The sequence below is a fragment of the Haliotis cracherodii genome, unplaced genomic scaffold (genome assembly GCF_022045235.1).
Source record: "Haliotis cracherodii isolate W230 unplaced genomic scaffold, xgHalCrac1.p SCAF_6, whole genome shotgun sequence".
Classification (NCBI taxonomy): Eukaryota; Metazoa; Mollusca; class Gastropoda; order Lepetellida; family Haliotidae; genus Haliotis; species Haliotis cracherodii.
The window spans coordinates 41,354,372-41,494,782 of NW_027266319.1; the positions used below are offsets into that span (position 1 = coordinate 41,354,372).

Below are 140,411 nucleotides of genomic sequence, written 5' to 3' on the forward strand. Positions count from 1 at the left end.
CCGTAGAATTTACAAATTTAAATTTTAAATGATGACAAGTGGCAGGCTACACAGATAAACGCATGATCGTGCTATGTATGATCGATACCCCGTCACTACAGCACACGAGACAGACATTCATGTACATTCATTGCGGATAGGTAAAATTTGTCCCTGGTTCCCAATTCTTGTTTCCCATTCGTGATTCAGAGGCAGAATAAGAGCCATGTTGGCATGTTGATGTACTTCTATACACCGTTCATCCCTGGAGTCTGTGTGTGCCTCGTGTTTGCCCTGATAAACATTGAGCCATCCGTCAACCATTAAGATTAAAGCAGCCAAGGAACGTTCTTATCAAGAAATTAAAGTCATGTGTCGAAATTAATTCGGGTCTACAACTTACGTCACTGTACGTCCGACCTTCCTGGTGAGAGATATTCTGTATTTGGCCAGTTTAAGACACATATTATCTTCAAAAAGGCTAACGTGTATATATAATAGTGCTTTGCATTGCTTAGGTTTTTTTAATTTAAAAAGGCCAAAGACCAATATAAATAGTTTGCATGTAGATTCCTATCTGGTTCTGCCTACACAGAGTACATCTGTATAACGCTGAACCGCAATGTGTATGCCCCAGTTAATGCATCTTGATATGAACACAAGTTATCACTCACATCTTCTTTACATTAAGTTGCCAGGGTATAGTCAATGTTTTATCGTGTCTCTGAGTTAGAGTTACTGGCTGCCATTCCAGTCTGTGGTTGTGGTTGAGACGGCGATGTGAAGGTGAATTGCCCCAGCTCTGTAGCTCTGTCAACGCCATCCCCAACAACCCCCTTTCCTCCCATCCCCAGACACACCCTCACCTCACCGTATGAAGGATGAACAACCCTACCGCACTGCTGAAAGCTTTTATGGAGGTCCTTTTGGCTGCCATGGTGACTGGTCGATATTATCTGTCACTGTGACACACGTTATTTTACCAAACTTAGACTCACCGTTAATCACAGGGTCTTTTTGTTACCGACATATACATTGGATCATATGGACAATATTTTACCAACATTCGATTGACCAACCTTTGAGCATATGGACACTATACTATGCATACTATTAACGCTCCTGGAAGAACACGAACGTTATTTTACCAACATAATACTAACTCACATTGAAGAATATTGAGTACATTTTACCAACATAGTATACTGACTCAATTTGAACCCTAAGGAGTGACATGCCTTGGAGCACAAGGACAATACTTTACCAACATACAACTGAACCGCCTTGAAACATATATGGAGGTTATTTTACCAATATATTACTGACACACCTTAAAACATATGGAGGTTATTTTACCAACATATTACTGACTCACCTTAAACATATGGAGGTTATTTTACCAACATATTACTGACCCACCTTGGTTGGAGCACATGAACTCTTGAAGATGTCCGGTATGACAAGGTCAGGAAGACGAGGTGCCCGCTTTAACAAAGTCAGGATTGTTAGGTGTCCGGTGTAACAGGGTCAGTACTATGAAGTGTCCGATGTGACAAGGTAAAGACTATGAGGTGACCGGTGTAGGAAGGTCAGGACTATGAGGTGTCCAGTGTAACAAGGTCAGGACTATGAGGTGTCCGGTGTAGCAATGTCAGGATTATGCGGTGTCCGGTGTAGCAAGGTCAGGAAGATGAGTGTCCTGTTTGACAAGGTTTGAGAGATCATATCTAGGGAGATTAATTAGGCCGCGTAGAGAAATTTACCTGCCTATGTGTTGTCAATTATTGATTATGCATTATTGTCCTCAGAAACATATTTTATATTTTCGGCGTTAATCGACATGTACTCGATGGGCTTGACGCTGATCTGTCATAGCCATGTTTGCATGAGGATCATAACATCTGTAGAAGTAACTAACAAACATCAAGCATAATGTTTTCGCTTCAGAGGTACTTTGATGTAGGTATAACGATATGTACAACATTACGCTTGTCGGTGGCATTTTGCGAAACTCAGGAGCTCGGGTGTGAGGAGAAAGCCATAATCAGGTCGAATCTGGGGTTCGAACCAACAACCATATGATCCTAGCATGGGAAAGGGGCATAACTCTTTTAAGTTTCACGAGTTGACGCGATATCAATTCATGTCAGTACTCGGGATGCATGGACGTGTTGTTAGAATACAGAGACACAGATATTAATCACCTGCTTTTGAGAAGTTAATTATTGTAAAAGTGTAAACGTAGAAAATCGCCACCCAAATTACGCATGTACAGAAATTTAAGCTCGTTATAACCGTAGTTCGTTATAACCGTAGTTTACTGTATACGTCTTTTTTAAATAAACGCCGGGAATGATCGAACTGTGACAATAGCTTACGTTCTGTTTAGACTCCCTTTAATTCACAGTGGCCCAATCCAGGTATACTACTGATGTGAAATAAAAAGACGGATCGACACTTTAAAAGCGTGTGTGTCTTTTGCTGCCCACAACTTTGAGTAAGAAGTATTGTATAATGCCGATGTTTAAGCCACAAGTGTACCTCTCTGTCTCTGTCTCTGTCTGTCTGTCTGTCTGTCTGTCTGTCTGTCTGTCTCTCTCTCTCTCTCTCTCTCACACACACACACGCAGTGAGTGATTCTTCACACATTCGGGATGATACGGTATAAAACCGTCAGTTGCAAGCATGTCACACTAAACTGCCAGCACACGCAGCAGTGAGGATCGTGTTGCCGAAACTTCGGAAGCGCGGAGAGTTACAAAACAAAAAGGTCTCCTGTTTCTTATGAACCGCCAGCTGCGATATACGAATATACCGCATCTGCTTACACTGCCTATTCATAACCTGCTCTGTCCGCTTGACAGCATCACATGTCGACCCACACCACTGCCATCCATCATATTCAGGGCGCCACACACGCACACATTCACAGCCAACAAATAAAAACAAAGCGTGGATTTATGCTCGTGGCGAGCTTCTGATTTTTTTTAGTTCAACAACGAAGTAATTGGTTACAAATAAACAGATGAGCCCGCTTCTTACTGCCTGACAGGATGCATTTTTAAAAAAACTCTTTCGAACCGGTTTAGAAAATTACCCCCAACGGAAATCTAGACATGAGGGTTATACATATGACTTGCTTTGAAGTTATCAACAGTTATGACGCCCTATTTTAATGTTTATTTGTAATCAGTATTGTATCAACTTTGTTGGTTAGAATGACGTTTGAATGGTTAGATAGTTTCTCTTTTATGAATGTGAAACATAATTGTTTCCACTTTGTATTAGTTTTGAGCGAAAGAGTTAAAAGGTCCTCTAGAAGACAGTACATGAATAATAATGGATGAACCAGTGTAAACACTGGATATTAAACGAGAAGCAACAATAAGCATGGTAACTATATTAAGCAAGAGTGAGTGAGTAAATATGTTTTACGCCGCTTTTAGCAATATTCCAGCAATATCACGGCGGGGACACCAGAAATGGGCTTCACACATTGTACCCATGTCGGGAATCACACCCGGGTCTTCGGCGTGACGAGCGAACGCCTTAACCACTAGGCTACCCGACTGCCCCTATTAAGCAAGACAATGTGGCTTTATGGGAAAAGGACGGATGTGTGCGTGCGTGCGTGCGTGTGACTGTGTGTGTGTCCGTGTTTCAGTGTGTCTGTGTATGTGTCTCTGTGTTCTGAGGATGTATCTCTGTGTGTGTGATTGTGTCTCGAGCTGTGTGTGTGATTGTGTCTGTGTGTGTCGATGTGTGTGAATGGTGTGAGTGTCTGTGTGTGTGTGTGTGTCTCTCTCTCTCTCTGTGAATGTGTGTCTCTCTGTATGTGAATGTGTGTATGTGAATGCGTGCGTGTGTGTATGCGTTGCGTGTGTGTGTGTGATGCCCCATCCCTACCACTCCCCCTAATTCTCCTCCCCCGAAAAGATTAATCCGACGTAGAGTGTTATGCGCGGGGAATGGCATGCCTATCTTGTGTTGTCACTACACTCTAGATGTGCACAAGCCGGGGACTGTAGCGGTAATACTGTGGGGAAGGTGGGGAAGAGGAAGTGATATCGTTCAGGGCGAGTAAGTGGAACAACTCGGCCGTCATTAACAAGAAAAAATACTTCAACAGCTACTTCCCATTTGCCCTGGCAGTACCACACTTACACAACTGGATCGCACACTTCAGCTGGTAACTCAACTCGCATTCAAAGGTAAGTCACCACTCTCGGGGTATTTGACTCGCGGTCCCTGTGTGAAAGTCATGGTGATTAGAGTGGTGTTTGGGAGACATCACAATAGCACTCCGTCGGCACCTCGTCCCCTCGTGGCTCGCCGAGGCAGCCAGATAATTACCACCCCTGTTTTAGCGTGGGAACGTCGGCTCAATAGTCACACATTCCTCTGGGAAATAGCTTCTCCCTGTTGTATTGCCACCATTAGTGTTATTATCACTAGAAGTAGCGGTATTGATAATAGAATCCTTAAAGTTATCATTCTTCTCATCATCAACATTTTTAGAATAATTACTATCATCATTATCGTTATTATTATGTGCAGTATTGAAAGTGTTTGTCACATTTATAATTTAGTATTGATATTAGTAGAAATGGTGGTAGTAGTGGTAGTAGTAGTAGCTGTAGTAGTAGTAGTAGTAGTAGTAGTAGTAGTAGTAGTAGTAGTAGTAGTAGTGGTTGTTATTGTACCAGTAGTTGTAGTAATTCTATTTTTTCGACCATTCGTGGAAATAGCCTGCAACAATTAATGTCATTATCAGTATTATTATTGACATAATCATAATCCATATAAGTTAAGTGAGTGTGTTAAAACATGTGGTCATGTCGGCAGTATATCATCCATGTTGCGAACAGACCATTTTATATTCTTATTATACCCATATGCTCCATTATAACCACGTTTCATTCCCAAATTATTTCTTCGTTGTGAATACCAGTGCACCATTTCCCATGGTCTCAAATGTACGTATCTTAACACATGTAACCGGCGACTTAACACTTAGTCTATGCAAATATTGTAAGTTTTTGTTAAAAGAACCTGCCCTCCTCTGCTGTTTTTATAGACCGTGGAAACAATGAAACTAGACTTAGTTTATATATATAGGCACATGTCAAAGCGCAGGACTTGAAATCAGGCGTGACGGCTGTGATGTCCTTCCCTTCTTACATAGACGCACTTCGTATCAGAAGGAACATATCTGCGCTGTTTCCTTCGTGACGAACCTACGTGATAACTTTAGATCCTGATTGGAAATGTCACAGCTATATTTCAATCTGAACAAGTAGGGGGTACTTGAAAGGCGATACGTTCTGTTTACGTTGACTGATGCGTGGGAGGAAATAGTAAGAGCAAGGAATGCCACAAATAGAGCCCGATCATACTACATCACAATGTTTGGGCGAAGAGACACTATACACTGTGGGTGTTGTATATCATCTACCTAGTGACACTATACAATGTGGGTGTTGTATATCATCAACTCAGTGACAATGTACACTGTGGGTGTTGTATATCATCTACTCAGTGACAATGCACACTGTGTGTGTTGTATATCATCTACCTAGTGACACTATACACTGTGGGTGTTGTATATCATCTACCCAGTGACACAATAACCTGTGGGTGTTGTATATCATCTACTCAGTGACACTATACACTGTGGGTGTTGTATATCATCTACCCAGTGACACAATAACCTGTGGGTGTTGTATATCATCTACTCAGTGACACTATACACTGTGGGTGTTGTATATCATCTACCCAGTGACACAATAACCTAAGGGTGTTGTATATCATCTACTCAGTGACACTATACACTGTGGGTGTTGTTTATCATCTACTCAGTGACAATGCACGCTTTGGGTGTTGTATATCATCTACCCCGTGACACAATACCCTGTGGGTGTTGTATATCATCTACTCATTGACACTATACACTGTGGGTGTTGTATATCATCTACTCAGTGACAGTGTACACTGTGGGTGTTGTATATCATCTACTCAGTGACAGTGTACACTGTGGGTGTTGTATATCATCTACCCAGTGACACAATACCGTGTGGGTGTTGTATCTCATCTACTCAGGGACACTTTACACTGTTGGTGTTGTATATCATCTACCCAGTGATACTATACACTGTGGGTGTTTTATATCATCTACTCAGTGACAATGTACACTGTGGGTGTTGTATATCATCTACACAGAGACACAATACCCTGTGGGTGTTGTATATCATCTACTCAGTGACACTATACACTGTGGGTGTTGTATATCATCTACCCAGTGACAATTCCCACTGTGTGTGTTGTATATCATCTACCCAGTGACACTATGCACTGTGGGTGTTGTATATCATCTACCCAGTGACACTTTACACTGTGTGTGTTGTATATCTTCTACCCAGTGACAGTGTACATTGTACTGTGTGTGTTGTATATCATCTACCCCGTGACACAAAAAACTGTGTGTATTGTATATCATCTACCTAGTGACACTATACACTGTGGGTGTTGTATATCATCTACCCATTGACACTATACACTGTGGGTGTTGTATATCATCTACCTAGTGACACTATACACTGTGGGTGTTGTATATCATCTACCCATTGACACTATACACTGTAGGTGTTGTATATTATCTACCAAGTGATAATGCACAATGTGGGTGTTGTATATCATCTACCCGGTGACACTAAACACTGTGGGTCTTGTATATCACCTACCCAGTGACAAAATACACTGTGTGTGTTGTATATCACATACCCGGTGACAATTCACACTGTGTGTCTTGTATATCATCTACCCAGTGACAAAATACACTGTGTGTGTTGTATATCACATACCCGGTGACAATTCACACTGTGTGTCTTGTATATCATCTACCCAGTGACAATTTGCACCGTGTGTTGTATATCTTCCACCCAGTGACACTGTACACTGTACTGTGTGTGTTGTATATCATCTACCGAGTGACACAATACACTGTTTGTGTTGTATATCACCTACCCAGTGACACTAAACACTGTGGGTTTTGTATATCATCTACCCAGTGAAACTATACACTGTGTGTGTTGTATATCATCTACCCAGTGGCACAATACACCCTGTGTGTGTTGTATATCATCTACCCAGTGACACTTTACACTGTTTGTGTTGTATATCATCTACTCAACGACAATGCACACTGTTTGTGTTGCATATTATCTACCCAGTGACACTGTACACTGTATGTGTTGTATATCATCTACTCAGCGACAATGCACACTGTGTATGTTGTATATCGTCTACCCAGTGACGTTGTATGTTGTATATCTTCTACTAAGTGACACTGTGTGTTGTATATCTTCTACTCAGTGATACTGTATGTTGTATATCGTCTACTCAGTGGCACTGTGTGTTGTATATCTTCTACTTAGTGACACTGTATGTTGCATATCGTCTACTCAGTGACACTGTGTGTTGTATATCTTCCACTCAGTGACACTGTATGTTGTATATCCTCTACTCGATGACACTGTGTGTTGTATATCTTCCACTCAATGATACTGTATGTTGTATATCTTCTACTCAGTGGCCCTGTGTGTTGTACATCTTCTACTCAGTGATACTGTATGTTGTATATCTTCTACTCAGTGACACTGTACACTGTATGTTGTAAATCTTCTACTCGGTGACACTGTGTGTTGTATATCTTCTACTCAGTGATACTGTATGTTGTATATCTTCCACTCTGTGACACTGTGTGTTGTATATCTTGTACTCTGTGTTGTATATCTTGTACTCAGTGACACTTTGTGTTGTATATCTTCTACTCAGTGACACGGTGTGTTGTATATCTTCCACTCAGTGACACTGTATGTTGTATATCTTCTACTCAGTGACACTGTACTCTGTATGTTGTATATCTTCTACTCAGTGATACTGTATGTTGTATATCTTCCACTCCGTGACACTGTGTGTTGTATATCTTATACTCAGTGACACTTTGTGTTGTATATCTTCCACGCCGTGACACTGTGTGTTGTATATATTGTACTCAGTGACACTGTGTGTTGTATATCTTCTACTCGGTGACACTTTGTGTTGTATATCTTCTACTCAGTGACACTTACCATCCATATGTTGTATACCATCTAGCCAGTGACAATATGCAGAGTGTTTTATACCATGCACTGAGTCAAACAATCCGGGGTATTTATTATTTCCTGACATGTTCTTCACGTGTGGTTGCAGATTACAGCGATGTGAATGACGACAGTAAAAGTAATTATTCACAACACAATATCTCTATTATCTGTTTTCGTCACGCTTTAGGACATCGAAAAACTTGACCCGGTCTAAAAGAATATGTCCCCGTAAGTGACGAATGTTGTTTCGGCAGTGTAACCAATGTATTATCAACCAGCATGCTGAGGGCCAATTTAGGTCTGCATCCTTCTACAACGATCCCGTGTGTCAGGGGGTAGATAAGGCTGTTGCAGACTGCCGGCCAATTACGTGTGCCGTCATGGTGCAACTATTTCACTTCGCGGGATCTCAGATCATCTGAATCTGACAAGCTTCCCAGCGGAGACACACGCTTCATATCGGAAATGTATGAAAACAAAGTTGGTAAGATTAAGATTTGTGTAAATTCTGTAGAGGTTTTTAAAGGGATAGGCATATGAGGTATGTATTGTTGGATATAAAAGCTGATTAGGCATCTGGTTTGTGAATATTGTGATGAATCAAGAATATTATGTACGAGCTATAAATGATCGAAACTGGATCACACAAACCATAAGTAACAAACTTCGCCGTTGACCCTCCTAAACTATTACGAGCAATGACTTTTGGAGTACAACCTGATCATGAGGCAAAATGATGTATTTTCAGTATTATCTGGAACACGTTTAAACACATTTAGACTCTGGCCAATATTGACTCATCTTCCCGAGGCAAGGGAGTTAACAGACTGCAAAAGTCCTTGCAGAACTAAGCTGGAATTTCTGGGCTCGATCGCAGTGCCACCAATGGCTATTACAAGTTATGTCCCTTCAATGTTCCTCCTTTTGACAAATCAGATTCCACCTCTAATATCAATTGCATTTGCTTCAAACAAGATGGCGGCGCCAAAGTGAAGACGATCTGATCGATAGTCAAGATCTATATTGTAATTAAAATCTGTCCTATCTCGTGAAGTGCATCAAATCGTTTGAGCACCTTGACGAAAAACATGAAAAGATTTGGTAAGTATCTGTTGATGCCAAGTACACATGCTTTACAAATCATGCAGTCGATCGAAATCTGCACGTTGAATTCCATCTTATTTACAAACCGGATGTCTAGTTCGTTGCGTGATTTGGATAAGACTATGCACAGACTCGTTAGTCCAGCCAAGAATTCCAGCCTAGTCCGACACAGGGAATAAACTGGACTTGTACACTTAGTTGACTCCCTTGCCTCCAGAAGATGATATTGACTGTCAAAAATCGGCATTTATTACCCACGTGGTGAAGATACAGGTGGTAAGATACTAAATCCGTACGTCACACGTGTGTCGTACAAGGTTGACCTTGTTTTATTCGTTTTGATTGGATAACCGTGACCTCTGTCACACCGGGACTACTTTTTTCATTCATAAAAAATCGCGAGACGTCATTCATTTTGCGATTACAAGGCAGAACTGAAGAAATTCATGAGAACGAGAGATATTTACAAACACTTTATTAAACCAAACAAGATAGTCACACGCATCAAATTTGGTTTGCATTCTATATAAGTTATGCATAGAGCTCCTACAGACATATAATCGAGCTAGATCTATAAATCGATTTACAATGTACGACTGCCGATCGAGCGCGTCCCTTGAGCGTGACGCACCCGACCATTTTCGGAACTTTCAATTTGATTTAACGTAAAAGGATAAGCGTGGTGAAATGAAGTCTGTTTAAACTATCTGGACAGATATCTAGACTTACTTGGGATGAGCCGGTTGTGCCATCGGTGTCCCCTTTGAAGCGTATTTTATGGCGCTGTTTCGGGAGGTGTTGTTCATGAATGAACGAACACGGCAGCACGACCAGATCACTTACAGTTCACAGTTCCGATACAAATCACTGGAAAACTCCGTGGAAGTGTGCTTGACTTCAAATTTTGTGGCCCCAAACATCCCAAATGTGAACAGTAACATTCCCTATCTCTAGCGTAAAACGCTGTGAGTGGATCGCGGTTGTCTTTTCTTATTCCGCTGGCGACCTTGCCCTTCGATCGTTCGAAGCTGTCACTGACATGCAAGCAGATTTGAGTTTGTTGATTTTCACGTCTTCAGTATATAGGGTGGTACAGTTAACATGAATGTCTTTGGCGAACAGTCTGATTTCCCTCTTCCAAAATGGTACGGATATGAGATAAATTCAGCTGATAGATCAAGGAAACCGAACCATTTTGAATGCACAGACGGGACCCAGGCAGTGTGATGCGTGTGACTGTTGATCCGATATTCAAAGCGCGGCGCTAATGTTACATTTCAAATTTTCTTTTCGGTGTCCTGCGTTCTAACAACATGGCGCTTGAATTACCATAAGTTGAAGACTTTCTTCGAAAAGGATCTTGAGCGTCGGTGCTGGTTTGTTTGCAAACAGAACAGCAGGCGCATGTTGTTAATGCGTATGCATAAACATGTCAACAATGCCCATATTTGGTCATATATCAATATTCATGCGCAACCAGATTTTGCAACCGGTTTCAGTTTGGTCTGTCAATGAACGAAAGTTGTTATGTATTTACACTTAAATATATATTTAACGTGGGTAATAAATAAAATACCACACTTATTCTCGTTAGATACCATTTTTACGAAACTCGTGAACTTTCTATGGTATCTGACCTCGCTTTCGCTCGGTCAGATACCATAGAAAGTCCACTCGTTTCGTAAAAATGGTATCTAACGAGAATGAGTGTAGTATTCTCTATATAGAACACAAGGTATATGCAATCTATAATGCATATGGGGCCGATGACACCTGAGATAACTAGGAGTATATATGCTATGGTTAATTGTATCGTTGACATTTGAACCAGTTGTGTTTTGACCGGAGTGAGTGAGTGGCTTGGATTTAACGCCGCTTTGAACAGTATTCCAGTTATTTCACGTGTCAGCTTAACGTTGGGAGAAAGACCTAACCGATGCAGGTATCAGACGTTAACACGTTGGCGAAGCCAAGAACCCACGTATGGTGCTGACAAACATAATCGGGATGAACCGGGTTCGAACCCACGATCATAGGTTTCTGGCGTGCACAAGGGACGCAACTCTGCACAGCAGATCGCGGCGCCTTAGACGACCGGGCCACCCGTGCCTCGCTTGACCGCAGGAGGGTTTCTAGCGTGTATTTACTCCAATAACTCTCGGCGGTACGTAACTACAAATAGAACATTTCAGAATATGGTATGAACGGCAAGATGACAATGTATTATTTTAATTTCATATTAATGTGTTTTAAGAACTTAGATAAATTCCTAAAGGTTGAGATATTGAGAACAGTTGACGGTATTTTGAAAGGTATGGCCATGTGCAGTAGCATTTTTAAGGAATGATTTACGTTCATTTATAAAGTTTGGGCGTTTAATAAATAATGAGAATTAATTTTGAATCACAAAAAGTACACAGTCTGTTCACGTGGGAGGTTTAGCCATCCAGTTTCTATGGGGAGTCCATGACTTAAAATAAAGGATAGGTTTAGAGATATAGCGAAGAATATATAGATTCAGAGATATCTGGAAGAAGTAAGTAATTTTCGAAAGAGGAAGATTCCTTTATGACCTTATAATATAATACCTTTAGATTACCTTTAATACCTTTATATTACCTTTACATCACTAGTTCATGATTGCAGAAACTAACGTTAATTCAACTTTTGCGATGATCCAAGCTTCGTTATGTACATGAGGGTTTTCAAATACATCAGGTAAACCCCATTTACAAAGAATATGTTTTACATGATTCAACCAAGGGAAGTTAATACTTATTTTACTGCATTGAGTTATATAATTAAGCATAGAATATATAATTTTCTTATTTGGATGAAAAAACATTAATTTACACCAATAGGTTACTAAACGTTTGGATATTTTAAGCTGAATAGCTTCTCTACCGAGTTCACCGTAAATCATAACAATCAAAGTGTTGTTTCTTCTATCACGTCACACTATTGGTAGAGCTGGTCTGTCAATGCTGAGAGCAGAAGATCTACCAGTAGTTGTACGTTCGAAGCACGTTTTAGTTGTGAAATTGAACCTTTCATATCAAGCCCAGGAATATGCTTTACAGCAAACTTTAGACGTCCATTTCTATGGTATGTGGTTCCTATGGTTTATGTGTATCGACGACAACTATTTTCTGATAAATGAAACAAAACGTTTTCTTATAACTTGTTGCAGGCCCAGTTCCAAAAACAATAACTTTAGTTTTATCAATGTTTACATTCAATTTCTATGTTTCGCAATAATTGGTAAAATGATCAATTGTTCGTTGTAAATCTCCTTGGGTTTCAGCTGGGAGAACGGCATTGTCCGCATACAAGAGAACTGGAAGATTTAGATGCAATGTTAGGTTATCAGAGTCATGTTGTATTCCACCGTAGAGATTTTGTCTCAGAAGAATTCCAAGTCATTAAGAAAAATTGAAAACAGAAGATGTGACGAATTTTATATTTTAATACATATTTTGTATCAAAGTGAATATTTTTCTTTTCACACCAGTATTTCTCAATTTCATCCAAAGACCATTAGACCTTGTCAAATGCTTTCGAGAATCTATAAAAACACAAAGATTATTTTTACTTTGCTTCATTTGATTGATAAGATTTTGAAGAATGAAAACAGTATGTACCGTGGTAAAGTGCTTTCTGAAACCAGACTAAACATGTGAAATTAATTCATAATAGTCGTAAAACTGAGTTCATCTGTCGTTTAGTATACTAGTAAACAATAAACCAAAACAGATCAATTTAGTAATTGGTCGAAATGGTATCAATGTTGACGACGAATCGAATAAATGTTCACTCAGTATGAGGTCTAGTCCTGACGATTTATTTCGTTTTAGTTTGAGTAACGCTGCAATGACTGTCTGATGTGATTATCAGCATATCAAGATCCGGGGTATCAAGATCCGGGGTAGAATAGGTCTTCAGGAACCATTGCTTGTCGTAAGAGGCGACTAAAGGGATCGGGTGGTCAGGCTGGTTGATGCATGTCATCGTATCCTAATTGCGTACATCGATGCTCACGATGTCAATCAATGGATTGTCATTGAGTTCGGCGCTAAACAACAAACAAACATCAGCATTTAGTATAGTGATGTCTTATTCTAAAACATCTAGGCTCTCTTTTATCTTGATTACTATTTTCGTTTGTATGTTTAAATAATCACGTCATGCTTCGTGTGATACGGGGTTGTTATTGTCGAATTGTTGATTTTGTTAAGCAATTTCCAATATTGCTCTGATGATACATCATGTGATTCTCGTAGTTGATGCCCAATGTGCCCAGTGTCTCGCCTGATGTATTTATTCATTGTCTTCTTATAATGTTTGCTCGCTTTACGTAAAAGATATTTGTTGGATTCTGACTTGTTGTTTTGGTAAATGTATTTTGTTTTAAAAAAGAGTTTACGTTTAACTGATTCAGGGCCAAACCAAGGTTCACGACAACGGCTTCTGTTGTAGGTTTAAGGGCACAACACCCGTGAAGATCCGGGGTAGAATAGGTGTTCAGCAACCCATGCTTGTCGTAAAAGGCGACTATGCTCGTCGTAAGAGGCGACTAACGGGACTTGGTGGTCAGAGCCGCTGACTTGGTTGATGCATGTCATCGTATCCCAATTGCGTAGATCGATGCTCATGATATCAATCACTGGATTGTCTGCTCCAGACTCGATTATTTCCAGACCGCTGTCATATAGCCGGAATGTTGCTGAGTGCTGCAAACAACCAAACAAAACATTGACCTTCCCGCAGTGACCTAGCGTTAAGACTGCAAGTGTTTACATCATAATCTGCAATGTTTGTAATGAATTTATCGGCCTTACATTTGCCTGGTTTACATTCGCTAAAGACTGTAATGTTGTTGGTAAGTTTATTATCTGGCTCTACACTTTGAAACTTGTTAAATAAATTCAGGTTAAAGTGGTCAGTGTTCATCTGACAACAAAGGGCAAAGTTCACCTATTTCATAATAGGAGATCAAAGTGAGGCCCATTGCTGAAGAAATTACAAAATATATTGTGTTTTCTTCTTTGCAAGTACGTTTACCATGAAATCTATCTGGATCAAGTCTGCCATTAGAATGAATAAATTGTGAGTTTGGCATCATTCAATCAATGAACATCCATTATGATTAGGTTTGCCAGTAGCTTGAGGGAGTTTGGGGAGTCCAACATCTTTCAGGATAGCGTCAAAGTGTCCACATATACCCAAATAGCTACAATGAAGAATGTTGGGTATTTTACATTAGCCCTGCTCCATGGCAGTGGAATGTGTTTATACTATAAAAACCAAGGCAAGTCTAGATCAAACAAAACCAAGTCTAGTTGTCTTGATTCAACGTGAAAACAGCAGAGGGAAAAAAATTACAATTTATTAAAAGAATGCTTTCATAGACTAAGTGTTAGTCTAACCTTATATCTGTTTCCCCTGAGAAATTGTCGCTGTGAACAATTCCCAGGAATAACAACAGTCGCTGGTACACCTCAACGGACGTGCACCAGCTGAAGTAACGTGAACCTCTCCGTTAGAAACAGCGAACAGATAGGAAGATTAAGGGACATTGTTTCTAGGTCTATCAGGCATAAACCTTCAGTGAGCTGAAGGCTAGGCGATAAAACTGTTTTCAGAGGGTGGGAGTGGTTGCTTCAGAGGGCTGGAAAACAGACGACGTGTATCAATCACATCCAACAGGTAGACTTCTTTTCGCTCTCTGTTCTTGCAGTGTTAAGAGCAAATGTTATCTCGTCTTGCAGCGAGAGGTGCGATGGACACAACACATCCGAGGGTTTAAAATCTTATAAATATCCGAGGTATAGTGTTTTTATCTAAATTCAGAATGTTGTATTTTAAAACAGGTAATACTTGTTAATATCCGTGAACACGTTATAAAGTGTCAATCCGATTGTTCGGGAGAAACACGACCATATTTTTCTTCACTTCATCAATATGTCATCTTCTCTTCTCAGAGATTAACAGTCACACTGACGACACCTGCATAACCAAGCAGGGGTGTTTATCCAGCTTAGAAACAACACATTGCGATCGAAATAAGTTGTGAAAACATATCGAAAATAACCACTTGAGTTTTTTGTCTCCGATGTTGAAGTGAACTCGATCGGCGGCTTCTCAATTTTGCACGTGCAGCACGCGTTTTGTATGTAAAAACCCCCAGCTCGTTTCTATTTCAAGACCATGGCGTGAAAGCGAGTTGAGAATGATCATCGAATTGTTATGTTTGTTTGTTTGTTGTTTAACGCCGCACTCAGCAATATTCCAGCTACAGGACGGCGGTCTGTAAAAAATCTGGATCAGACAATCCAGTGATTGATATCATGAGCATCGATCCACCCAATTGGGATACAATAACATTCATCAACCAAGTCAGCGAGCCTGACCACCCGACCCCGTTAGTCGTCCCCAAAGATAAGCACAGTCACCTTTTACAGCACAAGCATGGGTTGCTGAAGACCTTTTCTTCCCCGGATGTTCACGGGTTGAATTGTCATGTATATAGTTTGGTCGGGTTCAAATAACAATATGTTCAGAAATTATAAAGATAGCTTTAATGAAATGATATAAAATGGCCCTGGGATAGATATGTAATACTTATGGTTACAACAACAACAACTTTGTACTGCAAAATCTTATTTCTGTTCGTTATTGTTATCCGACAGTTTAGATGTCGTAGTCCGATATTGTATGGTTATAAACGTCATATCATCCTCATCCTCATCATCCTCATCCTCATCATCATCATCGGGGTCAGTATACTGTGAGTGCGGTATTCATGTTAAACTACGGTATGGTATCTCAGTGTGCAAGCATTATAAATCGTCAATATTACACACACACACACACACACACACACACACACACACACACACACACACACACACACACACACACACACACACACACACGTGTGCATGCACGTCGCTACATATATGCACTAAGTGCACTAATCTTGGACGCGACGTTTCACCCCATTTCAGCTCACCTAACCCTTTTCAGGACCAACGGGTTAGAAGTGGTTGCTGTTACGATATTTTCCAAAATAATATGCATTTAAAGGTTCGCAGAAATATTTTTCCAACCTGAGTTGAACTTTAATCCAAGTATGTACTCTATCCTCATATCAAAAAGAGACGAGTTAAACTTGAACGACACGGAAAATAACTAATCTAATCCGCATGCTATGGTGCGGCAGAATTCTGCGTGGATTAATCTATTACCCTGTGGGAGAACTACACCCTCTCAACGGTATGTTGTAGAACGGGCGCAGAGAGTGGACTCCCGTGGCTGTGTAAGTGGGAAATGTTGCATCTTCAGTGGACTGTGTGACAAGGAGACACTTTCAATATTCCTGTTTTTTTTCACCAAAAAGTGAACTTTATTGGTTTGTTTTCCAGACTCTAGAGAATAAGTTTAAAAAAGTCCATTTCAAGTCTTGAATGATTGAGGATTGGTCTGGGCTCCATTTGGTTATAAATTAATTCATTTTATGTTGTAGATTATTCTATATTTGTAAATGAGATCACTTATTTCTGGGACTAAATGTCGCTGTCATACCTCCATGTCAGAATGATGAGATCTGATTGGTCCACGTGATCTTGATAAAATACTGTGTAGCCCGCCTCGGAGGTAAATAAATTTCCCTGGGGGAATAAATCTTTTAAACACATGCTTATGAAATGGACTTCTCTTTTAGTAGGTTATGGAAATGTTTTTTTGTCGATTTTATTCTTTGCAATACAAAATTGTCCTTTATTAGGCTTTCGTTTAATTAATGGCTTGCCATTTAATTAGATTTGCATATGAACTTAGCCGAAATCCTAAACTTTGAAATTGCTATAAATGTACTCAGTATTGTAAAATTGTTATTTTCTTCTAAACAGGAATTATGATCAGTGACAGTGCTCGTATCTGTGGAGACTGGTGACTGACAAGATGGATCCTGACGCTACCGTCAAGAAGAAAGGAATGTATATTTTCGCGACTTTGGTAGCAGTAGCACAGGTTGTAGTGACGGAGGTCCCAGGAGAGACATGCCCGGGTATAGAAGACAACTTTACACACATGATACTTCACAAGGACACTGTGTACATAGCCGGGTCTGAATGTGTCTGTCGGGAAAAGGCAGGGAAGCTGGAACAATGTGCGGAGACAGTCTCTCGCACCACTGTGTTGGTATTAGTAGCAGAAACACAGCTGTTGATGTGTTATGCATCAGGGAAATGTGAAACACGTATGCTGAATGAACTTTATTCAAAAACACCTTTAGATTCTAGCCCATCAATAGTTGGAGGTGAAAATGAAACCATTGTGTTTCCGTCTTCTCTCTCTGGAAACAGTACTGTTTTGTACACGTCTACAAAAGTGTCTCTAAGGAACAATGACACTTCCACCCTGGGTGTTTGGAAACTGGAGTATCAACCGAACAAAGCGACAAGCACGTACACTATTGATCTTGTAGAAAGCGTCAGACAGAGGTACCGGACAACCTATAACCCTGTGGGCGGGTTCAGTTTCAATGGGGCTGGACACTTCTTTGCAAACCAGATCGCAAATGCAAAGAATACGTCGACTGTTTCAAAACTCATAGTTGTTTGCAATAACACATACACGGATGTAATTATTGAAACGAATTATTTGGAACCTATATCAGATGTTGTTTTACTCTCTGCAGGTCAAAACCATGAAAAGTTCAAATCTGCTCACAACACGATGTACGACGCTCTTGTTCTTGCCGTCTTTGAGAACAGGGAGAACAATACATCGCGGTTGACCTATTATACTTTTGAAGATCTTTACAAATCTTTCTCAAACCCCGAAGCGTTCATGCAAGTAGACAGATATCTGACGCCACTTGCACCTCAAGACACATGTAACGTATGTTTAATATGAAAAATATCGCGCGTGTGTGTGTGTGCGCGTGCGTGCGTGTGTGCGTGCTTGCGTGCGTGCGTGCGTGCGCGCGTCTGTGCCTGTGCCGCCGATATGTCAGTGAATGTGGCTGGGTACACGTGTGTAGGAGGGATGTGGGGCGTGAGGGAGGAGTGTGGGTGAAGGGCGTGAGGGAGGGGTGTGTGTGCCGCCGATATGTCAGTGCATGTGGCTGGGTACACGTGTGTAGGAGGGGTGTGGGGCACGAGGGAGGGTATGTGTGCCGCCGATATGTCAGTGCATGTGGCTGGGTATACGTGTGTAGGAGGGGTGTGGGGCGTGAGGGAGGGGTGTGTGTGCCGCCGATATGTCTGTGCATGTGGCTGGGTACACGTGTGTAAGAGGGGTGTGGGGTGTGAGGGAGGGTGTGTGTGCCGCCGATATGTCAGTGCATGTGGCTGGGTACACGTGTGTAGGAGGGGTTAGGGTGAAGGGCGTGAGGGAGGGGTGTGTGTGCCGCCGATATGTCAGTGCATGTGGCTGGGTACACGTGTGTAGGAGGGGTGTGGGGCACGAGGGAGGGTATGTGTGCCGCCGATATGTCAGTGCATGTGGCTGGGTACACGTGTGTAAGAGGGATGTGGGGCGTGAGGGAGGGGTGTGTGTGCCGCCGATATGTCTGTGCATGTGGCTGAGTACACGTGTGTAGGAGGGGTGTGGGGTGAAGGGTGTGAGGGAGGGTGTGTGTGCCGCCGATATGTCAGTGCATGTGGCTGGGTACACGTGTGTAGGAGGGGTGAAGGGTGTGAGGGAGGGTGTGTGTGCCGCCGATATGTCTGTGCATGTGGCTGAGTACACGTGTGTAGGAGGGGTGTGGGGTGAAGGGTGTGAGGGAGGGTGTGTGTGCCGCCGATATGTCAGTGCATGTGGCTGAGTACACGTGTGTAGGAGGGGTGTGGGGCGTGAGGGAGGGTGTGTGTGCCGCCGATATGTCTGTGCATGTGGCTGAGTACACGTGTGTAGGAGGGGTGTGGGGTGAAGGGTGTGAGGGAGGGGTGTGTGTGCCGCCGATATGTCAGTGCATGTGGCTGAGTACACGTGTGTAGGAGGGGTGTGGGGCACGAGGGAGGGTATGTGTGCCGCCGATATGTCAGTGCATGTGGCTGGGTACACGTGTGTAGGAGGGGTGTGGGGTGTAACGAAGGAATGTGTGTACCGCCGATATGTCAATGCATGTGGCTGGGTACTCGTGTGTTGGAGGGGTTAGGGTCTGGGTCTTGAGGGAGGGGGGTGTGTGCCTCCGATATGTCAATGCATGTGGCTGGGTATACGTGTGTCAGAAGATGTGGGGGTTGGGTGTGAGGGAGGGGGGTGTGTGCCTCCGATATGTCAATGCATGTGGCTGGGTATACGTGTGTCGGGAGATGTGGGGGTTGGGTGTGAGGGAGGGGTGTGTGTGCCGCCGATATGTCAGTGCATGTGGTGGGTGCATGTGTGTAGGAGGGATGTGGGGGTGGGGCGTGAGGCAGGGGTGTGTGTGCCGCCGATATGTCAGTGCATGTGGCTGGGTACACGTGTGTAGGAGGGGTGTGGGGTGTAACGAAGGAATGTGTGTACCGCCGATATGTCAATGCATGTGGCTGGGTACTCGTGTGTTGGAGGGGTTAGGGTCTGGGTCGGGAGGGAGGGGTGTGTATGCCTCCGATATGTCAATGCATGTGGCTGGGTATACGTGTGTCGGGAGATGTGGGGGTTGGGTGTGAGGGAGGGGTGTGTGTGCCGCCGATATGTCAGTGCATGTGGTGGGTGCATGTGTGTAGGAGGGGTGTGGGGCACGAGGGAGGGTATGTGTGCCGCCGATATGTCAGTGCATGTGGCTGGGTACACGTGTGTAGGAGGGGTGTGGGGTGTAACGAAGGAATGTGTGTACCGCCGATATGTCAATGCATGTGGCTGGGTACTCGTGTGTTGGAGGGGTTAGGGTCTGGGTCGGGAGGGAGGGGTGTGTGTGCCTCCGATATGTCAATGCATGTGGCTGGGTATACGTGTGTCGGGAGATGTGGGGGTTGGGTGTGAGGGAGGGGTGTGTGTGCCGCCGATATGTCAGTGCATGTGGCTTAGTACATGTGTGGTGCATGTATGTAGAGGCATGTTGAACAACTCTGTGTGTGCGCGTGCGTGTGCGTGTGCGTGTGCGTGTACGTGTATTCGTGTGTGTATGCGTGTGTGCGCGCCTGTGCTTGCGCCTGTGCGTGTGTGTGTGTGTTCCGTCTGTATGTCAAAGCATGTCGATGAGTTCGAGTCAGTATAATTGGGCGTTCTATTAAGGAAGATTTTTTTGTTATACTTTATATATTTATTACTTGTAGGAAATTATCCTATGTTTGAACATACTCTGTTTCAAGAGGACAAAAGAAACCCTATGCCAAAGTGAGAAGCCGTGTAAAAACTTCATAGCAAATCTTTCCTACCAAATTGGGATTCTTGGAAATTTAAAGAACCTACTATCCGGACTTCGAGAAGCGATCGGCAGGATTCACAAGGTTACAGGAGCATCAATTAACGGCGGTCTTCACAGTTTGATATTAGTGGCTCCGACGAATGGGTCAGTTCGAATGGTGAGGTCATAAAGTGTTAGGCCACTTAAAAAGAATACTTGAGGCTCAGAATTTTTATAAATTTGTTATATAGGTCGAATTTTACTTTGATTTAATTTCGGGATGGAAAAGAACTCAAATATGATGAACCGGAACCGAATTTCGCCTGGTAAAATATAAAAAATAAACTGGGAGGGGCAAAGAAAGTATACCGAGTTTGTTTTTTATGTAACTGAAAAATGAAAGAAATGTTGTTAGATATGATTATGCATATACCACTCATCCCAGCAACAGTTGTAAAAAGTAATCTCTGGCTGGGTAAGTTTGTGTAAAAACATAATAGATTGGTTCAGTGAAGACTGGGGCAAGAAATGAATTTGCAACCGCATACCCCTCACCATGTTTGAAATGTCGCACATTTGTGCCGAAGAAGCAAATTTAATGATTTTCAATGATAAGACCGTCCTCCCCCCCCCCCCCCCCCCCCCCCTGCGTAATCCCATTAATTCTTTAATCCAGTATATTATTTCAGTTATACATCACACGAAAGAAAAACCTGCTGAAAGGTGTCTACATCGGCAATCTGTCAATCGAGGGGACAGCAGTCAGACAGATGAAGATCGTTGAAAATGATGTGATCGTTCTCTACGAAAACAGAGTAAGACGTTAATTTGTATTTTCCTTGTTGCATATGTATGAACGTGTATATGGACTTCGGAACAATACTGTGCAGTGATCACCCCGAGTAGCCAGTATAATGGCATTATGCTACTAAAGAAAGTACGAAATGTTTTTTATATGTAAATTAGATATTAAACTGACAAGGTAAACCATTTCGCTTCTTTGGCGACTTAAATCTACCCTGCACGCCTTCATAGATTCTACCCTGCACTACCCTGCTTTAGGGTAGCCTAGTGGTTAAAGCATGAGCCGGGGCTGACCCACCACCCACCCCATCCCATCCCAACCCCACCCCGTCCCACCCCACCCCACATGTATACAAATGAGTGAAACCAATTCTATTGTCCACCGCAGTGATCATATTGCTGGAATATTGCTGAAAGACACGTTGAATCCAACTCACTTATTTACTCATATGAAGACACAACTGGGTCGTTTAAAGGGGAAGTGTACACGCAAAAATCACTTTCTTTCTTTTTCTAAACAAAACGCAATTTTAGAATTAGTTAGTATCTGTGTTTGAAAATATACACTCATTTTTTTTCACAGTGAAAGTAGGAAGCTCACAATAGTGTGAAAGTGATATGCCGTTATGAGGCCTTCGTTTTACGAGCGAAATAGGCCTGAGTTATCCCCCTTAGATTATGACGTAATTGGTGCCAATTCAACTGGGTCCCTGTCTATTCTCAACGCAAAAGATATCAAGGACCAGTTTGCGGTAAAACAACATGGTCTACGACACACTCCGGTGCAGTGGTGACTCAGCATAACACAATTCTGGCTGGCATCTGAGATGCTAGAATCACAAAACTGTACCTACACCACGTGAAGCGGCTCTAACAAAGCATGATGACGTCATAATGTTTATCAATTGGCACCAATGACGTCATATTGCAAGGGGCATAAGCCATGGTGTTTTTGTTATGGAAATAGAACACTTGGTAAATGTGAAAAATATAAATCGTTTTAGTGCAATAAATATGTTAATTAAATATGATGTTTTTATATTTTTGTCTATGACACTATGTTAACACTTTTAATGTGGAAAAAGTACAAGAAAAAATGGTTCATTTCCGTGTGAACTTGCCCTTTAAAGGCTTTTTCACATACTTCCTTTTGCGTTTGATTACCTAACAGTAACTGGCTACATCACAACACAATGTTGGTATGGGATGCAGCACGAGGATCCGGTCTCGCATACATCAGTACCACTACGTATCTTAATCAAACGGAAACGTAGCAAAAAATCACAGACTTATTTGTTTTAATGTTTTAATGACCATGACTTACATTGCAGACTGAGACAGTGCCCCTGCACAAAGGTCCGTGCAGTGGTAAAATTTCATCATGTCGGCCTGATCCGTTCTGTGGATGGTGTCAAAAAACAAGAAAGTATGTTGTAAGCGATTTTGTAAGCATCAGTGTGTTAAAATATGCATAGTCAGTATTTGCAGGCATATTGTGTGTAGCTTCGTACTATGGTTTGGCTTTAAGTTCCGAGAACCAGTTATCAGAATCGATTGGTCAACGACTTGCTGTGTAGCATGTTTTAAACTCTCAAGAATGTGTTCTTGTCCATTCAACAGCTAGTTCATGTGGTCTTAGTTGGTATTCTGCTTAATATGGACAAACGCAACTGTAGAAACATTGATTGTATTAGATATTAAGATTTAATGGAATGACTATGACGTGTACACAAACACCACACCACGACACACCATGCCACACCACGCCACGCCACGCCACGCCACACAGACAATACGCTTCAGTTAACAGGTTTTATTGATGGGTTTTGTACTGGTGATTGAGTACATTGTGCTTTGAGTGATTTTAACATTTTACAGAATAGTGCATGGCACTGACTGATGGGAGTCGTACATTGCATTGAAAGGTTGTTGTGCATTTCATGGAGTGGTGTTGTCCATTTCAGCTGTACGACATTCAAGGACTGTGGTCACCCACATTGGATACCAAATAACGCAGATGATGTACGTATGGGAATCATGTTCACTCTGGTTTGAAGTGATTTTCAAACACAAAGTAGGCATGTCAAACCCTAAAACTTAGTGTTTGTATTGAAAGAGTAAAAGTTTTGATATATTCTTTACACACACACACACACACACACACACACACACATATATATATATATATATATATATATATATATATATATTCTCGTTTTCACTAATTATGATAGATTTAAGATGCGGACCGTGTTATTCATTAGTCTTTTCAGACGTTTTATCCTCAAGTAATTAGGTATCTAATTTGTTCTGAGTAAGCCAGACGTAGAGGAAACACATAATTACCTAAATCCAGCCAAGCATTGTAAATCCATATCACCTACTTACTTTTCCCCGTCTTTCACCAAAACATCAGGCGAAGTGGGTGGACACCAACACAACGCGTCAGCTTCAGAACATCCAGGTTTCCAGTGAACTATTTTTTATTTAATAAAACCCGAGGACGTTTTATTCATTTAGTAAAACCTGGGGACATTTTATTGATTTAATAAAACCTCGGGATGTTTTATTGATTTAGCAAAACCTGGGGACGTTTCATTGATTTAGTAAAACCTGGGGAAGTTTTTTTGATTAAGTAAAACCTGAGGACGTTTTGATTTAGTAAAACCTGGAAACGTTTTATTTTATTTTGTAAAACCTTAGAACGTTTTATTGATAAGTAAAACCTAAAGTTGTTTTATTTATTTAGTAAAACCTGGGACGTTTCATTGATTTAGTAAAACCTGAGGACGTATTTTATTTTTGTTTCAGGGAACAATTTTGTGTACATCCCCCTCCCCTTCCCATCCCGGAATATCAAGGGCCCTTTACTGTATCTCATCGAGTGCTGTATTGCTGTTCCAGGGCAATGCTTCTATTGACACACCGAGTCCAGATAAGGGCCCGATGGCAGGGGGCACACGTCTCACGCTGAATGGGAGTAGCCTTCACCTCCTCAGTATCAGCGCACTCAACATCACAATAGGGGAGAAGAAGTGCACGGGCATCAACATTACGTACGGACGTTGAAACAAGTCATCTTTCCATGAGTATTGGCATCACTGACACTACGTGCATGGTATCGCAGTCCCGAGGCCGAGCGACCATTTTATTTTGTGCGTGCGTGCGTGCGTGCGTGCGTGCGTGAGCATTTTCTTCGTGATTACGATTTATCAAACAGTACGTTTCTTCCCTGTAGAGTGCTGTATAAACTCTGTGCGTTCAAAGCCATGTCAGCTATTTTCGGGCTACTTGGCCGCGGATTGTACATAGCCGAGTGACGAGTAACACTGTGATTATCAACGTCCTATGGATGCTGTGGGTACTATGACACTCAGTCGGCCAAGCCACCGAGGCTGACAACCCTGGTGCATTTAGTCGCCTCTTACGTGCATAATTAGCTGGGGACTTTTTTTTGTTATTTAACACCGTACTCAGCAATATTCCAGCTATATGACGGCGACTTGTAAATAATCGAGTGTGGACCAGACACACAAGTGATTGGTATTGCGAGCAACGATCCACACCACCCGGGTACGAGCCCGACACCATGTCATTTGGTCGCCTCTTATGACCAGTATAGGTTCTGGGATCCTCTTCTAACCCCCAAGAATCAGTGTGAGTGAGTGAGTTTGGTTTAACGCCGCCTTGAACAGTATTCCAGTTACATCACGGCGTGTCAGCTTCATGTGGGAGGAAAGCCCGAGGATATGCAGGAATTAGATGTTTAGCAAGTTGTTAAAACCCACGAGCACGGGCATGATGCTGACAATATAGAAACATAATCGGGCCGAAACGGAATTCGAACCCATAATCCTAGGTTTTTTGGCGTGTGAAAGGGACGCAATGCTGAACAGCGAAATACGGTGCCATAGACGATTGGCCACTAGAAATTAAACCTGTTCAACGCGCATGACTCTGTTAAAGTTGAATGAGTGCGAGTGGTTTTGAATTTACCTACTGATTGTGGATCGAATGCAAATATATGTGTGCATGCAGTGACAGTATTAACTTCCACGACGCCCCCTATACCTGGTGTCCGACGGTTCTGTTTCCATCCACAGTAGCCATGATGTCATGACGTGTCTCACACCCCCCAGTGAGTCGCCAGGACAACAAAACGTGACTTGGACGAACGGTCAAAATGACATCAACCCAATCGGCACATTCCGTTACGTTGAAGACCCCACTATAGCAGGGATATTCCCAAACAGATCCTTTGACAGGTATTGGTGTACTTTATTATGCAATGTACATGTTAGTGTGCCATATCATATATGTATACACAAAACATAAAGTAGTTGTGATCTTGTTTATCATATTGCGATTGTTTAGAAGCAGAAAATTAATTAAAAAAATAATGTGCCTTGGTGTTTAATTTAGCCATTGTCATGTCTAAAATTAAATTTAAACAAATTCGAAATGTGTTTAAAGCAATATATAGTCCATATTAATGTATATGATCATATGGTTGTTGCAAATGGAAACAGAGTTACCGGTGTTCAGATTGCTGCAGATGTAAATGGTGAGGTGGGTGAAATGGGGTTTAACGTCGCGTTCAAGATAATTGCACTTACAGAGCGACGTGCATGCATGTGTGTGTGGCTGCTTGTACTTGTCCGGACATAAGCCGAGTCAATAGCGGTAGCCTGTTGAGACCATGCCGCAGTTTAACATAAATACCCCACCAGACAGTTTACTGACTCCGAGCCAACCAGTCCTTGTTTTAGCCCCTTAATACCGAGCGCCAGACAGGGTAACAACAAGTAGATCTTTTAACGTCTTTGGTATGACACGTGAGGCGATCGAACCCCGGACCTTCCGCTCTCCGGGCGGATGCTCTACGACAAGACCACGGATGCAAATGGATGCGTATGGTTAGGTAATTGTACAAACATGGGAGCGAGTTGACTTTGAAAAATAATTACAGCAAAACGTGTCAAAATTAAGTCTAAAGTGGACTTTTGCTATCTTGGTGAAATGCACCAGCCCAAGAAGGGAGGATTCGAACCCACGCTCAGCGGATCCTTGCACAGCTCAGCCAGTGATCCACATGTGCCTATTTATTTGACGGTCGAGTAAACCTGTGATATTGATGACTGCAGAGTAAAACCAAATTCACTCAAACCTCACAACTAAATATGACAGGATTTATTTGATACACATGAGCATTTACAATAATGTTTCTAAAAACTTGATAATTGTGTTGAAGTGGCGGGAGAAACTTGGTAATATCAGGGACCAACTTCGACGCCATCCAGAATCCCAGAATGCAGATCGTGGGCGCGAGCGTGTCGGAGGTACATATTTCATTTTGTCTGCCGCAATTTGTTTGTTTGTTTGTTGCTTACCACCGCACTCAGCAATATTCCAGCTATATGACGGCGGTCTGTAAATAATCGAGGCTGAACCAGACTTTCCAGTGATTGAGATCATAATCATACGATGACATGCATCAACCAAGAGCCTGACCACCCGATCACGTCAGTCGCCTCTTACGACATCGTTGCATGGTCTGCAGCAGTAATGACGTAGTTGTAGTTATAACATCTTACACTGGAAGAATGTATATCTTTACTTCGTAAATATTTACGCCTTTCCAAAGCAAAAAACGTTTATATGTTGTAAATTTGACTTTTACAAGTCTAACCATTTGTTGAAATTATTAATTGTACATACAATTTGATCAATTTGAATTTAAAAGTTTTATAAAGATTCGGGTCTAAAAATTTCATACAGTTAGATACATTTATGTTACTGTTACAACCTTAATAGTTCTATAGTATGTTCTTCCAATGTTACAAGCATGTACGTGTTAATGTTCAGGATATCACTCGGACATGTTAATTCGAATGTTCCAAAATTGCTTCAAAGGTCTTCAAAATAACAGGATTTCCAACACACATTATGACGTCTTGAATATGTTTATTTCTCTATTGCATGTATCTCCGTTCCGGAAAAAATAATAAGTGTTTGGGTTTACCTTTATTTTGGCAAATAGTAGTGGACGGATATATTGTGTCCGGTTGAATTTAAATGCACAGTTAATAATAATAGTCAATTTGTTCCTATGCTGAATCTTATGCCCAAAGCGCATTATTAACCCCGGTCAATGGATCAATGTGCTGCCTGTGAGGCACTAGAAGGTAACAAACGACTCATCCTACCGGGTACCCATTCACTGCTGGGTGTATAGAGGCACATTTCGAACAAAGGAGACACCACATGTGTAACAGCGTGTAACTGTTTTCACCGAAGAGCATAGCCAAGAAATATGTGTCTTATTATGTATGTTCCTTGGTGTGACGAATGTGTCAGTCGCCGCAATTTATTGACAGGTTTCACGACCACAGTGCGCAGCGACAGCTTTAAGACACGGAGAGGAATATAATTCTAGTCGATACCTGTGGCGGGGATATATTTATATGTCAGCCATAAATTTACAGACAGGAATAGGAGCGTTGTTGGTTAGCCTAATCAGAACAGTTTATTCTTTTTAAACCACCAATGGCTGTACTAGACCCGTGAAGATCCGGACAGAGAATAGGCCTTCTGGCGACTAACGAGATCGGGTGGTCAGACTCGCTGACTTGGTTGATGAATGTCATCGTATCCCAATTGCGTAGATCGATGCTCATAATGTCAATCACTGGATTGTCTGGTCCAGACTCGATTATTTACTAACCGCCGTCATATAGCTGGAATATTGCTGAGTGCGGCAACAAACAAACAAAAACAATGTACTAGGGAGGAATGTATCATTGCAAGTATTGTTTCAATGTTTAGGGTTGCCGCCACAAAAATGACAGTTTGATAGAGTGTAGTGCTCCAACAGTCACGAAGGAGCTCAGACACAAGCTTGAGATAGACAACAACCCCGACAACGCTGATCTAATACAAGTGGAGGTGGAATTCCAAATGGATGGCGTCAATTCCAGTTTACTTCGCCAGACCTTGGAGATAGTGAGCGATCCCGTATTCTATAACTTCACTGAGGAGGGCATGACCAAAGACCTCGTGGAGGGGATACGCACTGTCATCATCATCAGGGTGAGGCCCTTTTCCCATCACTTTTGTTTTCAAAACATACAGGGTAGGGAGGGAGTGGGGGGGACTTTCTATCGTAGGTTATATATCTATAAAAGTACAGTAAAATTTAATGTACAACGTGATCGCCTTGTTGATCGAAATGTGAACAGACGGGTCAGAGGTCATGGAGACAATCCTTAAATTCTTCTACGACCCAAAAGTCGAAATCCGGTGTCAAAATGCAATTGGAGTTTAAAAAGACGTTTCTAAAGAGTTTTTTAAATCTAGAATATGTTAGGGCAGGGGCAACTGAATGGGTGGTGTGTCTTGAGGAAGAAGAAACATATTTTTACAAGGAAAATGGGTTAATGAGTGAGTAAATGAATATTGTATAACACTGATGTCGCATGGGTTGCGGAATTTTCACAACTTCACAAATATATCATTATTATTTTTTATATCTCCAAGAATCGTATTTAACAAACAAAGCCGAAAATCGTTTTTCTAGCATTTCCGACAGTACTTCACGGGTATATTCTGACCCCGGAATCCCAACATCTGACATAAGGATGAGGTGGTATGTAAATGTAGTTTACTGGTACCCAAACTTTCACAAGCATCACTATCCTGAATGACATTAAACTACACTGAAAGGACAGGCCACGCTCTTCAATTCTTGCAAGTGTATGTTATGTTTTATTAAAGTTCCATGATACAAATTCCATGATAATTCCACGAAGTAAAGATTGTAATCCTGCACCGTCTAAAACATGGAATTGCTAGAGTACCCGGGGTGGTGTTTATGATCCGGCTCGTGCCGTTGTAGAACACAGACACAGGCAGATGATGATTATGCGTTTATTAGACTGGGGGTGGCTGCTGCTGTTACGTCACGTAACTATATGTTACTACTTCATGTCCGTTATTCAGTTATGGCCTGATGAGACTCGTAAATGGAATGAGTTGAAAGAGCTAGCCTATTAAAACTGTGTTCAATCTTACTCCACTTATTTCATTATTACTATATATATAATAATTTAATTCAACACCCTAATATAGATATCAATTTCTGACAGAGGCAGATGAATACAGATTGAAATGTGGCCATTCCATACCTGAAGAAAAGAAAATGTCCTTCCTCCTCAACAGCAGCACATGAAGTGAGGAGGAAGTCAGGTATGGAAGGAAGCTACCTGTAGAGGACCAGGGTGGCCAATTAAAAGATAAATTGCCTAAAGTATCAAAGGAAGTGCTTAATGCAAGATATAAATAGACTGAGGGAAACCCTACACGTGTGAAAAAGTGTCTAAAGACAGACAGAAGGTTGAAGATCTGGTGAGAGGTTCCCAGAGACTGAAAATAAGGGTTTCATGATCAAGTACTTTAAAGAGTTATTTACTGACATGCAACTAGACAAGACAAACAATGAACATTTAGATATATAAACAAGACAATGAAGGTTTCCGTCAGTTATTATGAAACATGCATTAATGACAGATTGGCACATGGGAAATGATCACGCACGTGGCAAATGTGAATCTCTTTATTATTAAGGCGTTTCTAATTTGAACATCTGCCCAAAGGCAAGTCTTACGTGGTGTTAGAGCATGTGTCACACATGCACAGGTGTGCAGGAATCAGAGCACGTGGACGTGTCAGGAGTATCCCCGAACTAAGTAATTTCCGCGAGGAGAGCACGTTACAGCACGAGCTTTACGAGTTTCCCAGCTGCACGTGCTCGTTTTGCCAACAACTTAATTGCAATGCGCTTCAAAGGTTTAATGTTATCACAAGGACACACATGCTTTAGAGGATACATATACTTTATTTATTGTCATAGCTGTTAAAATATAAATAAGCTGGATGAGCGGGTTTAATGTACTTTTTAAAAATTTGAATAAGCACAATGTGACGAGTGTTTGTTTCATTAGCCCCTTCTAACTCACAACCTTTCGCAAACTAACGGACAATGCTGATATAATTCGCTCTATTTGAATGTTGCGACCCTTCGCGGAAGTCAGTGCAGGTAGACTTACGATCAGCACAAATATTATTTGGTTTGATATATAGTTTTAATGAGTTTCAGTCAATTCCGGCAGTGATTGCGATTGACTGTAGGAACGCCTAATTCGTATCCTTCCCAACCAGGATGAAATACGATCGTTACGAAGTCACAGAAGGAAAACTTAATGTTTGTTTGTTGTTAAACGCCGGACTCAGAAATATTCCAGTTATATGACGACGGTTAGTAAATAATCGAGTCTGGACCAGACAATCCAGTGATCAACCAAGTCAGCGAGCCTGACCACCCGATCCCGTTAGTCGCCTTTTACAAGCATGGTCGCCTCTTACTGCAAGTTCCTGAAGGCCTTATTTCTTCCCGGATCTTCACGGGTCTAGTACAGACATTGGTGGTTTAAAAAGAATAAACTGTTCTCATTAGGCCAACCAACAACGCTGCTATTCCTGTCTGTAAATTTATGGCTGACATATAAATATATCCCCGCCACAGGTATCGACTAAAATTATATTCCTCTCCGTGTCTTAAAGCTGTCGCTGCGCACTGTAGTCGTGAAACCTGTCAATAAACACAAAGGAACACACATAATAAGACACATGTTTCTTGGCTATGCTCTTCGGTGAAAACGTGTGGTGTCTCCTTGGACAAGTGACTTTGTTCGAAATGTGCATCTATACACCCATCAGTGAATGGGTACCCGGTAGGATGAGTCGGCTTTTAACATTCTAGCGCCTCAAAGGCAGCTTGTGTTGTGACCTCCCCAGTGAGTTGAAAATGAAATTCAAGTGCACATTGATCCATTGACCGTGGATATTAATGCGCTTTAAGCCTGAGATTCAGCATAGGAAATAGTCTGTCTTACAGACCCTGATACATTTATATCAACTACAGCCCATGCAAGTCTATAATGTTTGGCAAGTCTGAAAATGAAGAGAATCACTGGGCTCCCTTTTTATTAGATTTTTATTAAGATAACTGAACAACTGTTTTTTTCTGTACGATATGTTCATTTCAGAGACTATATGTTAGTCTACATAGGAAAAGCGCCATACAAATGGACTATTATTATTAACTGTGCATTTATAATCAACTGGACACAATATATCTGTCCATCAAACCAAGTCAGCGAACCTGACCACCCGATCCCGTTTGCCGACTTATACGACAAGCATAGTCACCTCTTTCGACAAAACATGGGTTGCTGAAGAACTATTCTAACCCGGATCTTCACAACGTTATAAAATACATGAACACTTCACTGATAGATCCGCCTGGCTTGCCTGCCTGATTTCTGTGCTGCTGAGAAACTGTTGACTGTTGTCAACACCCGGAAAAGTCACAACGACCTGGCCACTTCATGCACCTGTGCATGTGTTTTGAGTGCGAGGGCGATACCATTCTGATAATTAAGGGGTGCCCGTCATAGGCTGATACAACTTCCATTCGCCCACATTTTCGTGATATTTGGCATCTGAAAACTTCAAACACCGTAAATAAACAACACACACACGCATGCACCTCTTTATCCACGTCCTTTATACCTGTGTATATCTACTTGCAGGGGGAACGAATCAATCTATCTGCAACAGCAGCTGACTTCCACGTGACTGTTGGTAGGAATAGCTGTGACGTACTCTCCAGGAAGGTGTACAGAACTGAGATCCACTGCCTGGCCCCGGAAAGTCGCCCACTCACAATATCTGACGATTCCCCGGAGCCTGAAGTTCAGGTTTGTGAGGGGCTGCACTTATAACATTGTGGAAAGAGTGAGTTGAACTTAACGCCGCGTAGAACAGTATTCCAGTTATAGTCCGGCTTCTTCACGGGCGCAGTGACGGTGAGAGTAAATGGCTGGTGAAATAGTGATGAAACCCACCGATAATTGACGCCAGTTTAAAAGTAAAATATGGTTTACTGTTCTAAAAATAATATGTATTGGATCCCCCCCCCCCCCCCCCCACACACACACAGGGGCGGTCGGGTAGCCTAGTGGTTAAAGCGTTAACTCGTTTCAACGAAATCCCAGGTTCGATTCCCGACATGGATACAATGTGTGAAGACCATTTCTGGTGTCCCCCGCCGTGATATTGCTGGAATATTGCCAAAAGCGGCGTAAAAATACTCACTCACACAGTCGCACGCACACACACACACACACACACACACACACACACACACACCCTACCTCTCCCCCGCCTCTCTCTCACACACATACACACACACACATACACAAACACACACACATCAAATTTTTGTATGTTGAATCTTGATCGCCTGCATATGGCGGCATTGTTGTGCAGATACGCCTGGGTTATATACAACGTCGTGTCGGCTACCTGCGTTATATCCAATCCTCCAAAGTACACTTGTACTTGTATATAACCGTTGGCTTCCTGGCACTCGGCGTCCTGGCCCTCGTTATCATCGGCGTCCTTCTACGACGTCGGAGCCGACTGGCGGTAGAGAAATTGCAGGACGACATGGAGCAGATGGAGCTCCGGATACAAACCGAATTCCGGCAAGGCGAGTATGATCGAGAGTACTGACGGGTCGGCACAGTGAGTAAGATCGAGAGTACTGACGGATCGGCACAGTGAGTATGATCGACAGTACTGACGGGTCGGCACAGTGAGTATGATCGACAGTACTGACGGGTCGGCACAGTGAGTTGGATCGACAGTACTGACGGGTCGGCACAGTGAGTGGGATCGACAGTACTGACGGGTCGGCACAGTGAGTATGATCGACAGTACTGACGGGTGGGCACAGTGAGTGGGATCGACAGTACTGACTGGTGGGCACAGTGAGTGGGATCGACAGTACTGACGGGTCGGCACAGTGGGTAGGGTCGACAGTACTGACGGGTCGGCACCGTGAGTATGATCGACAGTACTGACGGGTCGGCACAGTGAGTGGGATCGACAGTACTGACTGGTCGGCACAGTGAGTGGGATCGACAGTACTGACTGGTCGGCACAGTGGGTAGGATCGACAGTACTGACGGGTCGGCACAGTGGGTAGGGTCGACAGTACTGACTGGTCGGCACAGTGGGTAGGGTCGACAGTACTGATGTTTCGGCACGCTGGGTGTGATCGACACTACTGACTGGTCGACACATTGGGTAGGATCGACAGTACTGACTGGTCGGCACCTTGGGCAGGATCGACAGTACTGACGGGTCTTCACAGTTCGTATGATCGTGTTTGGCACCCCAACCTTGGAAAGTTGTGCACTCCCACCCCTTTCCAAAAAAACTATCTGTGCATGCGAGGTTTGAGTTGAAGCAAAGCTGACATGATTTTCTTTTATATCAGCCTTCGCTGAGCTTCAGACAGACATGACCGACATTACAGGCGAGCTGGTGGAGACAGGCCTACCTTACAACAAGTTCAATGTCTACGCTTTCCAAATACTCTTCCCAACCGATGACGTCACAGAGATGACGTCACACAAACTGGCTAGATATCCTGAAATTGTAAGTAGGATATCGATAAAACTTGTGTCTCCTTGTTCTTATAAACACCCAGCTCATCCAGTTACAAACGCGTTATATTTTGTTTCGTCTTGCGTGACTTGCTGTTCTGAGTACCTGCAGTCTGATCCATCGGGGCGGGCAAGATGTCTCCATATACTTGAATAAATTAATTTGTCAAGAATGTTCACATCATTAAGTCCCCCTGCTGTTGTCATACCCCCTAGACCGCAGCCTTTACACCAGAGGTATGTTTATTAGGTAAGGTGTCAGATTCGGCGGAATGACTGCACGATGCATTTTGACGGTCATTCTCTTTACAATTATTATAAATAATGGAGTGGCAGTTAAATCAATCCAGGGCTTTGAGACTGCTAAGTGAAGTTTACTAACTATTCTGTTTTCCTGGTCATTGAGACGGTGTCGACTGTAGGAGTTATTCTGTTACAATGGTGTTTTAGGCAGTGCTGACTGTACTAGTTATTCTGTTACAATGGTGTTTTAGGCAGTGCTGACTGTTTTTAGACAGTGCTGACTGTACTAGTTATTCTGTTACAATGGTGTTGTAGACAGTGCTGACTGTACTAGTTATTCTGTTACAATGGTGTTTTAGACAGTGCTGACTGTACTAGTTATTCTGTTACACTGATGTTTTAGACAGTGCTGACTGTACTAGTTATTCTGTTACAATGGTGTTTTAGACAGTGCTGACTGTACTAGTTATTCTGTTACAATGGTGTTTTAGACAGTGCTGACTGTACTAGTTATTCTGTTACAATGGTGTTTTAGACAGTGCTGACTGTACTAGTTATTCTGTTACAATGATGTTTTAGACAGTGCTGACTGTACTAGTTATTCTGTTACAATGGTGTTTTAGACAGTGCTGACTGTACTAGTTATTCTGTTACAATGATGTTTTAGACAGTGCTGACTGTACTAGTTATTCTGTTACAATGGTGTTTTAGACAGTGCTGACTGTACTAGTTATTCTGTTACAATGGTGTTTTAGACAGTGCTGACTGTACTAGTTATTCTGTTACAATGGTGTTTTAGACAGTGCTGACTGTACTAGTTATTCTGTTACAATGATGTTTTAGACAGTGCTGACTGTACTAGTTATTCTGTTACAATGATGTTTTAGACAGTGCTGACTGTACTAGTTATTCTGTTACAATGATGTTTTAGACAGTGCTGACTGTACTAGTTATTCTGTTACAATGATGTTTTAGACAGTGCTGACTGTACTAGTTATTCTGTTACACTGATGTTTTAGACAGTGCTGACTGTACTAGTTATTCTGTTACAATGATGTTTTAGACAGTGCTGACTGTACTAGTTATTCTGTTACAATGATGTTTTAGACAGTGCTGACTGTACTAGTTATTCTGTTACAATGGTGTTTTAGACAGTGCTGACTGTACTAGTTATTCTGTTACAATGATGTTTTAGACAGTGCTGACTGTACTAGTTATTCTGTTACAATGATGTTTTAGACAGTGCTGACTGTACTAGTTATTCTGTTACAATGATGTTTTAGACAGTGCTGACTGTACTAGTTATTCTGTTACAATGGTGTTTTAGACAGTGCTGACTGTACTAGTTATTCTGTTACAATGATGTTTTAGACAGTGCTGACTGTACTAGTTATTCTGTTACAATGATGTTTTAGACAGTTCTGACTGTACTAGTTATTCTGTTACAATGATGTTTTAGACAGTGCTGACTGTACTAGTTATTCTGTTACAATGATGTTTTAGACAGTGCTGACTGTACTAGTTATTCTGTTACAATGGTGTTTTAGACAGTGCTGACTGTACTAGTTATTCTGTTACAATGATGTTTTAGACAGTGCTGACTGTACTAGTTATTCTGTTACAATGGTGTTTTAGACAGTGCTGACTGTACTGGTTATTCTGTTACAATGGTGTTTTAGACAGTGCTGACTGTACTAGTTATTCTGTTACAATGGTGTTTTAGACAGTGCTGACTGTACTGGTTATTCTGTTACAATGATGTTTTAGACAGTGCTGACTGTACTGGTTATTCTGTTACAATGATGTTTTAGACAGTGCTGACTGTACTGGTTATTCTGTTACAATGATGTTTTAGACAGTGCTGACTGTACTAGTTATTCTGTTACAATGATGTTTTAGACAGTGCTGACTGTACTAGTTATTCTGTTACAATGATGTTTTAGACAGTGCTGACTGTACTGGTTATTCTGTTACAATGGTGTTTTAGACAGTGCTGACTGTACTAGTTATTCTGTTACAATGATGTTTTAGACAGTGCTGACTGTACTAGTTATTCTGTTACAATGATGTTTTAGACAGTGCTGACTGTACTAGTTATTCTGTTACAATGATGTTTTAGACAGTGCTGACTGTACTAGTTATTCTGTTACAATGATGTTTTAGACAGTGCTGACTGTACTAGTTATTCTGTTACAATGATGTTTTAGACAGTGCTGACTGTACTAGTTATTCTGTTACAATGATGTTTTAGACAGTGCTGACTGTACTAGTTATTCTGTTACAATGATGTTTTAGACAGTGCTGACTGTACTGGTTATTCTGTTACAATGATGTTTTAGACAGTGCTGACTGTACTGGTTATTCTGTTACAATGATGTTTTAGACAGTGCTGACTGTACTAGTTATTCTGTTACAATGATGTTTTAGACAGTGCTGACTGTACTGGTTATTCTGTTACAATGGTGTTTTAGACAGTGCTGACTGTACTGGTTATTCTGTTACAATGATGTTTTAGACAGTGCTGACTGTACTAGTTATTCTGTTACAATGATGTTTTAGACAGTGCTGACTGTACTAGTTATTCTGTTACAATGATGTTTTAGACAGTGCTGACTGTACTAGTTATTCTGTTACAATGATGTTTTAGACAGTGCTGACTGTACTAGTTATTCTGTTACAATGGTGTTTTAGACAGTGCTGACTGTACTAGTTATTCTGTTACAATGATGTTTTAGACAGTGCTGACTGTACTAGTTATTCTGTTACAATGATGTTTTAGACAGTGCTGACTGTACTAGTTATTCTGTTACAATGATGTTTTAGACAGTGCTGACTGTACTAGTTATTCTGTTACAATGATGTTTTAGACAGTGCTGACTGTACTAGTTATTCTGTTACAATGATGTTTTAGACAGTGCTGACTGTACTAGTTATTCTGTTACAATGATGTTTTAGACAGTGCTGACTGTACTAGTTATTCTGTTACAATGATGTTTTAGACAGTGCTGACTGTACTAGTTATTCTGTTACAATGGTGTTTTAGACAGTGCTGACTGTACTAGTTATTCTGTTACAATGATGTTTTAGACAGTGCTGACTGTACTAGTTATTCTGTTACAATGATGTTTTAGACAGTGCTGACTGTACTAGTTATTCTGTTACAATGGTGTTTTAGACAGTGCTGACTGTACTAGTTATTCTGTTACAATGATGTTTTAGACAGTGCTGACTGTACTAGTTATTCTGTTACAATGATGTTTTAGACAGTGCTGACTGTACTAGTTATTCTGTTACAATGATGTTTTAGACAGTGCTGACTGTACTAGTTATTCTGTTACAATGATGTTTTAGACAGTGCTGACTGTACTAGTTATTCTGTTACAATGATGTTTTAGACAGTGCTGACTGTACTAGTTATTCTGTTACAATGATGTTTTAGACAGTGCTGACTGTACTAGTTATTCTGTTACAATGATGTTTTAGACAGTGCTGACTGTACTAGTTATTCTGTTACAATGATGTTTTAGACAGTGCTGACTGTACTAGTTATTCTGTTACAATGATGTTTTAGACAGTGCTGACTGTACTAGTTATTCTGTTACAATGATGTTTTAGACAGTGCTGACTGTACTAGTTATTCTGTTACAATGATGTTTTAGACAGTGCTGACTGTACTAGTTATTCTGTTACAATGATGTTTTAGACAGTGCTGACTGTACTAGTTATTCTGTTACAATGATGTTTTAGACAGTGCTGACTGTACTAGTTATTCTGTTACAATGGTGTTTTAGACAGTGCTGACTGTACTAGTTATTCTGTTACAATGGTGTTTTAGACAGTGCTGACTGTACTAGTTATTCTGTTACAATGGTGTTTTAGACAGTGCTGACTGTACTAGTTATTCTGTTACAATGGTGTTTTAGACAGTGCTGACTGTACTAGTTATTCTGTTACAATGGTGTTTTAGACAGTGCTGACTGTACTAGTTATTCTGTTACAATGGTGTTTTAGACAGTGCTGACTGTACTAGTTATTCTGTTACAATGGTGTTTTAGACAGTGCTGACTGTACTAGTTATTCTGTTACAATGATGTTTTAGACAGTGCTGACTGTACTAGTTATTCTGTTACAATGATGTTTTAGACAGTGCTGACTGTACTAGTTATTCTGTTACAATGATGTTTTAGACAGTGCTGACTGTACTAGTTATTCTGTTACAATGATGTTTTAGACAGTGCTGACTGTACTAGTTATTCTGTTACAATGATGTTTTAGACAGTGCTGACTGTACTAGTTATTCTGTTACAATGATGTTTTAGACAGTGCTGACTGTACTAGTTATTCTGTTACAATGATGTTTTAGACAGTGCTGACTGTACTAGTTATTCTGTTACAATGATGTTTTAGACAGTGCTGACTGTACTAGTTATTCTGTTACAATGATGTTTTAGACAGTGCTGACTGTACTAGTTATTCTGTTACAATGATGTTTTAGACAGTGCTGACTGTACTAGTTATTCTGTTACAATGATGTTTTAGACAGTGCTGACTGTACTAGTTATTCTGTTACAATGATGTTTTAGACAGTGCTGACTGTACTAGTTATTCTGTTACAATGATGTTTTAGACAGTGCTGACTGTACTAGTTATTCTGTTACAATGATGTTTTAGACAGTGCTGACTGTACTAGTTATTCTGTTACAATGATGTTTTAGACAGTGCTGACTGTACTAGTTATTCTGTTACAATGATGTTTTAGACAGTGCTGACTGTACTAGTTATTCTGTTACAATGATGTTTTAGACAGTGCTGACTGTACTAGTTATTCTGTTACAATGATGTTTTAGACAGTGCTGACTGTACTAGTTATTCTGTTACAATGATGTTTTAGACAGTGCTGACTGTACTAGTTATTCTGTTACAATGATGTTTTAGACAGTGCTGACTGTACTAGTTATTCTGTTACAATGATGTTTTAGACAGTGCTGACTGTACTAGTTATTCTGTTACAATGATGTTTTAGACAGTGCTGACTGTACTAGTTATTCTGTTACAATGATGTTTTAGACAGTGCTGACTGTACTAGTTATTCTGTTACAATGATGTTTTAGACAGTGCTGACTGTACTAGTTATTCTGTTACAATGATGTTTTAGACAGTGCTGACTGTACTAGTTATTCTGTTACAATGATGTTTTAGACAGTGCTGACTGTACTAGTTATTCTGTTACAATGATGTTTTAGACAGTGCTGACTGTACTAGTTATTCTGTTACAATGATGTTTTAGACAGTGCTGACTGTACTAGTTATTCTGTTACAATGATGTTTTAGACAGTGCTGACTGTACTAGTTATTCTGTTACAATGATGTTTTAGACAGTGCTGACTGTACTAGTTATTCTGTTACAATGATGTTTTAGACAGTGCTGACTGTACTAGTTATTCTGTTACAATGATGTTTTAGACAGTGCTGACTGTACTAGTTATTCTGTTACAATGATGTTTTAGACAGTGCTGACTGTACTAGTTATTCTGTTACAATGATGTTTTAGACAGTGCTGACTGTACTAGTTATTCTGTTACAATGATGTTTTAGACAGTGCTGACTGTACTAGTTATTCTGTTACAATGATGTTTTAGACAGTGCTGACTGTACTAGTTATTCTGTTACAATGATGTTTTAGACAGTGCTGACTGTACTAGTTATTCTGTTACAATGATGTTTTAGACAGTGCTGACTGTACTAGTTATTCTGTTACAATGATGTTTTAGACAGTGCTGACTGTACTAGTTATTCTGTTACAATGATGTTTTAGACAGTGCTGACTGTACTAGTTATTCTGTTACAATGATGTTTTAGACAGTGCTGACTGTACTAGTTATTCTGTTACAATGATGTTTTAGACAGTGCTGACTGTACTAGTTATTCTGTTACAATGATGTTTTAGACAGTGCTGACTGTACTAGTTATTCTGTTACAATGATGTTTTAGACAGTGCTGACTGTACTAGTTATTCTGTTACAATGATGTTTTAGACAGTGCTGACTGTACTAGTTATTCTGTTACAATGATGTTTTAGACAGTGCTGACTGTACTAGTTATTCTGTTACAATGATGTTTTAGACAGTGCTGACTGTACTAGTTATTCTGTTACAATGATGTTTTAGACAGTGCTGACTGTACTAGTTATTCTGTTACAATGATGTTTTAGACAGTGCTGACTGTACTAGTTATTCTGTTACAATGATGTTTTAGACAGTGCTGACTGTACTAGTTATTCTGTTACAATGATGTTTTAGACAGTGCTGACTGTACTAGTTATTCTGTTACAATGATGTTTTAGACAGTGCTGACTGTACTAGTTATTCTGTTACAATGGTGTTTTAGACAGTGCTGACTGTACTAGTTATTCTGTTACAATGGTGTTTTAGACAGTGCTGACTGTACTAGTTATTCTGTTACAATGATGTTTTAGACAGTGCTGACTGTACTAGTTATTCTGTTACAATGGTGTTTTAGACAGTGCTGACTGTACTAGTTATTCTGTTACAATGGTGTTTTAGACAGTGCTGACTGTACTAGTTATTCTGTTACAATGATGTTTTAGACAGTGCTGACTGTACTAGTTATTCTGTTACAATGGTGTTTTAGACAGTGCTGACTGTACTAGTTATTCTGTTACAATGGTGTTTTAGACAGTGCTGACTGTACTAGTTATTCTGTTACAATGATGTTTTAGACAGTGCTGACTGTACTAGTTATTCTGTTACAATGGTGTTTTAGACAGTGCTGACTGTACTAGTTATTCTGTTACACTGATGTTTTAGACAGTGCTGACTGTACTAGTTATTCTGTTACAATGGTGTTTTAGACAGTGCTGACTGTACTAGTTATTCTGTTACAATGATGTTTTAGACAGTGCTGACTGTACTAGTTATTCTGTTACAATGGTGTTTTAGACAGTGCTGACTGTACTAGTTATTCTGTTACAATGGTGTTTTAGACAGTGCTGACTGTACTAGTTATTCTGTTACAATGGTGTTTTAGACAGTGCTGACTGTACTAGTTATTCTGTTACAATGGTGTTTTAGACAGTGCTGACTGTACTAGTTATTCTGTTACAATGGTGTTTTAGACAGTGCTGACTGTACTAGTTATTCTGTTACAATGATGTTTTAGACAGTGCTGACTGTACTAGTTATTCTGTTACAATGGTGTTTTAGACAGTGCTGACTGTACTAGTTATTCTGTTACAATGATGTTTTAGACAGTGCTGACTGTACTAGTTATTCTGTTACAATGATGTTTTAGACAGTGCTGACTGTACTAGTTATTCTGTTACAATGGTGTTTTAGACAGTGCTGACTGTACTAGTTATTCTGTTACAATGATGTTTTAGACAGTGCTGACTGTACTAGTTATTCTGTTACAATGATGTTTTAGACAGTTCTGACTGTACTAGTTATTCTGTTACAATGGTGTTTTAGACAGTGCTGACTGTACTAGTTATTCTGTTACAATGATGTTTTAGACAGTGCTGACTGTACTAGTTATTCTGTTACAATGATGTTTTAGACAGTTCTGACTGTACTAGTTATTCTGTTACAATGATGTTTTAGACAGTGCTGACTGTACTAGTTATTCTGTTACAATGGTGTTTTAGACAGTGCTGACTGTACTAGTTATTCTGTTACAATGGTGTTTTAGACAGTGCTGACTGTACTAGTTATTCTGTTACAATGGTGTTTTAGACAGTTCTGACTGTACTAGTTATTCTGTTACAATGGTGTTTTAGACAGTGCTGACTGTACTAGTTATTCTGTTACAATGGTGTTTTAGACAGTTCTGACTGTACTAGTTATTCTGTTACAATGATGTTTTAGACAGTGCTGACTGTACTAGTTATTCTGTTACAATGATGTTTTAGACAGTGCTGACTGTACTAGTTATTCTGTTACAATGATGTTTTAGACAGTGCTGACTGTACTAGTTATTCTGTTACAATGGTGTTTTAGACAGTGCTGACTGTACTAGTTATTCTGTTACAATGATGTTTTAGACAGTGCTGACTGTACTAGTTATTCTGTTACAATGATGTTTTAGACAGTTCTGACTGTACTAGTTATTCTGTTACAATGGTGTTTTAGACAGTGCTGACTGTACTAGTTATTCTGTTACAATGGTGTTTTAGACAGTGCTGACTGTACTAGTTATTCTGTTACAATGGTGTTTTAGACAGTGCTGACTGTACTAGTTATTCTGTTACAATGATGTTTTAGACAGTGCTGACTGTACTAGTTATTCTGTTACAATGGTGTTTTAGACAGTGCTGACTGTACTAGTTATTCTGTTACAATGGTGTTTTAGACAGTGCTGACTGTACTAGTTATTCTGTTACAATGGTGTTTTAGACAGTGCTGACTGTACTAGTTATTCTGTTACAATGGTGTTTTAGACAGTGCTGACTGTACTAGTTATTCTGTTACAATGGTGTTTTAGACAGTGCTGACTGTACTAGTTATTCTGTTACAATGGTGTTTTAGACAGTGCTGACTGTACTAGTTATTCTGTTACAATGGTGTTTTAGACAGTGCTGACTGTACTAGTTATTCTGTTACAATGGTGTTTTAGACAGTGCTGACTGTACTAGTTATTCTGTTACAATGGTGTTTTAGACAGTGCTGACTGTACTAGTTATTCTGTTACAATGATGTTTTAGACAGTGCTGACTGTACTAGTTATTCTGTTACAATGGTGTTTTAGACAGTGCTGACTGTACTAGTTATTCTGTTACAATGGTGTTTTAGACAGTGCTGACTGTACTAGTTATTCTGTTACAATGATGTTTTAGACAGTGCTGACTGTACTAGTTATTCTGTTACAATGATGTTTTAGACAGTGCTGACTGTACTAGTTATTCTGTTACAATGGTGTTTTAGACAGTGCTGACTGTACTTATTTGTTTGTTTCTCTTGTGTTCAGTTCAGTGTTTACTGTACTAATTATTCTGTTTCTGTGGAATTCAGAATTGTGTTGACGTGACATCCCTAGACACTGCCATGCTGGAACTGGAAAGTCTCTTCTTGAACAAGTTCTTCGTCATCACCGTCATTAACTCCCTGGAGAATCAGAGGACGTTATCTCTGTCCGACAAGTAAGCACGTTAACCAGCACTGACAAAACTAGCATATCACTCAGTTCGGGAGTGATATTCATGAGCTGTACTTCACAGCACTAAGATTGAGCAACTCAAACTCACAGTCTGAAAACGTGCAAACAACTCAAAGTCTCCTTGTCTTGTCTCGATGATCATAGAAACAGTGTTCTCGTTTTACATAAGGGCATTCGCGTGAAGATCCGGATTAGAATAGGTCTTCAGCAACCCATGCTTGCCGTAAGAGGCGATTAACGGGATCGGGTGATCACGGCTTGTTCACTCCAAATTCATCCGCATCCAACTTTCAGAAAAAAATATCAGTTCTAAAATATGTACTGACACATGGCGTAACATAAAATAGGGAAATACGTTTTATACTTACTTGAATCATACTTGAATCATACTTGAATCATACTTAAATCATACTTGAAAATGAAGGGCACTGAAGTCGTAGTTTATCCACACAGTCTTACCATCAGAATGTTGTCGTATGTGTATTGATAGAAGGGAGAAATACCGATGGGCAAAGCAGAAGGGGTCGTCACGATAAAGACCAGTGTGAAGCACCTCACTATGATGTGGCTTGCTATGTTGCTAAAATTACAACTATTTCAGATCAACATTCGCCGGGTGTCTCGCGGCATGTCTGTTACAGAATATGGACTTTTTCTCGCAGTAAGTTTTTTTTATTTTTAATATTTTTTGTTTAATTTGTAGATTGAGAAATATAATATTCCAGATATTTACCAAAATGAAATAACAATGCCATGAACATGTATTTGTTGTTCTTGTCTGACTTATGAAACTAGCTAACTATGTAAGGGCATTCGCTGTGAAAGGTTTCTGTTATCCAATGTTATGACTTGTCTTAAGTGAAAACAAAAGAAAATAAGTTATGTATACACCACCTGTACCTTGATGCGGTGTACATTTCTTTGTATTTAGCTGTACTCATAAATCATTACAGCCATCAACAGAATACTATTTTTTCAGACTGACCAAATTACTGCTGGAGCAGTATGTACCTGATGCTATTGCAAGAAAGAAACACAAAAGTCTCTTTCGAAGGTAACGATTAGATAACTTCGCCGTACACGTAACCATAGTGACCACATACGGGCACTCTATGAAACACTCACCTAGAAAAGTCATTAGAAGGAAAATGTTTTTGGATATATTTCATCAAAATAAACAAACTACTACTATTTGAACTACGTGCCTAACATCATTCGACACAAAATTGGCATTTAAAGCAGAATGTTTTGGCTAATTCGAAACAGATTAATTCTAAATAGTCAGTTTGATGGAGGAAAGACAAAGTGATACAGGTATTGCACGTTTACAGCTTTGGTGAAAATCACGAGCACTGGTATTGTGCTGACAAACCTAGAAACATAATCGGGGCGAACCTGGATTCGAACTCTCAATCATAGGTTTCTGGTGTGCCTAAGGGACGCAACTCTACACAGCGAAATGGATCATGAGGTCAGACTCAGTGACTGTCATCGTATCTTCCTCATGACATCAACAATGGTCTGTCTGGACCAGACTTGACTATTTCATAGGTCGCCGTGATTTCACTGGAACATTTGCTTAGCGCGACGTTAAACAACCTTCACTCACTCACATACTTATCACATTATAGGTGCGAGTCTATCACGGAGACTGTCACGTCTACGTGGCTGGGGATGTGTCTGCACCAGCATCTCTTGAAAGTAAGTTGTCAGTGTAGAAGATGAGGGCTTCGTAAATGACTCAGTATAGAGGTTGTTTTCTTCGGAAGCCCGTGTGGCGCCTCTTTTGTGTGTCAGTTCCGTGTGACTGAGAAACGAGTGTGAATATCCTTATGTCTTGAAGTTTGTATTAGAATGAATGAGTATGATTTTACGCCGTTATTAGCACCATGCCCGGAATAAACCGCGTGTGGGCTACCCGCATTGTGCCGGGGAATGGAACACCATCCCCAGAGCAGATACTGGGACTCCCTGCCGATGGTGCCGAGGGTTAGGTTACCAAGTGTTATACATTATGTTATGCTATATTATACACTGTTGCAAATGTAATAAAAATTCGGAACACTTAGCCTGGTTAAGGTTGCGATGGACCAGCGTGGTATTCACAGAGAGCCAACTTGACCATTACGGTAGCGGCTTGCATCATTACGTCAGAAGCTATAAATAAATTTCTTTGCGTCTGTGGTGTGTTGCACGTGTTTGTTTCAGAGTCGCGGCGGTTCAGCTTTGATCATGTTGGTGAAGGCGATGCAGACGGTGATGGAGAAGGCCCCGATAGACGCCGTCACTGGAGCAGCTAGGGCCACACTGGCCTATGACCAACTGCTGCTGACCCAAACTGACAATGATCAATCGATAGTGAGGCCTTTACGTTATGACGCACAAGTAGTTCACTCATTTCTATCAGGAATCATAGATACCCGTGACTACGGTGTGACTTTTCCGGGCGTAGACCACATCAGCACAGCAAGTAGGCTGGCCAGCCAGGCGGATCCATCAGTGTAGTGTTCATGTATTTTATTACGTTGTGAAGATCCGGGTTAGAATAATATTCAGTGCAAACCGAATATTGCTTGTAATGTATTTTGTTTATCGAATCTTGAGTGTAATATATTTGGTTGATAAAACCTTGCTCAAATATGTTGACAAAATATTGTTTTTGTTTACAGAATCTTTGTTGTATTTTGTTCACAGACTCTTAAAGTGCAAATCAATGGAGGGGAGTTTGCGACGACCTGCGCCGTTCTGCAGTGTGACACAATAACACAGGTCAAGGCCAAATGTCTCGGGGTCATCTATAAGAAGGACCCAGCATCCGTTCGGCCCCGTTCGGCGGATATAGATTTGCGTGAGTGTATTGCAAGTTGAAGTGAAAAACTTTTGTATTCCTACTGTGTCCACCTAAGCATGTTCCACAAATAACCCGAGCACCGGCCATAGTAACTCATACCCGCACATAGACTGACCCTGCGCCAAGGTAGCTCTCTGGAACCACACGCTAGTCCAGAAAACCTGAGAAGTGTGCCTTCGCCAGGCATAGGACGGACCACGAGGCACAGCACAGGCGTTCGTAGCATCAAATTTAAAAAGGAACTTAAGTCAAAATTAACCACGAATAAACACTAATGTAAGGACAAACCACGAATAAACACTAATGTAAGGACAAAATGTACTTAATGTGTAACTCTTTCCATTTCTCATATACAAAACAAGAGATACTTATGTCAAGTTGAATCTAAACATTTTAATGTTTGGCGGAACAAGCTACTTGAGTCGAGTGCATTCCGGAATAGACAACTCTTACCTCTTGTATTAGTCGCCACACCCACAACAGACAATCCCCACACCTTATTGTCTGTTGCCAGCTGATGCGCCATTGTGGCAACACATGAACGGAAGGAAGTTAGAAGTTGCCTGAAACATAATTTTAATGAAATATATTTTTAAAAATTAACCACTTGGTTTAAAAACACTTATATGGAGAAATGTTTGACTACCAAAAGAACACGTTCAAATGCGGAATTTGAATAACGAAAGGAAATGATCAATGGCTTAAAATGAATCTGGAGATCTGCCCTTTCTTAGTACGAGGAAGACTAGATCATCTGGTGCCCCCTTTGGTATTCCGTAGTACTCCATGTTTACCCCTCGGATGTCTACATGTTTAATTACCCATACTATCAACCACTGGTGTGACGAACCGAACACAGGACCGCACAGACAACTGAAATACCTTGTCACAATGATGACGTGTGTCTAAAACTCACCCAAAGTATGAATTGCGGTTTATGTGTTTGTTTATATTATCTGTGTCGCCAGTTTTATTGAAATGTATTGCAGCTGATAAGTACTGACATGTTAACAATAAGTCCGATATGAATCATCATCCCTCTCCAACAGATGTGATGTTAAGGTCGACTAGGTCCGTGTTAGATTATCCGGAGGAAACTCATGCCAGTTGCGTCTTAGTTCGCAGCTCATGTGTTTCCTGTTGGTGGTTTCAAGTGGGATAGTGTAATAGGATATGTTGTTTACGCATTATTACAACAAGGAACAGAACTTGATATGACATTGATGATGATATGTGTGGAATATCTCAAAGCCAGATCCATATCATGCCGTACACGCCATTCAGTCATATAACGTTAATATACGTGATTGATTCATGAGTATATTGTACAGATGACAATACACATGGTTGATTCCTGGGCATATTGTACAGATAACAATATACATGGTTGATTCGTGGGTATATTGTACAGATAACAATACACATGGTTGATTCATAAGTATATTGTACAGATAACAATACACATGATTGATTCATGAGTATATTGTACAGATAACAATACACATGATTGATTCCTGGGCATATTGTACAGATAACAATACACATGGTTGATTCGTGGGTATATTGTACAGATGACAATACACATGGTTGATTCGTGGGTATAGTGTAAGATAACAATACACATGGTTAATTCGTGGGTATAGTGTAAGATAACAATACACATGGTTGATTCGTGGGTATAGTGTAAGATAACAATACACATGGTTGATTCGTGGGTATATTGTAAGATAACAATACACATGGTTGATTCGTGGGTATAGTGTAAGATAACAATACACATGGTTGATTCGTGGGTATAGTGTAAGATAACAATACAAATGATTGATTCCTGGGTATATTGTACAGATAACAATACACATGGTTAATTCGTGGGTATAGTGTAAGATAACAATACACATGGTTGATTCGTGGGTATAGTGTAAGATAACAATACACATGGTTGATTCGTGGGTATAGTGTAAGATAACAATACAAATGATTGATTCCTGGGTATATTGTACAGATAACAATACACATGGTTGATTCAACTGATTCTGCTTCGGCGTGACTCAACATCAACTCATTCAGCATGATTCAATAATGCTTGTTATTTCATACTCACTCTTGGTAAAGAAAAAACCCATCGGTTTACCTATTGTACTTATCAAAGCCTCCACTCCAAAACATCATTCTGCTGAGAATTACTCGAATTGTTTTGTTTCTCAATGACACATTCCTTGAACTGACATTATTGTTAAAGTTGGGGGAACTTCTTTAAAGTTAGGCGTTTCTAGCTGGATAACGTGAGCCTTAATACGATTGACTAATGAATAATTAGTCCTGCAATATATAGTCCCGTACATTTCTATGTAGGAAGGATTATCACATTGTAAACCTTACGTAAACTTACACCAAATTCATTTTAGTCACAAGATGTGACAACGGGCTTATAGCGGACATTACTTGATAGTTATCTGAATTTTAATAATCGAACGCAATTTGATGCAAAAAGTACATAACATTTCTGGGTCGAGGGGGCTTTGAGAAAGATGTTCATTTGCTCTGATTGTGTTGACTAGAATGGCTATCTGGCAACCAGGGGAAGTTGATACTCAAAGAGGAAGACACGTGCCCTGCCGCCGACGAGGATCACGTCAAGCTTATGACGTTGTCAGACTATCACGTCACTGACGGTTCGCTCGTCGAGCTCCTGAATAAACACACGACAGAAGAGGAGGAAGACCGATACGGTATACAATATTGCTCCACTGTCTGTCTACTCGGTACCAGTTCCGCACCCATGCATGTGAAGCCGTGATAACATCATAGGGCAACATTCCCAAATATATAATATGTATAAGGTGCTGACTTGTTTCTTAAAAGCGTGTGTATTTGCTACAGTGACGTTTTATCCGAGCTTCTATATGAGGCAGTTTCTGTAAGGCTTGTTGATTTGTTGTTTTACGCCGCACTCAGCAATATTAAATAATCGAATCCAGTTGGGATACGATGACATTCATCAACCAAATCAGCGAGCCAGACCACTCGATCCTGTTAATTGCCACTTTAGTAATACGGTCAGGTGAAGGTGATATGAAATGGGGTTTAACGTTGCGTTCAAGATTATTGCATTTACATAGCGACGTGCAATAACGTGTGCGTGCTTGCTTGCGTGCGTAGAGGTATCATGCCGCAGTTTAACAGGAATGCCCGACTCAGACACAGTATACTGACACCGAGCCGACCTGTACTTGTTTTATCAGCTTAATGCCGAGCGCCAGGCAGGGTAACAACAACTACTTTTAGCGTCTTTTGTAATTTCGCGCCCCGCCTCTTACGCGAGGCATGGGTTGCTGAAGACCCGGATCTTCACGGGTTTCAACATGGTCTGCCTTCATGTGTTGTATCCTTTTTCGCAACTATTCAACAGGCGCTAGTATTCATGATGTCGTTCAGGCCACTTGGCAGATAATGATTGGTGTCAGCAGTTAGTAAACAGCGTTCCTCTTGATATATTAACTGTTTTGATAATGGAAGACACCTCGACCCAAATGTACCAAAGGGCTACGTGAAAAACTCTGTATAACAACTCTTGGCCAAATCGTTCAGTTGCACCAAAAGACAGTAGGCATGTGGCACTGATTAGAGAAAAATATACTACTAAATATAAGTTAGGGACCACCCAATTCTTTCATAATACTATAGCTAATATTTTATGCTTAAGTTAAGAAGCACCCGTTTCTTTTATTTTACTGCAGTTATCTGTCATGTCATGTCAATACAGATGAACTATAGTAATAGGAAAGAATCGGGTGGCCCTCAACTTTTATTAGCTGTATATGCCAAAGCCAAACACAAAGAGAGTGTAGTGTCGGGGTGATTGAATACAACCGTCCGTATCTGTTGATGAAATACAAAGGGTTTCGAGTTAGAGGGGCAGTAGTTTATTTTCAGGCCAATGATATTCGACAGACCACCTCCTTTGCAGTTACTTGAAACCTCGTTCCCCGCCCTGTTTCAGTGAACTACAAGAATATTCAGCAACAACAGCTAACTCATAGCGAGGTACAACTTCTCGTGGAAGACGAGGAAGAGGAAGAGGAGAAGGGAGGAAGTAGTAGAGTAGACGCCATCAGATACCACTTGGTAAGTTCCGGGTGGTGAAGTTGTGCATAGTCCCCTACGATTACCAATGCGGCTCGAATCAAATAGAAGTTTAGAAATTTAAAAATGTATTTTGCATTTGAACACAATGTTATGAACAGTAAAGTCAAATGACAAATGTTTACTTTATACTCCCGAAGATCAAACACGCAACCTTCGTATCTGCAGCCCGGTTAGTGTAGCACTAGGCTACAGAGGCGCTGATAAATCACAAGGCTTTTATTTTAAGAATGTCTTTTTCATGTACCGTACGCCATCAACAGATATTTTACGCCCGTTTCCTAAGGTTCATGGAAAGTATGTTGAAAACGTAAAAGTGTTGATAAATGTTTCGTATTTTGCTTTATAAGTTAGATGAAACACTTGGGTTTTTATGATATTTAAAACCCGCATTTAAATTTGTGAGAACCCTACCCGTGCTCGTGAGTTTCACAAACTTGGTAAACGGCTAGGGTTTTGCTCCTACATTAGGCTGATGTAACTGCAATACTGTTCACAGCGGCCATTAAACCATCTCACCCATTGGCCTCCATATAGTACCTGAGAAGATCCGGGGTAGATTTGGTCTTCAGCTAATCATGCTTGTTGTAAGAGGCGACTAACGGGATCGGAAGGTCAGACTCGCTGACTTGGTTTATGCGTGTCATCGTATCCCGCTTACGTTGATCGATGCTCATGATTTTAATCTCTGAATTGTCTGGTCCACACTCGATTATTTACAGACCGCCGTCATACAGCTAGAATATTGCTGAGTGCAGCGTTAAACAACAAACAAACAAACTACCATATACTTTTGGATTTTTATTTTGTTGATGATATTTGAAACTCGACAACAACATTTTTTGTCTGTAAAACAAATAATACAAACATTGCCCTCACACACATGTGTTCCTTTAATCCCATCTATTAAACCTCATTTGTCTGTGGCAACGCGCAAACCACACAGGAATACAAATGGGTTAGGGATGATCAAATGTTTTTTGAGGCTTAACTGTTAATGATCTATGAATCGGGTAAATGAATATACCCAATAACATGAAGCTGGTTTTCAAATTCGTACGTTGTTCTCATTTCAGTGCTTAGTCAAGGCTTAAACTAGTATTATACAGCACTATCTTATACCATTATATTTTGGACCGTCTTTGTCAAGCGTCCGCGAGTCAGTGTTTGAAGCGCACGTATAATGTTGTCTCCGGAACCTCTAAGAAATAATGACGTGGTTGTTTTCATCCCCCAGGTGAAGCCGGATGAGGAGGACCAGGGGAAGACCCGGATACTGCCGGAGGCCCACCTACACAAGCTGCTACAGGCCAAGGTAGCATGTGGTTATTATATATCATCAGATCACATACACTGTGTCATCAACTGTAATTAAACTTACAAGAGTTACTGTTCTTGATTCACACTTGTTTTTTGGAACCTATTTGAGACAATGACTTTGCAGCTAAACTGCAGAACTGGGACTGAAAATTATGGACTTTTTTGGTGAAAAGTATAGCATGCTCGTTTTCGACTCCATCGTGAGTACAATTTACAGTTTAATCTGCAAATTCGCTATCGTGTCACTGGATATTGTTTCTGGTCCATCGATCGCTTGATTGTCTGGTTTGTTGACAGGTCGCCGATGCACGGCAGGTGTACTGCTGTGCGGCGTAAGACAACAAACACTTACTTTATATACAAAATGTGTGGCGGGTGCTACCGGTAGGGCAGGACATGCTTACCCTTTTCGTGAAAACTTGGTGTGATCAATGATTTTCAGTCATCCATTCATATAAATGTCTCTGCTAGTTTGCCTTTTTGCCCGATGGAATCTATTTCGGCAGAAAATCGAATCTGGATATTCTCTGGCGTTGACGCTTTATATATCACTAGTGTTATCAATACTTTGTGGGATAGTAGCCCGTCCATGAGTCAGAAAAGTCCAGTTGCTTGTTTCGTTATGTATTGGTTTGACACCCCTGCACATGCAGTCACTCACTACACGGCACATGGTATAAAATTCAAGCATATTTAGATTTACGCTCATTACCTAAAGCATTGAGCTACTAACCGCAGAATAGATTTCGATTCCTTCGAGAGGCTAATATTATATACAACTCAAACGAATTCGAGAGTCAAAACACAGTTTTGTCATTGAACCGCCTGGTGGGTGCCCGATCAGAAAGTCCATCAGTGTCTCAATCTTGCCCTTAGAACTGACAAATGCGGATCGGGTGGTCACAATGTAGGACATGGCTGCCTGCATGTCATTGTATCGGGCGGTGTGGTTTATAGCAGTCAACCGCTGGTGTGTCTGGTCCAGACTCGGAAATTCCAGTCGTGATAAAGCTGGTATATAGCTTGCTGACGTAAAACAACACTCAGTCATTCCAACGAAGGATTGAGTTGTGTTTTACTCCACTTTTAATGTCGATCGACGGCAGGCGTGGGTGTGGGGAGGGGGGTGGCGGGGATGCACGAATGGGCTTGACACGTGACGAGCCAACACATTGACCACTAGTTTACCCACCTCCATATAGCCAGAAACAGGCGAATTATAATCTGTTCATGTCTCTCTATCCAAGATAAATGTCAAGAAGTTTGTGGATGACGTCATCGACTCCACGCTGGACAAGAAGGACGTCCCACTCTGTGTGAAGTACCTGTTCTGTGTACTCGAGGGACTGGCCCTGCGGCATGACGTGGACCAGGACACTCTCCTGTCTTGGAAGAACAACAGGTAGCGCAGTGTACCCTTTGAGAACTTACACATCTACATGCAGATGACCCCTGAAGATCCGGGTTAGAATAGGTCTTCCGCGACCCATGCCTGTCGTAAGAGGCGACTAACGAGATACATGTCACCGCATCCCAATTGCATGGATGGATTCTCATGATATCAATCACTGGATTGTCTGGTCCAGACTCGATTATTTACAGACCGCCGTCATATTGCTGGAATATTTCTGAGTGAGGCGTTAAACAACAAATAAACAAACAAAACTAACAAACATGTGGATATTTTAACAGTTTGGGGATGTGTAGAGAGGATATTCCAATGCAGATACCAGCTGAAAATCTTTTATTCATCTACGCTTTCGTCATGTACGTGCTTAGCTCGGCCTGGAACCCGCGGCTACCAATTTGTCTCTAACTGGTTCAGGTCTGAAGATAGGGACATAGGAGAAACTGGACAATAACCACACTATTTCTGTGTCTGTTATTTGGCTGCTAAAACATCAATGTATTCGTTTTGCTTGTTTACTGTTTTAAGATCTACATATGTTTAAGTTGTGCTTAGTTTACACTATGGCTATAAGGCGTTCAACTCAAAGCATGTTTTCAATAGTGAAACAAATAATGAATGTCAGTACATGTTCAAATAATAACACTCGTTTGAGTTTTATTATTGATATAAACAATGCAGTAGTAGTAGTAGTAGCAGTACTAGTAGTTGTAGTAGTAGTAGTAGCAGTAGTAGTAGTAGTAGTAGTAGTAGTAGTAGTGGTACCAGAGCCAGAACCAGAATCAGAATCACGGAACAGTAGAACACTAACACAGCATTAACTAGTTGTTTTACCGTGAACAGTAGAACACTAACACAGCATTAACTAGTTGTTTTACCGTGAACAGTAGAACACTAACACAGCATTAAGTAGTTGTTTTACCGTGAACAGTAGAACACTAACACAGCATTAAGTAGTTGTTTTACCGTGAACAGTAGAACACTTACACAGCATTAAGTAGTTGTTTTACCGTGAACAGTAGAACACTAACACAGCATTAACTAGTTGTTTTACCGTGAACAGTAGAACACTTACACAGCATTAACTAGTTGTTTTACCGTGAACAGTAGAACACTAACACAGCATTAACTAGTTGTTTTACCGTGAACAGTAGAACACTAACACAGCATTAAGTAGTTGTTTTACCGTGAACAGTAGAACACTAACACAGCATTAAGTAGTTGTTTTACCGTGAACAGTAGAACACTAACACAGCATTAAGTAGTTGTTTTACCGTGAACAGTAGAACACTTACACAGCATTAACTAGTTGTTTTACCGTGAACAGTAGAACACTTACACAGCATTAACTAGTTGTTTTACCGTGAACAGTAGAACACTAACACAGCATTAACTAGTTGTTTTACCGTGAACAGTAGAACACTAACACAGCATTAACTAGTTGTTTTACCGTGAACAGTAGAACACTTACACAGCATTAAGTAGTTGTTTTACCGTGAACAGTAGAACACTAACACAGCATTAAGTAGTTGTTTTACCGTGAACAGTAGAACACTAACACAGCATTAAGTAGTTGTTTTACCGTGAACAGTAGAACACTAACACAGCATTAACTAGTTGTTTTACCGTGAACAGTAGAACACTAACACAGCATTAACTAGTTGTTTTACCGTGCAATCTTTTATTTAACATTAACTGAAACAATTATTATTATCATTGTTGTTGTTGTTGTTGTTGTTTACATGCATTTGACAATATTCCATAAACATATCACGCACATGTTTCTAAAACCATCAGCCGGCCACTATCCCCATCAAACCACACTTACCATACTATAAGATTAAAGTGGGGATCTGGTGGACAGACTGGCCAACCAGACAGATAATGTGGACTGTGTGGATTTGACTGGGTCAGACTCGATCATGTACAGGTCCCCGTGACATAACTGGCTTATTGTTGCAGTTGCTACAACTAAACTGAAACCATATGTCTTTCGTTATCTAACCCTATTAAGAATCTTGCAATTCCATAGGTTAATCCGTACCACATGGCGAAACAGTACTCGTCTGCTAGAAAACAAGATGGCGTCTGGTATATAAACATTTTACAGTTCGCAGCTTAGTGAATGTAATGGGGGTCACTTTAAATGCTTCATAAACTTTACTGTCAATTTCGGTATAACGAAACGAATAATTACTCTTGATGAGGTCAATATGCGAAAAGAAGAACTCGTTGACCCGACCCCTTCGGCGTCGTGACCGGACCGGACCGGACCGGACCGGACCCGACCCCTGAGGTATCCTGACCGGACCAAGAGTAATTATTTGTATACTAATAACCAGATTGATGTGTCTTTAATATGCGTCAGGACAAGGCTTCTCAACTATTTAAAATAGTCAGTAATGTATGAATGGAACACAGGTTGACTGTCTTTCATACAACCAGGGCATATATGCGAGGCTCGGGTGTATTGATCCGGTTGACTGTGATCAGACCACTCGGTATTGATTCAGTCATTTAATGGGAGGCAACTCTTGCACGAATGATGCACGTTTTACCGTCTATGAAAATGCATTCTCTCCCATTGTTTGCCCCCGAACATCCCGTGTGAAATTTATCTAAACACATCGAAAAGTTAAAATAATATTAGAATCATTTTTATTGTGTTTTGTGGGAAATGTGAGTTGTTATTGGACGTTAATCATGTTTGAGAATTGTCTGTGGCTACTTTTTTTTTAAAGGCAGATAATTTCAGTACATATTTGGCAAGATACGTGTTGTTCGTTTAACATCGTGTTTGAACCAAATTGAGAAGATATTGAGATGATATCTCTACTTCAACGTAAGAAATAATAGTTCTTCTCATTATGCGATAAGAAGGACAAAAACAGATCTTTTTTTTTTTAAATATCTGGCAACGTACACGACATCTGCGGTTATGCACAGCTCCATGCATGATTCTCCCGTCTCGGCAGTGAGGGCACGCCCATTCCCATCCGCCTGTCCAGACACCAAGCTTGCAGTGTGAGACCGTGTGTAGGGATTCAAAGACCTTTGAAATATTTCGTTAAATTGTTAAAAAAAATCGTAAAGCGACAATTTCGAGAACAAATATTTAATTATTTTGTTTTCTTGACCGTAAGAATCCGTGAGTTGAAACTCTATGATGAGGGTAGCGCCATCTTTGTTCCGCTTGTCTAGTGAACTGTCTAAAGCTATCATGGGTCATATTTGATCTGGAACATTTGCTCTCTGATACAGCTGAGCCTGTGTGTTGAATTATTGTATGGGTGTTTCCCCTCAACTGTGTAGAATCACGAAGCTTTCAAATGAGACAATTAGTCTGTTCTTGTTCCTTCTAAATTTCAAATTCATTTTGTTAAATTATTTAGAATAGCGGAAATTCAATATAATAGGTGACTTTGTATACATACAACCCCCCTGAAGACACGACTTACACACAAACAGAATTATTTGTTTTCTATATGCCGCTCTGCCTTACACACTGTAAATATATGACAATTCTGTTCCAGCTACCCCGTCCGCTTCTGGGGCCGGCTGCTGTCTCGTCCAAACATAGTATTTGACATCGACACCCCGGAGTATTTGCAACCCTCGCTGGACATCGTGGCCAGCACCTTCATTGATAGCTTCACACCCCCTCAAATGCTCTCGAAGGTGAAGAACTCAACACCCTCAATATAACACTGACGTTTCTGAATAAAATGTAAAACCGCTAAAAACAATAATCTCTCATCACCGTCCCTAAAAACTTCTTATATATTATTACATGATAAATAAGGGTACGGTTCCGCATTTTTACAATAATTTGCCGAAGTTGCTCTTATTTATGCCTGACGGCTAGGACCGCCATTCGTAACATTCAAAATACGAAAGGTTTTGTGGGGTTTTGAATACGGCGTGGTTAAGAAGTGGAAACAGAAACTGAAAATAAAATTACGCCCAATCCAGCCCTATGTTTAAAATGACGAGAAACATTGTCGTGGGCTAGCTGTACAAGTGATGCGCCAGCGTGGGGCCTGGGATCAGTTACGTCCACTGTGTTTTAGTGACAGAGACGCAGATATAGCTCATCATGTAGATGAGAATAGACTGCATTTAGGTGTAGATATATTTAACTTTGAAGTCATACATTGTGATGAATTACTTGTAAAATCGTTAAAAGGTTCGATATTTCACATATGATATATAGCAGTGGTGAATCTAGTCGTGCACCTTGACTTCGGAATATTTTCATTTTATCAAAACCAACAAGCATTGGAAAATAAATTAGAAGACGGAAATGTGTTGTGTAACAAAACAAATTCATGGACTTCAGAATGAAAAAAATATCAGAATGGAGAATGATATTGCTGAATAAAAGATTCCATTGACTGCCCATGGTGAATCATCCTGCCCCGATCTGCATGTGTGATACTGTATTTCCCGATTATTATGGTTATAACACTACCAGTTTGGGTTTCCATCGAGACCTATTATAATAATAATAATAATAATAATAATAATAATATGCACAGTAACATTAATACATTTTTGTATAATCCGTTTGTTTATTACTTGCAGAATTCATCCCCTCACAAACTGCTGTTCTTCAAAGACCTTGAGGACTACCGGGCGGTGGTCAAATCCTTCCACCGTGGGGTCAGCTCGGCCCCCGCTGTGGACGAAAGGGACATGGCTAAAGAGATGCACAAACTCACCTATGTAAGACACATGAGACACGAGTCGGTTCTGGGAAGCCATGGCCCAATGGTTCACCAGGCATAATGTTCATTGCTCAGCTTTGTGGGAAGAACATTAGTATATCGGACTAAATTCCAACAATTTCCAACGAAAGCAATTTCAAAATATACAAAACCCCAATATTGTAAAGATTTTTATGGATATTTTGGACACAACTGATATGCGCATCTCTACACCCTTATGTACCACATAACATTTCATACTAACCACCATTAGAGGCTGATATGACGCGGTTAGCTTGATGTCGGTGTCTCAGTCAAAATACAACGAAAATGAACTCCTACTAAAACATATAATACGAAAAATACCATGTCGATAACTCATGTTATGAAGTAAAGAAGAGTTTTCTTGTGATTATGCATAACAATAATTATAATAGTATTAGTGTACATGATACAGGTTTTAAATATATATCACTGTAATCATTTTTTTCTTGATATGAATATACCTTATATTTTGGCGCTAAGGTACATGACAATAATATTGCTCCGTAAACATGATGCCGCGGTAGAATTCCAACAATTGCCTCGAACAACACATTGAAGAACGCGTTCCGGGATATAATTCTATCAAAGCTATCGCCGTTTCAGTTATGTTTCTGAACGAGCCAAGCTGATATATACATTTTATTTACCTTGTACACGTCAGATAGTGTTGGGCATTTAAGCTGTATTATCATTATTTATAATTAACCCTTGCTCGCATATATTCAGAAACTGATACCAGTATTCACAACTAATGATATTTTACTCTTTCAATCTAAGGTGACTCCCATATGCTATAATACAATGATTTGTTGTCAACAAATTAGATTGGATCTGTCGAAATAAAAGTAAACGTAACTTAATGTATTTTAATATCATTATATTTCAACTGGCATAACAACATGTGGGTGCGTCTCTCGAGCGGGAGGGTTGTGGGTGTGTGAGGTTAATGCTACATTAGATTAATAATGATGTACAATATAAAAAAAGAAGATTTACAGCGACTTTACTATCGTCTTCATCAGAGAATAGTTGTAAGTGGTTGCTGTGGTCTAGGCTGTACTAAATATTTACACAAAAATGATGCCTTTGTAGCTGTGTTTATTTTTAAAATCTATTGAACAATCGTAGACAGGTAACTGAAAATAAACGTATATTAGTTTGAGTATATATTTATCTATGGCTTTGAGGCCTTTGGAACGACCGGGTTCTACACAGTCTCCCTTTCAGAGTCACAATGTAAAGAGCTTCACTATCTGGTGTTGTTTGGTGCCCAGCTCCATGTCGCTTCTCTGAATATTTCATAAGCACATCTGAAACGTTACCACAGGCGTTGATATGGTCATGCAAAGAGTTACTTGATCAGCCCCGTGTGACGCACCATTTAATTTATGTTGTCTGATGATTTCTACCAGTCATATTATAAAGACATTTGGTTAAGATATAATCGTATTTTTGTGTTTTTTAATATATCCATGCAGCGAAATTTATATTTATCAGTCATACAAATTCTAACATTTTGTCAAATTTGAATCGGACTTTTCTTTCATAGTGATATATGATCAGTTAATTATGTGTCATTTTCAATACAAATCACCACTTGTTTATGACTCAATACTTTGGAAACATACACATATCTAAGCGACAAATAGTCAGTTGTCGCACAGCACGTCGGCGCTATAACGAGGCTGGTGTCACAGTAGAGTATTCGAATGACTTTGTACCACATTTGAATTTTAAGCTACATTATGGTTTTGGTTTAAAGTTGTTTTTCAGTTCTTATGGTAAGATTGAGACACGACGTACGTCACCAGTTCGGGGTAAAATCTAACTGCCTCGAACGTTAGTTAAACACAGTAAGAAAACCTACCCCATCAAGCGTTCGGAAATACTACGCACGTTTAATTAATGACGCAATGCTAATTGATAAAGAATGATGTAATAAATTTAGTTAAAACCATGACAGAAAGAAATATGTTTGATATTGATGCTTTTAGATACCATGAGACAGCGTGGAGTTTATATTCTCTCTGGGTAATCGTGCCGACCATGTCAAGCCTGGTCGTCTTTGTAATTGTGGTCTTTATTGTACGCCTCCGCACGTCAGCAAAAAAGATATATTTGAGAAATGATGGACTTCTATAAGCATCTACTCAATAATAGTATATAATTAATACTAATACTGACACTAATACTTATAATAAGCAAAATAATATTTATTGTAAAAACATTATTTTTAAAAATAACAATCATAATAATTATAAAAAACATATGGAAATAAAGATTTTATATTCTATTTGAAAACAGTATTATCATGAAATATTTCTTTCAGATGCAGAGCTTCAACCTGAACAAAATAGCCGTGTTCTATGAGCTGTTTCTTGTTATTGCCAAATTCAAAGATGAGGTGGGTTCATTTGCATTTTTATAACTGATGGAGGCCGATGGGAAACTATTACAATGTTTCAATATGTCATAGATTCATTCATTTATGTATATATTTTTTTCATTCGAGCCTTGGTATTTTTTTATGACTGAGAATAGATAACTAGTATAACGATAGATAGATAACAATAATCTGTTCGCAAAGATTTCTTCCCAGTGTCTCCCGTGCTTATCAAACTGTTGAGTTATTATTTATTCATGGTAAATTATATTTCAGGTTTTATCGGATTTGGAAGAAAATAAGGACACTAGCAGATTGAAACTGAGCGAGAAGCTCGAGCACGTCCTGGAGCTCATGGAGAGTTGATCTTCACGGACATTGCCCAACGACAAAGTCCAGGAGGCTGTTCCAATTTCCGCGCTATCACAACAGTTCGGCCTTACCGCGGAATATGTACCTAGAAGAGCCTGTCACATAACATTATGACTTGTTATCATTGCTGACACTTTATATTTTACAATTCTGTCGCTGTATGTTGTTGCCATGGTAACATCATAGTTATGCTTCCATATGTAATTTACTCACAGTGCTTATTTTAAACAGTGTTATATGAGTGTGTATAGATTTAACACGGTAGAGAAATGAAGTTGAAATAACATGAGACGAGACAAGTGGCAATTGTCTTGCTATAGAAAGTCCGTCTTGTAAACATGTACACGATTGTGTTATTAAATAACACTGTAAATACAAAAAAACGTCAACGCCAGCGAATAACCATGCAGTCTCGACACACGGCGAAACAGATTCCACTGGGCGTACCAAATAAAATAGCGTTGAAAATTATATGAAACAACTCGCCGACCTGACAGTGTACACACTACCCGTCTTCAGCAACCCATGCTAGCCGTAAAGGGCGACTTGTAAGAGGTGACTAACGGGATCGGGTGGCCAGGCTCGCTGACTTGGTTGATGTATGTCATCGTATCCCAATTACTTGGATAAATGCTCTAATGTCAATGATTGGGCTGTCTGGTCCAGACACGATTATATACAGACCGCCGTCATATAGCTGGATTATTGCTGATTGCGGCGTTAAACAATATAAACAAACAAACAAACAATCATGATAACACGCCGATAAACGAGACGAGGCTATTTGCTCTTGAACACTTAAATACTCAACTAGTCCTACAAAATGACGTATAGAAGTAAATCTTGTAAAGATTTTTCATGTTATATTTCCATGTTATTTCAAAATTAAAATGATTGTTGTAAAATGATATTATTTGTAGATGTGAATCAGCTTGACGTATCGTGAATGCTACATCGCATTTGGACTGAAATGACATTGATGTACATGGACCACATGTGATTCACTGCAAATTGTTTACAGTTTGTATTCTGATATGGACGTAGTTTGTCATAACGTGCGTCGAACCTTCAGATCTGATAGTTCTATATATAAATGATGCGAATATGAAGCGTATTATTCAAGTAACTGTCAAATGTTTCCAACCGCTCCACGACTCCATACAGTCTCCAAAGTTGATTCACTCCTGCTATTTTATTTCGTTGTGCTATTTTATTTCGTTGTTGATTTATAACTTCATACCCCTGCCTATCTCTATCATGGAAACAACGAAACATATTCCAGGGACTCGAGGTCCATATACATATTCTATATTGTATATCATGTTTCATCGCAAATTTCTTCCTTATATTATTATATTTTATTTATCGCACAACCAAATATATAATAAAATTATATATGTACTTTCATTAAAGTATACACCAATATTATCGTGTTGTGTTGACGTTTAATCCACTGTGTGTGCCGAGTGCGTGGATGTATGTGCGTGTGCCTGTGTATGTCTGTTTAAGGAACAGTTACTGTGAGTTGTGACCTGTATTCCACGCCTCTTTGGGAGTGGAACACATTATTTAAACTAAAGCTTATCTCTGTTTCAAAGTTACAAATGTCCATGCACTTTGAGGTATGATAAAAGTTGCACATTCATGCCTTGTGTTCAACCCACGTATCCTCCTTTGTGCTTGTGTATATTGGTGGGACAGGGTCTATGTGTGCATCCTCCACGACATCCTCTCGGCCCCTGCTTCCGGATCGTGAGGAAGACAATCGACTTGCGTCAGCTGGTAATTCAGGGATGTCCATCCGCTCGCAATGTCACGTATTCAAAACTTACAACCGATGAACTGGTGTGTGTGTGTGGGTTGGGTGGGTGGGGGTGCTTCTCAGAGAAATAAATTGCGACCACGTTTCAGAGAAAAAGTATATTGCATATGTCTTGAAGCTCTGACTGAAAAATATATGCATTGTGGGATGATTCACTGCCAAGGAACGTCACAATTTCAGTTCTACATAACGTCTCATCGACTTCTAGATCTCAATTGTCTTTGTTCTGTGTTTCCGGTAGGCTCGGCAGTGCTTCACCTGGTGTGTGTTTCATATGTCCTTTTGCCCGTGTCACTACGAGAGTTCATGTGAAATGTACGAGATTTTAAAAGTAGAGCTTCATGAAACATGCATGTTTAACGATACGACATAAAGGTCATGTTCGGACCTGTTGAAAACAGAAATAGTCAAACCCCGGATTGTCACGTGATGTATGGGCATGTTGTATCGAACCTATTATTGATATATAGAGGTTCGGGTCATTTAGCCACTGGTCTCTATATAGAAATAGAAATATATTGATGCTCATTCGTAAATATTGCAAAATTGTTTTCATCAACCCATGTTTTGCTTGACGTAAGAGGCGACTAACGGTATCGGGTGGTCAGGTTCGCTGACTTGGTTGATGCATGTCATCGTATCCCAATTGCGAAGATCGATGTTCATGATGTCAATCCCTGGATTGTCTGGCCCAGACTCGATTACTTACAGATCGCCGTCATGTAGCTGGATTATTTCTGATTGCGGCGTTAAACAACAAACAAAACTTGTACTTATTGTGACAGTGTTGTATTGTTAACACTGGTACGTCTTTAGATATTTTCTACTTTCGTCATCTGAGTGAGTTAGTGAGGGAGAAGAGTTTCATGCCGTTCTGAGAGTTATCAAACAATAACACGACCGGAAACACGTTTGACACAGTGTACCAATGTATAAACCTGAATATGCGTCAAGACGAGAGAACGATTAATGATTTCAGGTACCCACCATCCCTTCGTGCAACCTTTATCAGCCTATATTTATTCTATACACGCTGAAACAAATGTTCCCTCGTGTAATCACCTGGTCATTTAATTATTTACGATGCATTAACATTATTAAAGGTTAGTAAGACCACAACATACATTGTCGTAAACATTTATAAGGCTACAAGATATCAGCATATCAAATACACTTCCCGCCAATCACCCAACACAAAAAAAACACACCACGCCCTCCTCCCGGCACATACATACACGGCCACCATAATCCACACACACACACACACCGCCACCCTCCTCCACACACACACACACACACACACACACACACACCGTCACCCTCCTCCACACACACATACACACACCGCCACCCTCCTCCACACACACACACACACACACACACACACACTGTCACCCTCCTCCACATACACACACACACACACCGTCACCCTCCCCCACATACACAAACACACTACCCCCCTCCACACACACACACACACCGCCACCCTCCTCAACACACACACACACACACCGCCACCCTCCTCCACACACACACACACACACACACCGTCACCCTCCCCCACATACACAAACACACTACCCCCCTCCACACACACACACACATATACACCACCAGCCTCCGCACACACACATATACACCACCACCCTCAACACACACACACACCGTCACCCTCCCCCACATACACATATACACCGCTACGTCCCCCCCTCCACACACACATACACACCGTCACCCTCCCCCACATACACATATACACCGCTACGCCCCCCCCCCCCCCCACACACCGTCACCATCCACACACACACATATACACCACCCCCCTCCACATACACACACCGTCACCCTCTCCCACATACACATATACACCGCTACGCCCCCCCCCCCCCCCTCCACACACACATATACACCACCACCCTCCCCCACATACACATATACACCGCTACGCCCCCCCCCCCCCCCCCACACACCGTCACCCTCCACACACACACACATATACACCACCCTCCTCCACACACACATACACACACACACATATATATATACACCACCACACCCCTCCACACACATATATACCATCACCCTCCTCCACACACACTCATACATACACCGCCACACTCCCCCACATACACATATACACTGCTACCCTCATCCACACATGCACACATATACACCCTCACTCTACGACACACACACACACACACACACACACACACACACACACACACACACACACACGCAGACACATTCGCCGCCTCTCTCCTTCACGCACACACATACACCGCCACAATCCTCCAAACACACACACATGTACACCGCCACACACGCACACAAACAAACACACACACGCGCGAGCACATATACACTCCCACACATTAAGCTGAATCGCCGTGATAAGTGAATTTGCTGTTCAAAGCGGATTCTATTATTGGCGAAACACGGTTTTAAGATAATGAAGTTCGGACGTATCAACATTCTTTCTACCACTTACTATTTGAATTTAAAGACTTATACTGTGTGTAACCCCTGATCCCAAATAAATATCATGTAACGCACTTACAGTAATACATGTGTCCACACTGACATGGAAGCTAACGAGGTCACGTCAATCACATCACACAAACATTCCCTTCTATGAATTTCCTTTCCAAGCTCCCGGAACTGATGGCGTGAATAGTGAGGGACTGTCGCCATCTTTACACACAGCCAACACTGTACGCCTCTCTATTTCGATTTTAGCTCCACGTTAGGCTAAACGTCCACAGATATACAGCATGACAGCGGCCAGCAGTGATGGCACGGCATCCATGTGCCCGCCAATATCAGGTCTGTTACCGTATATCCGTTTTCAAATCTATAAATATATTTTTTAAATATTTTTGATAACAGATGCTCAGTTGCTTCCGCGACGCCTTGGACACCTCAGACACCATAGATACCATGAACACCTGAGTATTGTGACGCAAGCGTATCGTTCATCCTCATGAAAGTTTTCATACTTTTGACTTTAGCTAAATGAAACATTATCACAATTTTGTGAAGTAATAATAATAATAATAATAATAATAATAATAATAATAATAATACTAACAATAATAATCCAACTTTATGATGGCGGTCTGTAAATAATCGAGTCTGGACCAGACAATTCAGTGACTGATATTATGAGCATCGATCTTCGCATCTGGGATACGATGACACGCATCAACCATGTCTGCGAGCCTTACCCTCCGATCCCGTTCCTCGCCTCTTACGACAAGCATGAGTTGCTGAAGACCTTTTCTAACCCGGGTCTTCACGGGTTGATTAGGTTCGGTAACTTGGTTCATTGTTCTCCGTCGTCGTTGATTAATATCTGTCAATGGATTGTCTGGCCCAGACACTATTATTTACAGTAATACATCTGGAATATTGTTGAGCGTGGTGCTAAACAACAAACAAACAGTCATGCTCGAATCTCTGCCAAACAAACATTCTCATTTACGAACAAAGAAGCGGGAGGCGAGGAATACACTAACAACTGCATCAATTTGTCAGTAGGATCCCTCACACCACTGTTACAATGTAAACAATACTGTTTATGCGTTGCAGACTGCAGTCCTGATATGTAAATGTTGTGTTTTTGTCCGTCAGACCACTCACCTCGCACATCAAGCAGTGCAGACCACCAAGTTGACTCCCAGCCGAACACATGCAGCGGTAGAATGTGACACACTATAACATATGAAAAAACGTATATTAAATTGATGAATTATCATTTCATGTCTTCTAATATGTATTTCAACAAATGATAATCCATGTGACAAATATGTGACTGTGAAATGTATTTGTTATTTATTCTTCAACCCGAGGTTGCAAAAACTACCATTAACATGTTCGGCTTGATGATTCGTAAGAAAAAAATATAATATGAAATTTTAAAATATCGTAACCAATAAACGACAAAGTATTTTTGCAGTATGAGTCATCATCCGCTGGTCGTGTGTTCAATTTTGAACACCCTTCCCATGAAGGCTGTTTTCACGGAGGCTTTGTTTGTATGTGTCTTTGTTGTTTGTTTTTTAACGCCTCACTCAGCAATATTCCAGCTGTATGACGGCAGACTGAAAAATAATAGAGCCCGGACCAGACAATCCACTGATTACTATCATGAGCATCGATCTACGCAATTGGGATACGGGTCATACCAAATGACGTTAAACGATGGTACTTGTTGTTACCCTGACTGACGCTCGCCATTAAGGTGCTAAAACATGGAGTGGTGGCCCTGGAGTATACTGTGGGGTATCCATGTTCAATTGCGGCATTGTATCTCACTAGGCTAGCACTATCAAATAGGCATTAGTCCTGACTAGTACACACACACACACACGCACGCACACGCACACGCTATGTATGTTTATTTGTTTCTCATTCTCGACTCATTCGAAATGAATCAAAACGAGTGTTTTCATATCTTCCAAATTCGACGTTTGAATGATAAATCACCCCGCCCTAGAAAAAATGTGGAACAGCATAAAGAAGTTTGACGAGCAAAGCCACTCAACCTAATCTTTGTTCTCCACGTTTCCTCATTTAAAACTCCGGATATGGCAACCATTGCACTTGTTTTTTAGTTTTAGCTCAATAATACTATTAAATATATTCATATATCTTTTTAAAGTAATAAACGACGAGTGGGAGTTGTTTATCGTACAATAAAGCACTGGAGGGAGAATAAACCATGAGAGTCGCAGCCCCTCAATGTCTATTCTCCCTTCAGTGTTTTATGGGTACGATAAACGACTCCCACTCGTCGTTTATTACTTAAATATCTTACCCGACAACTTAGTACATTTTCTTCTGCCCGCCTGCCGCCCCTGAAACTGAAGTTGGTGATGAGAGAGTGAATGAGTATGGGTTTACGCCGCTTTTAGCATTCTTTCAGCAATATCACTGCGTGACGAGCAAACGCATTAACCACAAGGCTACCCTTGTAGGTAGATCAGGAATCGGAAAAATAAACAATGGGATGAAGCTATAAGCCTTGATGGAAATACTGCATCTTTCCGCTGATATATAACTAACACAATGTTAACCGGACCATATATATTGGGGTCAGTTAGTTTATTGATAACCTCAAATGTCGATATCTAAAGCCATTGGCACATTTATATATTACTGGGATGTTTGAATTCTTCAGACATTGAATGTGTACATGTTCTCTATGTAACACAGATCGATACACAGGAGAAATTGAATGTGTATATGTTCTCTGTGTCACGAAGATCGATACACTGGAAAAATTAAATGTGTAAATCTTCTCAGTGTCACACAGATCGATACACAGGAGAAATTGAATGTGTATATGTCCTCTGTGTCACACAGATCGATACACCGTAGACATTAAATGTGTGTATGTTCTCTGTGTCACACAGATCGATACACAAGAAAAATTAAATGACTGTGTATATGTTCTCGGTGTCATGAAGATCGATACACAGGACAAATTAAATGTGTATATGTTGTCTGTGTCACACAGATCGATACACCGTAGACATTGAATGTGTGTATGTTCTCTGTGTCACACAGATCGATAAACAGGAGAAATTAAATGTGTATATGTTCTTTGTGTCCCACAGATCGATACACAGGAGAAATTAAATGTGGATATGTTCTCTGTGTGACACAGATCGATACACATGAGAAATTAAATGTGTATATGTTCTCAGTGTCACACAGATCGATACACATGAGAAATTGAATGTGTATATGTTCTCTGTGTGACACAGATCGATACACATGAAAAATTAAATGTGTATATGTTCTCTGTGTGACACAGATCGATACACAGGAGAAATTAAATGTGTGTATGTTCTCTGTGTGACACAGATCGATACACAGGAGAAATTAAATGTGTATATGTTCTCTGTGTCACACAGATCGATACACACGAGAAATTGAATGTGGATATGTTCTCTGTGTGACGAAGATCGATACACATGAGAAATTAAATGTGTATATGTTCTCAGTGTCACACAGATCGATACACAAGAGAAATTAAATGTGTATATGTTCTCTGTGTGACAAAGATCGATACACAGTAGGAATTGAATGTGTGTATGTTCTCTGTGTCACACAGGTCGATACACAGCAGAAATTGAATGTGGATATGTTCTCTGTGTCACACATATCGATACACAGGACAAATTAAATGTGTATATGTTCTCTGTTTCACACAGATCGATACACAGGGGAAATTGAATGTGTATATGTTCTCTGTGTCACACAGATCGATACACAGGAGAAATAAAATGTGTATATGTTCTCTATGTCACACAGATCGATACACAGTAGACATTAAATGTGTGTATGTTCTCTGTGTCACACACATCGATACACAGTAGACATTAAATGTGTGTATGTTCTCTGTGTGACACAGATCGATACACCGTAGACATTGAATGTGTGTATGTTATCAGTGACACACAGATCGATACACAGGGGAAATTAAATGTGTATATGTTCTCTGTGTCACACAGATCGATACACAGGGGTAATAAATGTGTATATGTTCTCTGTGTCACACAGATCGATACACAGAGGAAATTAAATGTGTATATGTTCTCTGTGTCACACAGATCGATACACAGTAGACATTGAATGTGTGTATGTTCTCTGTGTCTCACAGATCGATACACAGGTGAAATTAAATGTGTTTATGTTCTCAGTGTCACACAGGTCGATACACAGGGGAAATTAAATGTGTATATGTTCTCTGTGTCACACAGATCGATATACAGGGAAAATTAAATGTGTATATGTTCTCTGTGTCACACAGATCGATACACAGGAGAAATTGAATGTGTGTATGTTCTCTGTGTCTCACAGATCGATACACAGGTGAAATTAAATGTGTTTATGTTCTCAGTGTCACACAGATCGATACACAGGGGAAATTAAATGTGTATATGTTCTCTGTGTCACACAGATCGATATACAGGGAAAATTAAATGTGTATATGTTCTCTGTGTCACACAGATCGATACACAGTAGACATTGAATGTGTGTATGATCTCTGTGTGACACAGATCGATACACACGAGAAATTGAATGTGTATATGTCCTCTGTGTCACACAGATCGATACACCGTAGACATTAAATGTGTGTATGTTCTCTGTGTCACACAAATCGATACACCGTAGACATTGAATGTGTATATGTTCTCTGTGTCACACAGATCGATACACAGGAGAAATTGAATGTGTATATGTCCTCTGTGTCACACAGATCGATACACCGTAGACATTAAATGTGTGTATGTTCTCTGTGTCACACAAATCGATACACTGTAGACATTGAATGTGTGTATGTTCTCTGTGTCACACAGATCGATACACAAGAAAAATTAAATGACTGTGTATATGTTCTCGGTGTCATGAAGATCGATACACAGGAGAAATAAAATGTGTATATGTTATCTGTGTCACACAGATCGATACACCGTAGACATTGAATGTGTGTATGTTCTCTGTTTCACACAGATCGATGCACAGGAGAAATTGAATGTACATATGTTCTCTGTGTCACACATGCCAATACACAGGAGAAATTGAATGTACATATGTTCTCAGTGTGACACAGATCGATACACAGGAGAAATTGAATGTGGATATGTTCTCTGTGTCACACAGATCGATACACAGGGGAAATTAAATGTGTATATGTTCTCTGTGTCACACAGATCGATACACAGGAGTAATAAAATGTGTATATGTTCTCTGTGTCACACAGATCGATACACAGTAGACATTGAATGTGTGTATGTTCTCTGTGTCACACAGATCGATACACAGGAGAAATTGACTATACATACGTTCTCAGCGTCCCACAGATCCATACACCGTAGACATTAAATGAGTGTATGTTCTCTGTGTCACACAGATCGATACACCGTAGACATTGAATGTGTGTATGTTATCAGTGACACACAGATCGATACACAGGGGAAATTAAATGTGTATATGTTCTCTGTGTCACACAGATCGATACACAGAGGAAATTAAATGTGTATATGTTCTCTGTGTCACACAGATCGATACACAGAGGAAATTAAATGTGTATATGTTCTCTGTGTCACACAGATCGATACACAGTAGACATTGAATGTGTGTATGTTCTCAGTGTCACACAGATCGAAACACAGGAGAAATTGACTGTACATACGTTCTCAGCGTCCCACAGATCGATACACCGTAGACATTAAATGAGTGTATGTTCTCTGTGTCACACAGATCGATGCACAGGAGAAATTGACTGTACATATGTTCTCAGCGTCCCACAGATCGATACACAGTAGACATTGAATGTGGATATGTTCTCAGTGTCACACAGATCGATACACAGGGGAAATTAAATGTGTATATGTTCTCTGTGTCACACAGATCGATATACAGGGAAAATTAAATGTGTATATGTTCTCTGTGTCACACAGATCGATACACAGTAGACATTGAATGTGTGTATGATCTCTGTGTGACACAGATCGATACACACGAGAAATTGAATGTGTATATGTCCTCTGTGTCACACAGATCGATACACCGTAGACATTAAATGTGTGTATGTTCTCTGTGTCACACAAATCGATACACCGTAGACATTGAATGTGTATATGTTCTCTGTGTCACACAGATCGATACACAGGAGAAATTGAATGTGTATATGTCCTCTGTGTCACACAGATCGATACACCGTAGACATTAAATGTGTGTATGTTCTCTGTGTCACACAAATCGATACACTGTAGACATTGAATGTGTGTATGTTCTCTGTGTCACACAGATCGATACACAAGAAAAATTAAATGACTGTGTATATGTTCTCGGTGTCATGAAGATCGATACACAGGAGAAATAAAATGTGTATATGTTATCTGTGTCACACAGATCGATACACCGTAGACATTGAATGTGTGTATGTTCTCTGTTTCACACAGATCGATGCACAGGAGAAATTGAATGTACATATGTTCTCTGTGTCACACATGCCAATACACAGGAGAAATTGAATGTACATATGTTCTCAGTGTGACACAGATCGATACACAGGAGAAATTGAATGTGGATATGTTCTCTGTGTCACACAGATCGATACACAGGGGAAATTAAATGTGTATATGTTCTCTGTGTCACACAGATCGATACACAGGAGTAATAAAATGTGTATATGTTCTCTGTGTCACACAGATCGATACACAGTAGACATTGAATGTGTGTATGTTCTCTGTGTCACACAGATCGATACACAGGAGAAATTGACTATACATACGTTCTCAGCGTCCCACAGATCCATACACCGTAGACATTAAATGAGTGTATGTTCTCTGTGTCACACAGATCGATACACCGTAGACATTGAATGTGTGTATGTTATCAGTGACACACAGATCGATACACAGGGGAAATTAAATGTGTATATGTTCTCTGTGTCACACAGATCGATACACAGAGGAAATTAAATGTGTATATGTTCTCTGTGTCACACAGATCGATACACAGAGGAAATTAAATGTGTATATGTTCTCTGTGTCACACAGATCGATACACAGTAGACATTGAATGTGTGTATGTTCTCAGTGTCACACAGATCGAAACACAGGAGAAATTGACTGTACATACGTTCTCAGCGTCCCACAGATCGATACACCGTAGACATTAAATGAGTGTATGTTCTCTGTGTCACACAGATCGATGCACAGGAGAAATTGACTGTACATATGTTCTCAGCGTCCCACAGATCGATACACAGTAGACATTGAATGTGGATATGTTGTCAGTGTCACACAGATCGATACACAGGCAAAATTAAATGTGTGTATGTTCTCTGTGTCACACAGATCGATACACAGGAGAAATTGAATGTGTATATGTTCTCTGTGTCACGAAGATCGATACACAGGAGAAATTGAATGTGTATAAGTGTTTTTCTGCCGAAATATTAGGGGTCACGGTTGGCCCAGTCGTCTAAGGCGACGCAATTCGCTGTTGTTAGTTGCGTCCCTTGGGCACACCAGAAACCTATGATTGCGGGATCGAATCAGGTTTGTCAGCACCATACCCGTGCTCGTGGGTTTCACCAAAGTGAAAGTCTTCGGACTTTCCTCCCACATGAAGCTGATACGCTGTGATTTAACTAGAATGTTATTCAAAGCGGCATAAAACCCAACTCACTCATTAATATTGTGTCTTGGTACAATCTGAAGTGAGCGACCTCATGCGTCACAATAGCAACTAAGTGAACTCTAGTCCATGCCATACAAGCACGAATGACAGGAAGTGGGCGGAAATGACGTCATTAGGAGTGTGTCACTATCAAACTCGCTTGCAACAGTTCCCTTGAACTTGTTATTTTATGCAGTAGTTGTGAGAAAGCATTCGGGCAATGTCTCACGACGATTTTGCTGACGAATGTGAAGTACAAGTGCACGAATGTAAGTATTCTTATTCAGTAGAGTTTATATTTGTTCACATTTCAACTTGATACAAGAGCCGATTTAGGAGAGTGACTTGGTGTGATAATGGCTTAAGAACACGTACACCTTTGAGGGTAACAACTCCTGGTTTATTGCACATAGCGACGTTTCGATGTAGATTCTAACACCGTTATCAAACTTGAGAATCTACATCGAAACGTCGCTATATGCAATGAACCAGAAATAGGTATCCATAAAGTTGTACGTTTTCTTACTTACTCACCAACTTCTAGAATGCCAGTGATTATGGCACAGAGCTACGCCCACGGGTGGTTATTATTTGCATGCCTCGGTTATATCAATGAGATTAAGTGACCGTGGGTTATTCCAGATCGTGGGTTCTCACGGCTAACTACAATACATGGATAAACACATCAGTGTCCGTGATGTGGTAACATGTTGGTAGTATCTGCACTACTGTTATATGATATCTAGTACTACATACTGATATATGATAGAAAAGTGTCTCTGTTGGAGAAAATGTTCAACTAATTGTTTAAAAAGAATCAAACGCGAGATCCCGCGAGATATTATATGTTGCACATATCAAGGATACCTCCACTGTAAGTTTTTTGTTGACTGCGGCATTCACCCATCACCTACAATGACATGTACTATGACAGGGCAACAATAACACGAGCCTGGTTGCAGCAGCGAGGGCAGTAAGTCGCAAACACTCGTGATGGGACGAGAATTTGCCAGTGATGCATCAGGCCAGTTTAAAAATATATCTCGTTTACTGGATTCTTGCTTCGGAAGGTTACGAGGGCCTTGCTAAGGACGGGAGGTCTGACATGCTCCAATCCATTAACTGGAAACACTTTTATTCCTATACTGAATCCCGAAAGTGTTTCATAACTATTAATATATGATGATTACTCTTCTTCATTCTTTACCCCGTGGGAATTCCGGGTTAGAATAGGTGACCACCAACCTATACTGGTCGTCAGAGGCGACTAAATGGTTCGGGTGGTCAGGATCGGTGACTTGGTTTATAGTGTCCACTCATCGTATCCCGACGACAGGTATCGTTGCTCACAATATCGATCACTAGATTGGCTGGTTCAGTTTTGTTTTCACAGCGACGCGTCGTGCAGCCTATTCAAAGGCTAAGAGTAGTCGTAAACAGATGATGTCATAAACAATGAATGACGTCAGCTTTAGTAGTTATTCACCAACGCCTCCGTGGTCTAGTGGTAAAGCGTCCGCCCGGAGAGCGGAAGGTCCGGGCTTCGATTCCCGGCCGCGTCAAAAGACGTTGAAAGCCGGAACCTCTTCTTACCGTGTCTGGCGCTCGGCATTAAGGGGCTAAAACAAGGACTGGTCGGGTCGGTGTCAGTATACTGTGTCTGAGTGGGGTATTCATGTTTAACTGCGGCATGGTATCCCCAGTAGGCTAGCACTATGAATCGGCATCAGTACAAGCAGCCACTCACGCACACACACACGTGAAGGCACGTCGCTATATAAGTGCAATTATCTTGATCACGACGTTAAACCCCATTTCACCTCGTCTTTTAGCATTTATATAGCCTATATGCAGCAAATTGCCGGAACCCCAAAAAACAGTTTGTTATATCCGTCAGTTCAGTATTAGCGTGTTCGTTATACACGTAGTTTATTGTACTTGACGACCCGCCAGGGCCTAATCACTGATAACTGGAATTTGAGTCTGTTTCAGCTAAACACGCTAAATACATCCAGGCCCACTTGAAGGAGTTGAGGGCTCAGTGTAATGGCTTCAACCATTGTCTGAACGAGCTCTACTCCCAGGAGAATACCCTACTCATCCTTCAAGGCAAAGATATAGAACTGACACACATCTGCAGGTAGGTGGATACAAGGTCCTTGTCAAACACACAATACATCACAAGGTATTCATTTATTATGTGATTACACCCGTGAAGATCCGGAGTAGAAAAGGTCTCCAGGAACCCATGCTTGCCGTAAAAGGCGACTGTGTAAGAGGCGACTAACGAGATCAGGTGGTCAGGCTCGCTGACTTGTCATCGTATCCAAACCGCGTCGATGCCCATGACATCAATCCCTGGACTGTCTGGTCCAGACTTGACTATTTACAGAAAACCGACAAATTGCTTAAATATTGCTCAGTGGGGCGTTAATAACGAACAAAGACATAGTATGTGATTACGACGATTAAGGGAAGGATATCAACTGGACCTACACGATACACCTTTAACAACTCTACATAAACAAATGTCATCTCTTTAATTGTGCAAGTATTTAAACACTGTTTTAATATAAATAACCGATCCCTTGTTTTTGCTCGCACCCTGGGTCTGTGGGGTAGCCTAGTTGTAAAAGTGTCTGCTCGTCACGACGAAGGCCAGTGTTCGATTCCCCACATGGGTACAAAATTTGAATCCATATTTTATGCCTTCCGGCATAATACCATACACGCTCATTATATCTCCTCAGTCTGGTTCAGCCCCATTCCGACGATGAGGTGAGTTTCTCCTGCAGTGACGCTGAGAGGTCGATGATAAGACAAGATCTGGCGACACACTTGAGTGAACTGCTCAGCGACGAGGAGGACAACCACGTGGGAGATGACCACAATCACGCCCAGCAAATTGGTCAGGAAGCTGTCAGCGAGGGTGGTCAATCCAGGCGAAGGAGAGACGAAGGTCACGGACACGTGGAGAACAATCAGAGTCAGTCACGGGCCAAGCTGGACCCAGCTGACCATCACAAAAAAGAATGGGCACAGTTGAGGAAGTGTATTGATGATAAACATCCCGACGAGCCATCTGTGGATGCTGTGTGTATGTGAGTGTGCGATATTACTTGTATCACGCTGATAAAACCGTACCCCCCCTCTCTCTCTCTCTCTCTCTCTCTCTCTCTCTCTCTCTCTCTCTCTCTCTCTCTCCTGGTACTGCTCCAGGTGGTAGGCTCCTCCTTCTGTGAATGCCTGTAGAGTTCATCAAAGCCACAGTCTATTTTGCAGCTACTCTTGCAAATAGTGAGTGGTCAAAATCATATAACAGTTAGACAATAATCATCGAGTCACAAATTATCTGCCTCAAGTGAACTGCAAGCCTTTGGTGAGGGACTTACATTTATTCGCGAATGACAGATAATCCGTTATTCCTAGTTTCGAGTAAGTTTTTTAATGTTACTCGTTATAGTGTAAGAAAGAAAATAATAAACGTCGACCCTGCAAAAAATGTCACTGAAGTCAAACTGGTTTTTCAGGCTACAAAACTACAACAGAACGATACACGTGTGTGGCAGCAAGGCGATGCATCACACCGTGGAGAGTTTCTTCAACAAGCAGCTTCAGCATCTGCAATGCACATGTGATTCACTTCCAGCTGGTAAGACAAGAATTAAACAGTAAAAGAATGCACTCTTACACAATTATTGAAGAACATATTGTTTTTTTTCCGTAATTGTGCTTTTCAGCGTCGTTTGGCAACCGGGGTGTAATTGGTCCTCAGAAATCCAACGCTTCAGCAACACATCCTTATCGTAAGAGGCGACTAACGGGATTGCGTGGTCAGGCTCGCGTAAATCGATGCTCATGATTTCAATCACTGGATTGTCTGGTCCAGATTCGATTATTTACAGACCGCCGTCGTATATATGGAATATTGCTGCGTGCGGCGGTAAATACCAAACAAACCAATCTAAACCAAACTTCAGCTTCTAGTAACAGGAGACTAAATTGACCGAGTGGTGTGGCTCGGTGACTTGGTAGATTGTCGCCATCGTACATCGACCGCGTAGGTACCTGTGATATAGTTTGAATATTGCTGACGTCAGTATTTAACAGCAACCAAACAAACAAACATTGTCAATTTAAATAAAGTGATTACGCCCTACCATTGATCCTCTTTAACGTTGAGCAATATTCAGACTGTCTGCGGTGAGAGACCCAACGAATGTGCTTCGCGCATTGTACCTATATTGGTTCTATATTGGAACACGGGTCGGTAGCTGGATGAGCTTCAACCGTCACCCTGCCCTCAATAACATAAGGAAGCTGAGAGATACGCTGAAGATATGAAAGAGGTGGTAGTGTCTTCCGTTCAAGGGACCGTCTGTTGTAGTGTGACTAGTTCAGTGTGGAATGACGGATTTCCTTACTTAGGTCGGCCGCGTGCCCGGACACGTCTGAATGATGACGTGGTTCCTGGGCACGTTTCTGATATTATGTTGTTATGAGTGAGTGAGTGATTGAATATGGTTTTACGTTGCATTTAGCAATATTCCAGCAATATCACGGCGGGGGACACCAGAAATGAGCTTCACACATAATACACATGTGGGAATCGAACCCTGGTCTTCGGCGTGACGAGCGAACGCTTTAACCACTAGCCTTGCTGGTTGTTTTCGAAAGATAATACAATATCGTGTTTATTGCGTTATAATCTAATATTAATTGATACCGATGACACAACAAATATGTTTAATTCGATTATCAGAACATTAGCATGCGCGTCCACTGTATATCGTTACCACCCACTTTATAACAGAACTCCGATAGATTAGTTTTCATGCAAATGATAGAACGCTCCTTCTCAGTTTTGTTTAGGATGATAAAACCCTCAAGTAGCAGGATTCTTCTGATCGTTTTTATTGTCCTTACCTGCTCCTTGTTACCCGAGTGTTTTACAGTCTCAACCAAAACCCAGTAGTAGTGTTTTAGCTAGCTTTCGATACCGACACAGAACGATCAAATACTATTATGTCAGAATAAAATGAGAGAAAATGTCTCATATATCGAGTAACAACATATACGTGCGTGATTCGTTCTCCACCACCCCACACACGCCCGACACAGAAGTGGACCGACAAGCCCCAATTTCGCACGTGCTTTCTCTTGACAACTTGCGCGTATCTATTTCATTCAATATTATTGTTTAATGATTTCACATTTCAGTTTATCACCAATATTTTAGTACTTATTAATTTCTAACAATTCCAAAGAATCACTTTCAAGGCCTCAGTGGCCGACATGTAAGGGAACTTGAAATCAATAACGAAATGCCATGTGAAGTATGAGTTCCAATCCAAGACTCGGGGACTATTTGAAGAAAATGTAATTCAACTATAACAGGTTACCATGTTACATGGTTTGTTTCCCCCTACAGACAAGAAACAGGTTATCCATGTAATGTTTGTTTATCCATGTATCTAGTTCAGCGGTTATCAGGTTAGTTAACGTTTGTCGGAGGATTCTAAGTTTAATTAAGATTACATTTGCAATCTTTTTCCAGCGCGATCTCCCCTCTACCTCATCATAGGGGGCGCTGTGGGCGGGTTTGTTCTCATCAGCCTCATCATCATCCTTCTGTGTCTCGTAGTCCGCCAGAAGAAGAAAAACAAAAAAAAGAAAAAACATGGGTAACTACAGTTTATCATTTTTAATACAGTTCCAAAAGAACTGTGCGATAAAGTGAGATAGCACTGAACTTTGATTGATGAACTAGAAATGCAGGCACTTGTACAACTCTATACAGGCTGCCTGTACTGAACGCTTTGTTATGATATAAATTCGATGTCGCATGATATTCTAAGTTCAGAGAGGGGTGAGGATAATCTACAAGTCATTCCTCCAAAAAAGAAACTTTTCAGTGATTTAAAATTTAAGTAGATTAATAATTACTAACTTTAATTTTCTACATCTTTGATTCAATTACTAGCTGTGTGAGAAATGAATCAACTTGACCGGCTCATTTTCAAACTTAAATATCTTTGGGGTTTAGGGACATGTATCCAGACATAACGTATTAATTTGGATAGCCTTTATAGAACTTGGGAAACGCACCCCAAGTTGTTGATCGCTTGAGCATCAGCCCACTCGGGGTACGGCGACACGCGCATTGCAATACCCACGTATTCCATTCGCGAGACGACTGTAACACAATGGCTGCCATTGGCCATGTTTAACAATGGGAATTTCGACAGCCGTCTTCCTGAGATTGGGACCGCCTCCGTGGTCTAGAGATAGAGCACGGAGAGAAGGTCCGGGGTTCGATCCCCGATCATACAAAAAAGACGTAAAAAAACTGTTGCTTGTTGTTACCCCGCCTGGTGCACGGCATTAAAGGCTAAAACAAGGACTGGTCGGTTTGGAATAAGATTACTGTGTCTCAGTGGGGTATTCATGTTAAACTGCGGCATGGTATCTCAGTGAGCTGACACTATACGAGGGTTGGTCAACAAGTTCTAAGCCTGACTAACTTTCAACCGTGGGCCATAACAAAGTGAACTAGTCAATGTAGTACATTGTTTGAGTAGTTCATTGCAAGTATATTTGGTCTGTTGAGCCCATATGTATATTAGTGACAGACAGCTGACCGTGATAGGGGTCCGAACGGACACAGAAATGGAAAAGAACGAGTACCGGGCAGTCCGCTTTCGTAAGAGACAACTAACGCGATCGGGTGGTCATCGATCCCAGTTGCGTTGATCGATGTTCATGATGTCAATCCTGGATTGTCTGGTCCCGCAGAAATTGTCACAATTATATGGGGATATGTGCCTTAGCTGTTCCACTGTTAAACTTTGGGCAGCTATGTTTATAGCTGAGGGAACAAGCCTTGATGATGACCCTAGGGCTGGACGTCTCTCAGCTTCCATTAATGAAGATTCAATCAAGGAGACAGAAAAAAACCTTATACTGTCAGATAGACGAATTACCATTTCTGAACTTGAGAAAGGCACTGGTATAAGCCATGGATCCATTGAAACTATTCATCATAAACATTTACAGTTGAATAAGATATCTAAATTCTAAATTCTGATCTTAAGGGAAAAGAGCCGACATTGCCAGAGAAAATGTAGAGCTACATTGTGGAGGATTTCGTCAAATTCAAAAATAGATTAGTAACGGGTGATGGAACATTGGACGACAACTATGATCCCGAGGCAAAACTTCAATCCATGGAATGGCACTATTCCAACTCTCCGGCACCAAAGAAATTCAAGACTTCAAGATCAGTGAAGAAAGTTATGGCCATTTTATTTGAGATGCAAAGGTTGTGATCCTTGTTTGAATACTTAGAAAGTCAAAAGACGATTACCGGCACCTACAATGTTTAGCGATTCTAACAAAGAAAAATGGCGAGGAATGCTGAGTACTGGAGTGCTACTACTTCATGACAATGCCTCTTATCACACCTCTCGATTTGCAAAGGCTACTGTGCGGCAATGTGAGTTCAAATAGCTTCCTCACCCTCCATACTCTCCAGACCTGGCACCAAGTGATTTCCATTTGTTTCCTAAACTGAAAGAACACCTTCGTGGAAAGCGAGATACTGTTCAAACAATGGCCTCAAAGCTGTCGTGAATGGGTCTTTCAGGCTAGCTTCAGAAAACTCACTCACTCACTCTTTATTCTTCCTCCCAGGGACGACAAGTGGCAGGTGAGCTACGCTGCTGGAGATGCGGAGGACGCAAGCGCATATTCAGAGATTTCCGACGTTACACTGGTAAGTGTATATATTATGGACTGTCGCCGTACATCTAGTTGAAATAAGTCAACCGTTTCCTCTATATTCATTCATCTTAAAAAGGAACGTATCAATTATTTTACAATCACATTACATCAACTACCTTTTGGAGTTTATGATTGTTCTTTGAAATAATGTTAATGCAGCCCCTGACACAAAGCAATATATCCAACTACAGTGAATATCAGCTTTTAAAATATCTAAAAAAGAATGAAAGTCTCAGAGTATAAGCTGTCAGTCTGTGTCAGACTTAATATACAAGGACAGTTTAAACTTTATTCTTATGTTCTATATCGACATCGAGTAAGTTTTGTTTAACTGTACGCTGAATATAAAATATGAATGCACGAGGATATAACCATCTCGACCATCTGCCGAAACAGATTCCATTTGGCGCAAAGAGCAAGGGCGGGTAATTTGAGATCGCGAGAACCACGCGTATGGATCCAGGGGTTAGAGCGGGTTTACCCACATGCGAGCCCTGGTTTACCGCCACGTCAGCTGAACTTAGGTTGGACAGTGTTGCAGGTAGTAGAAGGTTACCTCGCTGAACGGAGGTTATAGATGAAGTTAAATTCAAAATTCATGCCAGTGACGACCCATGTTATGCATGCCTTGTTTTTGTTTGCAGCCGCTAAGTAAATACCGCGCAGAAGCCTTGAAGCAAAAACAGCGAGAAGGATCCCCCGGACCAAGCCTCCCTGACCGATATATCAAAGTACCTCCACCTGGCACCGTCAAGGACCTCACCGGCAGCATCGAGTACCTGGAACCATGGGATTCCCCTCGCTTCTCTCTCGCCGAGGTAGACTACGATGACCGTCACCAAGTAGGAGGGGACGTTGATGTCCACGCTGACGCAGCAGACCGAGGTTCCTACTTCATCCCACTCGGCAGCAAGCCAGATACTGGTGAAGATTGTGGCTATGAAACGCTGACCAAAAACAAGAAAGCTAAAACCAAAATGTCGAAAAAGGAGGAACATTCACAAGAAATAGACCCTGAAAATGTTCCTGATTATTTTATTCTTGAAGAAAATAAATGAAACTCCCGAGTTAACACATACAAATGGACATTAACCAATTAAGCACCACCAACTTTTTCAGACATGTGCAGGACAGGTGTGAGTTATTCTTTGAAACACGACAAAAACGTAGACAATTGACACTGACCTGACACCACGTCCACACAAATAACGACGCTGACACGAGCAATCGGAAAATATTGAAAAGACAGACAGTTAATTGTTTAACATGGAATCTTTTACGTAAAGATTATGTTTATTGAGAAAACGTTCAAGGCTTTTCCTGCTCCTGCGGTTAAGAATCGCAAAGTCTATTACGAATTAATAATTTCTTAAATAATTCTGCATAAAGGCAATTATATTTTGCCGGTATATCATTTACAAACTTTGTGATAGTTCAGACATTCTAACAAAAAATAATCATAATTCAAATATTATTCATATCGGAAACTGTCGTATTTGTCAAACAAACAACTAAATTACACAGTCACCGATGAGAGGAATTGGCCAGTCGGCGTAGATGGCCAGTATAGACAATTTAGAATGAAACAAGTCTGTCCTATGATTATATCAATGTCAAATATAGAAAGAAAAAACAGACAGAAAAACAATTAACATAATCATACGAAGTCACTAAAAGCCGAAGCCATTGTACATTTTCAAAGGACATGGACCTTTTTTTCCATTCAAATATTACCTAAGATGTTACTGGTGTGAATAAATATCTCGATAAAACATTCAAGAACAACTTTCTATGCATATGTTTCTACAAATATAAAGTCCATATTTGCTTACTTGCTTGTTGTGTATGTAATAAATAAGAAACAAAGTAAAGTATTTAAATGTCATAAATACTCGTCTGTATAAGTGAAACAGCTGATGACCTCCGTGAAGGAGCTATAGTACTTTGCATATGATGAAGACGATTTTTGACATAATGGTTACTTTGTTTTGTTTTGCAACGATGGAAAGTGTAGGTATTGCTTATGCCAGTTGACATGTTATATGTATGTGTGAATGTATAACATATATGTATATAGTATGTATCATATCGATATAAAGTGTTATAACTTATACTTGATGTATTTGTTTATTTATGGCCAGGAAATCCCGTGTACATAAACCCTTTGTACTTGACTAATTATGCAAATGTCTATGTGTTCTTTTAACCGTGGAGATTCCGGGTTAGAATAGGTCTTCAACAACCTATGCTTGCGGCAAGGAGCGACTAGGTTGATACGTGTCAATAAAAATAATTATAAATATTATATATAATTGGTAGAATGCACAAACTGAAAAAGAGGAAAAAGAATTGGAATGAACCAATTCTGTCTCCGCCAGCTGTCATCCAAAGTCTGGCTGACCCAACATGAAATGTTTGTAGCTGTTCCCACTGACAAGGCCTCAGCTAATATAACCCTCATACGTAAGCATCACTACATTAATTCCCTGATCAAAGAACATGGTATTAGTGACATATCAAATAATGGCAAATATAAGGACAATATGTCAACTGAGGATGAAATCGTCCCTCACCATGCATCACTACTATCAACTTTTGACTTGACTCTGAAACCTGAGGACGTGTCCATTGATTCCAAAGCACCTTATATTTCTACGTCCACCACACGTACCACTAAATCCCTGTAACAAGGATTAACCACAACCATTTATGCAATGAAGAAATGGAATTATTAGAAGAAAGTATTAGAGGCGAATGGAATTAATACTATGCGGAGTCACAAAAACTTCAAGGATTTGCTTGAATTTTTACAATCTCGGTAAAGGAACAAGTTCAGTTCTGTCAAAACATTTGATTTTTCAACTTTGTGCACCACTATCCCACATGACAAACTAAAGGAAAAAATCATTCCTTGATCCATGGGACTTTTATTACGAAACGTGGTGAACACAGATACAGTTATATATCTATCTTCAGAGGTTCAGACCATTTTGTCAAAAAGAAGCAATTGCCTGAACTACAAATAAAGAAAACCGATGAGGCCGCCCCATCTGTTTCATATTTAGATCTGTGCATGAAGATTCAGAGTGACAAGACACCCTCCACAAGACTGTTTGACAAAAGGAAAGACTTCAACTGTCCAATAGTCAACTTTCCCTTTATGTTGAGCAATATTCTTGCAGCTCCAGCCCTTGGTGTCTACATTTCACACCTTTTGAGATATAATCGTCGAGGATTTCAAAGAGCGTCATACGACTCTAGCTCAGTACTAGATGAAGGTTACAGCATTCAAGGCCCCAGTAAAGCTTTCAAAATATTTTGTGGTGGACATGTGGAGCATGTTTTCAAATTTGACGCATCAGTGACAATAATGATGTCCGATGCTATTTCCTGATTTGACTTGTACCATATGTTCCCGTATTTGTTTCAGGCGAACAATTGACTTGTTTGTGCATGTGTTTGTGATGGGTGCAACTTGTGGGGAAGGATACGCTTACCTTTTTGCGAATACCTGGTATCATCACTATTTGAAAGTGATTCATAAACACATGCTCAAGTAGTCGGAGTCGTACAATTGGGTCTGCTTTTGGCAAAGATTTCCTATGAATATTGAAAGTTTTTTGTCGTTTTTATTTATATGCAGTATATATCACAATTTCATATACCAGCCGTGATCTTGCAAACATTTTCTTAAACATTAAACATAGTTGGTACCTATGCATTAAATTCCATATTAATAATAGATTATCCATAAATTAAATACGTATTTGTATATCTACAAAACAACTGCTGCTTAGCCACTGTAAATAACAGACGACAAATATAGCCTCCTTGACGTTGAGACACCTGATACGGACGACATCAATACATATGGCCGTTAGATACAGTGGACGGTTGTTCTTACCCCCATTTTGACGACATATGAATGCCCCTTACATTGCCATACAGTATCTAGTACACGAATATTTTATAGTATTCAACGACGTTATCGACAAAATCAACATAGTACACATATTCGTAGTATCATAAAATTAAATACGCTTCGTGTGGAGTACACACATCGTTTGAATTCAAATTAAAACACACTATGTTTTTCATGTTGCTACGAATACAGTGTACACACAGATATCACGCAGTAAACGCCAGATGTCAAATTAAAGTCGTTCGGAAAGCAAAGCAAATATGGCTAGAGTATATTGTACGCAGTATTCATGATTATTAATCATTCACAACTTCTGAAACATTGAAATATTGTATCCATATTTCCTGTCCCAAACAAGTTGTATCCAACATCCACAAATATCGTCTTACGTAAACCATAACTACAATCACGTTAGTACATAATTAGTCACGTGATATCGCATGTTTGTGAGCTGCTTAAATACGATGTAAGCTATATGAACATGCACTTGCAACGAAGCCGGGTAACTTGAACAAGGTAAGAGATGTTGTTGCTTTAATAATGATTGATAGATTCACCATCTGACAATAATGACATGATTACTGGTGTTGAAAGAGGTGGGGGTTAACGTTCAAGATTAATTCACTTATAAAGCGATGTGCACAGGTGTGTGTTTGTGTGTGTGTGCGTGCGTGTGTGCGTGCGTGTTTTGTGCGTGCGTGTGTGTGTGTTTTGTGCGTGTGTGTGTGTTTTGTGCGTCTGTGTGTGGCTGCTTGTATCAATCTGGACGTACGCCGCTTTTACAGTCCTAGCCAACTGTAATACCTACCATGCCGCAGGTAACATGGATACCCCACTCAGACGTAATGTACTGACTTTGAGCCGACCAGTGCATGTTTAGCCCATTTAAGTGGAGTGCAAGGCAGGGTTATACCAACGTCTTATGGTATCACGCGACACAGGAACCACCGACCTTCCTCTCTCGGGGAAGTCTCATTATCCTCTACACCAAAATCTCCATTCTATTGCATTATATTATAATGAGGACTGGGCGTGGGGTTTTATTGACTTATCGCCACACACAGCAATGTTCGAACTGGATGATCGCGGCCTTTAAATAATCGAGCCCTGACCTGACAAACTAGTGATCACCGCCCCACGCCATCGAGGTAAGATGACACGCAAAGATCAAACAAGACCACCCGATTAAATTGGAAGCCTCTTTCAACCTGCAAAGATTGTGGGGACCTATCCACTCGGGATACACCAGCATGGAGTATTGGGAACTGCTCTACCCCTAAGTCCCCGCGGGATGGACCAGCATAGGTTACTTGAGGCCTATTCTAACACGGAATCCACACGGGATAGGCCAGCATGGGGTACCGGGGACGTATTCGAACTCGTAGCTCCCAGGGGGTGGACGAGCATAGGTTACTGGAGACGCATTCTAACACCGATTCCACACGGGACAGACCAGCATGGGGTTATGGGGACGTATTCTAACTCGTAGCTCCCAGAGGGTGGAACAGCATTGGTTATTGGAGGCCTATTCTAACATGGACTCCACACGGGACAGACCAGCATGGGGTTATGGGGACGTATTCTAACTCGTAGCTCCCAGGGGGTGGACCAGCATTGGTTACTGGAGGCCTATTCTAACACGGACTCCATACGGGACAGACCAGCATGGAGTACCGGGGACGTATTCGAACTCGTAGCTCCCAGGGGGTGGACCAGCATAGGTTACTGGAGACGCATTCTAACACCGATTCCACACGGGACAGACCAGCATGGGGTTATGGGGACGTATTCTAACTCGTAGTCCCAGGGGGTGGACCAGCATTGGTTACTGGAGGCCTATTCTAACACCGATTCCACACGGGACAGACCAACATGGGGTACTGGGGGCGTATACTAACTCGTAATTCCCATGGGGAAATTTCAGTTCATCAGTCCGTGACTATGATTGACGCAAACACCGTTGTTTGAAGATGACATCTAATGAGGTAAACATGGAGTAAACACTTTTGTTAATAGGACTTGGGATGGAGGCGTCAGGTCAACTTTTAAAACCTTAAGTTTATACCCTTTGATATTTACAATATTGAAAGCATAGAGACATAAACAACCAAATAAGTGTCTGTTTTAAGTAAATGTTACAAAATATCACACAACCACATCATGTATCGTGCTTGTGTAGTCACGTGTTCAGAAATAATGGCAAACCTAAGACGAAAATGAGATCAAGTATGCGTCCATTTATCTAAGGTGGATCTTGAAGATCTGGTGTGGGTAAAGTCAGATGTAGATCGTTTTCTGACTGAAATGTTTTGTTCATTTTTTTCAGATAATAAGCATCAAAGTCCCCGCTGCTGACGTCAAAAGCAGTAATGAAGAGTATCATTCTAGGTGAATATACCAATATATCACGATGATTTACACATCATGAAATGGGGTTTGACGTCGCGTCCAAGATTATTAGACTTACGTGTGTGTGTGTGGTGTGTGTGTGTGTGTGTGTGTGTGTGTGTGTGTGTGTGTGTGTGTGTGTGTGTGTGTGTGTGTGTGTGTGTGTGTGTGTGTGTGTGTGTGTGTGTGTGTACCAGTCAAGACTAATGCCGAGTTTATAGTGCCAGCGCATTGAGATACCACTCCGCAGTTCAACATGAATACCCCACTCAGACACAGCATACTGACTCCGAGCCGACTCCTTGTTTTAGCCCATAATGCCGAGCGTCGGGCAGGGTATCAACAAGTACCATCTTTTAACATCTGTTGGTATGTCGCGATCAGGGATCGAACCCCGGACCTTCCTCTCTCCGGGCGGAAGCCCTACCACTAGACCATGGAGGCAGTCCAATCACAGTTGAAGATGGTATTCTCGATAGGACGTTTTTCAAACACTGAAACGTTCATGTTTGATTTGTTTTTAAATATTGCAGTTTGGTAATGTTGCCTAATAAAATCCATTATGGCGATACATTGACATTATTCACATTTTCATTCACATTTATTGAGAAAGGAGTGTCTAAAGTTATCATATTATTAAATGTGTATTGACATGTGGAGTTCAAAAGACGGGGTTATATCAGGAACGTTAAAACACCTTTTATTTAGACCATGGTTTTGATAACTTTTTTTATATTCTGACTTTATATTTTCTTATGTTAATACTTTAATCTATGACACAACTAATTACAGCGTTTCTTAACGTTATCTCTGTTGACCCAGTGCTTGGTCTGGCGACTCTGTTGTTCATCGGCAGCGTCAACAGCCAATACGACAGCAGGGGAGATGAAGATGAAACAGATGGTGAGGATGGTAGGAGCGAGTTTCAGGGAGGTATGGGCGGTGGTATGGGAGATACTGAAGGTTTTGGTGGGAGTGACAGACGCTTGAACAACATGGTTGGCCATAGACATGAGGGTATGGGCCGTAGTAAGGGAGGTACTGAAGGTTTTGGTGGGAGTCACGGCCGCTTTAGCAACATGGTTGGCCATAGACATGAGGGTATGGGAGGTATGGGAGGTATGGGCCGTAGTAAGGGAGGTACTGAAGGTTTTGGTGGGAGTCAAGGACGCTTTAGCAACATGGTTGGCCATAGACATGAGGGTATGGGAGGTATGGGAGGTATGGGCGGTAGTATGGGAGGTAGGGGTGGGGGTAGAGGAGGTAGTGGTGGGCGTAGACGAGGCAGGGGTGGGGTTAAAGGAGGCAGTGGTGGGGGGAGAGGAGGCAGGAGTGGGGGTAAAGGAGGTAGAGGCTGGCGTATGGGTAGAGGGGGTAAGGGTGGGGGAAGAGGAGGTAAGGGTGGACGTAGAGGAGACAGAAAACAACAGCGACAGGATGCCATTAAACAGAAACAAGAGCAAAACAAGATCGCTAACATGGTGAAGGGGATGACCAACTTCACTACCGGAAACTATCAAGGTAAGTAAAGCTAACGACACTAATGTTTGTAAACTCTTAGGAAAGGAGGTGTTCTTATCAGCGAAAGTATGTACCCAGATAGTCTCTGCACATTCGTTCCAAGAACTAAAGCTAGGTTTTTACGATGTTCAAGTGTAATATATATGCAGTCAGCCCTACTACCATCCGCCTTGATACGATTCCAAATACAATATTTTGTGGTGGCCTGTTGATGAATCGATATATTTTAAACTTACTGTATTGACACACCATAAATCTATCAGAACTACCTCATAATTGTAGGTGTCGCGAGCCCAGTATGGTTTGACAAAAAGGGTTTCTACCTCTGGAACCTGGTTACACGTATGCCCTTTACCCGAAGTGCTTGTATATGTATATATGTCAATATGTATCTTGTTTGTGCCAAAATAGTTTTTGTATTCTTGTACATATTTCCTTATTTCAATATTTGCAGACGACAGCAAAATGATGGCAGTATACCTGCGGGCCTCTGACAAAGGTTAGCTTCTTCCTACATTAGAAACCATATTTTTTTCGAAAGGTCTTTGATATTCGGATGAGTATTGTGGGGTTCAACTGTACTAGTGATTCTGATGACTTTTTTTACAAACTTATCAATTAGATGTGCCTCCATTTATGTGAGCTTTACAAACATTGTAATAGCACGTGTTTCTATTGAAGTGCGTCTTTACAAACAGTATAGTTTCATCTCTTTACAAATTATGCCACCTGCCATGACTGACTTAACTTTTCTTACGATACTTCCCAGTCCTTAGATCCTTAACCATGCGTCGCTATTTCGTTATTCATTCCAAACTTGCTACAAATGCAGCCACTGAGACCCCATGTAAAGAAGGAAAGTTTTTGAAAATAAAGTTATATATTAGTGTGTATGATAATCACTGTTATGAATAAAGAGACCAATTGTTTCCTGCCAGATATAAACACGTCGTACATGCTCAATTCGAAGCTTCACTTCTAATTACAGTGGGGCTTGTTTCATTTGTAAACGCAATATAAGAACATAATATCTAATTTGACATTTCCCTCATATTTAAAAAAAACGGACAACAGGAAAAGTTCATTTTCCATCAAACCAAACCAAAATAGGATACTTTTTGTCGACCACATCCAAAGAAAGAAATCCGTCAACCAAATATATATATTATAAAAACGTGTAAATTCATCATAAACTACAAAAGTCACCTGCATGATTTCATTAAAATCCTATTCGCCTTATATATATATCTCAAAGGAATGGGTGCGCTCGCTGTCACGGACGAAATAAAATAGTCGAGTCCATTAGTAGAAGGGGACACAACATTGACTGTAGCTCGATACACTTCATGATGTTGCAATTATTCTAACACATTTTATCGTTGTTTCTCGGCATAGCCGCTAGATAAGACTACATTGCAAACTCTCCAAAGAGAATCTACCCTGTTGCGTGGAATTGGTTTCGTCGATTGCACGCGGAATGCGTTGTTGACACCAATGTTTGTTTAGCAGTTGTAGTTTGTATTTGTGAGATCGTGATTTGCCCTAAAGCGTTACAGTGTTCCCACAGGATCTGGCCATCTGTAGTCGTTTCACCTCACCTTGTCTTGTCACCTTACCAGACATTAACTGTCATTAATAACTTACACATGTTACACTGAAGATCGGTAAAGATATACATATTTCATCTTTCACAGTGATTAGCCTCCTGGAGAAGCGACAAGAAATCCTCATGAACAAATGTACGTATTTCAGCCCCATTCATGACAAATACATTGTCATGTCAATCTGTGACCACTGTTGAACTTTTAAAATTAATGCTTTTCCAATACAGAGAGATTTTCAGTCATAGCGTTCGTGGTGTTTAGTGGGAAAAGGTGATCTATTGTAATCTATAGTTTATTTACGTAAATTAATACATGCGCCTTTAAATGTATCTCCATAGTCTGTCTCACAGTCCCTTAACATATTATTCTGACGTCCGTCCACCTTTTTCTGTAATACAAATTCCCAACCGAAGCAAGTCTAGATATTCCGCAGGTTCAGATCTGACTCCTTTTCATATAAATGGAGTTATTTGTTTCTATCAAACTGATTAACTATTTTCAGAGACGAAATGTTAGTCTAGTATTTTCATTTCCGAGTAACTTTCAGTGATCATTTTCATGGTGTTTTGTGAAAAGAAGCGATCCTCAGTGATGATGTTATTTTTTCAATTTAGAAAATTCGTTCTCTGTAACATGTCCACGTCAATTATCGTACTCGCAATCGATGTAGGGCTATATGTTGCATCCTTTTCTATTTACAGTGAAAATTGCCAATGTCAATGGAAAAAGTAAGTCTTCCGCGTTACACTATATCCTATTCACAACAACAACAGTTTTATTTTAACATGTAACAACATATTGTAATTATTTTGAAGTTCTCATAACAGAATGCACTATATGAATTCTAATGCGTATTACCTAGATAGGTCTCTTGTTCAGAGAATAAGCTACCAGTCAAGATGAAATATTGATTACTTGTTCCTAGTGAAGTAAATTAGCAATAATTGCTATATTGATCTTGAGCCTTGACGAGGAATTTTCAACATTACTATACGTGGGATAAATAATCCGTACATCCAAGTTGGTATATATAACCCACAGTCCCGTGTCATTTGTGGTAATGCCTCGGTATGACGCCACATTGCTAGGGCCGCATAATGGCTCGCCCCGTATAACAATGGAATAATTAGCGTGAACTGGCCCATCAGTATGAAGCACATATTGTAATGCTCACTTGTAATATTTACTCAACTTAATTATACCGATCTCCGTCCACCAATGGGTAATATATAGATGTATTAAATAGACGGTATAAGGTTTTTATTCCATGTTTGAGTTTCGTTCATTTCAGTAAGGATGCAAGTTACAAAGGGAGTATACGAACGCACCAAGAGAGGTAAAAACAAATGAGTTATTTTATGTACCACTTATTTGAAATAGTAAATAGTTGTAATTAATTGCAACAGTATAAATTGAAAGTAGGTAATCCCGGGACCATACAGCAATTACATTTGAGTGATCAGTTGTTGCAAAGAAGTTGAGGAACGATTTAATCATCGTACACATTACAGACGAAGGTTTCTGCTCTGAAGACTGTTCGAGTGGAAGGGGTTTCTCTGTATAGAAGAAGAAGAAGTTTATATGAATGATGGCCGCATGGCCCAGAGTTCATTGACAGGAATAATATATGCTATGCACACGCACATATTTTCTTACTACAAACGTTCATAGTTTTTAATTTGTATTTACATAGGTAAATGTCTTTTGAAATATATGGACAGGTTTCTAATAACACAATCATTTCTGATAGATAGAAGACTGATAAATTTTGGGACAGATGGTTTCTCTGTATTGTTTCTTTTGGAAATATCTATAAACAAGTTATGGGCTGAAAAGCAAATGCATTCACTGTAATATATATATTATCTTACCTCTGTTTGCAGTAACGGACAGATGGAACTCGAAGTGTCAAGACAAATTCATTGAATGTAGGTGTATTTGAAGATGATTATTCTTTGTTCTTTGTTATTACCATTGCAACTTCTTATGGCACCAATGTGAGTTTTCCTCTCTACTTGAGGTTACACATTCAAAAGCGACCTATGTATTTTAAGACCTACAATTACTTGAAAGATTCAGGGATATATTTCAGGTATAGTTGCATGCTTGTCAAATTATTCAATTTCTTTTTCCCAAATGAAACCTAATTCTTCTCTATCGAACAATTAGTTTAATATTCAATATAATTCGAACCATTGTTAAGTAACACAATATTATATACGGGATCATGTACCCCATGCACGTTGAATTGTAACATTGGGATGTATGCGTCCCTTCCACACATACTTTGCGTACAGTGTGGAAAACTGAAGGAGGCGGAAATTGCAATAGAATATTCGTCATGACACAACCTTACAACAACCATATTTGTGTTCCAGGGGTGAATAAAGTCGGCGAGAATCCAACCGAAAAACATCTGGAGAAAGGTGATAACTTTAACATATTCTACTCACATAACCAATTATTTGGGGACACGCGTGGATAAGTCATCTGCGGCAAGCCAGAAACGTATGATCATCGGTTCGAATCCAATATTCGCCCTGATTATTGTCCTTGGTTTATCATAACCATGCTTGTGCTCGTTAATTCACCCAACAACACCTGCTTTCGCCCTAAAGATCCTTGAAGAAAATAACTCATGTTTTGCTTCAGACGATCGAAAAAGAAAGAAATTGCCAGCCACAAAAAAATTGTTGCAATATCAGGCTAATTATCTGGTTTTGCAGCTGAAGCTGAAAAAAAAGAAGTATTCTCCCTTTCAGTAATTGATGTTGTTTATGCCATGGTGGGTAACAGTATACAGTCATGACTTATACACTGTTTTACCACATACTAGTTTATGGACTGCATGTTTCAACTGATATGTTCTATTTAATTTTCAGCCAAGGCTAAAATAGACATGATCGCTGCGAACTACGTTGATGCAGGTAATGCAGATCATTTAATTTCACAATCATCCGTGTAATCAATTTATCTATTGTATCATGCAAATTAAAACTTAAACTGCTTTTCGATCTAAAGTTCGATCTTAATAATATTATCACACCTAATTGGGGATGTAATATTTCGTATCGTTTCAGTAAAGAAACTGTTTGATCATCTGAGTGCAACGTTGGATAAAAATGGTAGGTCTTTAGTCAAGAATAACATGTTATGGTAAAATAATATACAGACCCCTTTCCATAATCTAGCAGCACCATACCCATGCTTACTCGCATCATCATAGTGGTAAATGTCTTCGAATTAAATTGCATGAGGGTTTCGCCCACATTAAGTTGACGTGTCGCAACTGCAGTCCATACGCATTAGAAATCTCTGCTAAAAGCAGTCCAATGTACGATTCCGACTATGTCATAAGCATGCGTTTATAAATCACTATTAAATAATGATGATACCAGGTGTTAGCGAAAAAGTGAGCATATCCTTATTCAAACCTTATTTAAACCCTGATGAAACATTTGAGGAAGAGTAATCATACATTATCATAATAATGCCGCATCCTTCCCTCAGATCAAGGATATTACTTGGATGCAGTGAAACAAGAAAATGGCAATCCTAAAAGTAAGTATCAGGGTTTCTTAATAAAGTTTCTGGTAAGCTTTGATACTCTGATTGTAGTGTGTGCAAGTGGCGTGCACCATATGCAAGTAGCTATTATTATTTATTGTTCTACGGATGATATAATGTATTAATATGTCAGATAAGACAAGATAATAATAACTGATCATGTAGATCAAATATGGTCAATGTACAACACCGCACTGTTGTTACCACTATTAACTCTTTTTGCTTTCTGTAGCATAATGTATTTATTCCGCAGAGATGATGGCGCTGATGAGGGATATCAAAAAGATTTCAGCAAATCGTACGTGTTCATGCACTATACATTTCCGATCGATTGAACATGTAATTTTTGGGGCTATGTGCATTTCAGTAACATCCAAATTTATCTTTCACACCAATCTACTGTATGAAGATATCAGACACAGGAAACTTAAAAACCGTTGAATTCTGTTTCAGTTGGCAGTGCAATTCAAGAGAAGAAAGCAGATATGGAACCGCGTAAGTGAAACATAGTCTGACTGAAATCAATATCCCCTTGTAAGACACACTCTAACACATAATTATACTGTCTTCATCATGCCATTACTTTTGTTGATGTTATTAAAACACCTATTGTGTTTGATAATAATATAAATTTCAATGACGTAACATCACATGATTTGTTACCCTGTTGCCTTTTCGATTTGTATTTCATTACGAATGATGCTATTTTTTCACTTGTATAGCGGGTTACAAAGTTTGGAAATTACTTAGTGAGAGCTTATTAAATCGGTTTCCCCAACTCAAACTAAACGGCATCCGTTTCGCAAAATCCACACGGCGTACACAGTAAATCAAATATTTTAAATACGTTTTATCATCATTTCAGATCACGATAAAAAACATATGCCCTCAGCAGCGGAAGTACACCTTATGAAGAGACTTGGGTCTGTCCGTGAACATGGTACGTTACTATAAAGGTTATATACCAATAGCAATGGTGGCACAAGAAAATGTAAAGATAAATTTCATGTTAGATTTGTACTGAACCTCACAAGTAAGTGTTCCCCGCCGTGATATTGCGGCGTAAAACCATACTCGCAGACAACTAGTCATAGAAGATTTATACTGAATGTCACAAGTAAATGTTAAGGTACATGTCATGGTAGATTTATATTGAGTGTCACAAGAAAATGTTAAGGTAAATGTCATGATAGATTTATACTAAAACTCACAAGTAAATGTTAAGGTAATTGTCACGGTTGATTTATACTGAATGTCACAAGTAAATGTTAAGGTAAATGTCATGGTAGATTTATATTGAGTGTCACAAGTAAATGTTAAGGTACATGTCACCGTAGATTTATATTGAGTGTCACAAGTAAATGTTAAGGTAAATGTCATGGTAGATTTATACTAAACCTCACAAGTAAATGTTAAGGTAAATGTCACGGTAGATTCATACTGTGCATCACATAGTTAACCTTTAGTTTAAGGTATGGAAAACGTCGTGCTAGTGTTAACTTAAAAAGCTTGTATCCTACTAGTTAACGGTGTTAAATGTTAAAGGTATAATGCATTTAGAAAATAGATTTCATGTATTGTTTGTTTACAGCATTGGATGCGTTTTCGGAGTTCCAGAAAGGAATCTTAGCAAAGTGTAAGTGTTAACGACACAGCCACCGGGGCCATTAGTGGCCCTAATTGTGCGTGGCGCCGAAATTCTGGGTGAAGGTTGCATCTCTAAGGTGTGCAGAAACCCTAAGTTTCATCGCGGGTTGGCATCCCAGATTCGCCCAGATTATGTTTTATCATTATACCCGTGCTCGTAGGTTTCATCAAAGTGGGAACCTTCTTTAACCTGCATGACTTCTATCTTTAACGGCAGTGTGTCGTATTGCCTCTCATGGATATATGTTGTTAGTTTCGTAAATGACGTCAGCCAGACTTTGGCTTTGCTCGTAATATGGTCATTGCTAAAAAACATAACATTCATACTTTTTTTCATCAGTATCAACATGGACCTATTCCATACATTTCTATTTTAACTATTTCTTGATATATTTTACATTTCTTTGAATAGCATGAATTACTTGTTGTTGTAATGAAACGTTCTTTTTCGTCACCAGGCAGTCCAAAAGACCGCTCTAAACCTGTAGATATTGCGATCCTGAAGCATGGTAAGTATATTAAGCACTTATAATTTGTGAATAAATGTTAAGATTGATACCATCTAAAAACAACGTGGTAAACACTTAAAACTAGGTATACATGTGACACCATGTACAAGACACGATAGCATTGTTACTTCTATCAACCTGCAGGTCATATAATCACAGGTGACTTCTCTATTGTTGACAATAGCAGTTATTCAAATATGAACCAAAATACCGTGAGCAACCAATTGGATTTACAGCTTTAAAATCATTATGGATGCTGTTGAAGAATGGGCCAAAAGAGAAGAGGAACCTGTTGATTGTATTTCAGAGTGGGTTAAGCTACTGGTAGAATGCACAAACTTACAAAAAAAGAGGAAGCGGAATTGGAATAAACCCATTCTGTCCCAGCCAGCTGTCAGTCTGACTGCCCTACATGAAAAGTTTGTAGTTGTTCCCATTGACAACATAACCATTATATGTAGGCATCACTACTTTAATTGTTTAATCAAAGAACTTGGTATAACAAAAATATATCAAATAATGCCACATAAAACCATAAATCAATTCTGTCAACTTTTAACTTGGGACTAAAACCTGAAAACAGGCCCATTCCTCTTTTGCACTGGATTCCAAAGCTCTGTAAAAATCAGTGCAAAGAGAGAGATATTGCTGGGTCCAGCTAATGTACAACCAAATCCCTGTCCCAAAGACTATGAGACAAGTGGAATTAATACCATGTGGATTCTCAAAAAGTCCTAGGATTTGGTTGACTTTTTGCGATCCCAAAAACTTTGTACTCCACTACCCCACACGACAAACTTAAGCAAAAACTTAATTCCTTGATCCATGGGGCTTTGCTGGTGAACACAGAATCAGTAATCTATATTCAGGTTCAGGACAATTTGTGAAAAATGAAAGCAAATGCTGTCTGAAGTTTACTGGGAAAACAATGTGTGAAATGCAGCAATATCCTCATTGATCTACGTAAAATGTCATGGTAAGACATTCAGGCAAGAAGTAGGCATCCCCATGGGTACCAACTGTGTTCCCCTACTTGCGGATCTGTTTCTTTATGCATATGAATCGGAATTTCTGTTCGAATTGGCAAAGTCAAAACAAGGTAAATTACCCACCTAAACTAGAAATAAAGGAGACCAATGAGACCGCCCCATCTGTTTCATATTAAGGTCTATGCATAAAGATTCAGAGTGACAAAACACTCTCCACAAGACTTTAGACGAGAGGAAAGACTTCAGCTTTCCAGTAGTCAACTTCAAATTTCACAATATTTGAGATAAATCTAGCATGTTCTTTCTACCAAGATTTCAAAAGCACCTTACGACTCTTGCTTGGAAGTTTCTTTTATCAAGGTTGCAACATTTAAGGCCTCAGAAAAGCTTTCAAAAAGTTTTATGGGAGACATGTGGAGGACATTTCCAAATTTGACGCATCAGTGACAAATATGATGCCTGACTCGTACCATATGTTCCCGTGTTTTACATGATAGTGATTCATAAACACTTGCCCTGAAATAGTCGGAATCGTACAATGCTTTATCCAGAGATTTCTATTGGATATGGGAAGGGTTTTGTCGCTTATTTACCCATTTTGTAAAAAAAGAGCAAAACAGCAGTACTCTCTTACGAGTGCACACCACAATTGTCAGGCTCATAATACTTGGTTGTTGTTTTACACCGCAGTCAGCAATAGTCCAGTTATATCGCGGTTGTCTGTAAGTACTCGAGTCAACACCAAACAAACAATGCAATGGTTGATGGTAAATCGCCTGCTGGGCACGTTGACACGCTATGGGCAAGTCACCGAGCCTTCAAAGCCTCATGTAAGATAGCTACGCGATAAATCGCAAAGAACAGTGAAGAACAAAGGTTTATTCCACAACAAAACATTATTCCTTCATAACGTCATGTCTGGAAATACAAACATGCACTCGCAACGTGATGACGTCGTAAATTGGACGACATTATTTTTGTGAGGGAGGTGTCTAGAGTGAATTGCTCCCCTTGGATGTAGCTGGACAACACAGATGAACGATCGCACCCAAGAATGGGAGAGATATGACAATCGTTATTGGGAGGAAATCTTCAGATAATCGACGTGAAAATTGTGAGAATACCACACTTAACACTCCCAGCATTGTTTTATTGTACGATAATCAACTGCCTCTCGTCGTTTATTTTTTAATTCGAGTGCTATTTTTTCTGATGCGGGTCCCCATAGTATGTTCAGAACAGAAAGCTACAACAGTAATGATAAACTGATGTTTCTCTTCAGGTTTGAAACTCCTGGAAGTCAAGAAAGACGAACTCCTGAAGAAAGGTGGGTAGGTTGATCAGTGTCATCGTGTTTTACAATCACCTAAATGTATACACGATGTACTAAATATATTCAATGTAGTTGAATAAATAATTGTTTTAGTTATTTAAGGAATAATTTGAAATACAATGAATAATCTATTTAGTCTTTACTGAAAATGAACCCCACATGGAAAACCTTTGCGTTCTATAATAGAAATACAATATAACATGACATGATGGATAACGGAAGTATGATAATATCATATGCTTTGTCCGTGCACAAAGTAATGAATGCCGGTTTCCCATTTCAGCCGTTCATGAGATGGAAGATATTATTAAACAAGACAAAGGTATGTATCCGGTATTAATTGAGGCAATAAATATATCATATACGATCAAAAAATTCCCTAATAACTGACAACAAGAAGAATTATTGCACTGAATGTTACCTTAAATGTCTGGAGACACAGATTTTTTGTACATGTTCCTAGTTTAGAACGACTACAGTACTGACGGAAATAGACTGACATGTTCTAAATTATTTTTGAATCGAAAGGGCTGATCAATAGGTATATTCTGTCAGACAGATTATTAATGTCGTGCTAAGACCCAGGATAACAATCTATTTCAAAACAAAATATGCTATATTATTGAATATGGTGTTAATTAGTACAGTTTGTACTTTAATACACAAGTGAGAATATGTAAATTACAATAGTTACGACAGTTACAACTTTGATCGTTTTCTTGCAGTTGCCCCCGAACTGGTGCCCCGTAAGTATTATTGATATGTAACAATTACAGAGCAGTATATGTGATGCAACATTATTTTGAAACATAGAATAAATCTCCTAAAGGGTCTATTACATGCTTAAAATTCTTATTCATTCCAGTCAAAGAAAAGCTCTCGACAATAGCCCAGGACATCTTTAACCAAGGTGCGTTGACTTGAATATAACCTGCCATTATGGCAAAAGCAGTTGTGAGATATTCTTCAAGCTGACAACACACATCATCGAGGTGAAAAAAGCATTTGTAGTATTTCCATTAGATTTTAGAATATATTTTGAAATAGCAGAATTTATGATCGTTAAAATATCATGATAAATGCAGTTTAATCCAATGCATCAAAAATACTTGAAAAGTTGAATAATGTAAAGTTTTTGCCTTTATACTTTTGTGTTTAACTGTGTTCATGTTGAGATGGCTAAAACGTTGTACGTTTTACGTCTTTGATTACACAGAGAAGACATCCAGAATGCCCGAGCTGACGGCCATCATGGTTGACTTGACACATCGTGTTGGTAGGTAGCCTACACACATGGACGTTCATAGTGTTACATAACCGCACAGACATGTGTAGAAAATGTAGCTATAAAGTGGACATTTTGTTTGGCACTAAAATAACTGTTCCAAGTTGCAAACCGTTCCCATCCCTCCTGCGATGTACCTGTCCGACCTGTCCGGTGGTCCTGCAAGCAGAGAGAGGGAGGGCCAGGGGGGTATTTAATCAAGCAGCTCTCTCTGATACTTTAAATTGCAAAGAAACTACTGTTTCAGGTAAAAAGCCTGGTGCAAAAATCATCGAACGTATGCTTCGGAAAGAATCAATGAAAGGTAAACGACACATTTTAAAGGGTTCATTAGGCATACGCCTCCCTTAAATTGACTTACCTTTGATTAGCGAAATGAAAAGAATACAATTACAATAATCCCTTCACAAGTCATGATTTTCTTTGAACTGATGATTTCGATGTTTTTATCACTAACATGTTCATCTATCTATGCCTCCGCACAATTGTCGCAATCTACGTCAGTGACACAAGTGAACATTTTCCTTTAGAAATGGCTCTTATGCAGATTGCGATAGGAGATGCTGTTTTGAAAGGTAAATTTTATTTCACGATGTTGCAGTTTTGTTCATATTACCTCTTATCATTATGTTTCTTAGCTTAATTTTACACGCATACATAGTCTACTTATCTGGCGCACGGGTCACAAATCAAGGTGAAGTTCAACAACGTCGGTCGCGGAGAGTCCTTGGATGGGTGACCGCGTTTCGGCAGCTTGGCTCCTGAGAGTTTCTAGGGCTTCGGTCCTGCCCCGAACTGAAACACACGTGTGGCGTTTCCTTGGGCAAGTGACTTTGTGCGAAATGTGCCTCTGTTCACCCAGCAGTGAAAGGGTACCCGGTAGGATGAGAAGGCAAAATGGTTGTTAACCTTCTAGCTCCTAAAAGGCAGCTTGGGTTTTTTACTCCCCAGGGAGCTGAGAATGATTCTTGAGCGCAAAATGATCCAGTGACCCGTGTAATAATAGCGCTTTGAGCATGCCTCTGAGTGGTGTGGATATATGCGCAATATAAATAGCCTTTTAGTAGTAGTAGTAGTAGTAGTAGTAATAGTAGTAGTAGTAGTCGTAGTAGTAATAGTAGTAGTAGTAGTAGTATCATTATTATTATCAATATATGTGGAATGCTTAAGACCTAATTTACTCATCAGTATTATAGATATGTTTGATATTCGTGTCAATACTCAAGATCAAATATAGTTCAATAAATTTTCGGTCCCTTTGCTTGTGTTCCAGCTGTTGACCGTCTTGGCCATTCAGGTGGTTCCCTGGAGGAACAAGTGGAGAAAGGTAGAATTGTTTATGAGGCCGAAAACGTGTATCCGAACACACAACCTGAACAGACGTTTTGGAGATAACGGGTTGGGGTTACCTGCCCTTGTTTTCAAACAATGAAAATGAAAAAGCCATTTGTTGGATTGAAACTGACGCGGGCGGGGACCATCAACATAATACTTTGTGGGGCCTTACATGCATATATGTTTGTTTGCGCTGGAAGACAGGAACAGCCTCTTGATAAAATTGCAGGTACAACATCGGCTTAAAACGTAAGCTTTGAATGACAAGATGTTTTTTCTCAGGATTACGATCATGGAAAACAATGATAATAAATAAGTCCTTCTTGCTAACGATTGCCGGTACCGCTGTAGAAGAACAATTGCGACCTCAATGTGTCTCATCGTGTCAGTTAGGAACAATCAGTATATTACATAACCAGCATGTTTCAGCTGAGGATGATGCCACAATGTGATCTTGTACATACATTTATTGAAGTATTTACAATATATTTACCAAATGAAAAAACAAACATTATCAATTTATAAATGTTGTGTCATTCATCTGTCTAGAATTTTACCCTAAACTTCGATCCGTAGAAACAAATTAGCATTGGCGTAAGTTTGTATGGTTTTACGCAGCTTTTAACAATATTCCAGCAATATCACGGCGGAGGACAACATAAATGCGCTTCCCACATTTCACCCATGTGGGGAATTAAACCTAGGCCTGCAGCGTAACGAGCGAACGCTTTAACCACTAGACTACCCCACTAGGCCACTAGGGACTGATACCATTATTACCAATTTGAATAAAGTATGCCTGTGTACCATCCATCGTGTAGGTATTGATTTCACCTGAAATGTTGTAACTTGTATCATATCCGCTGACATCTATACCGATAAGGGCCTCATCGTCATCCCATGAATACCTAGTATCTGTTATCATACAATATAACAAATGGAACATTTTCCTATTTTGAAAGGTTCCTCTTCACTGAAGTCTACGATTAAGGAGGTAATGGACAAAAGTAGGTACAACTTACTCCGTATGCAGCATTTGTATCGTTTTTTTCCGTGCAACCACCAAATGTTGAGATGTAAAGATTTCGCCCTAAAAAGTTGGTATTATATTAATCCTTTTAAGCTGTCTCATGTTCAGAGGTGATGGCATTATTGTAACTGGGCACAGGGTAATATTTACCACTCTCACATTGTACCTGGGCACAGGGTAATATGTACCACGCTCACATTGTACCTGGGCACAGGGTAATATTTACCACGCTCACATTGTACCTGGGCACAGGGTAATATGTACCACGCTCACATTGTACCTGGGCACAGGGTAATATGTACCACGCTCACATTGTACCTGGGCACAGGGTAATATGTACCACGCTCACATTGTCCCTGGGCACAGGGTAATATGTACCACGCTCACATTGTACCTGGGCACAGGGTAATATGTACCACGCTCACATTGTACCTGGGCACAGGGTAATATGTACCACGCTCACATTGTACCTGGGCACAGGGTAATATGTACCACGCTCACATTGTCCCTGGGCACAGGGTAATATGTACCACGCTCACATTGTACCTGGGCACAGGGTAATATGTACCACGCTCACATTTTAACGTAATCTGTCAACAGCTCGGGATAGCCTCAAAGAGTTTGTTGACCGCAAAGTAAACGATCTGGAAACAGGTAACAAGGCTGACGACTTTCCCTCCGACAAGTGTTGTCTTTGCTTTGCATTATCTTTGTGCAAACATATGACCGATAAACTTTATTATATTGTTAAAACACAACTGTAAAGTCAACGCATAATCAAACTATACTGATCGAGAAAAATCAAACGTCACACGAATTTGATATACTTCTGCCAGTGTCCTATAGTAGCTTGTCCTCGTTCCTGGAGTATTTTATTAAAGGCAACGCGTACACATTTGGCACATGACACTCTAGTGTTGGTATATCCCATGTCAGTGTCTCCTGTAGTTCATATTTTACTATGACCATTTGCTTATTGTTGGTATCTTCCATGAACTCTTTACCTTGTTCTAGGACAAGGAATATTCGGTCATATGAAGAAACTGGACAAACGGACGAAGAATTAACACGAAGCGCTCACACCCAGCAGGTACGTAGTGTGGTGTGTACTCCGGAAGAATTATTTTTTTCTGTAATCAGTTTCCTCATTTTCTCATCTTTTGTAGTCAATAGTTTCGAGCAGTTGAGTATCAATACTGCTTAAAGTAATAGCAGATACTAGTTGAATATAAGCGATAACTTAATTGGTGGAAAACATTAGCGAAATTAGCTTGTTCACGAACTGTACCGCTATGGGAAATGGAATCCCAGGCTTGACGCTCCTCATCTCTAAATGGAATTTGATCATTGTGCGATAATTGCAGATAACAGTTAAATGTATATAATGCCAAACTATCATCTAATGTTAAAATAAAAAGGGATTATATTTGAATGGTACTGGGTTTTAACTGTGAATATTCCTTTACTTTGGTCAGCAATATGATGGCAGTTTCTGGATGATGCTATATCTTATACGTGCACATATAACATGATTTCTTGATTCTCAGAATGAGCGAATGGACACACCTTTATTCGAAATGGCAAACACGTTTCTTCAACGACCGTGTAGGTTTAGCGGGCATAAGCAGGATCTCCTAACAGCTTATCCCATTGTCTCAGAGGAAGGTTTTAGAGGAAGTGACGTCTTTCGCTAACTTTACACGCTGTAGTTTTATGTTTGTCCTTACACTGAATAAAATGTGATGCAACTCTTTGAGGATGTTATTTTCTTATTGGGCATGGGTTGTGGGTCAATTAATCAAGACTGATGGACATTTTGCTAAAAGTATGGTTGTGTCAAGTTAGTCATCATTAGCTAATTAAAGTCATTTTAATACTACTACAACGTTTTGCCCACCCTACAATGTATATTATCTGTGTGGCATCAATCACAGCAATAATGATGTTCAAATACTAGCAGTCCACTTGTGTTCATATATCAATATGTATATACAGTTAAGTCTCGTTAATCCGACAATCGGTTTAACCCGACACAAATGATTGGAACCGATTAAATCAGTGCTATGTAGACCCGTTAATTCGACAGTCTCGCACTCCGACTCCGACACACCTAATCACTCATTAATGAGTGTCATTAATCCGACACAATGATCAGCGTACTCCGTGGTCATCTGCCCGCGAGTACAAAGCCCCGTGTTTTGATGTGAGACTAGTCGGCTGGAAGCTGCATATAACAACGGCTGCAGAGATAAACTTGCTAAACAATAAACAGTTATTGCTGTAAATAATGAAAACATGACTAATCACATACTTAGATTACCTCAATCTCATTAAAATCATATGCAAGTTCTCGCCGAGGACATCCCATTACAGGTCACTTCAGAACAACCTTTCGTGAACTATGACCGACTAATGAAATGACTGACAGTAAGTAAACTTTCTTACACCTGAAAAATACCCGTTTAGAAACAACCATCAACTTCTAAATATCTTTTGCAAATATTTACTGTTTCATAAATATTTAAGATACCACCGTTACCTGTTAAATAGGACTGTAATGATGGGGCAAGGAGTGGCCCTGAAACCTTGTGTGTGTATAATATAGAAGTTGATATCCACAACAGGTCTTGAGTGAATGGGTGAGTATGGTTTTATGCCGCTGTTAGTAATACTCTAGCAATATTACGGCGTTGGACACCAGAAATGGGCTTCACACATGATGCCCACATGTGAAATGGAACACGGGTCTTCGGTGTGACAAGCTAACGCTTTAACCACTAGACTAGTACTACTCCACAACCCCCTTGTCAAAAGAACACTGTATGTGTTGCAAGTACTGGATGAACTGTAATAAGCAGGGGAGGCATTTTAAAGGGTAGTCATATAACTATAGTCCTGGAACACTTATAAAACATGTAAATAGATAATGCGTCTATGTTACTGTATTTCAATATCAGAATGCCACCTAATTAATAAAACAAATGTAGTCCGTCAGAAAATTCATACTGGATTTATATGGAAATATATCGTAGGCTGTCCTTATCTTTTTTCCAGTTGCATTCATGGGAGCAATTATAACTGCATCACTACAAAAGATTCATTTACAAGAGCACTATAATTTGAGTGAATTGAATGAAATGTCAAGTAATGAGTGAAAGTTTTGGAACCAAATCCCTGTCCCAAAGATTTATAAATTCATGGAAGACTATGACAGAAAGTAAGTGGACTTTGTGCCATGTGGATTCTCAATAACAAATGAAAGCAAATGTCTTTGAAGTTTACTAAGAAATCGATATATGTGATATGCTGGCCTTCAGCATATTTAACATCTATGTGAAATATGTAGATACACTGTAGGACATTTATATCCGGCGTATCGCTGATCTGATATCGTTCAATAATGGTCAAATAATCAATTTCCTTCCACTTATTTACCCAACTGAACAAGAAATAAAGGAGACCAGTTAAACCGCCTTATCTGTTTCATATTTAGGTATATACATAACATATAGTCAACTTTCAAGCAATATTCCAGCCTTTGGTGTGTATATTTCATAACGTTTGGGGTACAATTGAACAAGCTATTTCAATATATGACTCTTGCTCAAAAGTTGTTTCATCAGGTTCAAAACATTCAAGGCCTTGGGGAAGCCTTTAAAATGGTTTGTGCTAGACATATAGTGTCATATAGTGACTGACAGGTATGTTAGTCAGTCACTATATGGCACACACATCCCTGTCACCATATGTAACATACCTGTCAGTCACTGTATGGCACACATATCCCTGTCACTATATGTAACATACCTGTTGGTCACTAAATGGCACACATATCCTTGTCACCATATGTAACATACCTGTCAGTTACCATATGTAACATACCTGTCAGTCACTATATGGCACACATATCCCTGTCACCATATGTAACATACCTGTCAGTCACCATATGTAACATACCTCTCAGTCACTATATGGCACACATATCCCTGGCACCTTATGTAACATACCTGTCAGTCACCATATGTAACATACCTGTCAGTCACTATATGGCACACATATCCCTGTCACCATATGTAACATACCTGTCAGTTGCCATATGTAACATACCTGTCAGTCACTATATGGCACACATATCCCTGTCACCATATGTAACATACCTGTCAGTTACCATATGTAACATACCTGTCAGTCACTATATGGCACACATATCCCTGTCACCATATGTAACATACCTGTCAGTCACCATATGTAACATACCTGTCAGTCACCATATGTAACATACCTGTCAGTCACTATATGGCACACATATCCCTGTCACCATATGTAACATATATGCAACATACCTCCCAGTCATTATATGTAACATACCTATCAGTCACTATATGTAACATACCTCTGAGTCACTATATGTCACATACCTCTCAGTCACAATATGTAACATAAATGTACTTCCATGTCACCATATGTAACATACCTGTCAGTCACTCTATGGTATCCATATCCCTGGCACCATATGTAACATACCTTTGAGTCACTATATGGCACACATATCCCTGTCACCATATGTAACATACCTGTCAGTCACTATATGGCACACATACCCCTGTCACCATATGTAACATACCTGTCAGTCACCATATGTAACATACCTGTCAGTCACTATATGGCACACATATCCCTGTCACCATATGTTACTTACCTGTCAGTCACTATATATGGTGACTGGCAGGTATGTTACATATGGTGACAGGGATATGTGTGCCATTTAGTGACCAGCCGGTATGTTACATATGATGACAGGGATATGTGTGCCATACAGTGACTGGCAGGTATGTTACATATGGTGACGGGGATGTGTGTGCCATATAGTGACTGACTAACATACCTGTCAGTCACTATATGACACTATATGTCTAGCACAAAACATTTGAAAAGCTTCCCCAAGGCCTTGAATGTTTTGAACCTGATGAAACAACCTTTGAGCAAGAGTCATATATTGAAATAGCTTGTTCAATTGTACCCCAAACGTTATGAAATATACACACCAAAGGCTGGAATATTGCTTGAAAGTTGACTATATGTTATGTATATACCTAAATATGAAACAGATAAGGCGGTTTAACTGGTCTCCTTTATTTCTTGTTCAGTTGGGTAAATAAGGGGTATGTGTGCCATATAGTGACTGACAGATATGTTACATATGGTGACAGGGATATGTATGCCATATAGTGACTGGCAGGTATGTTACATATGGTGACAGGGATATGTGTGCCATATAGTGACTGACAGGTATGTTACATATGGTGACAGGGATATGTGTGCCATATAGTGACTGGCAGGTATTTTACATATGGTGGCAGGGATACGTGTGTCATACACTGACTGACAGGTATGTTACATATGGTGACAGGGATATGTGTGCCATATAGTGACTGACAGGCATGTTACATATGGTGACAGGGATATGTGTGCCATATAGTGACTGGCAGGTTGGTTACATATGGTTACAGGGATGTGTGTGCCATACACTGACTGACAGCTATGTTACATATGTTGATAGGGATGTGTGTGCCATATAGTGACTGACAGGGATATGTGTGCCAAATAGTGACTGACAGGTATGTTACATATAGTGACTGACAGGTATGTTACATATGGTGACAGGGATCAAACATTTACGTGATAAATATTTGCCATCTTTCTACTCTGTACACCCGAATGTCGATAAGTTTGTAGATCTTTTAACTTCATCTATTGATACTATGTTATGTAACCTGTCAACATATGTTTATCACGCGATGTCACATAGAAAAGGATTTGTTAGTTAACAACCACGTCACCTACATGTAAATACGCATTGTACTATAGGCCTGTGGCCTTTTAAGTACTGAATAAAACTGATTGACTGAGAGGTTTGTTACATATAGTGACTCAGAGGTATGTTACATATAGTGACTCAGAGGTATGTTACATATAGTGACTGGGAAGTATGTTACATATAGTGACCCAGAGGTATGTTACATATAGTGACAGGGAAGTATGTGACATATAGTGGGAGGAAAGTGCACGTATGTTACATATAGTAACTGGGAGGTATGTTACATATAGTAACTGGGAGGTATGTTACATATATTGACTCAGAGGTATGTTACATATAGTGACAGGGAAGTATGTGACATATAGTGAGAGGAAAGTACACGTATGTTACATAGAGTAACTGGGAGGTATGTTACATATAGTGACTCAGAGGTATGTTACATATAGTGACTGGGAAGTATGTTACATATAGTGACCCAGAGGTATGTTACATATAGTGACAGGGAAGTATGCTACATATAGTGACCCAGAGGTATGTTACATATAGTGACTGGGAAGTATGTTACATATAGTGACCCAGAGGTTTGTTACATATAGTGACTGGGAGGTATGCTACATATAGTGACCCAGAGGTATGTTACATATAGTGACAGGGAAGTATGTGACATATAGTGAGAGGAAAGTACACGTATGTTACATATAGTAACTGGGAGGTATGTTACATATAGTAACTGGGAGGTATGTTACATATATTGACTCAGAGGTATGTTACATATAGTGACAGGGAAGTATGTGACATATAGTGAGAGGAAAGTACACGTATGTTACATATAGTGACTCAGAGGTATGTTACATATAGTAACTGGGAGGTATGTTACATATATTGACTCAGAGGTATGTTACATATAGTGACAGGGAAGTATGTGACATACAGTGAGAGGAAACTACACGTATGTTACATATAGTAACTGGGAGGTATGTTACATATAGTGACTCAGAGGTATGTTACATATAGTGACTGGGAGGTAAGCTACATATAGTGACCCAGAGGTATGTTACATATAGTGACAGGGAAGTATGTGACATATAGTGAGAGGAAAGTACACGTATGTTACATATAGTAACTGGGAGGTATGTTACATATATTGACTCGGAGGTATGCTACATATAGTGACCCAGAGGTATGTTACATATAGTGACAGGGAAGTATGTTACATATAGTGAGAGGAAAGTACACGTATGTTACATATAGTAACAGACATATTTTAGCATATAAAAAGGTTAATATGTTAATTCTGGGTGAGCAACCATCTTCACTTTATATCTATCAAAATATCAATGGTAAATCATTGTGGAAAACAAGAAAATGAATCTGATGAACACTTGCAATTAGCAGTTTATCTTATGTCCAATAAACGAAATATGAAATGGAATATTAAGTACATACTTGCAACTTTACTTCGTGTCAGAAATGATATGCAGATACCCCACAAAACGTTTAGAAAAGTTGGTAAAGAAAAGTGTACGGTCGACTTCCATCCTAAAGCTGTGTGAATATTGGTTGTTGTGCTTTAATCTCAAGTAGCATTCTCAGACAAAAATCATAATATTTCAAATTTCAGGAACCACCAACAATTTCATCTTCTAGAACGAACATCATCTCTCCCAAGTTGTTCAATCATAGGAATGTGTTGCAGAACGTGGACATGACAGTTCATGGTGTCAATTCCACTACCTGAGATTACCAAGACTCATCACATTGCTATTTTGATCATTTTACCAAAGGAGACTTCACTATTGTTGACAAAAATAGCAAGTCGGTTATTCAAATATGGACCCAAATATCGTGAATTGGGATCATTATTGGGATATAATCATTATCTGGATGCTGTCTAAGAACATAGGCCAATAGAGAAGATAAAGCTGTTGAATATCTTTCAGAGTGGGTTAAGTCAGGGCGTGATATCGTCAAGCTGAAAAAGGTGTAATTGACAAGGCCTAAAAAACATGACCTTTACAACAGTACTTGTTTCATCAAAGAACTTAACAAAGGTTACAAATTGAATAAATACTACATATAAGGCCTGTATATTAACTAAGGAAGACATCTACCAAAATCACGCATCAGTACTATCAATGTTTGGTTTGACTCTAAAACCCGAAGACATGTCCATTCCACTTTTGTCCAGGAGTTAAAAAAACCACATAAAGATCCGTACAAAGAGAGGTATATTTACGGGTCCATCACATGTACCACCAAATCCGTACATCATGGAATAACCGTAATCCTTAATGCCATAAAGAAATGACTTTCTTTATATCCAGAGAAAGTATTTGAGAATAGTGGAATTAATACCATGTGGATTAAAAAGGATGAACTAAAAGTATTTGCTTGATTTTTAAAAATTTAAAACAGAAACAAGAACAAGTATGTCAAAACAAGTTAATTTTCAACTTTGTACACCGCTATAACAGACGGAAAACATAAGAAACACTTCATTCCTTGATCCATTTCTTACAGATCGTCGTAATCAGAGATATAGTTTATGATAATAGGTTCCGGATAATATGTATGTCTCTGAAGTTTACTGAGAAAGAAATATGTGAGATTCTTGATTACATCACATATAACAAATATGTGACATGCGGGGGATAATGCGACCCAATGGGCACCAGTTGTGCTAACCTTTCTGCTGATCTGTTTCTTTAAGCACATGAGCCGAAATTTCGACTCGGATTATCAAAATCAAAACACTTGAACTTGGCCCCGAAATATAACTTGGACCTCAGGTACATCGATGATCTGATATGGTTCAATAATTGTCAAATAACCAATTCCTTTCCAGCAAGATACCCACCTGACCTGCAACTAAAAGAGGCATGAAAAAACACCTGATCTGTTTCATATTTAGATCTATGCACAAAAGGTCAGGGTGACAATAACCATCCACAAGGCCGTACTACAGGAGGAAAGACTTCAACTTTCAAATAGTCAACGTTCGCTTTCGGTCGAGCAATATTCCAGCACCTCCCGCCTTTGGTGTCTAAATTTCACAGCTTTAAAGATACAACCGAGCATGCTCATTCTAGCAAGATTTCAAAGAGCGTCGTACGAATCTTACTCAAAGGTTGTTTAATCATAGTTAATTCAAGGTCTCATAAAGGCTTTCAAACGTTTTACGGTAGACGTGTGGAGAACATTTCCAAATTTGACGCATGGATAACAGAAATGATCAGTCGAACTTTGTGCAGCGAATTATTATCATTCTATCCAATTTGAGAACCATCTTCAGATTACAGCCTGGTCTCTCTGATTCTTCGTAAATCTTGGCTTGGCGCTAGTATCGATACAAGAATGTTGGAGCGACGTCTTGGGGTGCCGTTTATTAGAAAGGGCAAAAGGAAGCGCAAGTGAATTTTGATATTCATGGAAAGCATTGGGAACTTTGTACCATGGTCGTTTGTTAAGCTACGTTTTGGCGACTCATAATATCCATATTTGTGTCACATTTTGGCCGTTACCATTAAATTTGGATACAGACTAATGTTAAAAAGGAGATACCTGACAAGATAGCATTTATATTTCAATGAGAAACTTTCAAGGGGTGACTTTTCTTTTGCGGTTCAGTTTGTTAATACGACACAATACATTATTAATATTTCAAAAGGTATAGAGGAGGACGTGAAGAAAACATATATCCCCACGTCACATGTTAGCGAGGATCACATATTTTTGAGCCCCAGTAGTAATCAAGGTAGACGCTTCTAAGCCCACTGGAGACATCAAAATGTTCACCATTGCCGCTGAAGTTATGCTGCGAATTAAACTACACCAGGAAAGATATTCACTAGGTAATGAAAACACATCTGTAAACTTACGTTTTCACTAATACACATTTTAATCAAGCTTGATCTGATGATAAGTTTGCAGAAACATCGTATGCACCGATGATGTAAACTTCCTGTCTGTAATGTCATGTGACTGATCATGTTGTGCACGTATTTGTTAACTTGACTGTAATGGAGGGGCTCGAAATCAGGTGACGGTAACAAGATGGCGCCTGATTGACTCGTCTCGCTCAGCGAGTCATTATCAGTGTTAAATCAACAAGACATGTTTATTTAACCAAAGGTAAGACCTGATTTTTTTAAGAAGAAGAAGAAGAAGAAGAAGAAGAATATTTTATTATAGTGTCACCCGCTGTACATATAAAATGACAAGGCAAGAATGTAAAAATTCAGCGGCCGGCCAAAATGGCCTACGAGACACTAAAAGACTCATAAAAACACTATTTTATATATGTACACACCACATTTAATAGTAGTTATGAAAATAACATTCATAATATTATCCCCCATACAAACATCCTATATACACACAACCACATCCATTCCCACATCCAGGTCTTCACTCACAGCAGCTTACGCAAACCACGCAAACACACCCGCACATTCAGACACACCCAAACCCTCATTGACATCACTTCAATCACATCCGAACTCTCGCTCGAACCCTCACCGTCACACATCACTCTCACACACACCCTATTTCTTAAACACACCCTCACCTGTATCCGTTCCCGCATCCACACCAACTCCCTCATCCGCACCCATCAACCACGTCCTCACTCGCATCCACATCCCTCCCCGTCTCCACAAAAAAGAAGCACCAACCACGCACAAATACACCAACAAAGTAACAATCTACCGCCGCATACACACACTCCCTCCCAACGACCGCCCCCCCCCCCCCCCCCCCCCCCACACACACACACACACACCCACACCCGCGACAACATGAAACAAGCACCCAGCACGTCTTTAAGTCAAGTAGTCAGACCTGATTCTTATAAGTCACGTAGTCAGAAATACAGAAAGAGGGGGCTCGGAAACACATAACACGAGGACAATACAATCTTGGCTAAAGCATGTACATAAGACACTGTACATTTTATACGTGCAAGTTAGAAAATGAGAAAATAATTTAAGACTCATTAACATATATTGTACGAATGTTTCAGGGTAATTAATCATTCACAACCCTTGATTGATACACACGAAAAGAGAATATCGCTTTACACAAATATTTGATTTGAGACGTATTTATATCTACAAACAAGTTGTATCGGGCCAACAGTGTATCGTCTTTCGTACGCCATGACTACAAACATGTAAGTACGTAGGCAGTCACGTGATTAAGTACGTACTCAGAGCTGTATAAATACGGCCGTATCCTAAACACCCCGCACCGCATCATAACGGCGCACGTCAACGTCTACAAGGCAAGTGGTATTTAATATTCATATTTACACAAAGATCCAGGTTGTCTTCTATAAAGACTTTGATGATTGGTCAATTTCGTCTCGAACATCGTGATGGAATTATGTACTTTAAACGTCAGTTGGCAGATAACCTTATTAGATAGTTTTGCTAGATTTTGTTTAACGTCGCACTCAGCAATATTCCAGATGAAGGACGGCGGTCTTTAAATAATTGGGTCTGGACTAGATAATCTAATGAGGGAATAGACTGATTTGCAATAGTTATATGATATATCTGATGACAGCTGTGGCTAACATTGTTGTTATTGGACTCTCTTTACTTATAAGGGCTGGTTACAGCCACAGCGGCGTAGTTTTTTTATGCTGATGAGCACACAACAGAGTGGTCTACCCACGTGGCGAGCTACTACCGGGTATACACACATGACAAGGGGAAGGGGGAATAATGGATAGACCAGGGGTCAAACGCACCGTGTTGCATACCTTAGCGGACAAGGATCCTATGATTGACGGTTGCACTAAAGTGGTAAACGTCTTATACATACGCATAATAATACTGAAATGATGTTGTACGAGCGTTAAAACCTACTCGCTCATAAACCTGCGGTGGATGTTCCGTGAATGGCTTGTGTCTTTATGTACGTGAGTGTTTCCCGACACGCCGTCATTAAACTCAATTCGGCGTGAAAACAAAATCACCCAGAGGGTCAGGTGATCATTTTTAACAAACACTATCATCTCTATCTTTATAAATCTGTCACAAGGGAATAAACCGTAGCTGTTCTTTCACTCATAAATACTGAGTTTGCAATAATTCCGCCATATCTTAGCGGGTAATTAAGTATCAATGAGGATCCATAAAGCCTTTTCATGAACTGCATGGTTACCGGGGAGGCAATGGGTCACTTTTTTAAGTTTTAGCAAGAGAAATACTTAAAAAACAAAATAATATACCCCTAAACAAATGTTTCAAATTTGTAAACAATATGCTTCAGCATCCAGTCACATATTTTCCATTTTGATTTCAGATCCAGTGTTTTTTTTCTTCAGTTTTTCAGATTTTAACCGTCTTAATCCCCCAAAGAAGTAGTACCTGCCGAACAAACGCAGTGATGAAGCGTTACCTTACAGGTGAATTAACTTAATGGACAATGTGGCAATAGTGATCGGTTCAATCACTGTCGACTATCCAAGATTATCTCGTGACAAATTGACAGCTGTTCCGTGGCAACAGCTACCTCTTCCATTGCTTCACATACATCAGGAGACGCATACAGAGTACTTCTACCAGATTGTATGGCAGGAATCGATAGTGTGTTAACCATGAATCAAATGACATCAATGTGATATGTTAATATTTTTAAAACATATGACATTTGACACTTATTTAAACGTTCCCTGCGTTAAAGCGCGCATGGGGATCGAAGTTTCTTTAACAAATATCCTTGATTTTGAGACGATAAACACCACCAACCCACTGTTATCTGTTTAACATTAATCAAGTGAGGATCTACTGCGATTGTACAGCACTTGCCGACAAGTACAATTCAAAATCGGTTGCGTGTGTAAGAGTAAATCTATTACTTTTCCCAGCGTAGATGCAACGAAAGGTTAAAACACATTGGGGATTAATGTTGGGGGTTTGATAATGTTTGAACGTTCAACAGAATAACTTCTACCTCTATCGCCCCAGGGCTTGGCCTGGTGTCTCTGCTGTTCATCAGCAGCGTCTACAGCTGGCCAGACAACCACGGAGATGAAGACGATGACAATGGTGATATGATAAAGGCCGAGGGTATGGGTGGAATGGGTGGCGGAAGATACGCTGGCATGGGAGGAATGGGTAGTATGGAAGGTGGACGACCCGGTGGTATGGGTGGTATGGGTGGTGGACGACCCGGTGGTATGGGTGGTATGGGAGGTGGACGACCCGGTGGTATGGGTGGTATGGGTGGTATGGGAGGTGGACGACCCGGTGGTATGGGTGGTATGGGAGGTGGACTACCCGGTGGTATGGGTGGTATGGGTGGCGGAAGACGCGTTGGTATGGGAGGTATGGGTGGCGGAAGACGCGGTGGTATGGGAGGTATCGGTGACGAAAGACCCGATGGTATGGGAGGTATGGGTGGCGGAAGACGCGGTGGTATGGGAGGTATGGGTGACGAAAGACCCGATGGTATTGAAGGAATGGGTGGCGGAAGACGCGTCGGTATGGGAGATATTGGTGATGAAAGACCCGATGGTATGGGAGGTATGGGTGACAAAAGACCCGATGGTATGGGAGGTAGGGGTGGCGGAAGACGCGGTGGTATGGGAGGTATGGGTGACGAAAGACCCGATGGTATGCGAGGTAGGGGTGGCGGAAGACGCGGTGGTATGGGAGGTATGGGTGGCGAAAGACCCGATGGTATGGGAGGTATGGGTGGCGGAAGACGTGGTGGTATGGGAGGTATAAGGGGAGGAAGACGCGATGGTATGGGTGGCGGAAGACGTGGTGGTATGGGAGGTATGGGTAGTAGAAGCCGTGGTGGTATGAGAGGAATGGGTGGAGGAACACGCGGTGGTATGGGAGGTATGGGTGGCGGAAGACCCGGTGGTATGCGTGCTATGGGTGGTGAAACAAGCGGTGGTATGTTTGGTATGGGAGGTTTGGGTGGCGAAAGACGCGATGGTATGGGTGGCGGAAGACGTGGTGGTATGGGAGGTATGGGAAGTAGAAGCCGTGGTGGTATGAGAGGAATGGGTGGAGGAACACGCGGTGGTATGGGAGGTATGGGTGGCGGAAGACCCGGTGGTATGCGTGCTATGGGTGGCGAAACAAGCGGTGGTATGTTTGGTATGGGAGGTATGGGTGGCGGAACACGCGGTGGTATGCGAGGTATGGGTGGCGGAAGACCCGGTGGTATGGGAGGTACGGGTGGCGGAAGACCCGGTGGTATGGGAGGTAAGGGTGGGAGAAGGAGTGGAGGTAATGACAGCCGAGCAGCGAAAAGAGAGCGTATAAGGCAACGACTACAAAAGAGAAAACAGAGAAACGAAGAACGTAAACGGAAACGAGAGCAAAACAAGATCACCTTCGTGGTGAAGGGCATGACCGACTTCACTGCCGGAAAGTATGAAAGTGAGTAAAATAAATGACAATTATTGTTGTAAATTGTTAGGAAAGAAAGTTTTACTTGGAGTCCATTTAGGCTATCCTCTGCCCTGGTATTAACGCGAACAAACTGTACCCTGTGGCCTGAAAACTGTATAAATGTGTCAAACGTATTATTTAATATGAAGACTGTGAGGACACAACAAAATATCGCTCTCCCAGTTTATGATCAACTGTATAAATACGTATACGTTATTAGGATAATCTGCATTTTGTGTGTTTAATTGGTACTTTGGCTGAACCTATGTTATACGAGTCGAAACATTATCGCGCTTATCCTGAGTTCCTTCTGTTCTGATCCCTACGGATATATTAGTAAACATTGAGTACCTTTTTGGTAAAACCCCCCTTGATCCCTCTACAAATGTGCCTGGTAGTTGTAATATCATGTTTGATTGCATTCAAATTCAAAAGACAAGTATGTTGATATGTATGAAGCGACAGAAACATCGTTATTTTCTTCTTGTACTGAATTTCTTTCACTTTGATGTTTACAGAGGACAGTACCGTGATGAATCTTTACTTGAACGCCTACAATAAAGGTGAGCTGATGAAACGTGCACGCCTCCCTCCAATATACACGTATACAGTCAAATATTTGTTGAGACCAAGATAAAGTAATTATCAAATTGTCATCCCCGTCCGTCTCAAAACAAAAGATCACAATGTGTTACCTTCTTTACTAATTAATGAGATACACCCACGAACGTATATGTAATCAACCACACCTGCGTGTTTATGTCAACAGATTCCTTGAACACTTTGTTTGAAAATGATTTGTATGATACACAATATCGTGACACGGCCCAAAGGTGACATGTTACCTGATTCCTTGTCTTGTCATCTTACTTCCGTTTATCACATAACAAGACATAGCGTAGGATGTTATACATATTTTTCATATCATGTTGACATAGAATACATATTTGTTTATTTGACAGTGGTTAGTATTCTGGGAAAGCGACGAAACATCCTAATGAACAAAAGTATGTATACCCATTTGAATATACACAACACATGTATGTCCTCGTAAACAACCAAAGTATGACATTAATTTGTGTGAATCGTTACGCTTCTGTTATTCCCCCAAAGACCGCAGTGGTTCATAGAGACCACCTGAGCCCTGTCAATGTGATTCATCGTAGAGAAACCATTCTCAATAACAGTGCAGTGTTACCCATCGTAAATGATTCATAATGAGCACTACATCGTAGCCTTTCTATATTTTCAGTGAGAGGGTCCAATGTCAAAGGACAAGGTAAGTCTTCGATCCGTGTAACAACGTAATTTATTTAAATATGCAACGTTAAACATGTAAAGGTATTAGAAATATTTCCTCAACCTTCAAGGCACTATCAGATTTTTTAAAGTTCCTTAATAAAGGAATTAATTCCTGCTACATCGACAAACACTATCAATAACATTTTTCATTGCAGTAAGGTCGTCAATAACTCTCGGATCATTCAAGCGTAGCAAGTCAGGTAAAACTAAACGCTTTTTATTACTGCTCTTGCTGGTTACTATTATCCTTAGAGAGAGGGTAAAACCATTCACTCATGCTCCCCATGTCGAGACAAGCAACGTGCTGGTATTAAACCATTGTTCAAATAAGGACAGCAGTCATAATGTTACAACGTCTTTAATTAACTGCTTGTAGCAATTTGAATTCAACTCATTGAGTTGAAATGAATGATGTTGAATGTAAATGTCTAGTCATGGTTTCAAAAGAACAGAATTGATTAGTTACATGTATATTAATAATATTATGTCAACTCTGATTTGCAGTGTCGGACAAATGGAACGTAAAATGCCGAAACACGTTCGCTGACTGTAAGTGAAAGGAAAAGCTGATTTGCGTAATTAAATTTCCTCGTTCAGTGGCTTTGATATGGCTGACTAACACTTGATGCTGCAACATGACCTGACTGTCATAGATGCAGTTGGCTTCTTTCAATAATGATAATAATACTAATGACGATGATGACGACGATGATGATGGTGATGATGATGATGATGATGATGATGATGATGATGATGATGATGATGTTGCAGTGGTTGAAAAATTCGGTGAGAATCCAACAGGAAGAGACGCGGAGAAAGGTATTTTAATGAACATTTACATCAGTCATTATAAGTGAGTTAATACACTAGGCTAAATGAAAACAAAATATCTTAAAGCTGTGTGAATGTTCCAATGACTATATGTTGTTAAACACACGAGCCAGTTATATTACATTTAGCAGATGACGCCCTGTACATATATGAGCGTGTACAAAACAGTGGTTAGGGATGATTTTGGTTATGCAGCTGTCAGACAACGAGTTGAATTGTGACAAGCATTGAGGTCCTAGAAATGTGTTATTACCGAGAATATTCATGGAAATTCATCTTCAAAATTGGAGTCAGTGAGTTACTTTAGTTTAGTTGCGCTTTAAACAGCATTCCAGTTGTATCACTACGTGTCAGCTTGGTATGGAACTCGGCGTGATGCAAGGGATGCAGGTTGGGATTCGAACCCATGATCATTGATGTTTTGCACGCTTTAGGAACTCAACTCTGCACAGCAAATTGTGACGCCTTAGACGACTGGTCCAGCCATGACCCTTTCTGAATAGAGAACCCGTTTTTTCTGACAGGAACTTTTATTCAATTTTCAGCCAGGGCTATGATAGATAGAGTCACCGGACATTATATCACCGAAGGTAAAATGAATAAAGTAAATTAATTAACCTAAAAAATATTTGTGATTCAAAGGCTTATTGTTTCATTTGAAAATTATACCTTCGTTAACGCAATGAGTTGTTAACAAGGTTGAATATTATAGTTGTGAACATATTTCCGTTAGACATCAAATTAGTTTTGTATGGCAATGCAGATCTCTCAGTGGAAGGAAATCAATGTATATTTAATATTGTTCAATTGTTCATTTATCAAACAAATGGTTCAATACATCGTAATAACTTATATGCGTCTAATCTTCACTTTCCTATTCTGTTTCTATCCCTTCATTCTGCCAATTCTTGATAACTGGATAGCGTAAATATTATTCAGAGGGTGGACAACTTGTACCCAATCTTGTACCGTTTGTGAATAAAAGATGTTAAAAACAAAACCTCGCAGACTCAGTATATACATCATATCAAGCGTAAACAACATCCTTACGTTAAGGTACAGCCTTAACAATGTACACTTACCTCTATATAATGTATCTAATATTTCGTGTTATTTCAGTGAAGAAGCTGTTTGATGAACTCAGCAAAAAGTTGGACGATAACGGTACGTTTTGATAGAAAGCAGGTTTTAAAATATAACGTCTTCTATCGTTTTATGTTCCTTCAGCGTATTATTGGATTATGATCCAAGAAGTCTTGTAGATTAGCATCGTGTCATTAAAAATAAACAATAATGTTCTTTTATTGTCCGTTCAGATGAAGGCTATTACATTGATGCCGTGAAGCAAGATGCCGGCAATGCTGAGAGTAAGTATCAGTAATCTTGTCAAAAGTTTCATGAAGCTGTAAAGTTCATCAATAATGTTCACAAAATACAAAATTATAGTAAAATATACACTATAAATTTGAATTTTTCTAGTAGCTAGTTTTTCTTGAGTTCGACGGATAATATACATGCACGTGTGTCATTTATTTATCTAGATATAGGAAGTTGTACGAAGTGATCATTCGAGATGTTTTAATTAGTATGGCATATGTACAAATAATATGAATTGTACTTAGATTGTACGCTCTAAACTACCAATAATTGGTGGATGTATTTTGATAAGATTCATCTTCGTTGGTATAATCACATTTGTCAATGTTTTCTTCTACAGAGATGCAGGCCATGATTATGGACGTGAGAAAGATTTCATCAACTAGTATGTGTTCTTCAACATTTAATCTTCCTGTACATAATGCAAATCGATTACTGAAATTGAACTTATTGTGGTCAACAGGCATTTGTAAAACACCATCAATTATCTTTTCACGCCCCCTTTATGAGTTTGGATCTCACACGCAGGAAACTTAAACCTGCTGAATGTTGTTTCAGTTGGCTGTGCAATCCAAGAGAAGAAAGCAGATCTGGAGCCGTGTAAGTGAAACATATTTTGACTGAAAGCAGAAGGCACCCTTTATTTCAAACAAAAACATAGATAAGGTTAACACACATGAACTGGTTCATATTTTCATCTATGTAAATGTGACAGCGAAGTACCCACAAGACAGTGACAAGACAAGACAAAAGGAAAAACTTCAACTTTCCAATAGTCAACATTCCCTATATATTGAGCAATGTTTCAGCAGCTCCAGCTCGTGGTGTCAACATTTCAGAAATTTTTAGGTTCAGTCGAACATGCTCTTTCTGCTAAGATTTCAAAGCGCGTCATACTGTCCTTGCTAAAACGTTGTTTGATCGGAGTTATATCATTCAAGGCCTCTACCTTTTTCTAAAATGATGCAAATGGCTATGTCACTTGTATATACAAATATCTGCGTTCGTCAAAGGGTTGCAAGTTTGTCTGTTATTTTACGCCACAGAAAAATATTTCATGTCGGCCATGGCTAGACAAAACAGAGATTGATTAATATTACGTCTGTTGTACGATATCAAGTCATCTAGTCCGACAACTCCATCCTGTTCAGTGGCCTCTAACGAAGCTACTTGGGACCAATTCTGACCCGGTGTAACAGGCCGACACAACCCCCTGGCCAGTTCTTCCCCGGGGAAGGTTCGGCCTTGACCACTCACTTCTTCCCCTCTCTTGGCTCTAACCTAGGTCATTTCGGTCTAACTTTGGGCCAGGTCTTCCCAGGTCTTTAAACATATTAACATGGGTCACCACAGTATGGGTAGTTATAATGCTACACAACATACCACATATGTATATGTATATTGGTGGGCATCAGTCATTATTATGAATGGCCTCAGTGCCCTGATAACTGATGCTTATTGATGTTCATTTGATTATTTTAGATCACGATAGAAAACATGAGCCCACTGCAGCAGAAGCACACCTGATAAAGAGGCTAGGGTCTGTCCGCATGAATGGTACGTTATTGTTTCGTCCTCAATGTCAGTTATAACATTTGTCCAGAGATAAAGATGGAGACTGTAAAACAAAGGATGGAATCTCATTGACACTGTTAATGTAATAATTGTAAATGAATACCATCTGCCGATAGTGAGTGTTATGGGAAATGTCGATGATGATGTACACTGTGTGCCACCTGTGGGTGTAAAGATTAATGTCATAGACAGTGTATACTGTGCGTCACTAGTGAGTGTCAGGGTAAATGTCATAGGTGATGTATAGTTTGCCCCACTAGTAAGTGCTAGGTTAAATAGTATCACGGACCATATAATTTCAATGTAATGTACTAGAGTTGCGCATACACGTTAATTAAGTTAAGATTACGTGTATTGTTTTTTACAGCTATAAGCGCATTCATGGACTTCCAAAAAGAGATCATGGCAGACAGTAGGTGTTTACTTTACATTCATTTATCAACGTACATAATCATACACTATATTTTATAGCTTTATTAACTGTGCCTAGTCACCTACAATCTGTAGGGCCCGCTTTATCACTGCAAGCTAAAATTTTAAAAAATCAACTTTGTAATACCTGGTGTATGATGCAGTGGTGATTTTTAAGACTACCGGGGCGGGCGGTGTGCGGTGAGTACTTAGAGAAGCCTTCTGAGAATTTTCTGTTTCAAATTTACTCTGACTTTCGACATTCGTTCAATTGGCAGAGAACTGATTTGGAACCCTTTGATATTTATATATTTATATGTTTGAGCATTAAATGACTGATAAATGTCACATCTTATTACACAATTGCCCATATTCCTAACTCGAGTGCAACCTGATGCAATTCTTACTTTTTCCATTCATGTTCTTATATAGCAGGACATATTCTGTCATCTCTCCATGTCGCGGATAAATAATATTATTTGGAGAGCGTCATTGAACATGATTTATTGGGATATGACAGTAATATGTTCTTGTTTGTTTTGAATTCAGTGAACAAATGATATTCTTATCTGAAAATATAGACTGTATATATCACTCAGGGAAAGTCAAATGAAACTTTATGCTCGAACCGCTTATATTTACCTAAATGACATTATCGTTTTGAGAGTAAGATATGCATAAGGAAAAATAGTATATGAATAATAACTTTTATCTTACTTGTCCAGTAATATGTCCGGATCTGAATAAGTTGACAATGTCCCTCCTGGATTCACTGCTCATGTAGAGATTAACTTTGTCAAAGTCACTCGAGGAGCTAAACATGTCGCTGTACAGTCAAATATCCTGTATGCATTTCATTTCAACACAAAACTATATTATTAAATCTATTGGAAACAAAGTGATGCATATAGTATATCAAAAAAATTACACTTAGACTACCCCTTACACTGATGACACAAATATCACACTTTAGTGTAAGGTATATTTTTGGTGAAGGCCGTGACGTTTCCGTGTCTCTTGAAGCATATGGAAATTCTAAGACAAAACAACAATCTAAGTACAAACTAAAGAAAAGTGATTCATGGTTGGTCATTTAGAGACATTTCCCGAGAGAGAGTGAAAATCATAATAAATCAAACTTGATATAGCATAAGCAAATTACAATATAATTGAAATAGGGTTAATCTAGTTACAGTAAGACATAATTGTCAATAAAATGAAAATGAAAGCATTTTGAGAGAGACGTGTTTGGAGATGTACACATGTCACACAAGTCCATAATAGCAAAAAAAAATATCTTGATTTACATGAAGTAAATACAACTGTAACATAGAAGAACGCACAAGCCCATAATGACAAACAAAGATATCTTGATGTAAATGGATTAAGTGTCTACATTTGTAAATGACCTCATATAGATGCAGATTACTTTTAACGCAGTAGAATGAATTCAGTGAAAGATATACCGCTCAACAAATGTTCTCCAATATGCACCTTTAATTACAAGTATAAATCAAAAAGAGCAATATCTCATCCGAAACACTTATCCAGTTTTACTAATTCCCCCAAGATCTCCTAATTGATATAAATCTTTAAAATATTGCATGATCTAGTTATGGATATATCATCCAATGTAATAAACCTAAAAGTCAGCTGAAGTGCGAAAAACTCAAAGATAATGGTTAGTTTTCTTACAAAATGTGAACACGCATTATATTTCTTTCAATACAACAAACAAAACACAATTTAGATGGTTTCACTTGCAAAAAGTCAAAAGAATGTATGGAATACATCTCATCACAAAAGTGTACATACTAGTATTGTATTACAAAGGTAGGAAGGACTTTCCATTTGTTTGGGGGATTTCAGTTGGTTACACAGGTTTGGCAAGACCTCCCAAATTGGATCACTTTCTCTTCTCTGTCATAACTATTAATGTTCATTTTACACCCATTTTCATTGGTATTTCCATATGTCCTGCATAATATGAATCAATATATTTCTGACAGACAGCCCAAAAGACCGCTCACACGCCGTAGACATTGAGCAACTGAGGAGTGGTGAGTATGTAAATTATATATATATGGTAAATAAGAGTAAAGTTTCAAAACATTTGCATCAACACGATTGTTCGGTTAATAATTCAACGGAAATGAAGACATATGCACACAAGCAAACATGTACGCTCGCAGGTACACACGCATAACGACTCTGTACTTTACGAGTTAGATGAATGTTAACGACAGAAAGCATGAGGTATGCATATTGACATTATTTATTCCTAAACACACTGTCCTGATCTTCGTTACCAGGTCTGAAGATCCTTGAGGTCAAGAAAGACGAACTCATCAAGAAAGGTTTGTTGCTTGATCAGCGCTGCATCACGTGTTAAATACATTGTACATATAATAGTTATCTATATCTATATCTATATCTATATCTATATCTATATACCATACAAATTACCATTCAATAAGTCAAGTCTATTTTGATTATTTTCATTTTTTACTTACTTATCCATTTTTCTTTACCATGACAATCTACAATAAAAGAGTTATACACACTGGATACACATTGTTAGCATGTAGCTTTCATCATATGAACAATTTATAAACAAACACATAACGAAAAATGTCTATCCTACCTTTCAGCCATTGATGAACTCGAAACAATCGTTGAGGAAGAAAAAGGTACATATAGGTATAGGTTGACTAAAAAAGTAAAAACTATCCAATTATCATATATGCGTTGGTGAACGTTTTATGAATTACTGATACAAAATGTAATGTATGACTCCATCTCTAACAAATGTTATCAAAGGGTCAATTCCCCATACCCTCGATGACTGTGCACGTGGTGTTGCTGTTAATGTGTTAGGTACCCGGAACTGTGCTCTGCATTAACGGGTGGAGACGTTGCTAAATTCTGTTGAAGATAGATTTGTGTTATGTTCCAGGACCAAGATCGACACAATAATTATATATAAGCTCGTTTCCCTTTAAACCGATATATATTGATATGTGTTCTTATATATGCACACTGAAGTTCGTATTCTATGATGTACATCGCATCATGGATATAATAAACCTTTTTATATTGTGTTCTTGCAGTTGACCCTGAACTTCGTCCACGTAAGTATTCATTAATGTCACACTCAAACAATTGCAATGAGTTAAAGTATGTGTTTGACATTATTGTAAACTACAGAATAAGTGTCCTAATGTAATAAATGCAGAAAATTAATGCTTATTGCAGTGAAAGAAAAACTCTCGGAAATAGCCCAGAATGTTCTTGAAGAAGGTGAGTTGACTTCTGATGCATCTTTGATATACACTAAACAGTGCGACATTCATCAAATATTACTACTACTAATAAAGTCAAACCGGCAATCACAAATCGAGGTGAATTGTTTATGTTTCATATGGTATGAGTCACGTTAATTTAAAATTGTTTCTTTATGTGTATACTTTAATGAAAGACAATGCGTTGAAAACGGGTTTTGTTACGCAATCATATCAGGTTAATGTACATTCTTTACACAGTTGAATTGTGCGTAAACTAGTGTGTAAATGTTGTGTAGACTGTTTATATTATAATGGGTGTTGTGACTACCTCGTGTTATATTTCACCGGTTAAACAGAGAAGACTTCAAGAATGCCCAAGATGAAAGCCATCATGGATGACGCGATTGGACGAGTAGGTGGGTAGCTGCACCATGTACACACGGTGGTGTTGATAGTGATAAAATATCTCCAAAGAGTTTTGGCGTTTTTCAGGACCCAAATACAAGCATCATTGTGGTCAGTTGCTTTCATTACTGTGCACGTGAGGCATACACCTCCACGGTATCTTCTAAAGACCCGCATTTTCGCAAGCATTAAACTGACACACTGTGGTATAATTGCATTACTCTAAAAAAATAACAGCATCGTTAAGCCCTATATATTCACTCACTCACTCAAGCTAAAACTAGTTATTTATTGACAGTGTGCAGAACAATATTTTTCATAAACCTACAAGCGAAATGAAATAATTCTTTCTGAGATATTCTAAAAGGTAATTGATATTTCAGGTAATAAGCCGGGCGCAGGTACAATCGAAGGTCTGCTCCGCAAGCGATCGATCAATGGTGAGAAGATACCTTCAAAAGTTATGTTTAATGATACTTGATAAAGACCCCAAAAATATCAATTACATATCCATTCTGATTTAATTAAGGATTGACTGTGTATTTTTTTCATTTCATTGAGGTATGAATCGAAAATCCAGTATGCAAACTGTATGAATCCGCGTAGGTGGGTGGTAATCAATACAGGTTACCTGTGTACAACAATTCAATCCATAGTCATCATAACCACAAATAATTTTCATTTAGAGTATGCTGGTATCCAGAATAAAATCGGAAGGTGCATTACCAAAGGTAAGAATGATGTTACATAATCTCCTTTATGTTCACAACACGTCCGAGTCTATGTTTCAGATTACGACTTACATACATTTCTCATTTATATTGCACGCCTCCGTCTAGAAGTTCATTCACGCTTACACGCGCTGAGAACGTATAATTGTCAACTCATGTGAAACGTACTTCACATGTTGTCCACGGGTTGTGCGACGAGTGTTTTAAAAGTATGATTCAGCATGAGAAAGACATATCAAACTGTCATCGGTATATGAAACTCTCCATATCTATGTCAAAACTGTTACAAATATTTCAGATGCAGACATGCATAAACCTGCCAATATAGGTATTGTGATGTCTAGTGTTTGATAACGGTGTATGGCCAGACAAAATGAAACAATGAGAATGAACTCCCGACAATGTCAAGGTGGATGAACTGAAATGACAGAAAAGAAAAGCATAATACTAATATATTCATATTTTTCTTATGCATTCCTCTCTAGTTCTTGGTCGTTTTGGAAAGACGGGAGATTCCCTGGAGCAACAAGTGGAGAAAGGTATAATTGCTGCTTACAAACGTCATGGTTGAATTGGTGTCATGGTTGTGTATTAAACCATACTAAAATCGCTATCTGTGACTAGTATGACGACATATCATTGACTGTGTGTACGCTGATGTTCTGTTGTTATTAGTACAGATCATACATCCTCCCAGTCTACAACTAAACAGGCCAAGTCCTCAATTTAAACAATGAACTTATTGCGCGCACGTACGAGGAAAAGTACCAACGCAGTTTTTACACTTAAATACATTCTTATTAATGTGACTTTAAAATATTTTCAACAGCTTCCCCATCACTGAAGTCTATGATTCTGAAGGTAATGGACAAAGGTAGGTATAAACATTTTTACTTTATGCAGTACTTTTTACTCGGTCTATGTTGAAAAGCCATCTGATATTCAATATATCCTTTGGAAAGAAGTACGTCATATTAAACAAAAGCATTTAATAAGTAGCCGTTTACAGATTCAGCCTCATTTGTGTCATGTCTCTGTTTACAGCCTTGATAAACCTCCAACATTTTGCTGATGAAAAGATAAAGGACTTGGAAGCAGGTGACAAGATATTCATAGCTGGTTGTTTTCCCTCAGCCTTTTTTTCAGTTTTGGTTTTCGTTCTCCTTTCCTTGTGCAAATATAATTCTAAGGATGTGTTGTATCACCGACAGACATAAATGTGATAGGAACCAACGGAATAATTTAGAATCCTGCCTTCTCATCGAATTTAATCTGGATAATATGTGTTTATGCCCAAAGAAACTGTTCCTTTGAATGAACTTTACCGTTATGGAATCTACATTCCAAACCAGAATGTTAACACCTAGCTGATTAACAACAGAAATGTGACTCACTCCAATGTGTCAATGTACTAGATTGCCTAATTCCAATTTCCCAATATTACTTTGTGTGAAAATAAAGACAAGTTCTCAATCCCTTTTCCAGATGATAACATGTTTTGGTTTTTATATTCCGTGTCAATGTTCACAAAAGACCTAACATTTACATTGAACTGTGCTATTGCTGAATCTGCTTTCAGTGAGTGGGTATGGTTTTATGCCACTTTTAGCAATATTCCAGCAATATCACGGGTCACTAGAAATAGACTTTAGACATTGTGGCCATGTGGGAATCGAACACTGGTCCTCGGCGTGACGAGCGAACACTGTAGCCATTAGGCTACCCCACCTCCCCTGAATCAGCTTTCAAGGGTAGATACAAGTAGCAGTGTACATTATGTACATCCTTCGGGCATCTTGAGAGAAACGAACTAGTGACATATATGTTTCTTAATAGTACACTAACCGTAGATTGACATGGTTTAAAATAACCGTTCTGATTTATTTCCTCAAAATTTAAAGATATATTTTTGGGAATATTAACAAACCTTTTCTTGTCATTCCTGGAATGAATGTCCTTGTTTTAGGAAATGGCATATTCGGTAAACTGAACCAACTGCACAAAAGCCCAAGAATGTAACGCAGAACTTCACGAGCTGGGAGGTAAGAATCCCTTGTTTTGGATTGTTTATTGTTTTATGCCACAGACAGCAATATTCCATCTATACAACAACGACCGGTAACAAATTGAGTCTTTGCTAGACAACGCCCCATGACTTGACCACCCGATCCATTTATTGGACTTAAAGCTCACATTAGAGGTGTGAGCTGAAGTTGGGTTTAACGTTCAGTTCAAGATCATTGCACTTATATGGCAACGCGCATGAACGTGTGTGTGTGTGTGTGTGTGTGGCTGATTGTACTAGTCTGGACTACTGTCGACTTTATAGTGCTAGTCCACTGACACATCATGCGGCAGTTTAACATGAATACCCCACTCAGACACAGTATACTGACTCCGACCCGACCAGTCCTTGTTTAATCCCTTCCTGCCAAGCAGGGTAACACGAATCTTTTATTGTATTTTGGAATGACGCGGCCGGGGATCGAACCCCGGACCTCCGCTTTCAGGGCGGAGGCTCTACCACTAGAACATGGAGGCGGTCCCTTACATTGGACCAATTCTGTGATATATATAAAGTTTGTTCATTATCGTTTTGTACTTTTAAAAAAATGTAAAGGTTTAAGAGCCACTTGATATGCTTGGCTGAGCATTTGAACCGCCTTCAGCAGAATATCAGCGTTATCCCACCAGAAAGTCTCCAGAATGGGTTTCACAAACTACTACCACATTGGGAATCGAACCCGTACATAGACGTGATGAATGCTGAATTAACTAGGCTAATCCATTGTCCAGAACTGGGATTTGATGAGCGCATTGCGTGGCAATTCACTTTGGAACATTCTATTTTACAATGCCATTATTTTCAATTGTTTTAGAAGTGTGGACAATATTTTTCACGCCGCAGTCAACATTACAACAGTGATGTAACTGTGGTTCCTGAGTTTGGGTTTACATTGTAAATTGCTACAAAAAATTATTTTTTTCCTTTACAGGATAAGCGATTGCACCAAATAAGAAGGCTCTGTACCATACAACAATCACGTTCTACACAACGGCTGTAAGTTCTACTGAAGACTCAAATACGATCTTATCAGCCTGCGTACCACATAAACTGAAGACAGGCTGTATATATTTAGTCGCAGGTTAGGTCAACACCATGTTAAAATATATATAAATGACAATCCCGAATTTATACAGGCTGAAGTTTTTGTACATGAGCTTACGATGAATAAAATTTATTGCAACTCTGTGATGTCATTGACTGTATTGGAAATGAAGTATGAGTGAACAATCGTCATGTTTTCGCTGTTACCAATGGTGGTTTACTCTATCATCTCTGCACGATCCGGCAAATGTACCACCAAGTCACAATTCCAACAACTGTGACAACAATCAAACAAGGCCATATTACAGGAGACAAGAATACAGGAGACAAGTAGTTAATCACATGTTGATCTTGAAACTTCAAGTCAGTTGAAGTCACACATTTTTGGACCAGGACAAAATTTTCAAGCTGGAAAAACTTTTGAATTTTCTAACCTTTACACAATTTTTATCAACAGGGGTTCTGTTTCCATGTTAGGAGTTCTGAAATTTGTATTACAAATCTCTTATGGGTTTGGGCAATATGTTAAAACGTACAGAAATTTAGAGATATTTAGTTTTATAATATAATGGGTAGTTTCCTTGGCAGGATAAATCCAACGGATAAAAACGAAAGCTCTCGGGGTCATATACGGATAGAGATGCAAATATCAAAAGTCAAGTAGGGACTACTTTAAGTATTTACAAACAAACATGGCTCGACCTTGTCATTCGGCAATCCTAATAGTCTATTATACTAACATCAGTGTCTAACTGTGACGTAGCTGGAGCATTTTACTAGTTGTTGCAACTTTGGAGATATAAACTGCGAAACAATTTAGCGAAGACACCAGCGTAGCAGGATCAGTTTCCATATCTGTGCTTGTAAACCTCTGCGGTATGGAACCTTTTCCCCAAAATAAAACAGCTGTATTTGGCCGAAATATGTCTCAATTGCCATCTTGTTTCGTATTGTCGACGTGTGTATATCTTTACTGCTCTTCTTATGACAGAACAAACGTGACATCTGATAGACTATGATTAGAGTAGCTTCCCTTTGATAAAGGACAGATACTCCAGCGGACAGAACGAGGGCTTGTCGCGTAGGACAAGTAGAAACAACTTGTGTAGGCAATTGTTGTTTTGCCTGTATGTGGTTATGCCACGGTATAAGAATCGGGTTTCTTTTGGAAATATATTGCCACTGTCCGACTGACACATCACTTAACTTCTGACATAATCCATATTAATACGCAAATTTCAGGAAGATTTGCAATTTTCAAGTAAAGTTTGTGAGAGACAGGAAAGATTTTGAGAGCACAGAATTGAAAATGACATTTTATGAAAAAAGGTTAATACGCGTGGGTGTTTGTGGATGGTAAATATCCTGTATTAGGAATACGCAAGGTATTTAGCTCGCTCGCTAAATACAATGGTTGAGATTTTATCGAAACAATCAATTGTGACCGAAACATCTTGACAAAAAAATAATTATGCTTCAGGCTGTCGCCCAAAAAATAGAAATGCCTGCCTGCCACAAAATTTACATTGTGGCAAAGTGTTTCTGCGACAAAACAAATCAGGCTCTGACAAGAAACCAGTCACGGTTGGCCCCTTGCTTTGTGGAATTATATGAATATAAATTGCAGTATATACAGAACTCTCTGAAAACGTTTTCAAATCTGTAGTGGAGAAATATGTTGATTTCGGAAGTAGAATCAACGAGTCCCGAAACCGGAATCAACCGATTCGAGTGATTTCTCCGATTTAAAATATGTTGTGGTTGGAATATAGTTTAGATGCACGCTAAGCTCTGTGACGTTCTTTCTCCTTGCAGTGGTTGCACATGCATGTAGTGCGATGTGGAGTAGTATCAACGTATCACTGAACAGCAAGGCCTGCACAAAGCACGTTAAAGTGCGTTATACATGAAACGCAGACTACTCCTATCTCCTAATAAATCCGTGGAGATCCAGTTAGAACTGATCTTTAACAACCCAAGATTGTCGTAAAAGGTTTTGTCAGGCTCGCTGACTTGGTTGATGCATGTCATCGCGTCCCAATTGCGTAGATTGATGCTTACGATATCAATCACTGGGTTTGGAGTCGATTATTTACTAACCAACGTCATATAGCTGGAATATTGCTAAGTGCCGTGTAAAACAACAAAAATTCGCAACAATTGTAATCCTAATCTGGTTCCCGTAGACTTTCGGAGAAATACTAAACAGTGAATGAAAGATGAAAGTAAATTAATACAGCAGTCAATATTCCAGCTGAATCACGAAGGCCTTGAAAATTATCAAAACCGGAATAGACAAATCAGTGGTTGATATTATGACAATCGTCCAACGCCATCAATGAAATGAAATCGTTTCTGATCACCCGGTCCTAACTGCTCTTACGACAAGCATAGGTTACATGGTGTCAGTTCTATTGCAGCATCCGATACGCTCCAAATAATGAGCGAGTGGCATGTGGTTTAATACCAGTATTTGTTGACATGGTTGTCTTCTGGGAAATATTTGTTATGAAATATAGAGAGAAAACACAGTTACGTATTTAGTGTAAGAGTGTGGCTATAAAACGTGCCTAGTAACAATCAGCAGTCGTCATGTCAGGCGTTGCTCCTTGTATCCTTCTGACGAATAAAGGGAGTAAAGATCACTAATAGAGGTGCCGAAATTATTATTTTCCTATCTGAGAAACCAGCACCACATATTTCTGTTGACTGTTTCTAAATACCTTGAAAAGGTTCATGCAAATATACTGAGGGAAACAAATTAGGGAACACACGAAAGTACATGTTCCTTTATTTTTATCCAGGCCTCATCACAAGCTTTGTGTTGCACTGTGGGTGAAAATCTACACATAAGTAAAGGATCAGTGAAAGGATGTGTTTCCGTCATTATACAAGGAAAGGACAGTACTACATTTCTTGGTTCTAAAATGTTGATGAGTCAAAACCTGTCCGTTTGCATTGTTATGACGATGACGTGGCTTCTATACCCCACATAGATGCAATTTGTGAGGCCTGCTTCTGGTGATCACCTTCCTTATGACATAATTGTATCTTCAGCAACCGTAGAAAGCCACTATGCTTGTCGTAAGAGGCGACTAACGGGATCGGGTGGTCAGGCTAGCTGACTTGGTTGATGTCATCGTATCCCAATTGCGCGTATCGATGCTCATGATATCAATCACTGGATTGTCTTTTCCAGACTCGATTATTTACAGACCTTCGTCATATAGCTGGAATATTGCTGAGTGGGGCGTTAAACAACAAACAAACTCAAAGGTAATATGTTCCAGATACAACCAGAAGAAAGTAATTTGAAATTAGGAAATATTTGTGGATTTTTTTTAATGTGCAATAATGGTATAGTTATTAAGGGTGTATTCACACGTTTACCCAAGCAACTGCATATCTTTTTACATTCCCTTCGGCTACAAATACGTATACATTGGTATTCCGGGTCAGAATAGGTCCAGAAACCAATACTTGTCGTTAGGGGCGACTAAATTGACCGGGTGGTCAAACTGGGTAGTATTCGTATGGCAGAGGTGAATATCGTATATTTGTTGTCGTGTTCCACTGGTGATTAATGCGAGTTTTACATTGCCACGAATAGAGCCCCTGATCTATTTGAGCCATATTAACGCTTGTGTGTTTCAGCAAAGTGGCAAGTGACTTGCTCCACGTGAACTTTGCTCCCACATTAAACTGACATCCCATCGTATGGCCCGTATACTGCCGTAATGGCATACACTCAGAAAACTCACTCTATTAAGGTGGTCCCAATAAACTTATATTTGTCGTAAGAGGCGACGTTTCGTGGATCGGTTGGTTGATTTGGTTGAGAGCACGTCTTCGTACCTCTGCGGTGGGGGACGTTGCTCTTAATATCAATCACTGGTAAAGCTGATCCAGAATTGATTATTTGATTATGTGACAGTGGGTGTTCCAATCTTAACAATTAATAGTTTCTAGATACAAAAGACGAAAGTCGCGTCAAATGCGATGTTAAATAATTTCACACTTACATACATAATTCTAGACTTTACATTTTCTCATTCAGTAATTTTCAACATATAGTTTTACTTTCACTATCACACGACTGCATTGTTCTGTCAGTGTATGTAACTTTATCGAGTATACATTACGTGTCTCCGTCAACATAGGCGATACTATTGCAGTACAGGCACTTCATGAATCTGTAGCCAGGTAAATACGGACACTCTGAAGTAATCGTCTTATAAAGATTTGAATGAGACGAATCATACTCCACGGACCAGTCATGTGTTCAGGTCTCCTCGTCATATCTGATGTAGGTAAAGACAGTAATGTACCTATTCCGACAGTAATGTTTTCTCTCGTCTTTCAGATAACAACCATCACAATCCTCTATAGGAGGGCAGCCTGCTGACTTCCCAGCCATGAAGCCACGCTGCAGTACAGGTAACCACAAGGACACCATGATGATCTCCAGTTCACTCAAAAGTTAAACGAAACATCACATATGATGAACTGAGGAACATTTGTGGCAAGCCTAAGAACGATATATACTGACACCCCAAGGAAACGGTACCGTGTAATCGTTACACTATTGCACAAGTTTCGAATTGGGAGCACGGTTGATCAAGTCGTCAAAGATACCAGAACTCGATGTGCAGAGCGGCTTCGGGATCTTATGGTGGTTGCTTTCAAATCTCTTAATTCTCCTTGATTATGATCGATGGTTTGTCAGCACTGTACTTGTACTCCTGGGTCGCATCCCTGCTTCACCTTGAGCTTTCCTCAAGCTTTTCAACACTGAGTTGATACGCCGATACGTCTAAAATACCGTTCAAAGAGGCGTCAAGCCAAACCCACATACACACGTTGAACAGTACACTCTTGCTGTTTTCCTACGTTTTGACTGGATTGGAATAGTTATTACCATGTACATTTCAAATATGTGTCTGCATGAAAAATATGTAAAGTGCTTCTCATAGGGTACAGATGCTAACAGAAGAGTAACACGCTTTTGACTGTAGTCGGCGGTATGGGTGATATGGATGGTTTGGGCGGTGGCATGGGTGGTGGTATGGACAGTGGCATGGGTGGTGGTATGAACGGTGGTATGGGTGGTATGGGCGACGGTATGGGTAATATGGGCGATGGGATGGGGATTGGTATTGTAGCATTGGTATGGATGGTGGTATGCCAGGCCTGTCACTACCCATAACACCAATGTCAGGCCTGTCACTACCCATAACACCCATGCCAGGCCTGTCACTACCCATAACACCCATGCCAGGCCTGTCACTACCCATAACACCCATGCCCGGCCTGTCACTACCCATAACACCCATGTCAGGCCTGTCACTACCCATAACACCCATACCAGGCCTGTCACTACCCATAACACCCATGTCAGGCCTGTCACTACCCATAACACCCATGCCAGGCCTGTCACTACCCATAACACCCATACCAGGCCTGTCACTACCCATAACACCCATACCAGGCCTGTCACTACCCATAACACCCATACCAGGCCTGTCACTACCCATAACACCCATGCCAGGCCTGTCACTACCCATAACAGCCCCGCAAGGCTTGTAACTACCCATAACACCCATGCAAGGCCTGTCACTACCCATAACACCCATACCAGGCCTGTCACTACCCATAACACCCATATCAGGCCTGTCACTACCCATACCATCCATTCAGGGTTCGCATTTCGGTAAAGGTACATTGATCCCTGGATCCATTCCCGTGGTTCTCGCGATCTCAAATTACCCGCCCTTGAACTTTATTAACTAATTTGATTTGCTGCGCTATTCACTATAACGGACCAATCAGAATGTGAGTTACAAACCAGCCTCAATGTTGGGTTGGCGATATCAACAACAAGGCGGCCAGTCCCATTGATTATGATCGTGTTTGCGAGAAATTCATCACTGAAAAACTGACTTATACGCGTCGGAAAGTCGTGACTATTCCATTTGATGGAAAGGATGTCTTCCTGTCCATAAAAAACTGGGGTGGCATTTCCTCCCTTATGCATTTCCTTATCTCGATATTTGATTGGTCGGTCAGAATAGATCCTGGGGTAAGTGTATGTTTTACACCTTATTTTACAAAATGATTATGTTTGTGCGTGTCTTGGTTCAGTTTGTTGACTGTATGTTGGTAATATTCTTTCATATAATATATTTCCATCAAAACATGTTCTTGATATTGGTTTAACAATTGACCATAACCCCGAAATGCATGTATGTCGATATGCTCTGGCTTGTTACTAACTCAAGTCATACTTGTACTATTTACTGTGACGTCAATATTTGCAGGGAACAGCACGGTGATGAAACTATACATGCGGGCCTCTGACAAGGTAGACTCAAACATCTTCCTATGTGCACAATCCACCCTTGTATTGTATACTTACCTCTGTTTTGTTATAATGGCAGACCTGGCATATGTGGTATGGGTAGTGGCAGACATGGTGTTATGTGGCACAGGTGGCAGAGGTAGAAGAGGGGCGTTCCCCGTGGTAGTGAAGGAAATATAGGAGTCCAAGGAGACAGTTTGTTTTACAATTTTACAATGTTAATTTGTGTACACTTAACACAGCCATATGTACATACGGTAACACTTGGTAACTAGGAACATGATTGCTTTCAATGCTGAGACGACCAGACCAGCTGTGTACGGAGTAAGCCACCCGTTTTCGTTATATCTGACCAATTGTTGCTCGTTTCGATTATTATTGTCACATATCATATCTAAGTAGTTTTCTGTTTTAAGCATTAAAAAAGTGTCTGATCATTTGCAAATCACGTGACACTGAATCTATTAGCTACGACACGAGGTAATGAACTCCGTTTCAAACAGTGTAGGCTTATACATGGACAGTATACTGTGCACCATGTACGTAGCATGTGAACGTACATTGTTCAGATTTAAATCTCTACCCGTGAAGATTCTGGGACTCGATTATTTACCCACAACCATATAGCTGGAAAATTCTGCGTTACAAAACAAACAAACAAAGACAAAAGATTTAAAATCAAGCAATTATGCTATTTGACGTCAAATGAGAGCCGATTAGACTCCGGATCAGGCTTCGACACGTGATGATGCTCATGCTTGTCAGTCAATGGTAACCTGGTTCTTCTCGATAATTAGCACACTGCTGTTAATCTGTAGCTGAAGTATTGCTAACAATGATCCTTGTTTATCAGCACGATGTCCTTTTATAGTAATACCAAAGTATTAACGTATAAGACCTGCATCACTTTGACTTTTCCTTCACAATTTAGTTGACTCATGGTGATATAACTAAAAAATGTTAGACAACTCACTCACTCACTCACTCGCGCATATCCACAGCAACTTGGCGTGTTACTTATAAATACAAAAGTAACACTATTAGCATGCACGTGGCCACGTGCTCCATTTTGAAAAGAGTGGCCCTTGGAAGATTTTAATGTTATGCATGCAAAGTAGACAATTCGTCCTCGGCAATATGCCAGTGTTGTTCACCGTATGCCATGTATTACTATAAACCCGTTGCATGTTTACAGTAAGGAATACACATGCCCAGGAACCTAACAGTAAGTCTTCCTTTTGTTATATGGCAGTGTAGTTTATTGTTTAACGATGATTGACAAACTGAGTCAACGACAAAGGGATCTTTTTAGAGAAATCGTCGAAAACAATGGGGTTATTAAAAAGCATCAAGAAAGTTAAAATCAAACTTATCATACTCTTCTTTAACCATTTCAAAGTGGTTATAACTAATAAGTTGCAACAACCGAACGGTAACTTTTGAAACGGCGAAATTTCGTATATTCACAGTTGTAAGGGTTGTGGATAATATGTCAATGACGTTATTGCAACTCTGTTTTGCAGTGACAGAAAGTTGGAATTCAAAGTGTTGAAACATATTCGCTAAACGTAGGTAATCAAAGAAGATTATCTGTATTTGTTGTATTCAATGTCCATCATTATGTTGACTGATGTACACATGATATAGTTACGATAGTTGGCACCTTAATAGGGCAATCTATCTTTTATATGACTTGTTACAAGAAATCAAGGTCGCTATTTTGACTTGTGCCATATGTTCCCGTAGTTTTAAGTGTGTTGCGATGTGTTTGTGACGGGTGCCACCGGTGGGGAGGACACACTCACCTTTTCCCAGACACCTGGTGTCATCAGCATTTGGTAGTGATTCATACACACATGATTGTAGTATAGTCGGAATCGTACAACAGACTCTGCTTTTAACATAAGTCGCATGATAACGGTTGGTTGATTGGTTTGGTTGGTTTGTTGTTTAACGCCGCACTTTTCACCCTTTCCGTGAACACCTGGTGTCACTCATATAATTTTCACAGCTATTTAGCCCTTTAAGCCAATTGGAATCTGTTTCGGCGGATATTCTTGACTGGTTATCTCTTGCATTGACAATTTATACTATAGTTACATTCGAAAATACCATCCAGCAGTACAGATCTGAGGCTTAACACATTCTTGCTCGTATACCGATCCTGAATATACCCAACAACACTGTGATAACAGGCCAATGCAAAAACATGAATAGAACATTTGTGTTTCTAATAACACCTTAGATACCCATAATGGAAGTTAAAGATTTATCTCCTTTGAGTGATAATTGATGTATTTGTTTTGGTTTTTTTTCTTGTTTAACACCGTACTTAGCAATATTCCAGATATATGACGGCGGTCTGTAAATAATCGAGGCTGGACCAGACAATCCAGTGATTGATATCATGAGCATCGATCCAGGCAGTTGGAATCGATGATATGTATCAACCAAGTCAGCGAGCTTGATCACCCGATCCCGTTAGTCGCCTCTTACGGCAAGCATGAACTGCTGCAGACCTATTCTACCCCGGATCTTCCCTGCATAATTACGGAAAGAGTGTTGCCGCCTGTATATATCAATATTGTATACCAGATCTCGTGAATGTGTTATCTTTATTTCCCACATTAAACATCATTCTTTTTTAATGCTAATGTGTGGCACGTTCATGCTCCGGTCGTGCAGAAATTCGGAAACGATCTGAACGAAGGTATTGCATAACCATTTTCACGTAAAATAATATTTACATGCCAGTGGTTATGTAAGGTGTTCAACACAAAATGTTGTATAGCTAAATTACAGTGAGTGTTTATGCACTGTTGCGATACCCAATACCACAGGTATAAAGAGACAGTATGTATAAAATAGAGATTCGTCCACACATTGCTGATCTAAGACATGTCCGGACAGGTAGAAAGTTGGTATGAAATTATAAGACATGTTCAAATGTTTGACAGCTACCTTTTTATGTTTCTTACATTTGCACGTTTTGGACTTTTAACATGATGAAATAGAACTGTGTGATAAAGTGCGTGTCCCAAACTGAACCTTTCACAATGATTGTTCTGTCGTCATCAGATCTCGAAGACTTGATGGAATAATCAAAATATCTAAAAAAAACCACACTTTTTAAAAATCTCTAAAATGTCCCTTCTTGACATTTTGTAACCTTACCTTTGCCTAAAGTACCCCTATGTACAATTATGCGGGGCTTTTGGAGTACATGCACAAGGAAGAACAGGCTTGGCTTAGCGAGTATATCAAAGCCACCAGCGTACGGTGACACACAATCAGCCCAGTAACAAGATACTCTTACACGTACGAGAGTACAGGATACCTCTTTCTGGCCCAACATTACCAGAAACAGTTTATGTAAATAGATAAGTCTTAAAACCATAAACCAAACCGGGTTTATGCTGACATGTTCCATCCATGTACAGCCAAGGCTGGGATCGCCATGATCGCTGGCAATTACGTCGTTGCAGGTGATGAATATCGAGTGAATTAATGGAAAAATTATATATGACTTTAAAATACACACTTATTATCCTTGATATTTCATATCATTTCAGTGACGAAGCTGTTTGATGAACTGAGCCAAGTGTTGGACAGTAACGGTACGCTTTCAAAACCAAATTGTAAGGTAATACAAAAAGTAAAAAGTCCACACTTGCTTTTTAAAGCATGTTTGTTATATTATTTATTATCTGTTTATAGACAGAATGGTTTCATTAATATGCATTGCCCAAAAAATATCCCTGTGTCGTTTTCTCAGATAAGAAAAGTAAGTTCCGGGGTTACAAGTTTGTGGTTCGTGTACTGAAGTGCCGTTCACCATGCATGGTCAATTTACAGTGTAATCACGCTGTTGCTCTGATACCAGTGTATATATCTGATAACAGAGCATATCCAGTCTCCAATTTCAGCCATTGGTGACAGGGAAAGCAATCGTCAAACACGACAAAGACGCGTCCCAGTACACTTTTACAATATTACAAATATAATAGATCTTCACAAACACGAAATTGCTATCTTATATTTTGGGAATGGCTAACATATTGATAAGATTACAATGGCGACTCAAAGGTTCTTTAAATAGTTCAAATGCCGATGATGACAAGCTATTCAAATCGCTTTAACACTTTAACAATTACTGTATGTTCAAGCTTGAGACTTTGGTGGGATATTACTGTTATTATAGAGTTAATTTACATGCGTTTCTGTGATGTTGTACACATTCACTTATTAAGTTATGAGTCTGTTCTCCATATGGAATATCTCCAAAAGGTACTGTTCCTGTGTTCATGCCATTGAATGAATGTGTAATTGCAACAATCTTCTAAATACTGCAGCACTATACGACTCAGATCACGATATAAGAATAGGCTTCGAATAAAATACTCAAACAAGAATAGACAATAGATATTGGGTGCGACGCACGGTTTAGGCCACCAACTGTCACTTGTCTACTGTCACTGGTACTCCTGGGATAATAGGCATCAATTAGTTAGGAATATTTGACACTGGAGTGCTGTGAGGCCTAACTATCATACAAATATAGTCACATTGAATGGAGCCATTCACCGTATTCAGAAGTACAAAAGTGTAGCATTAAAATGATCTTATTATTCACAGAATAGCCGGATGTAATAATGGGCCTCTTTTATAAAAGGCGAAACCGACTGTACACAGTCCGCTCCAGTACAGCATCCTTCTGACGACCGGTTGAAATGTTATGGTTTCACCTGAATACGTTTTAATTGGATACCAGTAGTAATAGTAGAACTCTAAACCATAAACAGGAAGATATTTCGCTTATCTATGCACGCTGGAGTTCACATGAACTCTTACAATGAATAAAATATGTTGTCACTTACTTTCTGAAATTGAGTTGTGCCAGTCAATGCTGATTCCGCATGAAGTTGCATTTGTACAGTCTTGTTTGAACATCTTTCTCAATGCTTATCATTGTTGTATGAATTTTACTGATGGGGCAGACCATTTCATGTTCGGTGGAAGGTGAGGTTGAAAATAACCTGTTCAGAAAATGCTGAAAAAGTAATACATTGTGAGCGATAGACATGAACGATGTGCTGAGAAATGATGTTTTGATAAAGTAATGACTGATAAAAAAGTCTGTCTCAAAGATCCGATTCCTCTTATGTGAAATTGCCTACGCTGGACAATTTTGCTAATCCAGTTATCGTGGAGGCCTCAGTGCTAGGTAGGAGAATAGTTACTCAAATACTTGCAATCGCATGTCAAGAAACTGTGAA

At 39.9% G+C, this 140,411-nt stretch overlaps 3 protein-coding genes across 5 annotated transcripts; all 3 read left to right on the plus strand.

The window, feature by feature from the left end:
- The first annotated feature begins 3,684 nt into the window (after positions 1-3,684).
- Positions 3,685-61,998, plus strand: LOC139444774 (plexin-A1-like). 2 transcript variants are annotated; one of them, XM_071225722.1, is made up of 27 exons: positions 3,686-4,190; positions 17,138-18,131; positions 20,531-20,743; positions 21,255-21,380; positions 22,701-22,795; positions 23,334-23,391; positions 24,274-24,425; positions 25,473-25,634; positions 26,621-26,708; positions 28,195-28,458; positions 32,019-32,186; positions 32,758-32,980; positions 33,773-33,933; positions 43,211-43,338; positions 43,957-44,016; positions 44,335-44,409; positions 44,987-45,056; positions 45,564-45,713; positions 46,050-46,203; positions 48,765-48,935; positions 50,207-50,331; positions 51,587-51,664; positions 52,917-53,071; positions 56,611-56,755; positions 57,662-57,802; positions 60,158-60,232; positions 60,488-61,998. In XM_071225722.1, exons 2-27 carry the CDS (start codon positions 17,190-17,192, stop codon positions 60,575-60,577), a joined length of 4,269 nt encoding a protein of 1,422 aa, XP_071081823.1. In that variant the 5' UTR covers positions 3,686-4,190; positions 17,138-17,189; the 3' UTR covers positions 60,578-61,998. The 2 variants fall into 2 exon arrangements, with proteins under 2 accessions (XP_071081824.1, XP_071081823.1); XM_071225723.1 differs by lacking the exon at positions 23,334-23,391 and having other exon boundaries at positions 3,685-4,190; positions 22,701-22,802.
- A 3,091-nt stretch (positions 61,999-65,089) lies between these two features.
- Positions 65,090-82,489, plus strand: LOC139445983 (uncharacterized). 2 transcript variants are annotated; one of them, XM_071227237.1, is made up of 7 exons: positions 65,090-65,231; positions 74,601-74,748; positions 75,359-75,709; positions 76,139-76,260; positions 78,166-78,292; positions 80,301-80,382; positions 81,035-82,489. In XM_071227237.1, exons 1-7 carry the CDS (start codon positions 65,180-65,182, stop codon positions 81,446-81,448), a joined length of 1,296 nt encoding a protein of 431 aa, XP_071083338.1. In that variant the 5' UTR covers positions 65,090-65,179; the 3' UTR covers positions 81,449-82,489. The 2 variants fall into 2 exon arrangements, with proteins under 2 accessions (XP_071083338.1, XP_071083339.1); XM_071227238.1 differs by lacking the exon at positions 65,090-65,231 and adding an exon at positions 72,769-72,877.
- Positions 82,490-113,731: 31,242 nt separating this feature from the next.
- LOC139444636 (uncharacterized) lies at positions 113,732-127,687 on the plus strand. The gene is made up of 28 exons (XM_071225554.1): positions 113,732-113,750; positions 114,313-114,507; positions 114,541-115,740; positions 116,271-116,315; positions 116,715-116,759; positions 117,005-117,031; positions 117,210-117,254; positions 117,559-117,603; positions 117,826-117,873; positions 118,431-118,475; positions 119,005-119,049; positions 119,202-119,252; positions 119,603-119,647; positions 119,821-119,862; positions 120,745-120,819; positions 121,205-121,249; positions 123,258-123,308; positions 123,561-123,605; positions 123,900-123,938; positions 124,359-124,379; positions 124,504-124,548; positions 124,889-124,948; positions 125,321-125,377; positions 125,624-125,668; positions 126,154-126,207; positions 126,498-126,542; positions 126,713-126,766; positions 127,635-127,687. Exons 1-28 carry the CDS (start codon positions 113,732-113,734, stop codon positions 127,685-127,687), a joined length of 2,586 nt encoding a protein of 861 aa, XP_071081655.1.
- Positions 127,688-140,411: the final 12,724 nt, after the last annotated feature.

Coding starts and splice junctions, on each gene's coding strand:
- LOC139444636 (XM_071225554.1), top strand. Junction 117,255..117,558: donor ATTCAAGCGTAGCAAGTCAG/GTAAAACTAAAC, acceptor TCTGATTTGCAG/TGTCGGACAAATGGAACGTA. Junction 119,863..120,744: donor GAAAGCAGATCTGGAGCCGT/GTAAGTGAAACA, acceptor TGATTATTTTAG/ATCACGATAGAAAACATGAG.
- LOC139444774 (XM_071225722.1), top strand. CDS start 17,190: ATGGATCCTGACGCTACCGTCAAGAAGAAAGGAATGTATATTTTCGCG. Junction 45,057..45,563: donor TGCACCAGCATCTCTTGAAA/GTAAGTTGTCAG, acceptor TGTTTGTTTCAG/AGTCGCGGCGGTTCAGCTTT. Junction 51,665..52,916: donor ACAAGCTGCTACAGGCCAAG/GTAGCATGTGGT, acceptor TCTCTATCCAAG/ATAAATGTCAAGAAGTTTGT.
- LOC139445983 (XM_071227237.1), top strand. CDS start 65,180: ATGACAGCGGCCAGCAGTGATGGCACGGCATCCATGTGCCCGCCAATA. Junction 65,232..74,600: donor CATGTGCCCGCCAATATCAG/GTCTGTTACCGT, acceptor AGTCTGTTTCAG/CTAAACACGCTAAATACATC. Junction 78,293..80,300: donor AAAAAAAAGAAAAAACATGG/GTAACTACAGTT, acceptor TCTTCCTCCCAG/GGACGACAAGTGGCAGGTGA.